Source organism: Erithacus rubecula (genome assembly GCF_903797595.1).
Source record: "Erithacus rubecula genome assembly, chromosome: 18".
Taxonomy (NCBI): domain Eukaryota; kingdom Metazoa; phylum Chordata; class Aves; order Passeriformes; family Muscicapidae; genus Erithacus; species Erithacus rubecula.
In genome coordinates this window covers 4,131,324-4,244,616 of record NC_136670.1, presented here as the reverse complement: position 1 = coordinate 4,244,616, position 113,293 = coordinate 4,131,324, and the positions used below count along the sequence as shown (strand labels likewise).

Here is a 113,293-nt window from a genome sequence, read left to right as displayed (position 1 = left end):
TGAAGGTGAGCACCAACTATTAGTGACTTCTGAAGGAAGAGGAGAACTTGTTCAGGGTTTAAGCTTGAGGAAAAGTGTCCACATCCCATGAGAAATCCCCTTCCCACCCCCTCAGTCCTGCTCAGCTGAGCTGTGCTCAGGGACTGGGGTGCTGGACCAAGAATAACAGGGATCCAGCCTGGATCTTTGGTTAAATCACAATTAATAGTGTTCAATAATGAAACGTGGCATAAATCCATGGTGAAATGTTTTAAAACAGGACAGCAGCCTGTCCAGCAGTGCTGGTGGAAAAGCAGGGCTTGCTCTCCTACCCAGACACAAAAAGAAAAAGGGAGGAGGATCCAAGAAGCTTCAAAAAGCTTCCAGAGCAATTATCTGAGGAAAACACCAGTTTATCAAACTCATTCCACCCATTCATCTTCAGTAGTATCAAAGTGCTAATCTCTGCCATCCCCAAGGGCTTTTGTGATTGATCATTACACAGCTCTCCCCTGCTCAGAACAGAAGCCCAGGATTTATTCTGAATGCAACTGTATGTTGTGCTGAGATAAGGGACAGAGCATAAAAGAACCTTGCAAATGCTGGTTAAATGTAGTTGTGGATGAAGTGGAACTGAAATATCAAAATAATAATTTTTAAAATGTAGTTTGCCCTAGGAAAAAGTATTTGCAAAAATATAGAGTCTTCACAGGAGCAAGTGAAGCTTCAGATCTTAGAGGGAAATGCCACAAGTAAATGCATTTCCTGGAGCAAATTAAGTGGCAGCAACTATTATAAATAAAATACAATTGTGTTTGATTAAATCTTTCTTTATCCCTATGCACTCCTCAGTGCTAAAAACAAGACAAATGGCATCTGTGTTTTTGCATGCTGAGAGGATGGAACCTTAAAGTTCTCTCCAAATCCTCTTTGTACATGAGGACTGCACACATCTTCACCTTGTAGGGGAGAAATAGAGGCTGAAGTTCAATGTTTTAAATCACTGGAAAAAAAATGTGCAGCTGGGAAAAGGCCTGGGCAGCCTCTAGTCCCTCCAGTCTCAGGTTTGTGTGGGTTTTTGCTGTTTGGGGTGGCAGACACCCTTTAGCAGAGCAGGTTTGTCCTTGCCCAGGACAGTGAGGAAAGGTGACCTGCCCTGCCAAAGTCCTTCCCCAGCACCTGGACCTGGCAGCATCACTGAGCCCAAGGGACTGGAGCCTTTCCCTCCACACTGAGCTCTGGCCAGGGGCTGAGCCAAGGAAGGAATTGTATTCCTTTTCTCCTCAGTCCTTGGGAGGGAATTGGAAGAGCTGATGTTTTCATCTCTGTGACATCTTGGCTGTCTGCACTTTTGTAGCCAGTGAAAATGCAGGGGTGATTTCCTAGGGGATAAAGCAGGAAAAGAGGAATGGAACCAACAGAGGTGTGGGTGTACCTGTGTGGGTTGTGTGTAATTCTGTTTGTTTTTCAGGGTTTGGAAGAGACACAAATGCACACAGGTTCTGCTGCCCTCTCCGTGCTCATCCCAAACCTTTCTCTTAGCAGGCAGTATTAGAAATCTGCTTTAGAAATTCCCTATCCTATACAGCATGAAGATGAAAGGTTAGTTTTCCCCTGCTTCAGCTTTTGCTAGCATGTCTTTCTGTGCAGGAAGGGTGAGGTGATCCCTCAGTACTGAACACATTTCTTGTTTGTCCATGTGTGTGGATGGAAGCTCCAAGCTGAGCAAAGACTGCTTGTGCCTTATATTAAAAAGTATCTTTTACACCTTACCCAGAGCTTTAAAACTCCCAAAGAGTGTGGTTATCCATAACCCACGGGTGTTACCTCCCATCTCACCTTTCTGTATGTGCCCAGTCAGTGCAGGAGCAGAGAGCCACCCTTACCTGCCACCATGTCTCTGGTTAAGCCTCCTCTGGACACAGCACAGCCACAAAGTGCAATAATTGCCTTTTACTTATAACAAACCAGCAGAGACAATTAAAGATTTTTACATTGTTTTCTTCAAAAGGAGAAATAGACCCCGGGGGTTCCCTCATAGTCCTCCTGATTCTGCACCACCTTCTCAGGGCCTGTTGTTGTGGGTTGCATTTATTATCAGCCACTTATTATCCCTAATTATTGAGCAGGGGGTAGGGCTCTCGGTAACAGGCGGAGTTGTGACTTGATGAACACTCAGCTGTCTCTATTTAAGATAAAATTACTGTAATTAGCAAATCGATCAACCCTACTTTCTCTTTGCCTGGCTGGGACAGAACAAATGGGCTAAATGAGACCTATTTAGCACAAAAGTAGAGAAAGGGGTTTGCAGACCTCAGGATACACAGCTCAGAGCTTTTTTGTCACACAGTGCTTTTAATGGTAATGTCACATAATTGTCTCTTGTTAGGCAATTTTGCCTCCGAAAAAAAGCGCCCACGCTGCACTTCCTTCAGCTCAGCCCAGCAAGGCAGAGGCAGAGCAGCCAGGTGGGTTGTTTGGTTAAGACCTCGCCCTCGAGCAGGGCTGGGCTGGATTCCCCGGGTGCTGTGCTCACCTGTGACTCTCACCAGGCTGTTTGCAGAATTTGTGTCTTTGAGAGTAAGATTGATTCCTTAGGTTGGCTTTAGTCGAGCTCCCCAGTTGCTGCTCTTCATGTTGCTTTGGTGTATCTGTGCTTTTAGCTCCAGAAATCCTCCCACCTCACTGGCTTGGGAAACATTTGCCCCCAGCTCTTCTTCCAGAGCCATGTGCTGTCTAAGAAGCATTTGGTGACAGAAATTTGTCCCTCTTGAAGCTTTTGTGGTGTGTCTGTACACTCTGGTAAGCTGGCATTGCCTGTGTTGTCAGCCATCCTTTCTGCCTGGCCATACCAGGGTTGTGTCACATCCACCCATGTATTGAGTGTGATCCCAGTAAGGATATGAAATACTGGAGAGCCAAGGAAATGCTCTGTTTCACTGTGTTCTGCCATCCTGGCAAATAGGCTGGTAAAGGGTACATCTGCTACATGTGGAGAAGGGTCTGGAGCACAATATGGGGAGCAGCTGAAGGAGCTGGGGGTGTTCTGCCTGGAGAAAAGGTTTAGGGGGGATCTTATCCCTTTTTACAGCTACTGGGTGGGATATACCCTGATGGGGACTGATCTATTCTCCCAGGTGATAAGTGACAAAATAAGAGGAAATGGTCTCAAGTTGTGTCAGAGGAAGTTAAATTAGAGAACAGGAAAAATTTCTTCACTGAAAGAGTAGAACAGGCTGCCTAGGAAAGCGGTGGAATCACCATCCCTGGCAGTGCTCATGAGATGTGCACTACAGAATGGTCTGTGCCAGTCTCAGGTCTTAGAGGAGGATGAAGCTGGTGCCCCTGCCAGCACTGGCTGTTCTTGTTCTGCCAGCTCACCTGGGTTTGCCTACACATTCTGTGTGAGACCACCACAGCCACATCTATTTCAACAGATTGCTAAAAAAATAATCTCTAAGTTCTTCAAGGACCTGAACTGCTTAACTTGGAGAGTTGTCTTCATTGTGGCCCTTTTTGTACAGCCCATGCTCTCTGTCCCTGCTGCTGCAGGCAGCAGTGAGCTGTGACAGGGGTGTTGGGGCAGGTGGATAAATGGGAACCAGAGAGAGTCTGGCTGTAATACTGAGGGATCCTCAGCATTCCACAGTGCCTGTTATCACTGCCTGGCTCTGTGGCACTGGCTGCTCTGCTCTGGGGGCTGCTCTGCTCTTGCCCAGCGCTGTCCCTGCCTCTCATCCACGGGAGCAGCCCCGGCTGCAGGGCACAGCGGCGGCTGCTGTCACTGTCACACAGGAGCAGGAAAGCCGCGCGGAGCCGTCAGAGGCAGAGCCAGGAGATGTGGGAGCCCCATTAGCTGTGCTTTGTTCCAGGGGAAGGATGCTGAGCGTTATCAGCCACGGGCAGCAGGCGGTTGCGTAGCAACCCCGACTGGGGACCCTGCTCTGCCCGAAACAGAAATACTCATTTTCTGCAATTTACAGGCATTTCAAACAGCAATTGGCTGCTGATGGAGGATTCACTGAGGTTTAGCATCTCTTACATGCAGCTGGTGTCCTTGGTGTTGGCATCACGCGGGTGCACACTCACAAGGTGAATGAACCCAGACAGGGTTTCCATATACTGGTTTCCATCCCTTTGTCCTGCTGGGGCTTGAAATGGGGTGAGGGCTGGAAATTTCATTGCTTCTTTCAGGCCTGATGTAAAGGCATCTCCAGGGAGCCCTTCTGGGTACCACATTGATTCCTACAGGTGAGGATGGTGACCGTGGTCCCTGTTCAGAGAGTAAAGTGGAGGAAGGACAGGGTGATGCTGCATCCCCTTGCCAGGCTGGACAACTGGTCAGACTTCAGAGAAACCACAAACCTGCAATACCTGCTGTTAAGGAGCACAGGATGTAAGGGGAGGAAAAAGATTCATCAATCTGCTTTTGTCTGAACCCTGAGATGTTGAGGTTGAGGCAAGCAGAGGCTGCCCAGGCCTGTTTTAGAGGGCAGCATGATTATGTGGTGCAAATAAGAAACAAATCCCAGCTCTGAGTGGGATTGCCAAGTGTGCAGGTTGGGCAGAGCATCCTGTGGTCTCCCTGTCCTGCTGCAGCTCTGGCTGTTTCACACAGAAGAGGCTCAAGGAGCTTTTTTAAACTTCAGCTTGGTGTGAGTTGTGCAGTAGGAGCGGTGGGGTTGAGCCAGTCTGCCCTGAAACAGAAACTGGGATGCTCAGACATCACAAGAGTGTCCTTAATGGCTTTGATTAGGTTTTGGTAGAGGGATTCACATGCTCCATGTGCCTTCTATCTGAATGGTTCCAAAAACCTGTGTGGATTTGCCCCCACCCTTGCACACTCCTCCCTGGTGCCTAGAGCAAACAGGGCATGCCTGGAAAGATTAATAGGAATTAACAAATGAAGGGTATTCATGGTGCTTTTGTGGCTCCATACAGTAACATGGCAATCCCAGTTTTATTCTTTGCTCACCTGTTACTGTCTGTATTGCCAGGGTGAGCAGGTAGCAGCAGGAGGGTGCTGGTGCTGGTGCTGGCTGTGGGATCCATGATGGATGAGAGGTTAAATGAACATCCTCTGTGTGGCCTCACCTGCTGAGAATGTGGGGCCATTTTCTGTCACTGATCAGCTTGTGACAGCAAGTCCAAAGAATATTATTCATACCTGGAAAACTCCCTTTTCTGCTCTGTCCTCTGTCTTCAGCCTTTCAATATTGAACAATAATACATCTTCCTTTCTTATTAACAATTCAGTTTGAAGACTGATTCAGATTAACTTGGGCTCTCATTGGATTAAGCACTTTAGGGAAAAAAAAAAAAGCCACGGGAGCTCAGGATGTTTATGAAAAGCAATTTCCTCAATGCCAGGCAGTTTAATAACTCCTCAGCCATGGCATTCAGGCTCTCATTTATTTTAAATTGTGTTTCCAAACTGTGATGGGTCAATAATAAATAAGGCAGGGTGGCAGATTTTGTGTGGAAGGGAGCTAAAAGGAAAAATGCACATTCAGGAGCACAGAGAATAGTGTGGCTCTTGGGTCTGACAAACTAAAGGCCCATTTGAAAAACAAATTCTTCTTATAATCAATATTTTCCCACCAAACTATTGCAAGCAAGTCAAATTTTGGAGCTGTATATGACAAAAGGGAGAAATCGCTGATCCTCTCTCATCCAAATTGTTTCCTTGTAACAGTAAAATTATTCTTCTACACATTGGTAGGGATTTTCACTTCAATCAAGTCCCTGGTGGAAGGAGACACGTAGCCCCAGGCAGGCTTTTGCACCTGAGACCTCCAATCTACTCAAACAATAAATACAAACATCACAGAGTGTTTGAAATGACTTGTTAAAATATTGGAAATCAGTACCTTGGAGGAAACAAAGTGAGTTAATAGTATTTGTTGAAAACCCCTTTTACAAACCACATGGGACACTGAGCAGGTCAAGTGGAATGTGTAGCAACATCCACCTATCTCCTGCTTCCCTCTGTGGGTATTCAGGCAGAGATTTTGGTGGGTTTAGATTTATTATCTCCTTTGAAGCAGGAACAGGCAGAGCTGAGCTGAATTGCTCTGTGTTGTGTCCTGCTCTGCTGATTGAGTTTTGGGCTCTCCCGTTCAGGAAGGGTTTTTTCTTCTGCATATCCCATGGGCAGCAGATTCAAAGTATAAATAAGCTTCAAAAAGCTGGGCTGCTCAGATTGTTGTTAGCATACAGGTTGGAAAATTGATTTCTGTTGGTCACATTCCCTTTCAGATTACTCCTGGTACAAAGGACACCCCCGTCTCTATGTGAAGCATGAACTGCTGTGGATTTTTCCTGGATTATCAAAATAGTGAGCTTGATTAAAGCTTTACTAACTCCACAGACATATCTGTGGGATAACTCCTGTGAGTAATTGAGCAGGGAGGTTGTTTTCTGCCATTCCCACCCAGCAGGAAGATGGGTTGTGGCTGGTCAGGGAGTTGAGCTGCTCCTGCTTTTATTTTGGTTAAACAGAATATTATAAATCAGGTGCTCAGCTTCAGCTTAAGTGTTTATTTAAAAGTCCTAACTTTTCCCCTAATGTTCCTAAGTGCTCCACTTATTAGAAGCTCACACTGTGAGCCCCAGGAATTCATGAGATGTTTTCTGTATCTGGGTACTTTAAACAAATCTCTCTAAAAGTGCAGCCTGCAGGGCCTGGGTAGATGATCTGTTGTGAACAGGCTCCCACACTAACCTTCCCCTTCTCCAGCTTGGCAGGAAAAGCTGCACCAAAATCTTGGGGTTTTTTGCCTATTGATGGACTTAGCTGTGTTTCTAAGGTGGCAATGCAGGATGTACCAGCATTGTGTATTCTATCACCATCTTTAAAACCAGCTGGGACAATCATCTTTATCTTCCCACAGCCCATCCTCCCTCCAGGAGATATCATCTGCTGCTGGCCCATTCAGTCCCTGTGCATGACTGATAAAATTCCATCATCCCACTGGGAGATGCTCCAGCCAGGGCAGGAGCCAAGCCTTTCCTACCCAGAGAAAAACTGAGATTTTGGACACCAAGACAACCTTCTTTCCACTGGATTCCAGAGGAAAGCCAGACCTTTCCACATCATCCCTGGACCTTCAGAGGAAAACTGCACCTTCTCCAGGAGCACTGCTCCAGCTGAACCACATCTGCCACTGCAGGAGGATGCAGCCACCATTGAATGGGACTGCTGCCACCACCCTGACTGACTGACGGGTGTCAGCTTGGATTCTGACTCTGGCAGCGTTTTTTTTCTTTTTTTACTGCATTTTTATTTTAATTTTCCTAATAAAGAACTCTTATTCCTATTCCCATATCTTTGCCTGAGAGCCCCTTCATTTCAAAATTATAATAAATTAGAGGGAGGGATTTACATTTTCCATTTCAAGAGAAGACTCTTGCCTTCCTTAGCAGACATCTGTCTTTTCAAACCAAGATACTGTGGAATTTCATATTTGAAATAGAGGCTTCAGTGGTGGTCAATATGACACTGGGGCTGCAGGTGACACTGTCCCCATGCATTGTGTGAATAATGGTGTGAGCTGGGGTGGGTTGAGCCTGGCTGGGTGCCAGATATTCCCTCAAGCTGCTCCATTGCTCTCCTCCTCCTGGACAGGGGAGAGAAGATATAACCAAAGGCTCATAGGTTGAGATCAGGGCAGGGAAAGATCTCTCACCTTTACCACTGCAGGTGAAACAGACTTGAATTGGGGAAATTAGTTCAATTTATTACCAACAAAACAGAGTGGAGTAATGGAAGGCACAAACAAATACTAAAAATGCCTTCCTTGCACCTCCTCTTTTTCCTGGGCTCAGCTTCACTCCTGCATTCTTTCCCTCCTGCCCATGGTGGTGCAGGGAGTGTTGTTGAGGTCAGATCATCACACACTGACTCTGCTGCTCCTTCCTTCTCAGGGGAGGACTCCCCACAATCCTCCCCTGCTCCACCATGGGGTCCCTCCCATGGAAAACAGTTCTGAATTTGTCCAGTTTTGGGCTTTCCCCAGCCTGCAAATCCCCATGAACTGCTCCAGGGTGGGTTTTTCATGGGGTACAGCCCTTCAGGAACAGGCTGGAGCAGCCTGAACCTCCTCAGCATCACAGCTCCTGCCCCAGCATGGGCTCCTCTCTCCATGGGGCCACAGGAGCATGGAGCTCTCTCTTCAGTGAGGCTGGGTCTGAGACCACGACTTGCATCCTCAGAGAAACAAACCCCAGCTCCTAAACATCTCAGGAAGGTCAGGAATAAAAATATCTCCAACCCTTCCTTTTCCTCCCTGCTGCCCTGAAGCCCTTGATCTCTCCCATTGAATCTGGACTCTGGGCAAGCATCCCTTCTATGACAGTGCTGCAGCTGGCAGGGTAATGAGACAGAAATGTCATGAATCCTGAGCTCCCATTCCTCCTGTGCTGCTGCTCAGTGCCCACACGCTGCCTTGGCTGTGGGTCTGAGCACGTGTGAGCACCTGCAGCAGGATGCAGTCACACAGGGACACTCTTCCCTTCTCTGCTGCTTCAAGGACTTTATTTTGTAAAGCTTTCATAAGAAATGTGCTTACAGTGGCAAGGATTAAGTGGGAAGAATGTGTTATGGCTCATCCTCCTGCAGTTCTATCCTCAAGGATGTCTCAGCTTTCAAAGCCATTTCTGAGTCATCTCTTGATGGTTTGGCTGCAGGGCTCTGACCAGGGGCTGCCAGGGTTCATCTCAGAGTGAGGAGGAGGGATGCCTGCTGCTGCACCAGGTCACCAGAGCCTGCACTGCTGCCTGCTGCCTGGCTGCTTTTGCATTCTCTTCATTTAAAGCCATTCTGCAGCATCTGGGGAATCATTTTGCTTAGATGTGCTACTTACATTTGTAAGATTTGTAAAGAACAAGAATTATCATCTTAATTCATAGCAGTATTTCCAGGCAAAGCCTTTGATTGTGGGTGCTTTTTTTGTTGCTTTTTTGTTCATGTTTTGGCTCACAGAGGATTTGCTTTCTATCAGAATTTGGAGGGATATGATTTCTGTGTTTGGTTTTCCTTCCCAAATATCCTGTCAGCTGCATACTGCAGGAAAACTTCTGTCTGAAAAATAAAGTCAGACCTTATTTTAGGCTACCCTGCCCTAGTCTCTGGTCAGGTAGCTGGAATTATATGTAAAAATTATGGAGACAGGAGATAATCTACCAGTTTTGACAATCTTCAGATCTGGTGGTGGCATCCCAGCTGTTTCCAATCTTCACCTTGCTGGGAGAACCCATTTCCATGATGATAATCATTTGTCAGCTTTTAATCTCCCAGTGCAGATGTGACAAAATAGTTTCATAATCCACTTGCGTGCAGCAGGCTGCTCACTTCTATTTTGGGAGAGCAGGGCTGACTAATGTATAGTTCTGGCTGATGGTGTGTGACACTGCTGTGCCAAAGGCTGTCACAGTGCAGCAAATGCTGAGACAAAGGGGGTAAATGCAGGGATTTTTTAGTATTATCAGTTGGAAACTCGAAGCAAAAACATCAGACAAACCAATGGAGAGAACCCTGGGTTGTGACTCACAGGAGAAATCCCTGTCTGTGCAGTCACTGGGGTGCAGCAGGGAGTGACATCCTCGTGCTGTCCTTCTGCATCCTGACCCACTGCAGCAGGGTCAAACAGCCCAAACCAGGGAATGGTGACTCACCCTGCTTCCAAGGGGGCAGAGCAGGCAATAGCTCAATTCCCCATCACAAGGGATACCAGTGACTCCCCAAATCCCCAGGGATGTTTCTGAGTCATTTGTGGGATGAGAAGGTGGAGGGATAATGGGGAACAATTTGAGCATTGTGTCAGCTGAACTGTGCTTTGCCTGTGGGAAGGGGATAAAGCACTAAAATCTAACATAGCAGCATTGAGTGTGGGGGAACACTGGATTACATGGCTGAGTATTCCATCATCACTTGCACATGTGGCCTTTTGACTGTGTGCTCATCTGATTTCTTGTAAAAGCTGAGAAAAAGGATGGTCAAACACTTGTCCTGAGTAGGAATCTAGATATTCAATGGCTTCTAAATAACCAAGTGTGTTTATTTAAAAAAAAAAATCAGTAAGTCTCAATGTGTAGACAGTTTAAAATGAAGATGAAACATGGTTGAAATACAATCAATATCTTGATCAAGCAAGGAGTTTCATTTTGGGAAGTAGCAGTGACCTTTATGGGGGGCAAAATGGTAAAAGTCCTCATTGTCTTGAGAGTATATTTGATTAAACCCAAAAGTTGGTAGAAAGAAAATTCAACTTTCAGTTGTGCCTCATGAGCCCACTAACAAGCTTGTGAAATGTGTGCATGGAAGGTCCTGACAATGTTGTTTTCCTAATAGTAATGATACTTAAATGTAAGTAAAGATGAGAACGGTCCAAAGCAGAGTCCAGGCATAAATCCTGCCATTTATCATCGTGTTCTTCTGGAAACAAGAAGTGACTGGCATACATGCTTAATTCAAACTAAATAGCCTATAAAACAAGTTCCCTAAGGCCAATAATAATAATAATATCAGGAGAAATGAATATAAGGATGATTGAATACAGGCTATGCTGAGGAGTGAATATGGGATATAGATACATATCATGCTCTGCTTATGGTATTCTGGGAACTCCAATCCATCATCTGACCAGAGAATATAATGCAGTTAGAATCAAAAAAGATGCCTCTGTCTGAAGCAATGCAGGGATGTTATAAACCAGTAAATGCAAATAATTAATCAAAAGCAGTGAGAGGGCCAAAGTAGAATATCATCAAGCAATAATTCAAATCACAGCTGTGGTTATGAGAAATAACCTTAAGTCTGCTATTAATTAATATTAAGCTCCTGACATCCTCTAGGATGGGGCACAGAAGCCTTCTCAGGCTAATATGATAATAGCCAGAGAAAATATTATGTTCCATAGAAATTTTAGAAAGGGTATTAACATGGAAGGCTCTGAGATGTCTGTGTATAAACCATGTTCTCTGCACCCAAACACTGCCAGGTTTCCTGGGATCAAGCATCCCTTGTGAGAGACCCAGTTCAGGTTCAGCATGCCCACCACCTTTTGGGGTGTCTTTGGTGTTGATCCATGGCTGCTGTGTAGAATGATCCTTTTTCCTCCCAGGAAAAAGAGAGATTCCCTGTGAGACCTGGCTGAGCAAGGCTGGCTGCAGCAGCTGCTGCTGGCTGAAGCTTGGTGCCTTGTGAGGTTACCAACCTCCAGTGCTCTGAGCACCAACTTCTTCAGGTTATTAAATAAGCAAAGCAGCTAAGAGTTGCTAGAAAGGTTATTTATTACAAAGCACATCTTATACAAAGCACATCAGTCTCAAAAGGCAGCGAAAAGCAATGGCAAAAGCAGAAGCAAAACCCTGGCAAAAGCAACAGCTAAAAGGAGATGGCTAAAAGCACCAACTCTCCCCAATAGAAACTCTTACAGAGGATTTTCCCAACAAGCTGAGACACAAACTCAGACCACCACTCCTTTACCTATTAGAATTCCAGTTTCTTAGCACACCAGGTTATGTATAGACATGCATAAAACTTACCTTGTTCTGTCTGAAGAATGTAAGCAATATTCTTACTAGAGCTCTTTTATGTCTAAGTGCCATCCACAACCTGGTCCTGGAGCCTCTACTGAAAACATCATCATGTTTTTAACCTTCACTAGAACACACACTTCCACTCTGGCATTTGAACCTTTCACTTAGTAAAAGCATTAGAGCTCATACTAAAACTTACTGACTGACTCACTTATCCTAAAACTTAAACTTACACTTAAACTTCTACATTGTGTGAGGGGCTTAATATACTTCGATGCATCCACAGGCTTTAATTCAATCCCTGCACCCTGATTTCTCTCTGAAGAATTCAGAGACCCCTGACTCACTGACTCCAAGGTGCCTGAGTGTGGGTGAGGGTACCCAACCCAAGCACTGGGGTTCAGAAGAGATCCCAGAATGGTTTGGGATGGAAGGGACCCTAAGAGCCCATCTCTGTCCAGCCCCTGCCATGGCCAGGGACAACTTTCTCTGGAGCAGGTCCAAGCCCTGATGATGATCTGACACCTTCAGCAGCCCAAGGGTGTGCAGGGAGGTGTCTTGCACTTGCCCCCAGAGTCTGGGTGTTAGACACAAGCTGATCCATAGCACAGACTTTTCCAAGTGCAGATAGAAATATCTTTGTAGTAAGATTGTAGATTTGCTTCATTAATGAAGTGACTGACTCCTGTGCCTGGGAATCAAGCAACTTCCTTCACCTTCCCCTCCTTTGTGAGAGTGTGTGTGTGGTAAATGACCTTTGGAATGAAAATATTAACAGAAAAGGAAAACATGATTGTAATTTATGAATGTTAGCCCAGCTTCCTCTGGGGGGGGAACAGACCTTTCAAGCTGATACATTGCTGGGAGCCTGCATTGACACAGGTGCATTTAAAGAGTCAATTAGGGGGAAGCTGTGTATTTACACAGCCTGGGTTCATTTAATATTTTGGCAACTTTCTTTTTAAACAGTTGAGACTACTGATGCTGCTTGAAGATGTTGCTTGTTGAGAAAGGGCTGGAGGAGGTTCCAGAGCAAGGAGATGAAGCCCAGACATCTGGTGACAAAGCATTTGGGTGGTCACTGCACCCTGAGAAAGCATCAGACTGAGCAGCCCCTGCCTGGGATGGAGCAACTCTTGGTGGTGGGATTTGGGCTCTTGAATGTTGGCAAACGGCTGCAAAAAACTGTGAAACTTCCAGGGATGTTTTCTGCAGGAGACAACAGAAGTGGGTGCTCTCTTGGCAGTTGCTTTGTGCAATTCAAATTTCTGGGTAAAATCCCTGAGTTTCTGTCTTCATTACTGGCCAGGGGCTTCCACATAGGGCTATTAAAACCTTAAAAGACTCTCTTTGAGGCAGATCAATGCAAAATGAAATGGGGGAAAATTGCTTATTGCTGAGGCAAATACAGTACTGTGAATAACAAGGAAGAAAATGCAGCTGAAGGCTCAAATTGAATGTCTATTATGCCTGTGATTAAAGATAATGTGCTAGAAAAGGGGACTAGGGGAGGGTTTCTGTGCTAGGTTGGATGGCTAAAAACATGGTGATTGTGGCTGCTGGGCTCTCATTGGCCTGGGTTTGATATCTAAATTATAGGGCCATTACACAGAAATGGGTTTGCTGCTCTGAAAGGCAGAGCCCCTCCACAGCCCAGCTGGCTGGGGGCACTCATCCTGCTCGAGGCTTGGAAATTCTGTCTTTCTATTTTCCTGGGCAACTAAGGGTCTGTAGCTCTTTGCATTACAATTTTGGGGTTTTAAAAGAGGCTTAAGAAATTACAGGTGGATAGGTCCCTCCAGTTGCCTGCATTCCCATGTAAACATCCAGAGAGTTCATGAGGGACTCTTTTGTTTTAAAGCTCAATATTTTTCTTGTTTATCTCAATGAAGTTGATGTCCTTTATTGATGAGAGTGATATATGGAATGACAGCACAAGATCTGTGAGGTTTTCCAGTATAAAATGCATGTTTGTAAGTAGTCAATGTTCTAAGTGATGGTTGAAGATTTGTATTTGGCAAACTTAATTACATTTGAAATTAATTTGGCTTGAACTTGGGAGATACTGCTTTCTGTTTAACACAAAACTGTTCTCTAGGATGAGAAAAAGATTTCAGTGACATGTTTGTACTTAGTAAGCTCAAGGCACTTTTCACAAACTTCAGAACCATTCAGCATCACATTGTTTTCTCCAGGAAATCTTTGCTGCTCTGCATCCTCAGCCCCCACAAGCCTTCATCTGGGAATTGCTGCTATCAGCTGCCTGCAGTGTTCTGCTCCTGGCTTATCTGCTCCTGGCACAGAGAGGACACTGACAGCAGCTAATCAACCTCGAGCACACAGATCTCCCTGAAACATCAGCAGCATCTGCACTGCTCCCTCCTCTCTATTCCCTTCTCATCTTATTGGAGGGGGGAGCATCCTTTGCTGTCTGCAATCTCCTAAGCTTAAAAAATTGGTGCATAGTTAATTTTGCTTATTGAGTTGCTGCTTTTACATTTAGCTGGACCTTAATTTGAAGAACAGAGCAATTTGAATTTGGAGTTTTATGTTACCCACCGAGTTTTTAACACTAAGGTCAGGTCTCCCTCTGGCACCAGTAACACCAGTGCTTGTACTGGGGTGCTGGGTGGTGTAGCCCTGCTTCCAGCACCTCTGCTTTTGGGGACCTGCTGCAAATCTTGTTTCTTTGGAGCTCCAGTCTGGTTGGTGGCTGGTTGGTATCACCTCTGGGTCACTCTGTTAGTGACAAGTGTTTTTATGGTGACCCACAGGACCCAGTCAGCACCACTGCAGGAGCCAAGGGGCTCGTGTGACAAACTGCAGCTTCTCAGCAAGGGACAGGAGGGAAAATGCTCTGGTGAGATCTACATCCTCTGCAGGAGGACAGGCCAAATTGGGATTTTGTCTGACCCCCAAACAGGTGTGTTGAGCTGGAGTTGACCTCTTCTCTGACCTTAGTGTTTCTTGGATTATTTAATGAAAAAACCCCACATAAACAAAACTCAGTTTTTCTTTCACTATTTCCTGTCACTACTCCTATTTCTGCTGCTTCTCTATCTGCCTTTGCCTGGGACAGTAATATCCCAATTGTCACCAGTGCACCAAAACATGGCAGGAATAGCAAGTGTTTCTGCAGCAGGAGAGGAGTCAAGGTCCTGGGGGCATCTAGGAAGGGTTTGGCTGACAAACTTACAAATATGTTTGGTATTTCTGTGATTTTACTGAAAAACCACAGAATGTGTGCAAGGTAAGCCTCCAGCTCTAGGTTCTGTGCAATATTTACTGTCCTTAAAGCAGGAAAAAGGATCTGAAGAGGAAGGTGCAGCTGGTGGTTCCAGGGTGTAAAGGCAGCACTGGTCCAGCAGGGCTTGGCTGATGTTCAGCTCTGTGGTGAGGACAAGGCAGTGACTCCTGCTTTGTTCTGTGAGTCTTGTCTGGCTGGTTCATGGGCATTCCCCAACAGCCCTTTGTGGCTAATGGAAAAGCCAGTGTGTGTTCATGGAGAGGCTCAGCCTGGCTGTGTCAGACCTTCCTGTGTCTGGTTATTTAATGTGAGAAAACAAGGTCAAAGATAAAATAACTCCCCTCCCCCTTTCACAGTCCTCTACTGTATTTTTTAAGAGCCAGTAATGTGTGAGATCAGGCAAAGGTTAAATTGTCAGGCTCACTCTAGCCAAGGAGAGGTTTGACTCCTAGCCTGAGGCAGGGTATCTAACCTGAGCTGTTACATTGCTTGTTAGATTCTGCTTTCTCATAGCCAAAACACCCCAAGAGCAGAGCCCCACTATCCCTGCTGGCTGTGAGGGGAGCTGGGTTTTAGTCAGTCTGTCTAAACCTGGCCTAACACACCCTATTATCCCACAACTCATCCAACTGCAGGCGCTCAACTGGCTGGCATTGCACTTTCGTTGCCTTATGGCAGGAAATAAGTGTTTTGTCTGTCTGCATCCAATGTCTGGTGAGTGAGGACTGGGGATTATTAGATGTATTTTCAGATTTATGCTGCTGCAGATGAACAAGGCTTGTGTTTCATGTGCTTGTACACAGGGCACAGAGCTGACTCATGACATGGCTGTGAGTGCTGCCTCTGCTTCACCAGGGAATTGAGAAATTTTCACTTAAAGAAGTTCACCCTCATTGAAATTTATACAAATACAAGCTGGAGGTGTATTGTGCTTGGGACTGCTGAGGGGGAGCCTGCAACTTGAAAACCTCAGATTTTGCTGGCCCTGACAAACCTTTATGTGTTTTTTCTTACACAGAAAATGAAGTTGCAGCACAGCAAACTGCATTGCAGCTGCAGTGGGGGCCTGTCCTGCCAGACCATCTGCAGAGCCAACAATGGCTGAGCCCACAGGCTCAGGGTCCTGTGACACACAGAGGGAAGCCATGCATGAACAAAAGCACTGCTCATTTCATCAGCAGGAACAGTGCTTAAATGCAAGGAGGATTTACAGTGACAGTCATTTCTGTGACATCTATTGTGGGTAATTCTTCCTGGTGAGGAAGGCAGAGCTTGTCTCTACCACAGGCTGAATTTCTCTTGACCCCCCATAGATGTTGCCATGCCCCGTTTTCAGGTGCCTCATCTCATGATGGATATAGTGGTTTCTTTAGCCCATCCTTCCAGATTTCCTGAATACAAAATAGAATCAAGCAGGATAAATTGCAAGAAGTTCAGCAATGTTGCATCAGTCTCAAATATTCAACAGCATTGGATGGATTTCTTTCTGCCTAGTTCTTCCAGGCATCCCTCTTTAACTCATATACTTATAAAATCAGTATTTTGGAAACCATCTCCCAACTGCTGTTACAGAATAGCTCCAAGCTTCTTTAAAAAGCCAGCAGACCCATTTTTATGAGTGTTATGAGTGGAAATGTGTTATGAGTGATGCAGTGGATATGTGGACAGTAGTTCAGCCACAGCAGGTCAGGGTAAAAGCTCATCCCTGTTTCAGCTGAGACTAAGAAATTGATAGGGACCTTCCAGGTGATTTGCTGCATTCTGGGCACCAAATAAAAATATCTGCAAGCCCAAAAAAGGCAGAATTTAAGGCATTAAAGCTGTCAGTGTCTAAAGTGGATTTTGGAAGAAAGTGTAGCTGGTTTATAACAGCTTTTATGTTGGATGGCACTTTGAGAAAACTGTTCCAGTGAAAGTTGTCCCTGCCCATGTCAGGAGGGTTGGAGCTAGATGTTTTTTTAAGATCCTTCCCAACCCCAACCAGCCTGTGATACTCTGACCTTTCCTTCCCTGATACGGGCTGTTTATTTCTCCAGTGTCTCTGTGACACAAGCCCCTGCAGACAAAAAGCAATCTTTGCTTTCACATTGGGACTGGGATAAACAAAGGCATCAGCAGCAGCCCCCAGAGAGGCTGGGCTGTAATTGAGGTTATTAGCTTTGCTATTTTTCAGAGCACAGAGCAGGCTGGCAAGAAGCCAATCCTTCCCTGAGCCAGCAGCATCTCTGCTGCTCCTGCAACCTCTGTGTTCGACACCTCCTGATTCCTCCCCAGCCCCTGCTACCTCTGCTCTCTCTTCCCCAGATTGCCAATCCCCTGCTCACCAGAGAGCTTTTTATATGGCTAAAAATAAAATGAAATTTTAATGACTGCAAAATGCCCCCCTTTGCACCCAATTGCTCTCTGGAGGAAAGGGGAGGGCTGGGAAGTTGGGGAATGCCCAAGAATTGATGCAGGGGTTGAAGCCTCTCACCTGCTTTACTGAGGTGGCAGGGAGGAGTAAAGAAATAGAACCGATTCCTTAATTAACCTTTTTAAAAGTATTTTATTACCTTGTGGTGTTGTGGGTGAAGGAAATCTGCTGGGAATCATTTGTTAGACTCAGAAGTGGCACACAGGGTCGTGGTTCTGTTTATATGTTTGTGATGTGCCTGATAACTGAACACAGAACGTGTCTGGGGCTCTGAGCAGCACCTCCAAACCTGCCCAAGCCTGGGCAGTGAGAGCCAGACTGGCAGAAACTCCTGAGTGGAGTCCCACTGGCATCCCTGGACCTTGGCACTGGTTTTCAGAGAGAGCTCAGTGCTGCAGCAGCCAGCAGGGTCTGCTCAATCTGGGTTGAATCTGTCATTTCCCCCCAGTTTTTCCCATGGGAAAAGACAGTGTTACAGCACTTGGTGTTGTGTTCACTAATCCACATTGCTGAACACTGCATGGCTTCCTCCACCTCCCTGAGACCACTGTGACCCAGCACCTCTCTCCCAGCAGTACTTTGTAACCTGTTTAAAAATTATGTGGAGACATTGGATTAATCTTCAAATCAATAGTAAGGAAACATGCTTTACCAGGATGGGACTGGGAGGGAAAACAACCACAAGTGCTGCAATCCTCACAGGGTTTCCTCCAGGAAGAAGCATTCCCTATGGCAGAGCATTATGATGACCCCCCTCATGTGAAATCCTCCTCTGGGGATCTGCAAACTCCAACACTTTCTGCTCAGAGCTGATAAAAACCTTTCCCTGGCTGTACATCCTTGCTTGGAAGGGCATGGGAAGCCTCAAAGCTGGAGCATCAGAGCTGCTGCAGTCCCACAGCCAGGATGGGGCAGCCCAGGAGCTGAGTCAGTCACACAGCACCTCACTGTGCTGCCTGCTGGGAAAGTCAGAGGGAATCCCGGGGTTCTCCAGCCTCCCTGGCTGCTCCTCTGCCAGGTACAGGCTGCCAAGATCCCAAGGGTGCAGCTCAGCACAAGCAGCAGCCCTGTGGGGGACAACAGTCACACCAGCCTGCTGGGATTCCCCTCAACACAAACCCCATCATCACTTCATCCTGTGTTTGCTCAGTCAGAAAAGATAAAGGAATTAATTATTTTTGTGCTCTGTGACTTTATAGATGAAGGTGACATTTCTGTCTGCTTGTAGTTTGATGAGGAAAACAAGGTATTGGCATCTAAAAATTAGTGATGGGAGCTTTACAAATTCTGGATACCCAAAAATAGCTGCAGAAGACAGTGCTGCTAGTACATTTTAAGCACAAGAATGAGCAATGAAAGCATTTCCAGAACTGCTCGAGGGAATAGCAGACTTTTCATTTAAGGCTCTATTATTTAATTGGATAATCTGATTAAATATATAGGTTATGTGAGGACCTGATGCTATCCCCTTTAGGAACTGCTGCATATAGATAGAAATAAAATAACAACCAATTGAATGTGAGGGAGGGCTACAATAAATGCTATTTTTGATGCAATTGCTCTGGAGGAATTGGTGGCAGATGCATCACGCTGCTATTTGGTTAAAAGGGCTGTTTTCTCCCAGATGAATCAGTTTATGAACTGCAGTGAATTGGCCTTTGCCAAAATAATTAAGTCAGAGCCATTGATCTGGGGTATTTTGTTGGAATTTCCATGTTTTATTTATCCTGTGCATTGTTTACATATCTATATATATAAATGTCAAATGTATGTGCCTTGCCAAGGCTGTGCTGCATGAATGGGTGTCAGTGAGAGATGCTGGAGCTGCCCTTAGATCCCTGTTTTGGGTTTGGTAGCAGTCACACCAGTCCTGTGAGTTGAGTAAGCTGAATATGTTTAATTCAGTATATTTAATTCAGCTTTTCCTGTGTCTGAGCAGGGGATTTGCCATTGCCTGTGGCTGGCTGTTTATTAGCATAACTTAATGGCTGGCTATAAATAGAAATGAAGGGAGGTGCAGACAGAGATTTGCCTTACTAACCTGTCTCTTGGGTCCTTGCTTGTGATCTTCCTTTTCCCTAGTTTTTTTCCCCTTTTCCACAGTGATAAATAGTTGAAACGCAATTACAGTGTTAATTTGTTGTGTTAATGTGCTGCAGCAGGAAGCCAAAGGGAGCTGCTCTGGCAAACTGGAGAGCCAGTCAGCCCCCATTAACCATCCAGGCTGCTGGGGGAGTCCTCTGCCACTGAAAAAACAGGAAACACAATCAGCATCTTATCAAGGCTGACACCAAAAGTGATGCAATCAGGTTCAAGTGTCCCAGAAGGACCAGGGCACTGAATAAAGATAAAGCCACTCAGCCTTTTCTTGCTTCACTGGGGTCATTGGCAAGGCAAGGATGTATTACCCAAGCAATAAATCTCATTCCTGAGGCTTCCAGTTTGGGTTTGCTCCCCTGCAGCTCCTCTGGGATGCAGGGAATGGGATGGCACCCAGGGCCCTTTGTCTCTGCAGGGAATGGGATGGCACCAGGGCCCTTTGTCCCTGCATGGAGGGGATGGCACCCAGGGCCCTTTGTCCCTACATGGAATGGGATGGCACCACGGCCCTTTGTCCCTACATGGAATGGGATGGCACCAGGGCCCTTTGTCCCTGCAGGGAATGGGATGGCACCAGGGCCCTTTGTCCCTACAGGGAATGGGATGGCACCAGGGTCCTCTGTCCCTGCAGGGAGGGGTTTTTACCCAGGCCCTTTGTCCCTGCATTCAGGATTCTCTGTTTGCCCATAGAGAATCCTGGTGGGGGCAGCTCAGGGATTCATAGGCTCCAGCATAGGCTGTGTTCCTTCCCTCTAGTCCATCCCTCTTTTCTGCTTCTGCTGCTGTGTTATCAAGGGTTTCAGTTCTCCTCTCACAGTGCTTTTATGGCTCTCCTCTGCCCCACCAGCAGCTGGAAGCTGCCCAGACCTCCAAACTGTACCCCAGCATTCCTTTACACCTTGTTTTTCAAGATACAGAGGTTTTTCATCTCCTCCCCATTAATCTGACATTCCAGGTTCTCCCCCAGTGAGGATGGAAGAGGCACAAGTGTTGTATTTTCTGTTCTTGAAACTGGAATGACTTCTCGTGCCATAGGCAGACAACCCTCAGGTGAAAAGCCCAAATTGTGAATTAAGATCTGAAAAGTTATTCTTGTCTTGAGAGGGATCTGGCTGCTGCTGTTCTTCTTGTGGGGCCTAACCCACTCTTGGTGTTTCAGTGCTCTCAGCACATGGAAATTATGTATATACCAGGGTGCTGGTAGGAGTGCTCAGATTGTTCCCTTTGGTTAATATGTCTATTCCATTCCATCTCTTCTTCTTTATGAATGCTTACAAAGTACAACCTGCTTCAACAGCAATCCTTAGAATTTATTGGAAGACCAAACACAACCTTAATGAAATAGCTTTTTGGTCAGGTTTTACATAAATAAGTAAACCAGTCTCCGAAGCAGATGATTTGCTGGTAATAGAAAAATATCTTTTCATTGCAGTAGCTGGCTTTTCAAGGAATTAAAACTCATTAGCGTCTCCCATTTAGGAAAAAAAAAGGCTTTTCAGCATCAATTTACAATCCATTTACAGTCTTTCTCAAGGCCCTGTGTTACCACTTGGATCCAGGGTTATGTCTCCTTAATAAAATACAAGGAAGTGTGGAAAAGCACAGTAGGAAACTGGAATTTCTGAAATATTTCCTTTTTTTTACAAATGAAAATACATGTTCAGATGCTAGATTACTATTAAAAAAACTCCAAAACAAAAAAACACTCCCCAAAAACCAACCAAACAACAACAAAAAAAGCCAAACAAACAAAAAAATCCCCAAACCAAACAAAAATGCCAACCCCACAAACTCCTGTAAACAGGGCAGAATTAGAAACTCACTGCCAAAATGTGCAAATGATGTAAAGTTCAAAGAGGCCAAGTGCCATAATCCTGTTTATCACAGCCCTGGCCTGGCACAGTGCTCAGTGCTTGCAAAGAGGGTTAATGAAAGGTATTTGTATTAAAATTAATGTTATCAAACTAAAGAATATTTGCTTTACAAAAACTGCTCACTACAGGAAAGGCAGATCTACATTAGCATTTCACAACCTGATACTCTGAGACCTGATTTTTGAGTGGTCCAACTCCTCCAGTCTGCAATTAAAGCCAAGTGGTTTGGATTTTGAAGACACCAGAGGTGGGAGGACATTGAAATCCTTTGGAAAACCAGGAGATGCTGTGTGTTTACACAGCCAAGCACTCTGCTGCAAAGGTGAGATGGGACTGATGCTGCTGTGTCCTACTGAATGGTTGGGCAGATGTATTTATTAGTGCTTGAAAAATCTGGTTGCTCTATTGGCCATGAAAAATGGCCTGTGGGGAAACATGAACTCATCATTGAGAGCAGTGTCTACCTCTGTGCAGTGAATGAAGCTTGTGGCCACAGGGTGAGCAGCAGAAATAGATGCTGCTGCTGCTCTTCACTCCCTCCTGGAGCAGTGTGCTGTCCATGTGTGGTGTGCTGGCTGGGAACCTTGACATGGGACAGCACAGGGAAACTTCCCAAGGCAGAGAGATAGAATGAAGTGAAAATCTAGATTGGAGATTTAAATGTGGCAGGAAATGTTTAAAAATATCTGTAAGGGCCATCTGGCAAAGTAGCATTTGCTTCTCCTAAAGTAGCCTGGAGAGAAGGGCACTGTAAATAAGTCAATATACTCCTGATTTACAGAGATCACGAGTTGATACAGCTCCATGAGTCTGCACTTGCCCCTTGTTACCTCATTGTGATGCCTTAAGTCCTGTTCCCTCTACATTCATGACTTTCTGCTGCTGCTGTAGGTTCTCTACAGTGTCCAAAGGCACCTCACACACCAGAGCTAAGACCAGGAGCTTACAACCCATCCCCTTGGTGAGCTTCATGAGCTCGTGATTGCTGACACAGTGTCAGTGTTTTCCCCAAACTGAGGGGTTCAGCCTGAGCCATAGCCTGTTCCAGGGCTCTCCCTCCTCAGTGGGAAGTTCTTTCTCATGTTCAGGTGAAATTTCTTGTATTTTGACTATTTCTCCTCATCCTGTCACTGGGAATCATTAAAAAGTTTGGCCCCATCCTCTGGCATCCCTTGGAGATGTTTATATGGATTGATGAGATCTCCTCTCAGTCTTCTCTTCTCCAGACTAAACAGCCCCAGCTCCTGCAGTCTCTCCTCTTAAGGGAGATGCTCCAGGCCCCAAATTAATAATGTGACTGCCACTGGACCTCTCTAGTAGCTCTTTCCTGTTTTGAGGAGCCCAGCACCTGGACACAGCACTCCAGATGTATCTTTTTATATTTCTCTTTGCTGTAAAATCCTGTTTAATGGTAGTAAGTCAGCACAATTATTTTTAAGGGGTATTTCTCATTTAATATAGACTTAAATACTTTGCCATATTTGCCAAGGGAGACAGATTGTTGAAGGCCAGAACCCTCTCCCTCTCTTGGCACTCCACAGGGCCACACAACCCAAGTGAATTTTAATATTATTGTCTCCAATTAAAAAAAAAAAAAAAAACAAAAGCCAATTTTAGGAAAATAAATAAGCAGTCAGGATTTTCCACTAAGCCTAACTCATGCCTGCCCTTTAAAATGTTATAAATAGAAAAACATCATCAACAAACCCCTTCACTGTGCAAGAGCCTAATTTCTTCCTCTCCACTGGGATCTGGTGTGTTTTCCAGAGTCTGTCATTAATTGTGCTGTATTGTGAGCATTTTCTGCTTCACTAGTTAGTCAGATAGGCAGCAAATGGAGTCAGCTCTAGGTCAGAGAACACAAAAAGCCAACTCCTGCTGCCTCCCAATCAGGTAGGGATATTGAATCGGGCTCCACATAATTGAAAACATTAGCAGGCTGGACAATAAGCCAATTCTTAAACACATGAGCATGAGACACAACAAAGAGACAAGGTCTGAAATTCCCAATGAGCCTGATCCATCTGCCCATGGAAGCAATAGAATTTCCTCCACCTCTGGCAATGGGATCAGAGTAGGGTGCCTGGAAAGAAATACTGACAGACCAGTGATCTAAAGGTAGAGATCAAAATATTTAACTTCCCCAAAAGCTGTGAACAAAAGTAGGCTTAGCACAGTCAGTTTTTGAACAGGCATGCTGAGACATAGAAAAAGATGTGGGGTATTTCACCATGTTCTCAAAAGTGGATGAATAAAGCCTTTTTCTGTCTATGAATAGATAAGCACATCTTACTTGTCCAGAGCATCTCCTCCTCTAATTTCTTGTATAGAAGTTTCCTTTAGCCTCTTTCCAACCCAGAGGGGAGTTCTGAAAGGCAGAAAATACCCCTCTGTTCTGTAGTATGCATTTTCTCAGACATCAGCTTTTGTTTGGATGAGATCTGGACTTCCAACTCTCTGAATATTGTGGTATTTTCACAGTGGCTAAAAGCACAAAAACTGAAGGATATCACCTAGCCCTGCAGATAGGGTACACACAGTGTTTTCTGACTGGGGCTTCAGCCTAAGAAGATCCACACTTGGGAATCTGAATGAGTGATGGACATTTCTTAGCCAGCCTCCCTTTTTCCAGCTGAGGGGATACCACGGGCTGCCCCTTCTTCCCCTGGACACTCTATAGCTAAAGACTGAGCAGGGACTCTGGAGCAGGGAATTGCAGAGCCCAGCCCATGTCTCTGCTGGATACAGGCACAATTACAGAGCTGGGTGTGTTCCTGCAAAGGCACAGCAGGTCCCCTGTGCCAGGGGCTGTTTGGATGGCTGTAGGCAGGTAATACCCCTGGGTTAGCACACAAATCTGCCCATGCAGGAGGTGCAGAGGATAAACTTTCCACATGGCTGCAGTTACTACCTCCCTTTTGCTTTTTTTGGTTTCATTGTCTGAGTCAGTGGCAATGGAGATCACCTTGGCCACGGGAATGGGCAGGAGGAGAGGTTACAGCACCTTAAAATGCTCTGCTCTTTGTTTACAGCATAATGCAACCAGAGGAGAAAGCAGAGGCTCCAGCTCACACAGGATGTGCAGGGAAATGGTGCCCTTGGGGATGGGCTGCTCTCTATGGAGTATTTCAAACTCCCACTGATGCTCACCTCTGCTGCTAAATGCGGGGAAAGGAGAGACAGGTGAGTGTTCACCACATCTTATGCGGACAATTTTTTTTCTGGGGCAATTATCATATTGCTTCCCATCAAATATGAATTTGCATGTTCTGCTGTAGTATCAGGCCTCCAGGCCTGTCCCCACTGTGGGTGTGTGACAGCAGCAGCCTACACATGCATTTTAATCAGAGTTCATTGCATGAGCTGTCTTCCATGTATAAGAAATGCAGAGTAACAGCCTTGGCTATGCAAAAATATATAAGGAAAGGATCTGTACAAACACATGTGATTGAGCTTCCCTTATCAGGTGAGCAGCACTGGCAGCCACATCCTCTGGGACCTGTGAGATGTGAGATGACGTGCACTGAGCAGAGCAGATAAGGCAAAGAATAATCCCCTGTTGCCTCACACTGTTTCAGGCCTCCTATCTACACAATCACAGCGTTTGGCACTCTGTCCAACAATACCCACCCAGCATATCAGCAGCACAACAAAATGTTCCAGACTCAGAGCTCTGAATCTGCCCCACTTGACCTCTATGAAAGGTGCGAGTCACTGCTGGGTGATCCTCTGGATTGGCCCCCAAAGAACAAAGTGATTTCCTGAGCAAAGGGGCAACTGGAATGGAGGATGGATGGAGGGATGGATGGATGGATGGATGGATGGATGGATGGATGGATGGATGGATGGATGATGGATGGATGATGATGGATGGATGGATGTGGATGGATGGATGATGGATGGATGATGGATGATGGATGATGGATGGATGGATGGATGGATGGATGGATGATGGATGGATGATGGATGGATGATGGATGGGGATGGATGGATGGATGGATGATGGATGGAGGATGGATGAATGGATGGATAATGCTGGATGGATGGATGGAGGATGATGGATGGATGATGGTGGATGGATGATGGATGGATGATGGATGGATGATGGATGGATGGATGGATGAATGGATCGATGTGATGATGGATGGATCGATGGATGGATGATGGATGATGATGGATGGATGATGGATGATGGAGGATGGATGGATGGATGGATGATGATGATGGATGGATGATGGATTGATGGATGTGATGGCTGGATGATGGAATGGATGGATGGATGGATGGATGATGGATTGGATGGAGATGATGGATGATGGATGTGATGGGTGGATGGATGGATGGATGGATTGGATGGATGAATGTGGATGGATGGATGGAGTGATGATGGATGGATAGATGGATGTTGGTGAGTGGCTGTACCTCCAGTATCTGCCCAGGAAACTGCCCTAGAGAGAATCTGAGGGCATAAAACCTGAACCAAATCACACTCTGCTGTAACTCCATGGGAAAAAAACCTATGTCCTGTGGCCATTGTATCCTGTATCTAATAGTTGAATCCATGTCAGAACCAAGTCTGCCAGGGCCCAAGGAGTGCTTGGACACTGCTCTCAGGCACAGGCTGGGATTCTTGGGGGTGCCCTCTTCAGGGGCAGGACTTGGACTCCATCCTTGTGGGCCCCTTCCAGCTCAGGAAATTCTTGATTCTGCACACAGGGCATATGTGTACATTTCTCCACCTCCAAATTTGAAGATAATTAATTTTATTACGTTTCAGGAAATAAACTTGCTTCCTTCTTAAGGCAGTACTCTGCTGAGGGGGCTGTGCCCACTCAGAAATTCTTCTTTACAACCTGAAGCATTGTTTTTTTGCTGATGCACATCCCAAGTTGTGGGTGTGGTGCAGCAGCTCTGCATCCTCACCGTGGGCACAGGGAGGTGCTCCAGCTGTTCAAAGCACAGCTCACAGCATGCCTGAGCAGGCACAGGGAAAACACAGGGGCTGTAAATGCCTAGCTGCCAACATCTGTGTGAGCTGTTAAAGATTCAGACAGTAAAACACATTTTAGCTCTTTATTTTCTTCTGATTCACTCTGGAAAGCACCTCAGAGGTGTGTCCCAGTTCCTGAGAGCAGAGGGCTGGGCAGAAGGAGGGGGACACACAGCTATGATGCAGGTAAGGGCTTGAATGCCATCAGTGACTGCAGCAGAAATCCCTGGGATGCAGTGATGGAGAGGGAAGGAGGGATGGGAACCTCTGGAATCAGCTCCTTGGGGTGCTGCTGCTGCTGTGCCCCTGCTCCTACAGCCACAGGGGTGGTGAGGATGACAAAAAACAGCTGTTTGCAAGCAGCACAGAAACACAGGTCACCTCACTGACTGTCAGAGCAAACACCTCGCAGGGATGGAGGAGGCAGCTCACAACACTCAAAGAAATGGTGAAAGAAAATGACTTTCAGGCTTTGCAACAGTTCCAGAAAGGTGAAAATGAATCTGTGGCTCAGCCCAGTGCTGTGCTATAAACTGACACCTCTAACAATGTGCTTTTCCTCCTGGTGCTGCTGCAGCTGAGGTCCCTGCACAGCTCCCTGTGTGTGATGTCTGTGCTCAGGTCCATGAGGGAGAGCAGTGAGACAGCTCTGCTGGGATTCTGGCAGGGCAGGGAGCTTTGTGCTTGTACAGGTGTGTAAATTTGATGCTGGCCCTGGCCAGAAGTGAGCAGAGGATCCCTGCCTTGTTTGCAGTGACAGGTTTCATTTGGTGGGCAGTAACTCTCCTCCCACCTCAACACATTCCAGAGGAGCCCCTGTGTGCTTGGAGTCTGACCAAAACCAAGCCCTCAGTTCCCAGGTGGGTCTGTGCTAGGACATCAGTGAGTGGTAAAGGCTGAACTTCTACTGCTGAGAGGAGGACAAGGCACAAAAGCAAAAAAATCCTTTTTATTTTCACAGGTGTGTTTAGTGTGACCCTAGTCAGGGCATTCCTGCAGAGCCCCTATCCCTGGAAGTGTCCAAGGCCAGGTTGGACAGGGCTTGGAGCAACCTGGAATAGTGGCAGGGGGTTAGGATGAGATGGTTTTCAGGTTCCTTCACACCCAAACCATTCTGTGATTCTATGGAAACAATAATTTCTGTACTATCACTAAGACTTGAATCCTGACAAGGTTCTGTGTGTGTGAGCTGGCAAAATGGCATTGGTACTACCTAAAAAATCAAAGGAAACAGTCCCAGAGTGACAAGAAACCTGGGAAAAAAACAGAGAGAGAGATACAGAGTTTGATCAAAAAATAAAACTTTAATTTCTATAAAGCCCTAAATGAGACACAGCAAGAGCAAACATTTGTTCTGCTGCTGACCTTCTCAGGCAAATAGCACATCAGGCCCTGTGGGGCTGGAGGCATCATGCTGCTGGCAGTAAGAAACCACCAAAAGCCAGGGTGGACTCTAGAGAACCAGCTGATTACTCAGGGGAGTCAAATTCCAGTGCAGGGAGAAGCACTTACCTGGATGAATGTGCCCTAAAAACAGATATATTTTTGCTGCTGAAGAGAGAGGAATTAATTTCCAGTGTATGTCTGGAGTAGAAATTCAAAAATATTTTCAGCATAGGTATAATTTTCTGCACATAATAATTGGTCCTGCTATCTCAGCTAGAGAATAGTTTTTAGTATTTTAAACTGAAAAATTATCTTCTAAAATTTTTGGTAGAATTTTCTATTCCATCACACTAAGAGGTTGATTTTGGTGATGTCTGGAGAAAAGGAGATTCAGAGGTGACCTTATCACTCTCTACAACTCCTGAAAGGTGGTTGTAGTGAGGTGGGGTTGGTCTCTTTCTCCAGGCAGAACAAGAGGACACAGTCTCAAGCTGTGCCAAGGGAAGTTTGGGTCGGATATTAGGAAAAAGGTTTTCATGGAAGGAGTGATAAAGTACTGGAATGGTGTGCCCGGGGAGGTGGTGCAGTCACCATCCCTGGATGTGTTTAAAAAAGACAGGATGTGGCACTCAGTGCCATGGTCCAGTTGAGGTGTTGGGGCATGGATTGGTCTTGATGATCTCAAAGGTCTCTTCCAACCCAGTCACTCTGCGAATTCTGTGAATTCTGTGTCCATGCCTACAATGGCACAGCACTGCTGTCACAGCAGGGAAAGGTGTTCACCTGAGCTGGGCACATGACACAGTCACAGAATGACAGAATGGTTTGACTTTAGGAAGGACCTTGGAGACCATCTAATTTCACCCCTTTGCCATGGGCAAGGACACCCTCCACTGGACCAGGTTGCTCCAAGCCCCATCCTGGACACTGCCAGGGACAGGATATCCTGCCAGACACTTTTTCAGCTCCAAAAAGTGGTTTTTTTGCTCCTACCTGCAGTCTGTTCCTGGGGCCCGGCACCAGCCAGCAAAGCCGTGGTGGCTCTGCTCTCTGCCCTGGAGGTTAGGGCAGGTTTATACTAGAAAGGAAAAGACTACCCAGGAGATGAGCTACAAAATTAACCCCTGGCTGATGGGCTAACAGGGGTGGGGTGGGTGTGCTACTCCTGCTTTCAGTCTCTTCCTCACAGCCCGAGAACACCCCTGCCCTGAGCCAGAGTCCTTACTGGGGCAGCTGATCACCTCATAATGATGCCGTTTGTGACTAATCTTCCCGGATTGAAAATGAACTGGAGCTGCTGCGGCTTCCACCTTTGCCGCATAGCAACGAGAGCAGAAAGTCAATTAATTACCTTCCCGCTGGAATCCAGAGCCCTTCCGTGCTCGGCTCAGCCGAGTGTGTAATGGAAAAGGGATGGAGGCAGGCTGCGGCTGGCCAGCTGGGAATGGCATGACAAAGTGAAAGATGAGCTCGGGGAGAAGGAGGAGAGGGAGGGTGCTGGAGGGAACCCTCATCCCACAGGTTCATTTAAAAAGAGAAAGATGCTACTGATTACTCAATTATTGGCTCGTTTCCCTGCTTTCAGCCCTGATGGTGGCTCTGCAGACACCCTGTCTTGTTGCAAGGTACCACCTGAACTCCTGGACACCTGGGACCATCTGCTCTGACCCCTCCCTGCTTCAGAACTGGGCTTTCAGAAGTTTATTTGGGTAATAGTCCCCTTTTGGCTGCTGTTTCTTCGGGTAGTGGTCCCTTTTGGGCTGTTGTAGCATCTCACATTGCCCCTGAGAGTTTCCAGCCAGCAGCTGTTGGGTCGCTGTGGGAGCTGGTTTTGTATGTGACTGTTTCACATTCTGCTGGCTTTCTCTGGTGAAGGTTAATGGGAGAATCATTCTAAAGATTGAATTTCCTTGGAAAGATTTGATTGATGGGTACAAACAAACTGAGAAGTCACGGTGGTGATCTGAACAGATACTGGGTTTGACTCAGCAGGAGGACACGCTGCTTTTAGCAGGGGCTTGTAAGGTCACCCTCAGTCCTCCCTGACACTCTGTGACCAGTGCTCTCTTCTGAGGGAAGCCAGAAAAGTGAAAGAAGATAAGGACTATTTTAATGTCCCTTTATCAGATCTGACAGCTTCGGAGCCCTCAGTAATTATCTGTTAATGGGAGCAAATAAATGTTCCCTCTGTCCCCTGTAGTTCAGCTGTGTCACTCAGGTCACCTGGCAGAGGTTGGGAGAGGGGACACCAGGACTGGCACTTCTGGGGCAGGAAAGAAGGGACAGTGGGAGGGAGGAGCATGAGGTGGGATGGGCAGGAGCCTCCAGCATGGCTGAGGTGTGGATTGAGCCATGGGGTGAGGAGGGCTCTGCTGCAGTGACAGACAGAGAGGTGATAGAGGGAATGTCAGGGAGAAATCTGACATCGGGTGCCAGAAAGGAATCCTGGTTTGTAGAAAGTCCAGAGAAAGAAACCCTGGTTTATAGAAAGAGCTGGTTCATAGAGAGACCAAGGAATATGAGACCCTATAGTTTAATTTTCTCTCTGGGTACTTCTGCCCTATTATCAGTTGGGATGTGAGCTGAACCAGGCTCCAGTGATTTATCTACAGTGACAGAGTGACTGAAATGGAACAAGGAAGTTTAATCTCTGCTTTCCTGCACTAGTTGGAAATTTGGAATCCCATGCTGCCCTTTGTCCATAAGGGATTTGTGTTGTGTAGAGAAATTTTTGGCAAAACCAAGTGTCCAGCTTTAACAGCCAAATACCTTTGATGTGGCAGGAAGGATGTCAGCTCCTCCTGGAAAAGCTGGGAGGCTGCTGTGCCCAGTTTGGTGACTTCAATGGCATTTGCAAGCCTTAGGAAATAACTCTTGAGGATCTTCTACCTGCAACCACCAAATGTTTATTTAATAACTAGCCCTAAGGTGGGGGGTTTCCTTATGGGAATCACAGTCCTGCTGTGGGACAGCACAGCCCTCTCCCAACCTTGCAGTCTCCTCTCACTCAGCTTTCTAACATGGAGAAATAGTAACTTTAAGTCTCATTATTAATTTATCTCATCTGCAGTTTACTTGGGCAGGAGGAGGTAATCACAGAGCTGCCTTTCCTGCTGTTCTCTTCCTGAGGTTTTATACTCTCCAAATTTCTTTTTGTCATAAATCAAATTAACTAAATTGCTTAAGAAGTACTATTCCATTAAAAGCAAATAGTGTTGTTATGCCGAAATTTTATTATGAGAACTGTGTTTTTAATAGTAATACTTTTGGATTGCAAGCTGCTAAGATCAAAGTTTAAAGACTGATTATGTCCCTTGTAAAATAAATATTCTGGTATGCTATTACAGAGACCTACAAGATGGTACTAATGGATGAAAAGGTATAAATGTGGTTAAAATATTGGTTATTTTATTGGCTGAAGATCTTTGGATCCCCACACAAAGCTGTAGAGGTGCCTGAAGTCTTGGTGGCCCTGAATGGGTTTGGGAAGTTCCTGAGCCACAAAGAATGAGCCCAGCTGGTGCATCCACGGACTCTTTCATGGGATGCAGTGATGCACTTCAGCAGCAGCTTGTCCCCTTTACTAGGAGCTGTCCCAGTGGAGTGGGGGAGCAGCAAACCAGCACAGCAAAGCTCCCCAGTGTTTGAGTTTCCTTTCTGCTGGAAAAGCAGCAGCAGGGGAGGGTAAAGCCCCTTGCCCACAAACTACTTACTTGCAAACTACTTACTCATTTTCCTTCCTCTCTTAATTCAAAAGCTTAAGCTAAATTCATGGAAAGGCACAGAACCTGTCCCTGTAACACCCATGAAGCAGAGACCCTCAGGCTTCTGGCTGCTGCAGAGCAAACCCTGGCTGAGAACCATCCTGCCTGTACCTTGCCTAGTGCTGTGCCCAATTCTGCCTCTTTCTGCAGAGCATCCCACCAGGAAGTGACCAAAATCCCCATGGGAGATTTGCTGCAGTGGTAACAGGTGAAATTTCTATTTTGCTGAAATATTTGCTGTGTGTCAGTGTGAGCTGCATCACCAAAAATGCATCCTCTGCTGCAGCTGTGATTTCCAGCTCTGTTCCCTCCTTATTCTTTCCTTGCAAGGGGTAATTTCAGTCCTGCCCTAGTACCTGTTCTCTTTCTGTATTTTATCCTAGCTGAAAGAAGAAAGACCCTGTTACAAAGGTCTGGTCTTCTTCTGTGGGGTTGATCTGAGACCCCCAGGGCTGGCTGGATTCCCCTGGTGCCTCTGGAAAAAAAAAACTCACTGCTTTGATAATCTGAAGTGCTGACAGGAAAGATTCCAGGCCAGAGTATTTGAGAAACTCTATAGAAATTGCACATTTAGGCTGTAATTACTGAGTGCTGTCCCTGTGACACACTTGCTGTGTGAGGTATCAAAGGTTATTATGGGCACCCTGCAACAGCAGATAAAGACACTGATGAGCTGCTCTCTCTGAGCCATGAGAGAAATAAGCAGATTCTCTATTTCTTGTATTTCCTTGCAGTCTGTTAGTGCAGGAACAGGAGGGCTGGTTCTGCTCCTTGCCAAGTTCCCCTCTGGCTGCAGAGAGCACTCACACTCTCCCTGTGCTACACTGAGTTTTCCCAGCATTGTGCACTGCACTGCTCACACAGGCACTGTGGGATTAAAGGGAATGATGTGTGATTCCTGCAAAAAGAGGCTTTTCTCATTTTTTTGTCTTTCTTTGCTAGAAGCAGGACTCTGCCCGCAGTGCAGAGCAGAGGCAGCCCAGGTGAGTGCAGCATCCAGTCCCTGCCCACAGCAGCAGTGTCCCCTCAGCTGGCAGTGGGCATGCAGGGGACAGGCAGCAGCACAGGTGAGGTTTGGTGTCTCCCCCTCTGTGGGCTGAGCTCTCCTTCCCTCTGGATCAAGCAGTGTACCTCACTTTGGCTTTCCTTAGCACACAGCAGCAGCTTCACATGGTGCTTTCTGGCTCAGGTTCTGACTGTCTCCTTTACATGGAGTTTATTTTTGGTCTAGAAAACCAGCCCCAGACTAACTGATGGTATCTGCACACACAGGCTGCACATCCAAATCCTGCTGCTGGAAACAGCACCCTGCACGTGTGAGGCTCCACAAATTGGTGTGGGAGTCAGGTTCAGAGACCCAGCTGGAATTTTGCTCCAGTCCCTGGCTTAGGTGAACCTGGTTTCTGTCACTCCAAAACACTGAGAGAGGTCCTGTCAAAGGAAAATACCCAAACCTGTGCCTGTTGCCTTGTTAGCCTTGGCTGAGCTATTGGGAATATCTCAAAAGGATTTGGGGTTTCCCAAATTGCTCCTCCTGGCTCTTGGATAGAGAGGGAAGATGTTTACAGGAGATGTGAGTGACTGTGTGTTGCTGACCTGCTTTTATCAGAAATGGACACAAAAAGGAGAAGGCAAATGGGCAGATGGGGGATGGAGCAGGCTGAGATTGAGCCCTCCTGACAAGAAACACCCCAAGGCAAGCTGGCTGCTGGCTGGCCTCTGCCTGAGAGCCCTCCCACAGCACACACTGATTAAACACAATTAAGAAAAAACAGCATTGAAAGAATAAGAAAAAAATACAGATTATATAAAAATTCTCCAGTACTGGGGAGTCATCTGACCACAAGGAGAAATTTCCTGTACAGACCAGTCACTGTTTGTTACAGCCTCTACAGCTGCAGCAGAAGAGCTTTTTATTTGGAAGCTGATATTTAAAAGCTTGTCACCTATGAAGTGTGCACCTTCCTTTCCCAGTCCATTGTCATTTCCTGTGAAATACAAGAGCATGTACATATATGAATATTTAATTTGACAGTGATGAAGTTCTGTATATTAAGTCAATGAAAATGCTGTTAGGCTCATGGGAACAATAGAACAGAGTAGTGAGTTGGGAATTTGGTATCCAGTGGCTATTGCTTAATTTTGATGTGAAGCATAAAGACAAACAATGAGTTAAATTTAATTCCAGCCTATTGAAAGTGTTTTTGGGAACGTGCTATGCTCAAATCACAAATTAATTTTTACTTTATAGGTGATAATGGTTTATTAAGGCTCTTCCCTCTGGGAAATGGAAATCACAGCAATTCATGTACAAATTTTATCCCAAATTACAGATCAGAAGTTATTTATTTTGCTAATAGTGAGGTAAAGTCAAGAAACCTTTTTTTTTAACATATGGTAAATTTGTCTTATCATAATACACATTAATCTAAAATCTTGGCATTCCCAGTCCTTAATATGTGTGATTTTTTTAAATGAGTCTGTAATTTAGGCAGCCATTTTGTATTCAGTAGAAAAAATGAAATAAAGAGGGAACATCCACTGTAGGCTTTTTCCTGAGGACTCTGCTTTTGAATTTCACTCTGATGTGGTTATTTTACTGCAGAGTATCTGTCAGTGTGGCTGCTGCTGTCTTTGTCTAAAACACCAGACTGTGGATTCAGCCACAAGCCCAGCAGCAGCCCGTGTGATTCCACATCCAGAGTTTTCACTTTGTGCCTTTTGCTGCTGGTGAGCTCTAAACACCCTCAAGAGGGAAAACCCAAGGCTTGGGACACTCCAGCAGCCTGTGTTGCAGCCCACCCTCCCCTCCTCCCCTCCAAACCCCACTCACCGTGCACCACATCCTGACACCAATGCCTTTTCCTTCCCTACCCTCCCGAAATTCCCAGAGCTATTAACTGGGTCACGGGAGCTGCTCCCACTCCAGCAGTTTATCTAATTGCCTTTTTATAGTATATCGTGCAACTCTTCATTATCCTGTCAGAGCTGCCTGGCTGCTGCTGGAGGGGGATGAGGAGGCAGAGCTGGGATGAAGGGCACTGCTGGGCAGCCCCTGGTGTTTGTGCATTGGCTCCTGGGCTGTCATCAGCCTGGAGCTGCTTTTGGCAACGGCTGCAGGAAGGTGGAACAACTTCCATGTCCTGGGATCACCTCTCTAGGTGCACATGTACCTGTCCAGAGGGGTAGCTGCTGCTCCAGGAATGCCTGGGCTGACCTGTGTGAGTTCTGCTCTTCAGGCAGATGTGACCGTGGAATTTTCTTGGCTGTTTGGGCAGAAGGTTCCCCTTAACCTTCCTTTCTCTGCAGCTGGCAGCAGTGCTGGAGGTGCCCTGCAGCAGGTTAGAGGGGTGTGGGGAAATATCCTGGCACAGGCCAGGAGTCTGAGCAGAAATCTGGGGGTTGCACACCTGCATTTGGACACCCACTCTTTTCCTGACTGTTACAGGGGGGGAGGAAGGTAAACATTCAGGATTTGCACACCCCCTTTTTCATATGGTCACAATTTGCAGTCTGGTGTGTCTGTAGCAGCCCACAGCCCCCCAGTGCCCATGAGAACCAAATCCTTTGTGGGTTGGGAACCTGACTGAGCAGTGAACTAGGAGTGATGCCCATCCTGCTCCCAAATATCTGCACCTTGGTGCAACTGGCACTGCTCTGTGCTGCCTGGAGGGGGCTGGTGGTGAGCGATTCAGAAAGACAACACACCCAGGACTGGCCTTCTTGGCTTGCTTTAAATGATTGTTTGAGCACAAATAGCTCTTTTCCCTCAGTTTAATAACCAGAAGACCCAGCCACAACCCTCGCACGCCTGGTCTGCAGAGATAAGAGGCAGAATTGCTGCTCCGGCTCGGATGTGCCTGGGGAGGATGCTGGGGTCTGGACGAGCTGCTCCCCGCAGGAGCAGGGCTGCACACCCCTAGGGCTGCTCGGGGGGTACAGGAGACCCCCAGCCCGCCCCGGGGAGGCTGCAGAGAATGCAGATAGTGCCGGAGCCTCCCGGCTCCTGCGCTGGCACAGGGGCGGCTGCGGCTCGTTGGCGGGCTCGCTCTCGCCTTTTCGCTCCGGCTGAAACGATTTGCAGCTCAAACGCCCCCCTGAGAGCCGCTAACCTTTGGATAAGGTTTGGCACAATTATCCTGCTTGGGTTAATTTGGAGTTAGGGAGAGCCCAGGAGTGACGCGGCTGCCTCCATCCGTCCATCCGTCCGTCCGTCCGTCCGTCCACCCGCCCCTGTGGGCAGCGATGGGGAGAGAAGCAGAGGTAAATGCTCCAACCCTCCTCTCCATCTCTTCGCGTATTCCTCTCATCCTCTCCCTCTTTCTGTGTCCCGTAGCCTTTCCTCGCCCCCCCTGCTCCTATTTTTGTGTTTTCTACTCGATTTCAGCCGCCGGTAGTAGTTTGGGGGGGGGAGAAAAAAGAAAGTAATTTTATTTTTCCAGCCGCTGCTGCAGAAAATCTTTCTCTCCCTCTGCTGGAATCGGGGCAGGAGCGAGCTGGCGTCCCGGCAGAGGCAGAGGGACCCCGGGTGGGTGTTCCCAGCCGGGCAGGGGGTGCCGGGGGCGGTTCTGAGCTGCAGCGGGGAAAGGGGAGAGGCTGCGGGCTCAGCTCCCGGCGTTAAAACCGGGGGGGCACAGCGGCACCCCCGCTCCTGCATCCCTCTGAACCCCCGGACCCTGACCTCCTCAGCATCCTCAGCATCCTCAGCATCCTCAGCATCCTCAGCATCCTCAGCATCCTCAGCATCCCCCACAGTTTCTCACTCACCCCGGGGTCCGACGAGGCTCAGCAGACCCCGGAGACCTGCGGGCTCTCAGCTCGAGGGGTCCCCCAGGAAAGGAGGGGGCAAAGCCCCATGCCCCCATGCAGAAGGGGGAAAAAGGAGAAAGAACCTCCGACCCCAGGACATCCCTGGCCGGAGGAGCGCCCGAGCCGCCGAGGGGACGGAGGGTCCCTCGGCCCTCCCAAACAGCCCTGCCTCGGGGCATTCTCGCCGCAGCGGCCCCGAGATCCTGGAATTATTTTCAAGCTCCCTGTGGCTTTTTTCTTTTTTTTTTTTTTTTTTTTTAATTTTTAAAAAATGTTTTTCTTTTATTTTTTTTTTTTAATTTCCTCTTTTCCTTTCCTTGGCGGATTTTTTTTGCTTTATTGGTTGTTTTGAGTGGATTTTGCTTGGTTTCCGTTTTTGGTTCTGTGTTGGGTTTGTCTGTTTTGGGTTTGGTTTTTTTTTTTGTTTTGGGTTGGTTTGGTTTGGTTTGGGTTTTTTTGTTTTTTTGTTTTGTTTTTTTGTTGTTGTTGTTGTTTGGGTTTTTGTTTTTATCTTTTTTGTTGTTGTTGGTTTTTCGGGGTTTTTTTGGGGGGGTTTTGTTTGCTCTTATTTTTGTTTTGCTTGCTTAGTTGATTTTCTGTCGTTTTGAAGTTTTTTGTTCCGTTTTTGTTTGTCGTTTGTGGGTTTTTAAATCATTATTATTTATTTTGGTTAGGGATTTTTTTTCTCTCTAAGACATGTCTCCCGAGCGCGACACTTCCGTGACATTCTGGATGCTCAACGAAGAGCCAAAACCCCATTTCCTCCACCCTTGGTTTGGGTTTGAAGAGACCTTAAAGGTCAGCTGGGTGCTCCCAGTGGAGTCCCTGCATTCCCTGGCATCGAGGGCTGCTGGCCGGGGATGCAGCTGGGACCATTTTGGGTCTCCCAGCCGTTCTGGGTGCAGGGGCAGGGATGCGTCAGGGCTATTTAAGGAAATAATCACGCACCAGACAGAGATTTAGATGCATTTTCGATCCTTCTTCCCTGATGCCCCCTGCAGCCTCAAGAAACAGAGCTTCTTCTTTCACAATGAACTCGTCTCAAGATGAATAAAAAAACAATGTTAATAAAAAGAAAAATAAATGGTTGGATTAATCCCTCCCGGTGTCCCCCGTAGCGCTGCTTTTCCCGGGCTGTGAAGAGGCGAAGCGGCGGCTGCGGCAGCCGAGGGCAGCGGTGACGGCCCGAGCTTTTCAATTTCGCCCCTTAAATCCCAGCCCAAGACACTGCTAAACCCGGGGCGAAGCCGTGCCCCGCTCGGTTTCTCGACCTATCTGTGCACTCACATGTAATAATTCCCACGCAAAGCCAAGGATGCGCCACGCTCAGTCGCCCTCCTCCTCCGCTGCCATCAAAAAAATCCATTTTTGAGGGGTCGGGTGTAGAAGCATCCCGAGAGCAGCTGCCGAGAGACCCCTTAGGGGTACAGCCCTCACGGGGATATTTTAGGGGTTTTTATGTTTTTTTTCCAGCGTCTTCGCACGCAATTTGTTTTTGGATTATGGCTGGATTATGGTGAAAAACAAAAAAACAAAACAAAAAAAAAAAAAAAAGTATTTGAAGGGGCTATTTAAAAGATTCTTCTCCTAGGAATTAGGAATTGTTTTCCCCATCTCTGCTCTGTACCGCGTCCCACCCGCAGCCGCAGCCTGAGCTCTTCCTCCCTGCTCCCTCAACAACGATTCTGGGAAATAATTTAATGGTGGCTTTCCCTCCCATTTGTAGTAAAATAATGTTCTTTCTTTGCTTTCCAAAACAGCAGAGGAAACAGAAATTCCTCCCTCCCCCCACCTTTCAAAGAACATATATATATATATATATATATATATATGTATGTATGTATAATTTTTTAACAACGATTCAAAGGCTCTCCCGCCGCAGAGGGGACGTGCTTTCCCACACACCGCCCCCGAATGCCATCGCTCCCCCTGCCACTCTCCACTTGTCTGTGCCACAGCACAGGATCGGGATTTCCCGTTGCCATTGTCAGCTATGTGGGCCTCTCACCTCGGAAAAATTTAAAATAAATTGAAAATCGTAAGGCTTATAACGTACAAACGAACATAAGCGCTTGAAAACAAACCGAAAATGTATTTTGTTTAAAGAAAGGTGAATCTCAGTTTTGGCTGGTGGGGACCCAGAGCTGTGCCTGGAGCATCCCCGGTGCCGGTGCCCCGCGGCCGGGCGGTGCCGGTGCGGTGCCGGTGCGGTGCCACCCGGCTGCAGACCCCAAAAGAGATCTGCGCCCCTTGTCCCGCCGGCTTGGGAGCTCACTGATGCCAGGAATCGTTAGAGAGAGCTGAGCCCTCGCTCCCCTCCGCGGGTGGCCACAGGGAGCTGTGTTCCCCGGGCAGGGCCCGCTGCCCAGGCCGCCCCCGCTTCCGAAAGGGCCGGGCGATTTGGGGAACAGAGAGAAGAAAAAGAAGGGAGTACGAGGAGGAAAATCCAGTTAAGAACCTGTCGAAAGCCGCCTGTCCGCCTCTTCAGCGGGGCTCTTTTGTTTCTCCGTGGGGAAGGGGCTGCGGGCCGGGGGCCCGCGGGCGGGTGCGGGGCAGGTGCGGGGCAGAGCGGGCAGCGCCATGGATGCGGACCGGGCGGGGGGTGGTCCCGGTCTGCGGCGCTGCTGGCGGGACCCGGCGGGCGTGGGTGGGGCGGGGGGGAGTGCGGGGGGCTGGGCTTGGCCGGGGAGGCTGGTACCATCCCCCAGAAATTGCAGCAATTCTCTCCCCTCTCCTCTTCTCTCCTCGAGGTGGGCGCACTGCGATGGAGACGCGGCGCGCTCTGCCAGGGGCTCGCTCCTGCCCGTCTGGTGACACCCGCCGGCTGCTGACAGCCCCCATCCCGCCCGAGTCGCCCCCGATCCTGCCGCGGGGCTCGGCGGAGCGGCGCGGAGCAGCGCGGAGCGGGCGGGGGGCGTGCGGGCCCGCTCCCCCCGCAGCGGTGTCATGCCCCTGGGCATCCCGGCCGGGAGCCGCCCGCACTGCGCCGGGACGAGGAGCTAGCGGCTCGCAGCAGCTCCCCGCAGCCGCCCCTCGCCGGGCGAACCGAGCCCCGTCCAGCGCCCCGCCGGCCGCCCGCCCCGTCGGTCTCCGCATCCCCGAGGCTCCGCGAGCAGCGGAGTCACCAGAGCCGCCGCCATGGCCACCCTCCTCCGCAGCAAGCTGTCCAACGTGGCCACCACCGTGTCGCACAAATCCCAGGCGAAGATGAGCGGCATGTTCGCCAGGATGGGCTTCCAGGCGGCCACCGACGAGGAGGCGGTGGGCTTCGCCCACTGCGACGACCTGGACATGGAGCATCGACAAGGGCTGCAGATGGACATCCTCAAGTCCGAGGGCAGCGAGGAGGGGCGGGGAGCCGCCCCTGGAGGGGGATATCCACTACCAGCGGGACGGCACAGGGCCCCTGCCGCCCTCCGCCTCCAAGGAGGCCTGCTCCGAGCTCTCCGGGCAGGGCAAGCCCAAGATCACGGCATGGGAGGCGGGATGGAACGTCACCAACGCCATCCAGGTAGGGCCGCCACCGCCGCGGGCACCGGGCAGCGCTCCCCGACCCCGCTCCTGTTACGTGCTCTGTATCTCGGCCAGCATCCGTGGGCTGATGGAAACCAGCTTCGGGGAAAAGGGGGGAAAGGGAATAAAAGGGAGGGAAAAAGAAATAAAAATAGGTGAAAGATAGGGGAGGATAATAGGATGGAATAAAGGAAAGAAAAGGAAAAATAAATTTTAAAAAAGGAAACTAAAATCCCCCAACCCGGCTTTTTGCTTTGCCCTTCTCCCACCCCCAAACAGGGGGCCCAGACCCCAGCCCTGTCATGCTGCAGCTCCTGAGCCCATCAGGCTGTCCCAGCAGAGGTGACAGGCGAGGAGGGACAGGGGGTGACTGTGCTGGTTTTGGGGCTGCACTGCAGCGGGCCCAGTGTGGCCCCTCTGGACACCCCCAGCTGCAGATGTCTTGGTGCACTGAGAGGGGCTGGGGACAGGCAGGGTAGGGACTGGGGCACCGAAGCCTCTCTGGCTGTTGTGGGGGCGCGATGACGCGGGCGTGACAGCGCGGGTGTGGCTGCGGGGGTGGCGTGTCACAGGGCCGGGGCGCGTCACCGCGGCTGCGTGGCGTGACTGTGTGACTGCCTGCATGGCTCTGATGGTGCGTGGGCACACAGGGAGCCCGCACGTGACCGCTGCTGCTGCTGGGCCGCGGGCCCGGGCTCGGCCCCTCCGAGACCCAGCAACACGGTTTCCATTTTGTCTCTTTCTAGGGGATGTTTGTTCTGGGCCTGCCCTATGCCATCCTTCACGGTGGATACCTAGGACTCTTTTTAATAATTTTCGCTGCGGTGGTTTGCTGCTACACTGGGAAAATCCTTATTGCCTGTCTTTACGAAGAGAATGAGGATGGGGAGATAGTCAGGGTGAGAGACTCCTACGTGGACATCGCCAACGCGTGCTGCGCGCCCCGCTTCCCCACCCTGGGGGGCAGAATTGTCAACGTGGCCCAGATCATTGAACTGGTCATGACCTGCATCCTCTACGTGGTGGTCAGTGGGAACCTGATGTACAACAGCTTCCCCAACCTGCCCGTCTCCCAGAAGTCGTGGTCCATCATTGCCACGGCAGTGCTCCTGCCTTGCGCGTTCTTGAAGAACCTCAAGGCGGTCTCCAAGTTCAGCCTGCTCTGCACGTTAGCCCACTTTGTCATCAACATCCTGGTGATCGCCTACTGCCTCTCCAGGGCGCGCGACTGGGCCTGGGACAAAGTCAAGTTTTACATTGATGTCAAGAAGTTTCCCATCTCCATTGGCATCATTGTCTTCAGCTACACCTCCCAGATCTTTCTGCCTTCCTTGGAGGGGAACATGCAGAACCCCAAGGAGTTTCACTGCATGATGAACTGGACTCACATAGCAGCTTGCATCCTTAAGGGACTCTTTGCCTTGGTCGCCTACCTGACCTGGGCTGATGAGACCAAGGAGGTCATTACAGACAACTTGCCATCCACCATTAGGGCAGTAGTCAACATTTTCTTGGTGGCCAAAGCCTTGCTCTCGTACCCCTTGCCATTCTTTGCAGCTGTAGAAGTCCTGGAGAGGTCCCTTTTCCAAGATGGAAACAGGGCTTTCTTCCCCAACTGCTATGGGGGTGACGGGCGGCTCAAATCCTGGGGACTCACCCTCAGATGTGCCCTGGTAGTTTTCACCTTGCTCATGGCTATTTATGTCCCCCATTTTGCCCTCTTGATGGTCTTACTGGGAGCCTCACAGGCGCAGGGCTCTGTTTCCTGCTCCCCAGTCTCTTCCACCTCAAACTCTTGTGGAGGAAGCTCTTGTGGCATCATGTCTTCTTTGATGTTGCCATTTTCGTTATAGGGGGTATCTGCAGCATCTCTGGGTTCATCCACTCTTTAGAAGGCCTCATAGAGGCTTTCAGAACCAATGCTGAAGACTAAGGAGGGGCCAGAGTCGGGTGCAGGAAGAGATCGCATCGAACTCCGCATAGCCAAATAATTCGGCATCCTTTAATGGAAAGAGTCGTTATTTTCGTTATGTGCATCCAACAAATTCTATGTCATAGAATCTGCAAACAAAGAAAAATAAGAGATGAAAGTGCTCGCCCTGATGTCTTTTAAAATAAGCTCAGATTTAAATCTATTTTTTTGTTATTTAGATTTTTTGGAAGGAAATTATCCGGTGCCCCACCCCTATCTCCTCACTCGTTGCCTGAAGCTTGTCCCCTCACAAATGGCCTGTTGGGAAACAGTGGCAGTTTTCAGCACTCCTCCCAGATATGCAATTCAGTGTTTCAGAAGCTGAAACACAGGCACTGATCCCATGGGATTGGGTGGAGGGAAGCAAACCCGCCGTGAGTGCCGGGAGCAAGGACCTTGGTTTTAACCCTTTGAGAGATGGATGTAGATGAGACCCAGATTGTAGGAGCAGCCCAACAAGCCCGAGCAGCGTCTGACGACCGGTGATGGCGCTTAGCTGCAATGTTTACACCGTAGTCTCATAGATGTCAGCGCTGCTTGACTCTTCCATCCCAATCCACACCCAGGAGCGGCGCTTCCCACTGAGCACAACGTGTTGCCTCTGGTTGAAATCACAGCCCTGGAGTCCTCGGTGACTTATGTTCATTTCGTTTTGACAATTGTTATTTCTAAATTATGAAAAGCTAAAAAAAAAATAATAATATACTATATGTTGGATTTGATGTCGTTCGGGATTACAGGAACAAAACTGCGACACAATTCATTCTGTGCAATCTACCAGATCCGTGGAGCTGTTTCCAATGTACGTGTGGTGTCATTGTGGTAAATAAGATGAAAAATGTATATCAGAAAAAAAAAAATCTATCTTTAACATATAATGTGGTACATAAATATATGGAACAATAAAGAGAAAACATAGATATGAGGCTGGCCTGGTTCATGGGGGGCTTGGAGGAGCAGGGCAGAGGAAGAGGGAGGGTCATTCTCCTCCAAGTCGGGGCTACAACACATATTTGGGCTAAAGAGAGGCAGCACCGGGTATCAAAAGAAGGTGGCATTCAGCTGTTTGCAAGCGGTAGGACACTGCTTTTTTTTTTTTTTTTTTTTTTCGGGACGAGGTCGCCTTACAGGTGGGAGTGATGGAGCTGCTTGCACCCCCTGCTCGCAGTTTTGCTTCCCCCCCCCGTAGTGCTCAGACTCCAGGGACTGAAGTTTGCAGATGCACACCGAGGTTTTGATTCTTGTGAAAGAGGGGAAAAAATCCCCTCACAAACAAACAAAGAAATAAACGAAATAAGGAGAGAAATAACGAAATAAAGGGCTGGGTGTACCCCTGGCTTGATCCAAGCTCACCAACCCTGCCCTCGGGTGTGGAGCGTCGGGCTGATCCCCTCTGCGAGCAAGCCGCCAGCCGCGAGGGTGGTCAGCCCTATAGTCCAATCCAGTGCCCGAAACACCTCGATTTGCACCATTTTAAAAGCCACGACAACTAATTGTCCATACCGCTGACCGCTACAACAGCGAAAATGAGGATGGGGGTCCCAGCGGCAGCGCTCCCGCAGCACAAAGGTCGCCGTGGGGATCCAATTATTGCGCTCAGAACATGCCGAGCCCCGATCGGGCTGGGATGTCCCACCATCTCCCCTGCTCGGGCTGGGATGTGCCCCCATCTCCCCGCCCGGGCCGGGCCGGTGTCAGCGGGCAGCTCCGCAATGCGGTACCGGGGGCGGGAGGGGAGCGCTGGCACGGGCTGGGAAAGGGGCTGCGGGCGGGAACGGGGGATGTCCCTGCCCGGGGAAAAAAGCATTTCGGGCGATTTTCTGGGCAGCCTCCGAAGGAAAAGAAGCGGGGATCCGTGGGGTCTATGCCGTGTGGGGACAGGCTGTCGGGGTGCGCATAGTGGCGGGGCGCCTGTCCCCGCATTGGGCACAATTCCCTCCGTCCCGGCTCCCTTGCCTGGGGATATCCAGCAGCGTCCTACCCCATCCTCAAGCTCATCCCCATCATCCTCATGCTCACCCCTACCTCCATCCTCACCACTTTCATCCTCATCACCCCTGCTCCCACCCCGATGCAGGTGACCCGTGGTTGCCTCCCTGCCGCAGGCACCGACAGCCCGATCCGCCCCGTCCGCTCCCCGCCCGCAGCCGCCCGGGGCTGCCACGGCGGCCGAGCGCCCTCGCCCGACGGCGCTCCGGGCCCGGAGCCACTCCATCCATCCATCCATCCATCCATCCATCCATCCATCCATCCATCCATCCATCCATCCATCCATCCATCCATCCCTCCATCCATCCATCCACCCATCATCCATTCACAGCTGGAAGATGGATGTGTCCCGCCATGAGGGGAGCCAGCCCGGACAGGGGCTTCTCTTCAGAGGTGCTCGCTGCTCTTGCTTCTGGCCCTGAACTCTCTGTTCCAGCTCTGATTTCTCCTCAGGGGCGATGATAAGGGGCCAGCGTGGGAGGAGATCCAGCCTGATTCCTGCCCTGAGCAGGGCTGAGATAACCCCTCGGATCCTGGGAATTAGTGGAGAGCTGAGGTTGCCTGGGAGTTAATACACTGCTCTGAACAGCTTTAGTTTGCATCGGCTTTGCACATGGTACTTTCAGGGTTTCTGTCTCCGTTTTCCCCCGCGAGAGAAGCAAGGGACCTATGCTTGCCATGCCATGCCGCAGCAGCACAGCAACTGCCTCTCCTCTCTCCTCTCACTCCTCTCCTCTCCTCCTCTCCTCTCCTCTCCTCTCCTCTCCTCTCCTCTCCTCTCCTCTCCTCTCCTCTCCTCTCCTCTCCTCTCCTCTCCTCTCCTCTCCTCTCCTCTCCTCTCCTCTCCTCTCCTCCTCCTCTCCTCTCCTCTCCTCTCCTCTCCTCTCCTCTCTCTCCTCCTCCTCCCTCTCCTCTCCTCTCCTCTCCTCTCCTCTCCTCTCCTCTCCTCCTCTCCTCTCCTCTCCTCTCCCTCCTCTCCTCTCCTCTCCTCTCCTCTCCTCTCCTCTCCTCTCCTCTCCTCTCCTCTCCTCTCCTCTCCTCTCCTCCCCCCCCCCCCTCCCCTCCCCTCCCCTCCCCTCCCCTCCCCTCTCCCCCCCCCCCCCCCCTCCCCTCTCCCTCCCCCCCTCCCTCCCCTCCCCCCCCCCCCCCCCCCCACCCCTCCCCTCCCCTCCCCTCCCCTCCCCTCCCCTCCCTCCCTCCCCCCCCCTCCTCTCCTCTCCTCTCCTCTCCTCTCCTCTCCTCCGCTCTCCCTCCTCTCCCTCCTCTCCTCTCCTCTCCCTCTCCTCTCCTCATCCTCTCCTCTCCTCTCCTCTCCTCTCCTCTCCTCTCCTCTCCTCTCCTCTCCTCTCCTCTCCCTCCTCCTCTCCTCCCTCCTCTCCTCTCCTCTCCTCTCCTCTCCTCTCCTCTCCTCTCCTCTCCTCTCTCCTCCTCTCCTCTCCTCTCCTTCCTCTCTCCTCTCCTCCCTCTCCTCTCCTCTCCCTCCTCTCTCTCCTCTCCTCTCCTCTCCTCTCCTCTCCTCCCTCTCCTCTCCTCTCCTCTCCTCTCCTCTCCTCTCCTCTCCTCCTTGAATCTGGACACAGGCTAACACAGACTAACGTGTCCTGGTCATTGCACTTTATAGAGGCCAAAATTTCTCTGATTCGGGGTACACGATGATGGAAACCGTTTTATGAAGCTTTAATTTTGCAGAGATTTTAAACCTAATTCAGCATTCCCCCCCCCCCCCCTTTCTTGCGAGCAGAAGTGGCCCCTACTGTAAGAAGATTTGTGCCTTTTTGTTTTGTGGCAGTGAGGGAAAAGTCAGGGATCCTCACTGCTATCCCTCAGGGTGAAGAACAGGGAAGTTTAACCGGAGGATGCCCTCATGCCCTGCCAGGACACCTCAAAGCCCGAGCTCCCAAGCTGTGCTGGCAGGGCAGCAGCTCCGCGGGAGGAGCCGCGCTCGGGGCTGGCAGCAGAGGCGGAGCGGCTCCCGGCGGTGACAGGGACCTCCGCGCCTGCCTCGCTGCAGTTTCCAGCTGTGGCCGAGCCAGCGATTTCCCAGCGATTTCCCAGCGATTTCCCAGCGATTTCCCAGCGGTTTCCCAGCCATTCTCCACGGGCTGTGTGTCGCTGTCAGCTCTGCTCTCCCCTCCGCGCCGCTGCTCGCTGCCGGCTGACGTGCGAGCGGCTTGCGAAACGAGCCGGCTCTGCAAGGCGAGCGATAAGCACGGGCTGTGTCCTCTAAACTTGTCCGTGGCTGTCGGTGCAACACTTGTAGCACGGGCAGCCCCTCCAGCCGGTCGCAGCAGACATTTTGATGCTGTGCTGGTGAAAGCCTCCGAGCAGCCAGCGCTGTGGGACTTGTGCAGTGCTGACAGCAAAGGATGCAGTGGAGAGAGGAAAATAACCCCCAAAATAGCTGCAGGTTTAACTTGAAAAAAGCAGGAAACTGAAAAGCCACAGTCTGATCCGTGCTCCAAATGGCTTTTGTCTGTGCTTCGTGGCTTCTGCTCATGTGCTGCAACAATCCTCTAAACCTTCTCACTCTGAAAAACAAACAAAGGCCCTCTCTGCACTACCAAGGAACAGATTTATTTCCCTCTGTGTCTTTACAGTTCCTCAGACACAATAGGGACCTCTGTTCGGGCTCATTTCCTGCGACATGAGGGTAATACCAAATCTCTGCTGCCCTCGTGAATGCACACAGTTGTGCCACCCAATGGGAGCACGGGTGGGAGCTGGAGTGAGGTGAGGGCTGAGCCCACTCCCCGCTGTGCAGAGGGCAGGGATGGCTCTGCCTCCTCCTCACACATGCAGCCACACACCTTGCCTGGATATCTTGGCCTCACAAAGTTTGGATACTCCATATCACACATTCCAAGCTATTTCAGAAAATGCTTCTTTTGATGGGGGCACCAAGGTTTTTCATCAACTTTTTGTACATCTTTAGAGTTTGTGTTTCAGGTGAGGAGCTGGGGGCTCCACCAGTGGCTCCACCAAGACACTGATCTGTCAGACTCTTGTTTGGGTCCCCACACAGGGATCTGTGACCACTGGTGCTGGGCTCCTGCAGAGGGGAAGGGAGAGGGATGGAGCAAATCAGGGAGGGAGTGGAGGGCAGAAGATTTTGGCTCTAAGAGTGCTCCTCTGGGCTCAGTTCTGATGTGTCCATGGGTCTGAGTCCTCCTTGGATCCTCAGGTGGTTCTTCCTCAGTGTGAGTGGCCCAGGATCCACAGAGCAGGGGACACACAGGAGGCAGAAGGGAGGCTGTATGACTGTCACACCTGCACAGATCATATATATATGTAAAAGTCCCTGGATTTCTTACCCCTCAGCGCTGCCAGAGGGCAATGCTCCCTCTCACCCAGCTCCTTCCTGTCTGGCATGGTCTGTGGGTTGCTGGGGGACTGGCAGCAGGTCATGTCCACAGCCAGGAGGTCTCTCTGGAGTTTGGAAGGTGATCCACGCCTCATTACCTCTGCTGGGAGCCGGCATGTGACCCGGCACAGCCTCCGGCAAACAGAGCACTTTGTTCTGCCCCTTTGCACTGCCCGGCCAGCCAGCTGCCCTCTAATCCCCCCAGGGAGGGATTTTCCTCTTCCACCCCAGCTCCCGGTGCCTTGGTCCCCTGGGAGAGCGGTCCAGGGTAATAATTTACTGCCTGCCACAGGCCACTCCTTCGGACTTTTTCTTCGACCTTCAGACTGCATTGCCAAAATAAAAACAACGGGAGGGAGAGCAGGACAAGCTGCTTCCCACAGTGAGAGTGTGGCCGTGCCCTGCTGCCAGATCCAGGAGCCCTGTCTGCAGGTAATGCCCGTTTGCTTTCTCTGGGATGATTGCGACTTTCTCTCCTTTTAATGAGCTCCTGAAGCCCTTTGGGAGCAGCAGAGGGTTTTGTGAACCATCCCTGGCTGCCAGGAACCTGGCTGGCTGTGCAAGAGCTGTTCCCAGGGCCAGCAGCTGGAAGGGGGCTGAGTTCCAGCACTGGGGTTGTTTCCCAGCTGTGGAGAAGTTCAGAGAGGAGATGAGCAGCCTCCTTGCTGCCCCTGCAAACTATTTGGGAACATTTCTGGCATTATTTCTGCTTCCCCCAGGAAACTTCCACCAAAGGAACTTCCATCACCCTGCTTGTCTCTGCAGACCCACATTGGCTCACCTGAGTGAGCCCCTGTGGGGAGCACCCATAAATGCTCCTGATCTGGGTCATTTCAGGAGCTGGCAGACCAGCAGAGACCAGCTGTGTGTCACCATTTACCTGGGCAACCAGCACATGGAAAGGAGCCTTGAGCTCCACTGGGATTTGCAGCCAGCACCAGAAAGGTGAATTTACACCAGAAATGTCAGGTTGTGCTGGCTGTGAGAGCCTCTGAGGCTGAGCCTGGTGAAGCCCAGGGGTGTCCAGCAGCCTCCGACCAGAGCATTCCCAAACCCCTCTCTGGCAGGACAGGGAGAGCTGCTCCTGCTCAGTTCCAGAGCAGGGAACAGAGCTGGGCTTGGCAGATTTCAGGATGGCTCTGCTGCTCTTGCACAGGGACTCACAGGTCCTGGCAATGCCTTGAGCCCAGCTTGGACTGGGCTGCTCACTGGATACAGTCTCTTTAATGTTGCTGGAGACAACCTCTGGCTGTGCCAGCACCAGTTGCTTCCCAGGATTTGCAGGTGGATAAAAAGGGTGGAAACACGGATCCCAGGCAGCGGGGCTGGAGCTGGCAGCTCTCAGGGATGGAGCAGGCAAAGAGGAGGCATTCCCAGGGACACTGCACCCACAGCTGCTCCTGTGCAGTGCTGTGCCAGCAGCAGGGCCTGGGTTTGGGCAGTGCAGCTCTCAGAGCCTCTCCTGAGCTGCTAAGCCCTGCTCAATCCTGCCAGGAAACTGCCTCTCCCTGTCCCCACCAACCTGAGCACATCTGGGGTTTGAGCTAGGGGTGGTGCCCCTGTGTCACACTGACCTGTGCTGCTGGGGAAAAGAGGTATTCACCCCTAAAAACATGTTTGGGGGTTTGCGGGTTTTTTGGGTTTGTGGTTGCATTTCTGTTTTTTGTTGGTTTGGTTTTTTTTGTTTTTTTTGTTTTTTTTTTAATAAATGCCCTCAAGCACAGGCTAAAAAAAGTGCTGCTGGGAAGGAGAAGAGGGGACAGCAAGTAGGACAGTTGAGCCTTCCACAAGGAAAGGCTGGCCAGGAAGGGTCCCTTACAGTCAGGCTGCTTCCAATGCTGTGTTATTTATTCACTGAGACTGTGCCTACACTTGAAAAGCACTTGGGAGAAAAAAAAAAAAGTCCCATCCACTTAATTTAATGGCAATAATAACCTCAGGAACTTATTACACAGAAGATGCAAAGGCTCTACAAGAGATCAGTAATATTCTGCCACATTCATATTTACAGAAACAGAGGAACAAAAGGTGGCAAGAGTTGCTCAAAGAGACCTTAGCTGTCCTTTGGAATAAAAGACTGATCCTCAGTGGTCTCCTCTTGTCTTCTTTTTACAAAACATGTGGAAATATCCCAGAACTTACATGGGATTCCTTGGCAAAAATCAAAGGCAAAGCCTCAGGCAGAGCCCAGTTTTTTTGAAGCTGAAAGAAAAAATATATATAGAGAAAAAAAAAAAGAAAAATATTTTAAAGAGCTGCAATGGTCACCAATAATCTATTTAGTCTTTCATGAAGCCTCCTAAAAGGAACAAATAGCCTCTGAGCTTTTAAAGAACATCCTATCCTATCCTATCCTATCCTATCCTATCCTATCCTATCCTATCCTATCCTATCCTATCCTATCCTATCCTATCCTATCCTATCCTATCCTATCCTATCCTATCCTATCCTATCCTATCCTATCCTATCCTATCCTATCCTATCCTATCCTATCCTATCCTATCCTATCCTATCCTATCCTATCCTATCCTATCCTATCCTATCCTAATCCTATCCTATCCTAATCCTATCCTATCCTAATCCTTACCCAGCAGAGATAACTGAGTAGCCAAATATTTTAGGTCACCTTTCACTGCAGATCCATGGACTCCTGCTTTGTGCTCTCTAGAGAAGTGTTTGTTTTAGCTTTAGCTGAACCTTCCCTGCAATTCCAATTCCTCAGAACTGTGTGGTTCCACTTCAGTGATAGTTTATGATTATGGTTATGGATATTGCTAGACAGGGAGATTAGGATTACCTTTCCCTGTAAAATAACATATATAGTAATGTAAAAGAGAGAGAGAAGGTACTTCTCTGTGTGTAGAGATAAAGGGCTGGAGCTGTTGTCCCCACTGGATGTGTCCTGTCCTGGTGAAGCTGCAAATGTGGCTTTGCTGGGATGGTCTTTCCTGGAGGGATCCAACTCAGCCATGGAAGGACCAGGCAGCCCTTGACCCCTTATAGGGCTTGGGGAAGAGAAAGGAGCTTCCCTCCCTTGGGGAGAAAGATGTTTCTAAGTATAGACAATGTCTGGAGGCTCTGAACTCTGCCAGTGCAGCTGAAAAAAAAATCCCTCTCTTTGGCCAGAACTTGTTCCCCCATGGCCTGGCCAGGTCCAGGCAGGAGGTGTGCACAGAAGGGGTTAAATTTCAGGAGAGCTGCTTCTCACCTTTGAACTCAGGTCCAGCCAGAGGTTTTCCTGGCACAGATGTGTTCTCTGGAGGGCAAGGAAACAGCAGCCAGGCACAAGAGAGCTGCAATACTGGTAAAACCCAGCTGACATCAGCAGCTCTCCAGCTTCACCAGAGTTGTTTAATTTAGCTTAGGGGTGTGTGAGCTCTGGGCAGGGGAATGGGCCAAGATCAGAGCTGGTCTAAGGGGGCACCTGCAGGGACACGTGCCTGTGTGATGTGTGTGCCCACACCCAAGACTCCCTTCAGTGTGGCACCAGAGGGTCCTGCCATGGGCATGGGCAATGAGGGGTGGGGGACAGGAGCTGCTGCAGGGGGTGACTGCAGGACAGGCTGGGGACAAATGGGCACCTCTTACTCATGGGGAGGGCAGGAGGCTAGCCCTGCTCACATCTACCTGTCCCACTCCTGTCATCGTGGGGACAGCTGCTCACCCTGCTCAGCTCTGGGGACAGTCACAGGGCAAAGCCCTTTGCAGCTGCCCCAGGCACCTGCTGGTGTCTGATGTTGCATTTCCAGTGAGGACCTGCCCTCCTCTGGGGATTTAATGGTGGGCCTGTGCTTCCAAGGAATGTTTTCTGTAGCAGGGAGCCAGATGTCAGGGCAGTCACACTGGATACAGGTAGGGTGAACTAAACACCAAACCCTTTCCAACAGCAGAAATGCATTAATTTAACAGGTTTGGGGTAAATTTTTTCTGTTAAAGGAGTCAAACCTCTCAGCTCTCTTTTATTCCCTCATGTGCCAGTCCCAAGTCACTGGTAATTCAGCAGATTGAATGCTGGGTGGGTGCTGCCCAGACAAGGAGCTGTCCCCGTGTCCCAGAGCTGTGCCTGGCTGGCTGGCAGGCAGTGCTGCACCCAAGGACTTGTTCCTGCTCTTACTCCTGTGCCCTTCACCTTTGCAGACAGAGGAACATCTGCGTGCTCTGCTCCCCGAGGACACCTGGAACCAGCAGCTGAATTCCTGCCCCAGCTGCAAGGAGAGATCATTCTGCTTGGCTTATGTTTGTGGCCTGGATGGAGCCCTCCTCCACTGCCCTGGGCAAGACAAAGGGTAATGCTGCTGGCTGGCACCGTGTCACTGAGCCCTGGGGGTGGTCAGGGTGGGGGTCTCCCATTAATGTTGGGCTGCAGAGCTTTCCTGGGGGGCTCCAGCCAGGCTCAGCCTGCCCAGCAAGGGCTGCAGGGAGCCTGATTCCCATGGGACACACACAGGGGACTCATGTGTGACAGGAGGTGGCAGCACACCTGGCCCTGAGTGACACCCAGCCCTGGAGAGTCAGTGATCCTCACAGAGGGGAAAGAACAGACAAAACCAACCCAACATCACTTTGTCCATCACTGTCTGTCATCAGATTAGGTGTTTCATGCATTTTAGCTGTTAAAATGTTCCCTACAGGATCCTCCTTCTTTTTCTTCTTTAGATAGAAAGTGGGTTTTTAATTAAAAAATGCCCTTTTCCATGGAAATTAAAATCAAGTAGATTTTGTTGATAACACTGAGAATTTCATTAAAGAAACAAAGTAGAAGGCACTGACTAGAAAATATAAGTTAAGTGATGAAATTACTCTGAAATTTGACCAATTCAATGCACGTGGAGGCGAAGCTGGAGAACAGAAAAACAAGGGATATTCTTAAAAGATGTCAGTGCTGATAGCTTGAGAACATTGGCTGAGCAAAAAATCAGGTTTTAACCTGAAAGTAAGTAATATTTCAAGTAAAATGCTGCTCCCTCTCCCTCATTACACATGCACCAAGCACATCAGATGTTCCTGTGATCTCTCCCTAGTAGCTACAGACCCATCCCACAGTGGCCAGCCCTTCTGCTTCCCACAGGGAATGCTGCCCACAGCCTGGCTTTGCCTCCCTGCACCCACCACTGAAATGGCTCCAGAAGCTCCTTTCCTGCTGCTGCAGCTGCACCCTGGGAGATTGCATAGGAAACTGCAGTGGAAGCAAAAAGCAACTGTTTTACTTTTACTGAAAGGGCAGGAGACATCAGCCCTTCTCCCAGGTCTCCTTTTGCTCAGAGCTCAGTCTCTGATCTCTCAGATCACCAGACTCCCTGTTTATGCTTGCAGTATTAGTGCTGCAAAGCACCAGCCTGGCTGCAGCTCTCCAGGGTCCCTGAGGACACTGTGAAAAGCAGCTTTTTCAGGGTTTGACCTGAACCAAATGGCAGTTTTGACCTTCTCCCAAACCACTGAACAGCAGATAAATTTCCAGCTGACCTGTAAGAAAATTGTTCAGAACACCTGAGCTGCCTGGCCGGCTGTAATTTGTTCCTACCCACCACCTGCACCTCTTCCTCCCCACCCAAAACTGTCCCTCCCACCTGAATTCTCACTCCTTGGGTACAGCTAGCAGGTGTTTCTTCATCTGTTGCACCTGGTCAGCTTTTCCTGCTCTCTTTAAAGTGCTGCAGTGAGGCAGTAGGGGTGGTGTTGTCACTCTGAGGGTTTGGTTGTGTTTTGGGGCTAAATGAACTGCTGCAGGGGACAAAGCTCTTCCCCTCTGGGTGCTGGGGAGGAGCTCTGGGCTCCTGGCCCAACAGGGCAGGCAGAGTGGGCTGGTGCAAGGATGGGAAGAGTGGGGGATGAGAGGTCTCTGTGCTCAGTGATTGTGGACTGCTTCCCATGCTTCAGGACTCAGCCTCTGGGAGATGTGCTCCCGGGTATGTTTGGTGAATTGCTTTTTGTGAAGTGCTTCAAGCTTTAGCCACCTGCTGTTTTCTTTAAGTTCTGCATGTAGCTTTTTTCCTAAAATTTTGAGGATTGGCTGTCTCCAGCTTGCCCTGAGCCAGGGCTGCTTGGCTGGGCTCCTGCTCTGTTTTGCAGTGTCCTTGGGGTGTAGGGAACAGGATCTGCAGGAGAAAACTTGACAAGCCAGGAGCTCTTCAGAGGGTGGCTAAGAAAGCTTCCTGAAATGCAGAAGTGCTTTAAAGTCTTTCCTAACCTCTTTCTGGACTTGCTGCAGTGTCTCAATGGGAATGAAAGTGGAGTTCAGTACTGGCTTGCAGCTATCTCTTAGATCTGTAGCAGGGGAAAACTTGAGCCTTTTTTTCTCTCCCCACGTGTTTGCAGGAATCCTCCTTCCCACCTCCCTTCACTTCTCTGAGCTGAAACTGGGGCATCTCCCCCTTGAGCTGGGAGCAGCCCCTGTGCTGGGGGGAGGCTGTGGGCTGCCTTTGGTGCCCCTCCAAACCCTGTGATTCCTATAGAGCATCACCTGCATCCCAGTGACAGCCCTGCCAGGCCTGTCCCTGCTGGCAGCCAGCCCTTCCCCGAGCAGGAGAGGAGAGCTGGAGGGGTTTGCAATGTAGGTTAGGCAGGGAAGGCTGCTGAGAGCAGTGACATCAGGGAGGAGGGTGGGAGCAGCCCGTGGATGACGAGTCTGTGAGGTTGTGTCTCCGTGCGAGGTACGCTTTGCATTAGGAACGTGTTTGTAGCAAATAACGCGGGGCTGCCGTGGGAATGTGGGTCAGCACCGCCTGGGTGAGGAACAGGAGCTGCTCCTGCTCTGCTGGCAACAAACGTGTGTTCCTCAGGGATGTGTGGGGAGGGAGATTAACTGCAGTCACTGCTCCAACTTGTAAGTAGCAGCTCTCTGTTGTGTGAGCGGGTTCTGCCAGCTTGGGGGGTGCCTGTGGCTGGGAGCTGGGCTGAAATGGTCTTTGGGGAGGGGGCAGTGGGTGCAGGGGTTTGTGTTTCTAATGTATGAAAGTCACATTAGGTTGGGGAGCTCCTAGACTTGCTTGCTGATGCTCTGTGTGGCCCTGGGCAGCAGGCACAAGGAGGGATGCAGCCGGGCATGGATAACCAAGGATTCCACCGTAGCTTCGTGACCTATTTCTGCTTCTGTTCAGTGTGTGTGCTCAGGAAATCTTTGTGCTTTAGGGGGAGTAGGGTTTGTGAGTGATAAGGAAAAGCCTGCTTGACTGCTTGGGAGATTTAAACCACAAACTAACCTGGTGTTGGAGGTGGACTTGGGCTGAACCTGAATAGGATGTGGGATGGGGATATACATATAAAAATGGGTATGGTACTTGAGTACCAGAGACTTTAACCTCAGAGCAAGTCCCTTTAAGGAAAAAGCTGTGTTGGAAAGGCTGCCCTTGGTCAGCAGGGACTTGTTGAGTGGCTTCACTTCCAGCAAAGAGGCAGTGGAGCAGAACAGGGCTGCTGAAGGGGCTGTGAGGCTGGAAAGAGCTCCTGCCTAGGTGCAGGTTGCTACAACAGGCTTGTCCAAGCCCCTTGGAGTGAGTCAGGAACTTGTCCTGCATCCTGTGCTGCTGGTAAATACCTCCAAGGCACTTGGATGTGTTTCCATGGCTTGCCCATGTTCTCTTCAAGATGCCCAAACTGTGATTCCTCCATCTGTGCCTGAGTCATTATTTGCCCTGAGTTCTGTGATTAGAACAATGGCAGCAAGCTGGTACTGAGGCTAAACCCAAGTTTGTGGGGCTTCAGATTTGGAGGAGGTGGGCTGTATCACCTGATGGAGCTGCAGGCAGTGAGCAGGAGTGAGGTGTTAGGTTGGGTTGCTCTGGCAAGAAGCTCCTGAGCAGGAGTGGGAACCTTCACTCCTCTACCTACTGCTGTCCTGAGCAGTTTGGGGCTTATCCACACACACCTGTGTGCCCTGTGCCAACTCCTCCAGGCTCAGATCCCTCAGTGAGTGTTGTCTGCTCAGAGACAGCAGCAGTGACCCTTCTGGCCATGATGCCTGCCCAGCAGCCTGAGAGGCAGACACAGCCCTGAGGCAGGTGCTGGGTGACCTTCAGTGGACCTCAGCGAGCCAGGGAGAGCCAGGCAGTCAGGGAAAGGACTATGCCCAGGGGGAGGAGATGGGGCTTGATCTGTCTGGGTGCTGCCTGCACGCTGTCCCTGCTGGTGGGTGCCAGCTGGGACAGGATATTGGACTTGTTGCAGGGCAAAATATGGACAAGGTCAGGGCCCCAGACCAGCCTGATGTTGTAAGTTCTCTGTATGGTTTGTTGGCTTTGCTTTAAATGTCTGTTCTGCCTTTCTTATCCATTCAGAAACTCTAAACCTACAGCTTAGTTTTTTTGGCTGCTCATCAGAGCTGCCCCCAAACCCCAGATCTGCTGGTGGGGCCAGTTCAGGAGCTCACAGGACCCTCTGTCTAGCAGATCCAAGGATCCATGCAGGAAGGGCTCTGTTATGGGCTTGTTTGCCTTAAAAACTCATTGTCCTACAAAATCCTTGCTCATGCAGATGGGTTCTGGCAGTTGGTGCTGTCCACTCCTTGGTCTGTAGAAGAGCTGTTTCAGGATGACAGCTTGCTGGTGTCTACAACACCCCTTCTTTTTAGATGGAGAGGGAAACACATTTCTGTGAATGTTTTGATTCTTGCTTTCCCTCCAGAACTGAGGAGCAAAACTGAGCCTTGAAATAATTTTGCTATCTACTCCTAAGCAAAACAAGGAATTCCTCTATACAGGCTGCCTTCCTTGGGCTTCCCTAAGGCTCAGCCTGTGCAGCAGGGAACAGGCTCAGGGCTTCCTCTCTGTGAAGGAAGAGGTGATGATGATGATGAGTGGTAGCAATTGCCTGCACAGCTGAGCAGCAGGGATGCTCCATGGTGGGAATCCCAGCTTCTGGCATTGGCTAGGTGTCCTTGTGTGTGCTGGCTTACCTCCTGCAGGGCCTGAAAGGTTTCATTCATGTCCCTAATTACTCACAGAGCCCTCAATGGAAGGGGCAGTGGATGTGCCAAGTGTGTGACGTATCCCAGTACAACCTTGTCCTTGTAAGCACTCTCCTTGTGCCTCCTGGGGACACAGGGGTGGCTCAGGAAGGCTTGACACTGGTGCTTTAGCCTGAGTCCCCTTGGCCACCAGAGAGGGTGTCTGTTTTGTGGCACTCATCCCTGTCCTGTGAGCTATTGAGGGCTCCTGGTGAGGCTGGGAGGGAAGATGTCCTGGTTCCTATAATTTCCTGGTTATTTTGGTATGTGAGTGGAAGGGGGAGGAGGGTGGCTGTGGAGAGAAGAGCAAGGTCAGTGAAGAACAAATGTGCCTCTGTGCACTTGTGATCAGGCTGCCAGCTAATCCGCTTCGGTGCTCCAACTTTCCTCCCAGAACTCATCAGGCACGGCCGGGAGAGGATAGAACAAACCATCAAGGCCTCTGGCTCCAGGCTCTGCTCCTAGTGAGTACCAAACCCTCCCTGGGATGGCCCTTTAACAGCCCAGCCCATAACCCTGTGCTGGCTGGCTGGTGGATGGAGCTGGCTGGCACCAGGCAGATGGGGGCAGTCCCTGATGCAGCTGCCAGCATCCACAGCTCCTGCTGTGCTCAGCCTGGCTGGGCAGGAGGGGCTCCTTTGGGATGGCTGGGGGGCTGTGCCTGGTGGTGTGTGGGGGCAGAGAGTGGCAGCACCCCCAGGTGAGATGTTTGGAGGCTGGTGGGGTTTTTGGGCCCAGTTTTTGGGAGGGGTAGGGCAGAGGGTGGCTGTGGGGATGAGAGCCTTGGGAGCCTTGATGCAGTGTATGAGTGTGGTGGGGCTGAGGAGGAGTGTAAGCTCTCTGGGACAGGAGAGAAGGGAGCAGAGCTGTTTTGCTCATGTTATCTTCTTAATTCTGGCTTTTGCAAAGAGCATAGGGAACCCTAAAAACCAAAGGGAGGAATCCTTGAGGGAAAGCTTACCCTGTGATGCTCAGGCTGGATGGATCTGAACCAAGTGTTGAAATCTGGCTTTTCCAGCCCCAGCAAAAACTGCACCACGCAGAGAAGAGATTTTTAATGCCTCTGCTCACCGAGCCTGCCCTGATTGTGATGGCACCATCCCTGTTCCCTGCAGTGTCAACAGCCCCAAGCTGCCCTGCTCTGACTCAGCCTGGGGAGTGGCCTCTGGCTGCTGCCAGCCCCATGGACCGTGGTGGCTGGACTGAGCTGGACTCTGCTGGCTGCTCTGTGGGGATGCTCACTGGGCTGCAGCACCCTTCTGCAGTGGGGAGGGGGCTGCATCTGCCTTGAGGAGCACCTGGCTGTGCCCAGGAGAGCTGTAACTTCAGCTGGCCTGCTGCTCTGTTGCTGCTGGTTCTCATGTGCAGGTGCAGTTTTTGCTATTGCAAGTCAGGGGCTAATATTGGATGTTCACTCAGGAAACCTGTTTCCCCAATCTCCTGTCAGCATACACTTCTTCCTGCCTCCCTCAGAGTGTGGGCACCCTGTTTTTTGGGGATGGCAGTGCTGGGGAGCTCAGCTGAACCCTCCTATGATGGAAGGGGTGCACACTCTGGGGTTTGAACTACTGCCTGGCAAGTTCATGGAGTGAAGCTGTTTCTCTCAGATTTTATATTCAACATGAACTTCCTCTTCTTTTCCCCAGTGCTGAGAGAGTTGTTTTTTTAATGGATCGTTCCCGGAGCCCAGACAAAAGCACCCAGGTGAGAGGGATCACAGCTCTGAACAAGCAAATCCTCAGCTTTGGGACAAAGGGGTGGTATCTTTAGATGAAAAACAAGGAGAGAGCCTGTGTTAGCCTGCTGGGAGTCTTACTGCTGCCCTGTCCTGTGGTGGTGCTGGGGAGAGAAAACCAGCAGAGAGGCCTTTTGGACAAGGTGTGATGTTGCCAGAGCTGGGGAGGGTAAGATTGGTAAGGAACAGGAAGAGGAAAAAGAGTGTGTGTGTGTATCCTCTGGTGTTTGGAGAGAGGGAGGCTGCAGCTCTCTGCTGCTGGGTGTGCATAAAGCCATCTAAAGAGATCTTAAATTTTGCTGAAGTATCCACTGGGTCTCTTGCAGATGGGTGTGATCAATGGCTTTGTGTGAGGGCTGTGTTGAGGAAGGGAAAACCCAATTGCAGCCTAGCCCTTGTGACTAAAATTCTTGTTATCTTCTCTAGCCCTCAAAACCAACTGACAACATCAACCTCGGACCTTCTGCTAACCCCAAGTAAGCTCCCTGCAAAGCCAGGTAGGGTGTGGAGCATGAAGAGATGTGGCAGGGGATGCAGATGGCCCCTGTGTGTCACACAGTGGTGTCTGCAGGAGTCTGGACAATTGCATTTCTTGGCCTTTAACACCACAAGTATAATCAATGCTTCCAAGACTAAGCTGTAGCTGGTACTTGTTATAATCATTCTCTCCTGGCCACATCTTCAGCCCTTTGTCCCTTTTCTTTTGAGAGGTAGTAAGGGATGTTCCTCCACATCACTGCTGGCTTCCTGACTATCTTTCTCCAGAAACAGGGATAGCCTGTGCCCCTGTAAAGGCATCACTTTGCCCTATAGCTGCTGTCATGCTGCCTTCAGCCCCTGGGTTGCTGAGGGGCTGCTCAGGGTGCCCTGACACACACAGGGTGAATCCTGGGAGCGAGGGTCACCCCCAGCGCCCTTTAATCCCTTTCACAAACACTCGGGTTTTTTTTAAGCAGGAACTCTGCTTTGATGGTGGTGTTACTGTTGCATGTTTCTCTCCCAGAAACATTAACTTGTTTCATTCTTGCCCAACAGTGCCAAGCCAACAGACTTTGACTTCCTGAAGGTTATTGGCAAAGGAAGCTTTGGAAAAGTAAGTGGGCTTGTGCAGGTGGGCTGCAGCTGTTTGGAGGCAGCTTGGAAGGAAAATGTCTTGCTGAAGGAGTTTCTGGCTGTGTCCTTTGCTTGCACCCCTACTAAAGTGTTTGGATTGAGATTAAATAAAACCTGAGATACTGTTATTGACAGTCCATTCTAACTTTAAGGTCCTTCAACTTCTTCAAGGACTGAAGAGTGAGATGTTTTGTACTCAGGGTGTTGATGGTAAAGAGCAGTGCTTGATTCAAAATAAGTTTCAAACTTGTTCAGCAAAAGATCCCCAGAGAAACCTTGGAGACAGCCAGGATTCACTTTAAAAGGGATTGGACTCAAATGCCCCAAAATTATTTTCTGTTGGGTGTCTAGGGGATATATGTGGAGATATAGAGTGCTTTTCTTCTGGCAATGAAAAAGTGATGGGAATTGGGGGGGCTGGAGTTTGATATTTAAAACCCTGTACCTGGTCCTCTGAAGTAGTTTTCTGTGTATAATCACTCACAAGAGTGGTGAGCTAATGAAGAAACTGACCAAGGTGAGACAGAGCTGTGACCAGGACCTTCTGTTGCAGGTACTCCTGGCCAAACGCAAGTGTGATGGGACTTTTTATGCAGTGAAAGTCTTGCATAAGAAAACCATCCTCAAGAAAAAAGAGGTATGTCTGCTGTCCTGGGCTGTGCTGGAAATTGTGGTTGGTGTATGGGCTCTCTGGGTAATGCAATTGGGGTACCTGGTGTTTAGGTAGGCAGCTCACATGTTAAACATGGATTTGTTTGTGCCATGAGAATAAAAGAACAGAGATTAATTAGGTCAGATAGGAGGGAGCAGTTCTGTATTTGGGAGTGGAAATGACCCTTGTGGGCTCCCAGCTTCCACCTGTTTTGAAAACAAGCAGTGAGCCCTTAGGGCAGGCTGGGCTGGGTCCTTGCCTGAAACCTTGATGCCTTGTCTGCTTTCTGCTAGCAAAACCACATCATGGCAGAACGCAACGTGCTCCTGAAAAACGTCAAGCACCCCTTCCTTGTGGGACTCCACTACTCCTTCCAGACCTCAGAGAAGCTTTACTTTGTGCTTGACTATGTAAATGGAGGAGAGGTGAGTGCACTTACAGGCTTTGTTTGATTCCTCTTTGCTCCTTCTCAAGCATGCAGCTTTGTTTAAAACTATTTCTTGTCAGAAGATGATGATATTGAGAGATAATGTTGTTTTGACTGCTGGCAAGGAGCAGCCAGGAATACCTGGCAGAATAACTCACCTGCAAATTGAGTTGAGATCTTGCTGGCTATGGCCTGAGTCAGATGATTCCAATGTAAAAATGCTGAGAAAAAGCAGTAGCGGGGCATTTTAAAATCCTGTGGAGAATACGGGAAATACTGGTGAGCTTTAGGGTAACCCCCTTGTAGGCCAGGTATGGATCCATGCCTAGTGTTAGGGTGATGCCATTGTAACTTTCTAAACATTTTCTGTCCTATAGAAGCTTACCTTTCTCAACTGTTTTTGTGCTGAAACTGGCTGGAAGACATTGTTAATGTGGATATCTTGCCCAAATTCATGTTTGGGACCTTTGCAAGTTTTCTTCTCTGCATCTACCACTTCTTATGGCCATACTACCACTGTAATCAGCCTGTGGGTTGTAGCAAGCTAGGAGCTTAACAAGGTCAGCAGATGGAGAGTTTGAGAATTAGTTATTTTTGTGAATGATGAGGAGGAGAAGAATTGAAAAAACTTATAAAAATGTGTTTGGATTGCTTAAATTCACTTGGCTTGGGCTTATTTCATGCTGTTTATGTGCTACCTGCTGCAAATCCCTTTTCACTTATGTAGCTGGCTTTCAGCCTTGCTCCAGATTAGCCTTCATTTATTTAGAGACATGATTAACCCTCTCACCTTCCCCCAGCTCTTCTTCCACCTGCAAAGGGAGCGCTGTTTCCGTGAGCCCAGGGCTCGATTCTACGCTGCAGAAGTGGCCAGTGCCATTGGGTACCTGCATTCCCTAAACATCATCTACAGGTAGGGCAGGGGCACCAAGCCTGCCCAGGCAGGGGGTGTGGTGCTGGGAGGGAAGGGGATTCACTGGGGAAGGGAAATGCAGGATGGGAGCAGCTGAAGAATGCCCTGCCCCTACCAGACAAGACTGTGCTGCTGGCACTTTACCCTGCAAGAGGGTCTGCACAGGACCTGATGGACAGCAAATCATTCTTTTACCTTTCCAGTCAGTCTGAGAGTATTAAACTTAAAGCCATAAAATAAAACTGGCTCAATAAGTAAGAAATTATCTCCCAGTAACAACTTAGGCATGGAAATGCAGGCTAACACCTGATCCTGTGTGAACACAGCCTGCTTATGTTTGCATGTATGTATACTGATGGGAGTCTGCAATTTGGGAAGGCCTTGGTGATCTGGATTGGGAGGCTTTGTTAGCTTCTGTTCTTAGCTGATGCTGTTTTAGATCCATGTTTCTCTAAATATCTGTCCAAGTCTACTCAAACAGCATTTTTTTTGCAGGGACTTAAAGCCTGAGAACATCCTCCTGGATTGCCAGGTATATTCACAGCTTGGGCTTTCTTCCTGCTGGCTTTAAAAACCATCAGGACCACAAGCAGAGGGCTGTGATTCTGCAATGATGGCATGGATTTTGTCTGTCTGCCCCACCACACTTATGTGGATGGGTGGGCTTGCCCTCTGAAGAACTGCTTGGTTTTGGGGCCCTTGATTAATTTCCAGAAGCTGGGATCTGACCTGTGGGCAGGAATCAGGGGGGTGAAGAGCAGGACACTGCTGCAGCTCCAGTGGTGACTGTTACATAAATTGGCTCTGGGATAAAGCAGCAGAAAATCACAGCAATACTGTATATCTTCATGGCTATCTAGCTGTAGAAAAATAAAAAAAATGAAATCTAGACTTCGTTTTTTCTACAGGCTCCACTGCCTGTGTTATAGGATGAACAGCAGGCGAGGCAGATGAGCAGTGGGGAACTAAAACCCATATGAGAATTAATGTTTAGGCATATCTTTGGAGATCCTGTCTCCTCTCCAGAAAGAGTGGCACAAGCTAGAATGTCTCTTTTCTTTAGGGACACATAGTATTGACAGACTTTGGACTCTGCAAAGAAGGAATGGAGCAAGAGGAGACAACTTCTACCTTCTGTGGCACTCCTGAGGTACTGCATGTGTTGGGGTTTGCTGTGACTTGGGGGCTGGAAACCTTCAGACACTTGGCACTCTGGGTCAGGGCTTATGTGACACCTTATGGGATCTCTGAGGTTTCCAGCCTGAAGCTGGAGTTCAGATAAGGCTTTCCCTATCCAGCAGAGCTGAATACAGCTCTTCCTGTAACCACACAGCAATTTTAGAGTACTAATGAGCTATTGAGGCAGGGGTTCCTACATTGGAAATGGCCAGGCTTGTGAAAATAGCTGTGGAGGTGGAGAGCTTGTCCCTGGGAGCAGGATGTGTATCTGCTCTGAGACCCCAGCAGTGCAGAACATTGCTCCAAAGCTACTGGAGAGTTTATTAGATAATCCTAGGAAGAGCATCTGTGTAATTCTTAATGCATTTATTCAACTTGAGCTGCAGACAGGTTTGGGACTAAGAAGGGCAAAGCCCTTGCTTGATAATTTGACTCCAATATTTCTTTCTGACTTCCCAGTACCTGGCTCCTGAGGTGCTAAAAAAGCAGCCCTATGACAGGACAGTAGACTGGTGGTGCCTAGGAGCTGTCCTCTATGAAATGCTCTTTGGACTGGTAAGTTTGAAAATGGGCTGGTTTACTTTACATAGTGGGAATTTTATTTGCAAAAGCTGTCATGTGAGCTTGGTCTGGTGTTGACAAGGCACTTAGTAGATGACTAAATCCTGAATTAATGATCTGTTCAATCCTACCACTGCTCTTTTGAGCAGAGGTGTGGCAGGTCTCCCTCATCTGCTCACTGCAGGACTCACTTTGAGCTGCAATGTGTGGCTCCTTCTAGTAGCTCATGTTTTACCTGGTTGCTTCTCCTCTCTTTCAAATTAGCCTCCTTTTTACAGCCGGGATGTGTCTCAGATGTATGACAACATTCTGCACAAGCCACTACAAATCCAAGGAACCAAGACTGTGGCAGCTTGTGACATCATCCAGGGGCTTCTCCACAAGGATCAGAAGAGGAGGCTGGGTGCCAAAACAGACTTTGTAGGTGGCCTTCACTATGAGCAGGAGGGAGGATGGATGGGAAAATTTCTATTTTGAGCATTTCTTTCATAACAACACTGCCTTGGAAAAAACCTTCCCACACAGTCTGTCCCTTCAGTCCCCTACAAGGGACACACACAGGGTTGATTAAATTTTCAAAGGGAGAGAGGGGTGGTGGCCAGGACACCAGTGTGTGACAGGTCACTTCCCTTCAGGGGATTCCTGGATCAGAACCCTCATGTATTAAGGATTTGTGGATATGGTACATGGTAACTTAAAGTCTTTCTTCAACCACTTAAATCTGTGAGACAAAGTGCTGGAAAAGGAGAGTGAGCAGAAGACTGACTTTTCCTTCCTGCTTTCTGTACAGCTTGAGATAAAGAACCACGTGTTCTTCAGCCCAATAAACTGGGATGATTTATATCACAAGAGGATTACTCCCCCATTCAACCCCAACGTGGTAAGTGGGGAATTCTGCTCTACGGAAGGGATCCTCTCCAGATGCCTCATGCTCACACTGAGGGTTCTGAGGTGTGGGTTGGGACCTGCAGAGGCAGTGCTGATCACCCTTTTGGAAAAGGGTCAGGTTTGGGTCTGCTCATTTGATGACTCTCTGCTCCTTGGCTTAGGCTGGCCCAGCTGACCTGCGGCACTTTGATCCCGAGTTCACCCAGGAAGCCATCTCTGCCTCCATCACCCACACACCTGACCTAGCAGCCAGCAGCTCCAGTGCCTCAGATGCATTTTTAGGATTTTCATATGCACCAACTGAAGAGGACATTTAACTTTTACAAAGGCTTTGTGAAGCCATATTTTAAATGAATGGATTTTATGTTCATTTTCTTCTTTTCTTTTTCCCTTTTGAGAGGATTGGTACTGTCCTTTCCTCATGGTTTAAAGAAATTGGCACTAACACACTAACTGGCTGGGATGGAACAGAACTCTTAATTTTTGCTGTTTGGTGGATTTTTTCCCTAAATGAATATATCCCTGCCAGGGAAAGTGGGACACTGACTATGGTTTTCCCTGAGTGTCTTGTGCTACTTGGCAGAATTGTATTCACTCTGGTTGTATTCTTGGTTGAGGTATGTGCCATGTCCCTGTAACTGGACATGTTTTTGTTGGTTTGGTTTTTTTTTGGTTTTTTTTTTGTGGAGGTATGCTCAGCTATGTCCAATGTCTTTCCTCAAGCCCTCAGCAGAAAAGCAAACTCTTCACATCACCATGAACAGTGGCTTCCTTCCTTTTAGTGAGCTTTGTCACTCAAGCTGCTCATCCTGGGCTGAGTGGAAAACTGTTCATCAGTTATTGCTCCAAGGGCAGCTGCAGGTCTGTAAATCCTGAACTGCACTGTGGCCCTTCATGCCAGTCTGATCCTCCTCAAAATGAGTGGACAGCTTTTTGGTCCAGGAGTGGAATGCTACTTAAGCAACAACGAGGCTGTGATGGGGGAGCCCATGTGTAGCAGGAAAATCTCAGCTCTCGGGGGGGGGGGTGGGGAAAGAGGCTGAGATGCTTGGAAAAATAAAAATAACTTTCTAGCAGAACTCTGGGTGGGGATGCTTTCACAGCACGTGCTTGACTTGCACCAGGCACACCAACACTGCTGTGCTGAGCACAGGGCAGCGAACAGCGAGTGCTGGCCAGGTTTCAGCCTCCAGCACTCGCCTGAAATGCCCAGCACTAATGTGGAACAGTTATTTATTCTGCCTTAATTTAAATGCTGGTGTATTCATTGAATGTCACTTCCCACATGTTTGTTTTTTAGCTGTTCTGTGCTGTTGCTGGGGGGAGGAGAGTGGGGCTCAGAGCAACATGGGGATTAGCAAGGGGCTTTCTAGAGTTGTGTGATGCTCATGCAGTGGGGAACCTTGTGCTGGTACAACTGTATGTTTGGGTTTTTGTTTTTTTTTTTTTGTGTATGCTGAAGTCATTGGAAACATGACATGGTTTATAATAAAGTTGCAAACACAGCTAGGTTTCTCTGCTTGTCCTGGATCAGAGGGGAAGGAGAGCGTTGGCTTTGTCCTGGGGCTGCATGCAGAAAATCACTAACTCTGCTGGGTTTAAACTCAAGAGGAATTCCCTAATTTAAACTGATCATGGAAGGGTTGAGCATTTTAAAGGTTATGGGTAGGGATACCTGCTACCCTGCCGCGCTGTCCCAAGCCCCGTCCAGACTGGCCTTGGACTTCCAGGCATGGAGCAGCCACAGCTTCTCTGGGTCAGGAAAGAACCTGCAGCTTTAGACACAAGTATTTTAGACACAAGTAAAATCAAAGGCCCAGAAACATCAAGACCACCTCCGGGACCGCACCGAGCCCAGCCGGGCGCGGACTGAGGCCGAGGGCCCGCGCTGAGGGAGGGCGGAGCGCGCAGCCCCGTCCCCGCCCCGTCACACCCCCCGCCCTCCGCAATGGTATCGCCCCGCCCCTTTCCTTGCCGGGGACTGGAGCGAACCATTGCAGCGAACTCTGCCCCCAGGGGGGGAGAACGCCAGCCGCGCATGCGGCCTGCGGGAGCGTTGCTAGGGCGCGCGTGGTGACGGCGGCACGGCGGGGCCGCGCTGCGGAGCCGCGGGCGGCCGGAGCGCTGGCGCTGACCCGCCGCTCCCCAGAGCCCTCCGGGGGCGCCTATGGAGAGCGGCCCGCGCAATGCCATAGTGTTCAACGCCTCCAAGGGCGAGAGCTTCACGCCGGCCGGCGGCTACAAGGCCCTGCGGAAGCGGCTGCGCGGCAGCTGGAAGGTGCAGAGGTGAGGGGAGGCCGCGGCGGGGCTGTGCGCTCCGCGCTGCTGGCAGAGTGCCTTGGGGCATCCATCCGCTCTCTCGCCCTGTTGCATCTGCCGCGGGCTGCTGTGCGTGCTTCTATCGAGCTACAGCTCACCTGTGGGGAAGATGGGGTGTAAGTGCTCAGGGTGAAGCTCCTCGTACAGGTTTGTGAGTCTGTCTCGATTTGGAGTTTGGGATAAAAAGAAAACAGGGTTTTTGTAGATGGTGCTGTTTATCTGAGCGCTGTAATATGGCACGGCAGGGCAGAGGAGATCAGGGAAAGGTTCTCCCCAGAGGTGCTGGCAGTGCCCAGGCTCCCCAGAGGCTGCCAGGGATGCTCAGGGTGGGATTTTGGGGTGTCTGTGCAGGGGCAGGAGTGGGCTCCACCATCCCAGTGGGTCCCTTCCAACACATTCTGTGAAATGTGGCCAGACCAAAACAAAAAAATAAAAAGAAAGATAATAGCAAGCTCCTCAGGTGCAAAATTTAATAGCAGCTGTGACAGCGTGCAGCAGTTCTGGATCTGCCACAGTGCCTTGTCAGAGGAGTGTTGCTATTTAGCTGCTTGACATTTGTAAGGATTATTTTTGCTCGAGTTGTCAGCTTTAAACCCAGATAAAAGGATGCAAAGTGACTGAAGTGTTCTGCTTGGTGTTCATTTGCAAGTCCTTTATAAAAAATAAAAAAAAACAGAAGGGAAAAGTTGTGGTTCAGGACTATAGCCAAGAATAATGCATGTCTTTATTAATTGATTCATAGCTTAAAAGATGAGATCACATCTGAGAGACTGTTCGGGGTGAAATTGTGGATTACAGCAGGACCAAGAGAGAAGTTCAGTGCTGATGAGGTAAGAAGTCAATAATTGTTTTCAAGTTAATTATGTTTTAAAATTTTCTTAAGTAGAAAAGGACAAGACAGGAGACTTTGCTGTAATGCTGCTTTAAATGAATTAATACAAATTGGAATTTGAATGTTTTTCTTATGGGATCGAATTAAATGCAAGCAGTCAAAATAATTTCTCTCCCATCATCTCAATATAAGTTCCTGCAGTTTTGTGTGTAGCTTCTCACATTTTGTTTTGTTTCCTGGATCTTTGTTGGTTTCTAGTTCTGTGTTCTGAAGAAATTCCTGGAGGATGGTGGGGCCATCCTGGTGATGCTGAGAGAAGGTGGAGAGTCCCGGAATGGCACAAATATTAACTTTTTGTTAGAAGAATATGGGATCATTTTCAATAATGGTAATGGGGCTCACTGCTATCTTTAGTCATCAATTTGCAGCAAAATTGAAAGAGCAGGTTCAGCCTTTGTGGATACAAGCCAAGCAGATCTTTCTCACAAAGTATCTTTTGATCTAAAATATATTTTTTCTTAAAATCTGCATGCATATGGGAAGATAATACTGGAGCACAGCAAAGGCTTTCCATGGATAGAGTACATGGACAACTTAGCCATTTGCATTCCTCTGCTGTTGTGTTAGTTTTAATTGACTAAAAGAAAATAATTCTAGGGAAATTTCTTGATTAAAACCATTTTCCACACATTTTAAAGGATTGAATCTCTTAACGCTCATCCTGAATAAGAAGTTGCACATTTCTTAACAGACCAATAAAATGTCATTCATTAGTTTTGTGCTGCCAATGTGGAAAAAAAGCCCCAACAACCCAAGGCAAGTGTATCTCAGTGTACATAAAATATTTGGGGTCTTTAGTTACTTTTCTAAACTATGCCCTTTTTTGTACCAATAGGATTCAATTAATCAAATATTTGAGAGATGTAGAAAAAAAAGAGTTGTAAAAGTTGATACAGCTGTTTTAGCTGGATCATCTTTTTGTCTCTTTTGCTTTGCAGAAGATTGTGATATGCTTAACTTTTTGTATTTTTATTTGAAGTTGCAAATCTATTCCTATCCTAAATCTATTCTGTCCAAAAGGAAACAGTAGAGAAGGCTGATTTAAATTTTTTTGGTAGCTAAATGCCAGCTTTGTGGTGTTAGAAGCAAACACCCAGGGAATCCTAGAGCTAAACTAGTTTTTCTTTGCTAAATCTAATATACCAATCAGCTAAGATGTAAATTTCTGTATTTTTTTTTTTCTTTTTTCAAGATGCTGTAGTACGAAATGTGTATTACAAGTACCACCACCCAAAAGAAGCACTAATCTCAGATGGAGTTTTGAACAGGTAAATATTTGGGATAAGTGACTCTTCACACTAAACTCTTGTAATCTGGATTGTTTTCAGTAAGGTTTGTTTTTCAATATCTCATAGGGGAATCAGTGAAGCTGCAAAGAAAACAGTGCTTGAGACAACAGATGAAGATGGAAGAGGCCATGACTCACAGTAAGTGTTTTCTCTGAGGAAACTAATGTGAAAATATGTAGAACACCTCAGAACTGGCAGGTTTGTGATTAGCAGCACTGTGCTTATAGTGAGGTTTTCTAATGGATTTCTTATGCTTCTTAGGTTATATCTGGAAAGGAGAATCTGTTTAGTAGAGCTTGGTAATCTCTGAAGGAGCAGGAGGGATAGGTTTGGAAAGGAATTACTGTTCCCATGAGCAGATCTTTTTTGTGTCTAGTCTATGGGTTTCAGTTTGAGTTCTGTGAATCTGTCCCACCTGCCTGGTGAATGCAGGTGCTTATGGAATTTCTGTATTTCCTGCAGAGCTCTCACCTTTGTTTATCCTTTTGGAGCCACACTGAATGTGATGAAGCCAGCAGTGGCAATTCTGTCCACAGGGTCTGTCTGCTTCCCACTCAACAGGCCTATCCTGGCTTTCTATCAGCATGAGGTATGAGCTGCCTGGGGCACTCCCTGCATTCCCCCTGCCCCACACAAAAATTGTGAGTGGATCTTTAGGGGGTGCTTTACAAACCCACCTCAGTTTTTGATGCATCTGCAAACTCCAGATGAGCCCAGTGACTCCTGGCTTTTTTATGGTAAACTTCCTTGCATGGGTTTCAGAGGAGAATTAATGAGGTGGTCAGCAAAGAAAACATATTTTTGGTTGACTGCTGAATGTCTTTAGTCCTTCGTGGTTTTTTTCCACTGTTTTAGTAATAATTTATTAAATAAATTATCCTTAGCTTTGTAAGTACAGCATATTGAATTAAAAACAAGACTTCTCACCTTGGAACCAGTAGATTTTTCATATGTTGTTTTACTCATCCAACCTGTTAATTTATAAAATAAATTCAGAAATTTAGCAGTAAAAGAGTTACAAGCACAGGATTGATATTGTTGATGAATGTGAACAAGTTGACACAGTTTTTTACTATGTAGACAAGGAATGCAATGCAATAACAATTGCCTCTAAAACTGTGGTTTGAAAGAATTTCTGCTATATTGTATTCTTTGTTGGTAGAGTAATGGGGGAAAGATGGCAGCCCTGGGATCTTCCCACATGTTCAATGACCAGTATTTAGATAAAGAAGAAAATGGTAAGATCATGGTAAGTTGGAGGTTTTTGGGAATTATTTTGTTTTGTTTTTATTTAAAAACACCTTGTTGGATCTTCACAACATTTGCAAAGCACTCTAGGCTTAGCTTCATTTTAGAGCAAGACAGCTATGAAATGGATTCAATATGGGGATTCTAAGCCAATGCTAACTGATATTCTTTGATTTTTCTTATTTTTAATCTTTTTCATGGTATGTTTTTTAATGGATTTAATATGAATATTTAAGAATAGTATGAGATTACTTGGATCTTCCTGAAAGTAATTGAGTTTTGCTCTTCTCTAGGATGTGCTTTTCCAGTGGCTCACAACATCAGATATCCACTTAAACCAGATGGATATGGAGGACCCTGAGGTAAGAGAGATCCATCACAAGGAGGTAAAGAACAGTGGAATCTGGCTGATCTTGGCACAGCTTGTGTTCAGCACACAGGTGTTAACAGCAAGATGTGTGCTGCTGTTGTTGCAGAACTTCATTCATGTCTAGGGTTGAGTAGACAGGTATAAAAATTAATGGTACCACTCAACCTTAGATTGCTGTTCATTATCAGATATAATTTGTGAAAGCCTCTTTTCAATTTGCCCACGTTTATGAGATGAACTGCTCCAGTGTAATGAGTTTGCAGTTCACTCTGAGCCCTCAGACAAGAGGAATGTGCAGGAAGGAAAGGCAGATTTTCTGTGTGTAAGTAGGCATTAACATGTATGCCATTTTTAGTTGTATACAAATGCTGTTTTATTTGGAAATATCTTTATGTGATAAAGTTGTATACTCTGTGTGCATAAAATAACAATTTTGCACATTTGATTAGTAAGCTGGCTATTTTAGTTTTAAAGAATTAACAGAAATTCAAATAAAACATCCATGTGTTGGGTTGCTTTACACTGAGAGAAGGTGTTGGCACAGTTACTGATCTAGTGAGCTGCACTGCAAAGGGCCATACCTGGCCAAGAGTGAAAGAATGATTTCTCAGTGAGATTTTAGGTGAGACACAAGGTAGGAAGAGCCCATGGGGATGTGTTGGCTGTTCACTGACAGGGCTGTGTGTCTGTGTGCCCAGGTCTCAGACTACACCGTGCTGCCAGACACAGCCGCGCTCTCCGAGCAGCTGCGAGTCTGCCTGCAGGAGGGGGAGGAGAACCCCAGAGACTTCACAAAGCTCTTTGATACCTCCCTTTATCAGCTGGACACAACTGCCCTCCCTTCAGTTATCAAGTCAGCAGCTGTAATTTTCTTACTGTTTATTTATTTATTTATTCCATTTGGTGTTCTGCGTTTTCTGTTTGTGCTTAACTGTCTCCATATGAGCAGGAAGGACTGAGCTGTAGGCAGCATTTTGAACATGGATATACCAGGAGATAGATTTGTACAGTGTGGCAATGATGTTTTCTCTTGTTTCTTGTCTTAGCTGTAGTTTCTGACCTTTTCTCCTCTTTTTTTTCCCTGATTCTATGAGATTGACTGATCTGATGTTTTGAGAACTGTCTGCAGTGAAGTTGGAGTGATAACTGAGAGCTGCTCATTTTTCCACTTTTGAATTACTTGGCATTTACTGAAAGCTGTATTTCAATCATGTTTGTATTTCCCAATAATTCTTTTTTGAGGTTTATCAGCTGCTCAATTTTACCAGTTTGTGTCACTGTCAGCTTTGTCCATCACAACTCCCCTGTTACTCAGATCAGGTCTGAACACATTGGGTAGTGGCAGCTTAACACAGATTTCATGAAACTCCACTCTGCTGGGAACACTCTTCTTACTCTGTATTTCTTGTGCTTTCACTAGTTCACAGTGAATTCACTAGAATTCACAGGAGGATCTCCCTTCTGACCCCATAACAAATACTTTTTTAAAAATGACTTGATTATTGACTTCCTTACAAACCTTTTTGACATCCCAGTTCTGTTTGTTTTGTGCTGGATCACTTTTTCTTCATCCATGTTCATCTTGCTAAAAGTTGGTTGTAGAATTGAGCTGTGGGTGTTTTTAATCATCTTATATATCCACCTGTCATTGTCTTCCTCTGTCACAACTTTAATTTTCTCACTGTAGAAGTTATTTATTAGTGTTCTTTAGTTCTCTGAGGTCCTTATAAAATGGACATCCTTTTTTTGATGCTGTTACAATGCAAAACTTTGATGCTGATGTGTTCACAAAAATCCATCTCTGTAGCTTACTAGTGGAAATAGATGTGGTATCATTTTCCCCTCATACTCTGAATTTTTCTGTGCTGCAGAGCTTATGAAGAACTGAATGTGAAGCATGAGCCCCTCCAACTCATTCAGCCTGAATTTGAGACTCCACTACCTGTCCTCCAGCCAGCTGTGAGTAATGTTCTTGCTTGTACAGTACAGGGAGGACCCTTCTCCATGAAGGTTGGGCTTGATAATTTTGGATGTCTGTTCCAAATTTAATGAGTCTCTATGTAATTTGTATAATGCAAAACCTCTGTGTCTCATTTCCATAGTTCTGTAAAAGAAGTGCTGTAGTAATAATTAATCATTTAGGTGTTGACTACATTGTAGGGACCATATTTTAGGAATAGCAGTATTTGGGCTGACAGCAGCAACACGAGCTATGGGGGTGTCAAACTCATTTCAGAAGGCAGGAATCTCTGAGTTGAATTTTGTCATCATTGTTCCATCCTTCTTTACCCTGGCCACTGAGAAATTGTTACTGGGATCCTTTAGAGCTGCAGGAGTGTAACTGAAAGTGGTGTGTCATTCACTACTTTTAAAAAACCCAAGTCAAATTCAAAACATAAATGCTGCCTGCATGAAACAGAAAATACTCTGACCAGAATTTTTGTTAGTATGTTCTCAGGGTGAGCTGTTAGGGCCAATTTAGTTCCTCAGCTCTCAGCCATCACCTGGGTCTCGTGGAGCAAAACTGAAACTGAAAATAAGAATGTCTAGTTGTGATGCTGGGTGATAATTCTGGCATACATGTGTCTAAACTCTTTTCAAATATTCAATTATTTTTACAACATAAAAATGGAATTTTCAAATGATGCCACTTTGTTTGGTGTCTTTGGAGGTGCTTTTAACTTTTTAAAGGGTTTCTTCAAGTATAATATAAGTTCAAAACTGTTGTCTTAGAAATGTGTAAAGAGTAAGAAAAATATGTGGCAATCAACCATGCTGCTTTTTCTCTTCAAGGTTTTTCCACCTGCTTTCAAAGAATTACCTCCTCCTGCTCTGGAACTGTTTGACTTGGATGAAACTTTTTCCTCTGAGAAAGCACGTCTTGCAGAGATCACAAACAAATGTAAGTGGAGCAGATTGTTTGCACATTTTAAATTAAAGTCCAGTTTTTTAGAGAAAAAAAATTTATATTTAATTTTACAGCATGAACCTCATTTGGGAAAATCTACTGCTTTTTTCCTGATTGAAGAAATTGAAAAGCTTTGGAAATTAATAGCATGACTTTATGATGACATTGTATTTTGTCTGTTATGTGACATTTTATTATTTTATCATGCTGTTTCCTGTATTGGGCATAAATTGCTTTGTGCACTCTTGCTGATAAATTTCACATCCTTTTCATGCATTGAAGTTAAAATGTTAAGATAATTCTAAACACCTAAAGAAGCTGAGCAGGTTCTGGCTGCAGGAATACACCATGGCTAGTTCACTAAGCTTGGTTATGGGACTGAACCTCCCAGGATGCCAGCAGCAAATGGAGATTCAGAGCAGGTGTTTGGCCAGCTGTTCCAGATGTGTGTGCTCACCTGCCTTCATCCCTGGCTGCTGCTTTAGGCACTGATGATGACCTGGAGTTTTACGTGCGGAAATGCGGCGACATCCTGGGAGTGACCAGCCAGCTCCCAAAGGACAAGCAAGATGCCAAATATATCCTGGAGCACATTTTCTTCCAAGTGGTTGAGTTTAAGAAACTGAATCAGGTATTTTTAATAACAATTACAGGTGAGTGGTTGGTGGTAGCAGCAGTGAGGGTGGTGTGTCATTGTAGCAGCTACTCTTGTCACAGGCACGAGGTGATGTAAGACATTAGCTGTGCAATAAATGAGACCAGTGAGGTGTGATCCAGACTACTTATGACTGTTAATCTCCATAAAACATGTAGTGCTCAATTTATTAAGTCTCTCGTTTATTTTAATTGGGGGATTAGTACTTGCAAGTGTAGTTTGTAATTGCAGCTAAATCCAGTTCATTACAGGTGCCTGAGTGAGAGCAGGGAGTCCTCAGGAGTGGTCACAGCTCTGGCCAGTGCTGCAGTGCAGAGGTGACAGCAGCATTGTTCCTCAGGAGCTGCACTGAAATACAGCTGTGCTGAAAGAATTCTTCATTGCAGATTCAGTGCTTCAAAGGGTGTTTGGAGCATGTTGGCAGAGCAGCAGTTTGTGCTAGCAAGAATTGCCTGTTTCACATGTAATCTAGTTAAGCCAAAAATCTTACAGTTCCACCCTGTTGTTAAAACTCCTTTTTCTTTTTTTTTTTTTTTTTTTCCCTGCTCTTCCCTCACTTAAGGAACACGATACTGACCCGAGTGAAGCTGGATTCCAGAATGGTACCTGAGATCTGGCTTTCCCCAGTTTGAGATAGACCTTTTAGGGAAAGTATATTTTTACATTTTGAAAGCCTCTCTTTTCAGTGTATTGATTGGGACTGTCTCAGTAGTTTACTGGATGCTTGGATCATTTATGTGCAGTAGTTCAGATAATTAATGCCTTCTGGGGAACTGCTTGTATTTCACAAGCACCTTCCAAAGAATTTCTTATTTTTCTACTTCTTTATTGAAACTGTAATTTTTTAATATATTAAAAAATAATATACCAAGAAAATGTGTTTTGTGTCCTTCTTTCTGGCTCCAGCATTTATTTTCTTGTAGTTGTCTTACTGTTGGTTCTCCTGGTGTATATGAAATCCTTAATTGCACTGTGAGAAGGGCTGTTATTTTGGTTTGTGAACTCAGGACAAAAAAATAGAGCCAGAATTTTAACAGGAGCTGCTGAAAATACATTTATCAGCCTGAGGCAGCCTCCTTTTGTCTCTCTGCCAAAGTGAACTAAGGAGAGGATAGTTTGCTACTGTAGAAAGAAAATGTTTCTTCCAAGGGAGGGGAGGATTTGAAATAAGCAATAATGACATTGTTGCAGATCACTTCATCATATCAGACTGGAACTACAGAATCTTAGAAAGAGAGGACAGCACATGGATGAAAACCTTAAGAGTTAATGGATCATTATTAGGAAACTGTGATACTGCACAGAAACTCAGGAATATTTCTACTTCCAGTTGTTTGATATCTAGCCCACTCTTTGAAAAAGTGAGTTCAGTAATGCACAGGAGTGGAAACTCAGGTTAAATTAATTGATTGTGAAATGAGGCTCAATGCAGAGCAAAAATAGAGCCAAGGAGATCAGTGGTGAGGAGAAAAGATTTGTCAACATCATCAATACCACACCTCTATTACAAGGGCTTTTTTTAATATTAATGTGGTGAAATTGCATTATAAAGCCATTTTGGCTGTCAGTCTGACACTCAAATTGTTAAATTCTCCCACTCAGGCCTTCCATGACTTCTGTGCTTTACCTTGCTCTGCTGTGGTTTTTAAAATCAGAGCTGCTTTTTGCAAAAATAAAATCTGTTCATCTTTTTATCTCCCCAAAATGTCTTTTTTTATTTTACATTTCTTCATGCTTCACATAGCATCTTGGCATAGGTTTTTCTAAAGGAAGTGTCCCAAAGCCCCTGCCAAGGTCCTGCCCAGTTGAGATGTGCTAATATAACATTAGCAGAAGTGCTTGTATCTCTTCCTCCACTGCAACCATTCTCTTTTCACAACAGCATGTTGGAAATTTTTCATTTCTTCCTCTGTTCTCCTTTAAAGCTGTGCTTGTGTTTGTCACCCAGAGCACTTTGTACATTCCAGCCCCAGGTTTACACAACAAGCTTAATCTCTTCTGTGCAGTATCAATGCTGATCAGTCAGCCAGCACAGAGTGCAGCTGAACCCTGAGTGCTCCTCTTGCTAATTATAGCTCTGGTTTGAACTCAGCTGGGGTATTTATACTTCAAACTGTAAATAACTTTCTGTTTCCTAGCCCTGTTTTGGAGTTGTTTTGTCACCTGTTCCTGGTGTTATAAAAAGCCATGTGAGCAGCCAGGGGATACAAGCAGCTCCCTGTTTTCTGGATGTCTCTGAGGCCTCTGACAGCCAAAGAACACATTTTTGCACAGGATGTGGAATACATGTAGCTCACATCTCTTTCAAAGCTGCCCCTTGTGAAGTATTTAAACTTTGTAACTAGAAACACTTTAGTGCTGCGAGTGTGATACATGTAAAATTTATGGCTGGCTAATGGAATTGCAAAGGAGTACAAGTAGGTGGGTGCTTTCAAGAGGTGAGGCAAGGCCAGGTTAGGCACAGAGTTAGCTTATACGTAAACAAAATTTCTGCTATGATTCACAAAAGTTGGTTACAAGCAACTCTTGCTGCTTTCCCTTTTTTCTCTGTCCTCTCAGCAACATGATTCATTACTTGTTAATCTGCCCCTAAAAGAAGAGGGGGACAGTACACTGTTTTTTCAGCAAATTATAAACGTCCTGAAAAGTGGTTTTAACACGTCCTCCTCCCATTCTTTGCTGTAAAAAGAGAAGAGGAAAATCAGGATTGTGTGAGTGGGGTGAGATGTAAAAGTAGTGTGAATCTCTACCGGGTGGGTGTGGTGGTCCGGGCTCCTTTCCTTCCCTCGGGGCAGGGCTTGAAGGTGACAGAGGCAATCTGTGGCAGGTGCTGGAGCCCCGCGGCCAGGACGGGCAGTGACACCTACCGCAGGCCGGGGTGCCCTGGCCGCTGCCAGGCTGCGCTTTCCCGCTGTGCCAGGAGAGGGACCCGCGCTCCCTCCCGCAGCCACGGCCCCGCGCTGCGGCCGCCGCCCGTGTCCCGGCCCCGCCGCCGGGGACCCGGCCCTGCGTGCTCAAGGGGGAGGGCAGCAGAGTCAGAGACCACACAGAGAGACGTTTGTATCTTTATTGTGCTAATACAAAAGAGAGGGACCGGGGAGGAGGAGGAGCCATCACCAGCCCAAACGTCCCCCATTAGCGGTGGCGCGTCTGTCACCGCAGGTAGGCAGATTTAGCTTGTCACCAGCGGCTGGCTCCGTCTTCTGTGCTGCAGCGTGGCTCCCTGCTCCTCGCAGGAGGGGCAGGCACCCAGCAGCTCCAGCTGGAGCAGGGCGGCAGCATCACAGAGGCTGGTGCAGGAACGCAGGGACAGCATCAGGGTCGCTCGGCTGGCTCTCCTGGGGGGTAGATCTGTGCATCAGCACAGGGTGCTTCTTGAAGGCACTAGGCCAAGCCAGAGGAGTCACCACAGGGGTCTCCAGGGATGATGTGTCTGGTTTGGAGCATCCCAGTACCCATAACTCCTCAGTGCTCACATCGAGGGACGTGCTGGTGTCCATAACAGATTTGATTGCTGAGATGTCCCACCCTGCAGCTGGCACTTTCCCAAGGGCTGAGATGTCTCCGACCAGCTCAGAGCTCTTGAAGAGCAGGCTGTCCAGTGGTTTGGAGTGCTTGTCTTGCTTGCAAGGTGTCGAGGTGTTGTGTGACACCACGTTCATCAGGCAGCCGTCTCTGCTGGGGTGCTCGCAGGGCAAGCCAGACAGCTCGAAGGTGGCCGGGCTGTGGTGAGCCTTGCAGAGGCAGATGAGGCTGAGGTCAGAGATGCCCTGGGTCAGACTGTGCAGCTCAGCCTTCACACCACTGCTCAGAGGCTCCACCTGCTTGACGACACACTGAGAACTGCCGCTTGCTGTGCTGTCCAAGTCCATGGGAAGCTCCCAGGTGTCGGGTTTGGAAGCACTGCTAGAGTCCAGGTAATAACTCACAACAGGTGAGGAGCAGCTATGGCTGGAGGACCTGGCCAAGAATGCATTTTCCAGGATTTCCTTTCTGGTCAGAATGCCAGTACTGTGCCTCTGGGTGGACATCATGGTGCAGAATCCAACAGCTGTCTGGTTTACAGAGAGATCAGGATTACACTGTCAGGATAAACATGTTACTGTTCACAAATAGATTACAGAGTTACTGTAGCAGAACCACTCTTAGCAAAATCCTGTCTCAGAATTTCTAAGAGCTGGAAAAGATCCAGGACACATAGGAGGGCATCCAGCCTACCACTGTCTTTTAGAGTAAAAACAGCTCCACCACAGCCTGTTAGCTGCTCAGAGGTCATTGTGGAATCTTTCTAAAGTTATATTTATTTGACCTCAGCCTGTACATCACTACTCTTAGCTTCATAGAGGGGATAGAGGCATTTTAGCCTTCCTCCTAAAGGCAGAGAGCCACTAATCCCAATTAGAATTGAGTCCCTTTAATAAGAAGGTACCAAAAGCAGGCTCTGGCTAGGATGGGAAAGATGGTGGGGCAGCTCTCACCTTACTTTTAATCCCATACATAATAACCCTCACCTTACTTTTAATCCCATACATAATAACCCTCACAAGCAGCTCAGCCAGGAGCTGACTTCAGCTCCTTCCTGAGGGACTAGGGTAGGCCAGAAAAGGGGATGTCTGTTTGGGCTCCAAATCCATCTTTGATCTGAATGCACATTAGGCAGCAATAAATAGCTCCTACATTTACCATAAAAGGGCTGTATAATCAGTCTAGAAGGAAAATATTCTTTAAGAGGCTAAAACCTTATTTTCTCAGCATACAAGAAATAAAGGAAAGAATAAGAAAATGGAATAACTAGCACTACTTACCTTCAGCTCCTATAAAGACCCTCTGAGAATCTTGACCTTTTTCTACCAGCATTACTTACAAGCAGTTTTATAGTTCTGGTAATCAATTAACATGCTGATTTCCTAATTAAGCTAGTTTGGAAGAGGGAGGGGCTTCTGTTTGCTGCTTTTAAAGCACAGGTGCAGTAAGGGGGGGGTGGGGCATGGTCTGATTGATGGAGGTGCTCTAAGGTCTGGGTTGTGTTTGTCCTGTCAGTGGGTCCTTAGTAAGACGATACCTTCCTTTAAGCCGTGCCTTGTTTATTTGTGAGCTGTTGGTTAGGAATGTGCATGTACAAACCTTGCATTGATGATATAGACATTATATGTTGTAATATTTAGGCAATGCTCTCAGGCACAGGGTTGGATTGTTGTGGCTGTCTTGGGCAGGGCCAGGAGCTGGACTTTTATGATCTTTGGGGGCCCCTTCCAGCCTGGAATATTCTGTGACTCAATGACACGTGTGATGTTCCTGCCCTGTGCCCAGGGCTGCTGCAGCTGAGGGGGCTCAGGTCAGTGCAGGGGTGGATGGAGGGGGTCCCGAGGTGGAAATGGGGGGTCCTGGGTTGGGGGCAGGTGAATAGAGGGCATCCTGGGTTGGTGTGGGGGGGTCCCAGTGGTTTCAGGTGGATGTGAGGGTCCTGGGAGTCCCAGGTCCATGTGGAGGTGGATGAAGAGGATGGAAGCACTAGTTATGGGTCAGTGCTGGGTCAGTGTGGGAGATCCCAGCGGTTTGGGGTTGGTACAGGATGTAGGGGGATCCCTGGGGTCAGTGTGGGACTGTCTGGGGGTGCTGGGGATGCCACGTCGGTGTGGGGGTGGATGAGGAGGCTCCCGGGGGGGGCTCGGATCCATGCGGGGCTGGGTGTGGTGAGTCTCGGGTAGGGTGAGTGGGTGGATGTGCGGGGTCCCGCACAGGGTGTGTGGATGGGCGTGAGGAGTCACGGCTGCCCCGGGTCGGTGCAGGGCTGGGTGCAGGGACCCTGCAGGATGTGTTGGGGTTGGTGTGGGATTGCATGTGGGGTGTCCTGGGTTGTTTGCGGGGTGTCCCGGGTGTGTCCCGGGTTGGATGCGGGTGTCCCGGGTCTGTCCCGGGTTGGATACGGGGTGTCCCGGGTCTGTCCCGGGTTGGATACGGGGTGTCCCGGGTCTGTCCCGGGTTGGATGCGGGTGTCCCGGGTGTTTCCCGGTTGGATGCGGGTGTCCCGGGTCTGTCCCGGGTTGGATACGGGGTGTCCCGGGTCTGTCCCGGGTGTGTGCCGGTTGGATGCGGGGTGTCCCGGGTGTGTCCCGGTTGGATGCGGGGTGTCCCGGGTGTGTCCCGGTTGGATGCGGGGTGTCCCGGGTCTGTCCCGGGTTGGATACGGGGTGTCCCGGGTCTGTCCCGGGTCTGTCCCAGGTTGGATGCGGGGTGTCCCGGGTGTGTCCCGGTTGGATGCGGGTGTCCCGGGTCTGTCCCGGGTTGGATGAGGGGTGTCCAGGGCCTGTCCCGGGAGTGTCCCGGGTTGGATGCGGAGTGTCCCGGGTTGGATGCGGGGTGTCCCGGGTGTGTCCCGGTTGGATGCGGGTGTCCCGGGTCTGTCCCGTGTCTGTTCCGGTTGGATGCGGGTGTCCCGGGTGTGTCCCGGTTGGATGCGGGTGTCCCGGGGTCTGTCCCGGGTCTGTCCCAGGTTGGATGCGGGTGTCCCGGGTCTGTCCCGGGTCTGTCCCGGTTGGATGCGGGTGTCCCGGCTCTGTCCCGGTTGGATGCGGGTGTCCCGGGTCTTTCCCGTGTCTGTCCCGGGTTGGATGTGGGGTGTCCCAGTTGGATGCGGGTGTCCCGGGTCTGTCCCGTGTCTGTCCCGGTTGGATGCGGGTGTCCCGGGTCTGTCCCGGGTCTGTCCCGGCTCTGTCCTGGGTTGGATGCGGGTGTCCCGGGTCTGTCCCGGGTTGGATGCGGGTGTCCCGGGTGTGTCCCGGTTGGATGCGGGTGTCCCGGGTGTGTCCCGGTTGAATGCGGGTGTCCCGGGTCTGTCCCGGCTCTGTCCCGGGTTGGATGCGGGTGTCCCGGGTCTGTCCCGGGTCTGTCCCAGGTTGGATGCGGGTGTCCCGGGTCTGTCCCGGCTCTGTCCCGGTGGGATGCGGGTGTCCCGGCTCTGTCCCGGTTGGATGCGGGTGTCCCGGGTCTGTCCCGTGTCTGTCCCGGTTGGATGTGCGGGTGTCCCGGGTGTGTCCCGGTTGGATGCAGGTGTCCCGGGTCTGTCCCGGGTTGGATGCGGGTGTCCCGGCTCTGTCCCGGTTGGATGCGGGTGTCCCGGCTCTGTCCCGGGTTGGATGCGGGTGTCCCGGCTCTGTCCCGGTTGGATGCGGGTGTCCCGGCTCTGTCCCGGCTCTGTCCCGGGTTGGATGCGGGTGTCCCGGCTCTGTCCCGGCTCTGTCCCGGTTGGATGCGGGGTGTCCCGGTTGGATGCGGGGTGTCCCGGGTCTGTCCCAGCTCTGTCCCGGTTGGATGCGGGTGTCCCGGGTCAGTCCCGGTTGGATGCGGGGGTGTCCCGGTTGGATGCGGGTGTCCCGGCTCTGTCCCGGTTGGATGCGGGTGTCCCGGGTCTCTGTCCCGGTTGGATGCGGGTGTCCCGGGTCAGTCCCGGTTGGATGCGGGGTGTCCCGGTTGGATGCGGGTGTCCCGGCTCTGTCCCGGTTGGATGCGGGTGTCCCGGGTCAGTCCCGGTTGGATGCGGGGTGTCCCGGTTGGATGCGGGGTGTCCCGGTTGGATGCGGGTGTCCCGGCTCTGTCCCGGTTGGATGCGGGTGTCCCGGGTCAGTCCCGGTTGGATGCGGGGTGCCCCGGTTGGATGCGGGTGTCCCGGCTCTGTCCCGGTTGGATGCGGGTGTCCCGGGTCAGTCCCGGTTGGATGCGGGGTGTCCCGGTTGGATGCGGGTGTCCCGGCTCTGTCCCGGTTGGATGCGGGTGTCCCGGGTCAGTCCCGGTTGGATGCGGGGTGTCCCGGTTGGATGCGGGTGTCCCGGCTCTGTCCCGGGTCTGTCCCGGCTCTGTCCCGGTTGGATGCGGGGTGTCCCGGTTGGATGCGGGGTGTCCCGGGTCTGTCCCGGCTCTGTCCCGGTTGGATGCGGGTGTCCCGGGTCAGTCCCGGTTGGATGCGGGTGTCCCGGGTCTGTCCCGGTTGGATGCGGGTGTCCCGGCTCTGTCCCGGTTGGATGCGGGGTGTCCCGGTTGGATGCGGGTGTCCCGGCTCTGTCCCGGTTGGATGCGGGGTGTCCCGGTTGGATGCGGGGTGTCCCGGTTGGATGCGGGTGTCCCGGGGGCGGGGCTGGCGGCCGCCCTCCCGCGCGCGCCTCTTTGTGCGGGCGGGAGGCGCGTTGCGCATGCGCGGCCCGGCCCCGCGCGGGGGGGCGCCGTTGGCGCGAGATAGGAAAGTGCCGCCAGCGCCGCCGCTCCGGCCCGGCCCGGCCCTCAGCGCTCTGCCCTCAGCGAGCCCGGCCCGGCCCGGCCCGCCATGGCCCGCCGCGCCCGCGGGTGAGTGCCGGCCCCGTGCCCGCTCAGCCGCGGCAGGCTCCTCCCGCAGCCCCGTTCCCGCTCGCCGGGGCGCAGCGCGGTGCGGGATGCGGGGCGGCGGCCCCGCGGTACCCGCGCTGGGCATCGCCCGGCCCGGCTCGGCCCGGCCCGGCCCGCCCGGCAGCGGGGCTGAGCGCGAACCCTGCGGCCCCTTTCCCCGGGATCCGCTGAGCTGTACCGGGGAAATGGTGCCGGTGCCCAGATGCAAAGTCCACCCCGAGGAACAGAAGTGGAAAGAAGCGCTCTTTCCCCTGCTCTGGGCAGAATAATACTCGCTAGCAGGCGCTGGAGCCTGAGGATCTCCTTTCAGCCTGGGGTGTGTGGGTGGGTGTCGATGCGGTTGGGGCTCGGTGCTAGAAGGGAGAGATCTGGAGCTTTGCTCTGTATGGTGGAGGTCGCTCCCTCTCCTGCGTTTTTATCAGGTAGAAACTATAATCTTCCTTAATTCACGCCTAGAGAGGAGCAGGATGAGCTGCACTACCAGGACACCGATCTGGATGTGCCGGAGCAGCGGGATGGCAGGTGCAAAGTCAAGTGGACACCAGAAGAGGTGAGTGAGAGCCTGAAGTTTGCTGAGAGGTGCTTTGGGGTGGTGCCTCTGACATGGCACCCTGGGCTTGGGTGACTCCACCTCAGTCCTCACCTGCTGGCCATGATCTCACCTCCTCCTGTCCTGCCACTGCACTGGACCATGTGTCTTGTACAGAGCTCATGCCTGAATGAGGCTCAGAGGTTCAGGGGAGTTTGAAGTGTAGCCTGAAGAGAAAGAGCTCAAACATTTTAAATGTAGGCCTGTGAGTACTGAGCAAAACAGCACTGCCTGCAGCACTCCTGTGAGCACAGAGGGGTCCAGATGATGGCTGAGGCCTCCAAGGAGCTGGAATGTGCAGTGGAAATGTACTCCTTTTTCTGGAGCAAAAGCAGGGAGTATTGACACTTGGGATCATGGTTTAGTCATCCTGGCTCAGAGCCTGAAATTAACTGGGATATTCTCTTCCTTCCTCCCAGTTTTACTATCAGTTTTGTACTGTGTGAAAACTACAGCTGGAGTCAGACCACTAAGTAAGGTGGGCTTTGTGGAGGGATCAAAGCCTTGGGCTCCTGTTGGGCAGAGAATAATTTCATTGTTGAACTATCCAGAGCTCAAAATTGAGGATGTCTCTAGCAGGCTTTCTGTGAGCTGTAGGAGCTGCCACACCCAGGCTATGGCAGGGATCACAAAAGAGATGCAGAGCCTTGTAACACTGAAAGACAGAAGAGCACCAGGTAGGTGGTGATACAGTTCAGTCAGTCAGCTTTCCTTACCAGACAAAACCAGTGGCTGGGCTGGGAGATGGCCTGTCTGATCAGGACTGTTCTGGGACTGGATAAACAGGCCCTTGGCTACAGGGCTTGATTCAGACTGTAGAGGAACAGAGCTGAGCTCTTGTTTAGTACCTAATATATGAGCTTGTCCTAGTACAGAGCTCAGAACCAATCTGCTCCAGTTGGGCTCCATGTACTGGAGGGCTGCTAAATACTGGTGTGAGCTGCCTTCCTCCCTTGAACACACAATGCCAACAAAACTTCAACAGTTCACAATATCCAACCTGTTCTTTTAATGTCATCAGCCCTTTGGTGTGTGTTGCCTCAGTGTATATATCTGAAAGTGGATGTTTTTGTCCTTTGCAGGATGAACAGCTGAAGATGTTAGTGAGTCATTATGGGCAGAATGACTGGAAATTCCTGGCCAGCCACTTTCCTGTAAGTGACCCCATGCCCAGCTGGGAATCCCAGTGTTTGCATGTTGCTGTTACTCCTTGAGCTGGTTCCCTGTGTCTGTGCAGTGGGACTCTGTTCTGACTTCATAGCTCCAAGCTGTGAAATGGGGCTGCTTTTGAGCAAGGAGACTTTCTTGCACAGAGGCCTTTCCAGAGTGAGTCTGTTGGAGTTAGGGTGAGAAATTGAGTTTACTGTCCCTGTGTCCAGTGCCCTGGGCCCAGGACCTCCATATATATTCTTTATGTGCTTCTGCAGGTGTTTTGTGGGGCAGCCTGTGTGTATGGGGACTGCTGTCACTTTTGGAGCTTTTTGAGCCCCTGGTCTAACACAAGGCTGTTCCCATTCCTGTTCCCAGAACCGCAGTGACCAGCAGTGCCAGTACAGGTGGCTGAGAGTGTTGAACCCAGACCTGGTTAAGGGTCCATGGACCAAAGAAGAGGATCAAAAGGTGAGTCAGGGCTGAGAAGATCAGAGTGTTGGACTGTCTCTGCCTGCAGAGAGGCTGGAGATGTCAGAGCCATCCTTAGTTGTTGTAAACTGTAATTGTTCCCCTTGGTGGATACCTGTGAGAGCAGCTCTGTCTGCCCTGCTCTGAGCAGCCCAGGCAGCCATGGTCAGGCTGTGATGTGATCTAGGCCTCTCCAGGTAAACACCTTCTCCCTTTCACACAGTGCTGCTACAGTAGGCTGCCAAGGGAGAGAGCTGAAAAGGGAATCAATTCATCTGCCTGCTGGCAGGTCTCCACCTGGCCTGGCCAGGTTGGATCGAAGAGAAAATAAAACTGGCATTTCCTGTGCCACAGTAGGCAGGCTGGAGTGGATGTCTGAGGTTGGCTGGGTGAGTCATGACTTCTATGAGCCTGTTTCTCTGTTGATTCCAGAGTCAGTTGAGAAGGCCTGTCTCAGACAGACTTGATGTACTTTAGAAAAGCTGGAGTGAAATCTAAATTTTGCCAAGGTTTTCTGGTACAGAACATCATAGTTTGGCAGATTGTCTGCAACACTCCTGCTCCCTGGATTCTTTCCTTTTGGCCCCATTACATTCTGTCAAGCCCTTAAGGAAGCTTCTCCTGACATTACTCTCTGTTCTTACAGCAGAGCAGTTCCCCTTCCCTTTGCATTGTCCTGATTGCCAGCCTACCCATCCTGGCCAGGCTAGGCTCCAGCTCTCTCATTGCTTTGAGGCCTTGGCCTCAGTTTGGTCCATTTTTCTGTGCCTGAAAGGCAAGAGTCTGCAGCAGGGCCATTTGTTGTGTGAGCATCACTTCTACCTGCACCTTTTAGCTCAGCTGGCCAGGGTAGGAATGTTCTTTGAGTACACTTCAGCCAGGATTTTAGTGGGCTTAGCAGGAAGTAAATTGTTTCCTGATGTAGGAGCCCAGAAGGATTTCAGTACCCAGAAGCTTTTGCATTGGAGCTCTGGAAAAAGTGACAAAGCCCTTTGTGGAGGATAAGAGGCAGAGTGGATGGTTCTGAAGTGAATTTGGATCTCTCTCTCTGTGTCCTGGTGCTGTCAGAGCATGGAGCTGCAGCCCTGTCTGTCCTGGGTGTACCACACTGTTAAAGGAAGCAGCAGGCCAGTGTAGAGCTGATGTCACACAGACAGGTCCTTGGAAATGGGGAGGGCAGAGGAGCCTTGAAGCAGGTGGCACTTGACCCTTGCTCCAAAATAGGAAAGTGTTTCTGCATCTGGGCACCTGCCAGTCTCCACCCCATTTTCTGTGAGGGGTCATCTGCATTCACATGTGCCCTGTGGGAAAATGTCTGCATGGAAGCAGCCTCTTACAGGAATTTGAATCACTGCTCTCATGAGGGTTGGGACACCTGGTAGCTCTGCTGGATCCCTCCAGCTTTTCTTCTAAAGGGCCTTCCTTCATCTGCCCTTACCTGCACCCAGGAGAGACGAAGAACAAAGCCTGAAGATGACTGTACTGACCTTCCCCTCCTTTATTCCATTCCTTATTTCCCTCCCACTCTCTCCAAAGGTAATTGAGCTGGTTAAAAAATATGGCACCAAGCAGTGGACCCTGATAGCCAAGCACCTGAAAGGGCGGTTAGGGAAGCAGTGCCGGGAGCGCTGGCACAACCACCTGAACCCTGAAGTGAAGAAATCCTCGTGGACAGAGGAGGAGGATCGCATCATATTTGAGGCCCACAAGGTGCTGGGGAATCGTTGGGCAGAGATTGCCAAGCTGCTGCCTGGCAGGTAGGACCCCTCTGCTGGCTGCTGCCTTCCCTGCTGGGTGGTCTGTGGAGATCTGTGTGTTAGGCTCTTGGGGTGGGGCTGGGGAGGGTGTTAGCTGCCAGCTGTGCTTCTAGCTGCTGTAAGTGATGGTTTGTTCCCTTCTGCTTCCTCTGCAGAACTGACAATGCTGTGAAGAATCACTGGAACTCCACCATCAAGCGGAAAGTGGACACGGGAGGTTTCCTCAATGAAACCAAGGAGTCCAAGCCTCTCTACTTCCTTGTAGAGGTGGATAACAAGGAGAAGCAAAGTCAGACTACAGCTGAGAGCCAGGTACTGCCCTTGCAGCAGGCAGTTGGGTCAGTCCCCTGCCCTGCTAATGCATTCTGGAGCTCTCCATCCAACCTTCTGCTGCCTTTTCCACAGCCTGGTGTCTGCATATACAGGCTGTGCTTTCCCCAGCCTCCCAGATGTCTCCCTCCAGGAGCTAGAGGTGCTATGGGAGCCTGTGTTATCCAGGCAGAGGACAGCAGTCTGCTAGAGCTGTTAGCTTGCCAATCCCAGAATCAACTCTGTCTTGGACGCCCAATATTCTTTTGGCTTCATTGTGCTGTTGCTGGTGGCAGAAGGAGGCTGCTCCAGACAGTGTGTGTGTGGGAGCAGGGTAAAGAGATACTGTATTCATTTCCTCTAAAACGGAAGGAGGGAAGTACAACCAGTGATTGTTTCCATGAAGAAAGCATGTAGCTTTTGAAGGCTGGTTCTTGTTAAGTGGGAAACATAGAACTGGTGCTCCATGCTCAGCCTAAGAACTTTCTCCTGGGACACTGTTAAGCAAAATCTTGAATTAAGCAGTTCTGTGCTCATTATGTTGCATGGACTCCTTCTTAGGTAGTGTATAGGACAGAGCAGTGAGGGGAATGGGGATGTGGAACAAACCCAGTAGCAGGTAGTAGAATGGGCAAAGCTGGAGGCTTCCAGGTGCTCTCTGTCCCCAGGACTTGACACTGTTCCCTTGCTTTCTGCTGATATCTGGACTTTCTTTGTTGTATGTGCCAAGAACGTCCTGCCCAACTGGCCAGTGGATGTCTCTGAAATAAAGGAAGAAGATGTCAGTGATGAGGAAGTGACTGGTGTGCAGGAGCTGCCCTTGGAGCTGCCAGCTGCAGAAGTGGCAGAGCAGAATGTGGAGGGGACTCCAGATGAGGCAGTGCCAGAGGATGGCACTTTATTGGTCGAGTCACCATACAAATGGGTTGTTGAAACTGCCAACTCTATGTACCCAGCTTGTGCCCCGGCCCTCAGTGAAGCTCTGGACATGATTGAATCTGTAAGTAACAGACCCTTGTCCTTCCAGTTGCTGTTAGGAGGCTGATCCTCACCCTTTTTGAGTGAACTTACTGGATCCCCTGATCATCACCCTGAAGAGGATTGGGTCTGTCATTGCCTTGCAGCTTCCCCCTGTCTCTTTTCTAAGGCTGGATCAGACCTTTCCAGCTCTGCTGTGCTCCACAGTATTTTCCTAGCTGGCTGTCCTTGTGCATGGGCTCTGCCTGTGTGGGAGGCTGTAAGTGCTGGCCAGCTTGATTTCAAGGCCTTCTTTGTCAGCCACTGTCCCCAGCTCTCCTGTTTTTTAATGGTTCAAGCCCATTGTCGTTGGCTGTCCTTTCTGTCTTGTCCTGGGGTGGGATAGGACAGGACAGGCTGGGAATAAGCCAAGCCCATAGTACTAAGCAGGACAGACCCCTTCACACTGGCATAATAGCCACCATTTGCTTTCAGTGGAGGTATCTTCACTGAAATTAGTTATTTTCAGCCAGTCAAGCAGTGCTGAGGTCCCCTGGGTGACAAAGGCACACCAGGCTGAGAGGCTGTCTAAAATCAACAGGGCACTTTGCTGCCATCAGAGGGAAGTTGCCTCTGCAGCCCCCAGCCTGCCCGAGGCATTTAGGATCTGTGAAGGAGTCACTTTGCTTCCCTATAGGAAGACAGTGTGCCTGAGGCTGAGCAGCACATCTGTGGGCCCTTGGGGGCCTGCTTGTGTGGTGCTGGGTGTTGGTGGGGTGGGGCTGTGAGGTAGCTCGTTTCTGAACTGGTCTGATTAGTTTTAATCTGCTTTCAGCCAGAGCCCCGTGCCCAGCTTTACAGGTGTGCCCAAGACTGTGGGTTGCTCTTGGGTGATAGCTGCCATTTGGTCTCTGTACCCAGCCCTCTGCCCAGCTGGTTTTTTTGTCCCCCTCTCTGAGGGGGTGCAGCTGTTTGTGCAGCTGTGCTGTGAACCAAACAGGGAAACCAGTCTTGCATAAATAGAAAAACCTGCCCCGTGCACAAGCAGCAGCTTTGAGCTGGGTCAGATCCCTGCTGCGGCCCCAGCTGTTCCTGTGGCACAGGAGAGCAGGGCTTGGTGCAGTCTCACACCCCTACCTATCTCCCCTCCCAGTTCAGCAGTCTGACTGCTCAGCCGCCCCCTGGCTGTGCTGACACTCTCTCTCGTGCAGGACCCCGACGGGTGGTGTGACCTGAGCCAGTTTGACCTGCCCGAGGAGCCCTCGGGGGGCGGCAGCAGCGGCGGCAGCAGCCCGGCGGGAGCGGCGGCCCCGCCCAGCGTCACCGAGTACCGCCTGGACGGCCACACCATCTCCGACCTCAGCAGGAGCAGCAAGGGGGAGCTCATCCCCATCTCCCCGCACGCCGAGGGCAGCTTTGGCACCCCGCCCTCCGTGCTCAAGAGGCACAAGAAGAGGAAGAGCTCCCTCTCTCCTGTCACAGAGAGCGTCGCCAGCACCAGCATGTCCTTCCTGGACTCCTGCAACAGCATGACGCCCAAGGGCACCCCTGTAAAGACACTGCCCTTCTCTCCATCTCAGGTATCTTCTTGCCCTAATGTCAGCTACTCCCATCACCTCTGCTGGCTTTGTGCTCCTCCTGCCTTGAATGAGGCCATGTCAGTGTGCAGAGTGTGTTCCTGCACTAAAAGAAGGCTCAGAGCTGGTTTCTGGCACTGCTTCTCTTCAGTGCTACCCTTCCTGTGGGAGCAGAAGCCTGTGTCTCCATCTGGGAGTGATGCAGTTTTAAGAAAGCCCAGCTACCCTGTGTGAGGGGCAGGGCAGTGCCCAGTGTGAGGAAGGAATCCCATGTGCATACCAGGGTGAGATGGAGAGCACACTGCTGCTGTCCCCAGGGCATTGCTGCCCCAGCTGTGTGCAGCAGAGTGGCACCAGTGAAAACTTGTTTTCCCTCTCTGTTTGTAGTTCAGTCACATAGTCAGGCTGGGCAACAAACACCTTGTGCAGATTTGTCTTACTGTGCCTGTGAAAATGTTCCTGGCCTTGCCTTTGTTGCAAAAGGAACTCAGGACATTTCAGCCTTTGCTGTGACTCCCAGAGTGTCCACACACATGGTCTTCAATACACATCAGCTTGCAGCAGTGTGGTGGTGAGACCCACGAGTGTTTCATGTGGAAGTGGTGGAGTTGTGTCTATAAATCTGAATAAAGATTCTCCAGCACAGTTCACACTGCAGCTATTGTCCAGACCCTTCCCAACTGTGCCTTCCAGGCCTTTATTTCTGCTGTTTCTGCAGCAGAAAACATGGGAGAGGCACCACAGGAGAGTCCAAAATGCAGGTTCAGGTGGACCTTGAATGAAAGGCCAGCTCAAAGAAGAAATCAGAGCAGGACCCTATAATGCACAGCTCCAGAGAGTGTAAAAGGCAGCAATGTCTGGAGTGAGTCTGAGAAGGCAAAGCCCTGCCTCAGGCTGGGCTTCCACCATCACTGAATGTCACAAACACCATTTTTCTCTTCCAAGAGGCTCTTGGGTACAAACACTGTTCATTATGGGAGCAGAGCTGTCACTTACTGGCTGTTGGGAAGTGAAACCCTAGAGCTAACACAGCTTGTTGTTCTGTCATAGTTTAAGCTGAAGACAGCTCCATGCCAGACCTGCTAACTTGTACACTTTGTGTTCCATGGACTTTCCTCCTGTTTGCCAGCCTGAGGTTTGAATAGACTGGGAGAGCTGGGATTACCAGTGCAAGGAGAGACTTCTCTTCCACTCTGTAGTTGGTAGCTGTGAGAGTTGTACCAGCTCATCCCTTATGGGAAGTGAATAATCTTTATAGGTGTGAGGCACCTACTGGCAACTTCCATGTGTGTGTCTGTGTTCAGAACTGTGACCCATCCTGGTTTGGAAGGGCTGTTTCTGTTTCAGGCTTTCCCTCATATTTAGGAGGAAGTAATGGCTTGTGATGCAATGCTGGGCTGCTTGAGACTGAGTGTCTTCCATTTTTCTTTCCTGTGCTGTGTAGTTCTTGAACTTTTGGACCAAACAGGATACACTAGAACTGGAGAACCCTTCCCTGACCTCCACACCTGTGTGCAGCCAGAAGGTGATTGTCACCACCCCACTGCACAGGGACAAGACCCCTCTGCTCCAGAAGAACTTGGCGTAAGTCCTTTCCTCCCCCCTCAGCAGTGTCCTTTTCCACACAGCAGTCTGGTCCAATTCAGACACAGCTCTCAGCACTTGTCATGGTATTACTGAGAGAGGGGCAAGGCAGCCTGGGGATTTCCTTACATCAGTGTTTTCCCTCCCAAAACAGCTCTTTGAGCTGCAGGGAGTGAGTGTCCAGGCTGACTGGGGACACACCAAGTGACCTCTGCTCAGCTGCTGGATGGTTTGTGGCCTTGTGTGTGTTACAGCCTGTCTGATCCCTTGTTTTTGCCACTCTGCTTCCAGGTTTGTCACACCAGATCAGACATATGTGGTGGACAACACACCTCACACTCCCACGCCTTTCAAAAATGCCCTGGAGAAATATGGACCAATTAGACCTCTGGTAATTATTGTGGAGGGCTGTGGCTGATGGATGTAAATGAGACACAGGGTGGGGGGAGGTTGGGGCAGGGCTGTGAGAAAACTCTTATCTGCCAGAACAAAGGGCACTAGTGCCAGGCTGAGAGGGGAGGGGTGAAGGGGGCAGTGTCATAGTGATAATTTCATTGTAAGCAGCTGCAGGACTTTTAGCTTTTCTGTAAACCAGCTAAAAATGCCAAAAGCTGCCCTTGAATCAAGCTGCAGTGTTTGATTACAGATGACCTTGAGGAGCAGGGAAATTATATGCATAAACCTCCCTGAGGAGCTGGATCTCCCAGGTATTGTGTACACACTGGTCTCCTGATGGCACTCTGGGATTCAACTGATAAGTCCCTCACACCTGTGAGGGACTGTAAATCCAGGCTGGCAGAAAACTTGTCATATCTTTCCCAGCTGGGAAGCAAAGAGATTTTTGTGTTTGTCCTCCCACTGTGGGCTCTCCTCACCCCATTGTCCTTGAGCGAATCACTTGTGAGCCTGCCCAGCATAGAGATTTTGAATGCCTTGTGCTCTCTCTGCCTTTTCACTCCAGCCCCAGACTCCTCACCTGGAAGAAGACTTGAAGGAGGTGCTCAGAAGTGAAGCTGGCATTGAACTCATCATAGAGGATGATGTAAAGCCTGAGAAACAGAAGAGGAAACAAGGGGTGAGCTGGCTGTGCATCCAGTAGCAGCTGCTAAGCTGCCCTGTGCTCTTAAGGAGTGTTTTGGCTGGTTTTATTCATCCTGCTATTGGTGCCAAAATGTTTTTAGCCCTGTGGCTACTCTCTTTTAATCAGCAAGAGGTGCCTGAAGTTAAAGCCTGCTTAAAATACTGCAGGAGTGTCCTGGTTTACACTGAGCTCAGGGCTTGTGGGCACACTTGGAGCACTGGGGCACGTTGGGCTCCTAGAAGGCTGTGGGGTTTTCCTGAGGTGCTGGTGCCATGCAGAACTGGGGTGACTTGCTCCTGGGGCCTCAGGATGGCACTTTCCTGGGCCTTCAGGATGGCACTTTCCTGGCTGAATCCATGCTGACACTGGTGTTCCTACATTCCCCAGCTGCGCAGGAGTCCCATCAAGAAGGTCAGGAAGTCTCTGGCCCTGGATATTGTGGATGAAGATGTGACACAAAACCTGCCTGCCCTCCCCAAGACTGTGTGTTTCAAAAGAGCTCAGGTGAGGGGTAGTGTGCTCAGAGCAGGGGCAGAGCTGGCTCTGCTCTGAAAAAAAAAAGACCTGTGCAAAGCAGCAGTGGCAGCCTGGAGCTGCCTTTGAACAGTCCATGTAAATGTGGATGAAGGGCTGGATTTCTTCTTTCCTTACACTTTTTCTCCTGGTGCAGCCTGTGAATTTCCTGTCAAGGTCCCTGAACCTCTCCTCAAGCAGGAAGAATGACAGTGGTTTGCTCAACAGGGCTTTTGTGCAAGTGCAGCCAGAGAAAATGTCCTACAGGAAAATGCCAAGCCATTTCAGACCACCAGCACCGGTAAGCCCTGCAGCAGCCCCTGCTCTCCCAGGCAGGAGTTCATCTGGCACTGCAGCCCTTGTTACTTGAAGAGTGAGGGATGGGGCTCTGAACTGCAGCACAGGCATCCCTGCACTGTCAGGGCTGTCTTTACAGCAAGGCTGGGAGGTGCTGAGCCAGAGGTGTCATTTTGTGTTCCTCAAAACCACATGTGGCCTGTTCAGCATGTTTGGCCCTGGATTTCTTCATGGGAAGTCTCACCCATCAAAGAATTTGGATGACTGCTCTGATGATCAAGTAAACCTTCCTTTTTCCAATGTGTACTCCTTGATGGACAGCAGCAGACTCATCTTCTTTGCTTTTCAGGGCAGAGCAGTTCTGAAGTTCTGTATAAAGGTTAAACAGGAGGATGTTTACCACCCCTGTGTTTTCAGGGTGTTTCTGGCTTGTGGGGAAGGCTGTGTGCCTTAGGCAGCACAGGCTGGCTTTATCCTGCTTTATCCTGACCCCGTGACAGCACAGAGCTCCAGCTGGCAGTGTGGCACCTTGTACCTTGTGCTGAGGTTGGTGAGGTAGAGCAGCTCTGTTCCTCAGCTCTGCACAGTTGGAACTGGCTTGTGCTGGAGACACAGCTGCATACAAATGCCCTCTGGGGCATAAACAGATCTCTCTACAATCTTCACCACTGGCAGGCAGGATGCATTCATGGAGGGGTATCCCTTATTTGCTTGGCAATGTAACTTAGACATGAGGATTTGGACCATAATTTTGTAGGTGTTTGCTTGGGTTGAGTCACTTGAGGTCTTTGGTAGCTTCGGTGGGGATAGAAACATGTGCTGTCCCTGTTGGGGGTGGTTAAACTGCAACTGGGGGCTCCTGTGATGGTGTTTTCCCATCCCAGGAAGATGCAGTGTTGTCCTCAGGAAACTGCAGTGAGGGGTGATCTGTCTCTGCATTAGAGCTGTCTTCTGAAACCTCTTTCCTCTGACAAATAAATACCCCTCAGCCAGAGTAATTCCTTCCCCTTCCCAAAACAAACCCTTCCTAAACACTTCCATTTCTCCTCCTGTCCTCCCCAGGATTGCATTGCTCTGAGAGCTAATAGCTCTGTATAAATAAACTTTGAGAGTGACTTGGGGGTGACAGGGAGGCAGCTGCTGTGGTGACAGAGTACAGGTTTGCAGTGAAATCCCATTGCCCACAGCCAGCAGGGCTGTCTGTGCTGCTGCTGGACTCTGGGGATTTATTGTGCTGCTCTGGTGCTGCTGGCAGGTGATTCCTTATTAAGGAAGCTCATCCAGCTCAGGCTGAGCCTCAGTGAGCCCAAAGCCACTCTGTGGCTGTGTGGGATGTTCTTGCTGTGGCCAGCCCTTGAGCCCTGGTTCCCTGCAGTGCATGTGAGCAGGAATTTCCAGTCCAGGGCACTGCCTGTCTCCTGGCTGCATTTACCAGAGGATTCTCAGGGGCTTTCCTGGAGTGCAGGAACACCTCATGGGTGCCCTTTCTGCATCCAGAGACTGAACCACACCCAAGTTTAGGCTCCTTTGTGCTCTGGGACCCTGTTGAAACTGAGGCACCAGATTTCTGTTAAGGATGGCATTTCATGGAAATAGACCTGGGGCCCAGCAGCTTCTATAGGACTTGAACTGGTTGGCAATAAACTCCAAAGCTGTGCTTGAATTCCTTCTATTCTGGAATCTCTTCAGAGCACTGAGTTTTAATGGATTTGTGCTTTGGGGTTTTTGTCTTGAGGCAAGGAAGGGAAAGCCCTGAAAGAATATGTGAATTGTCTTGAAATGGAGCACTCACCTGGGAAACTGCTGAACCTAAACCCCAGAAATTATCACCTTGGCTGTCAGGAGTAACTGGTGGTGGGCAAGTTCCTCCTGGATGTTTTATTTTCCTTGTTGGCTTTGTTTATTTCTGCAGTCTTTTAGAACAGGATGTCACAAGATGTTTGTCCTTGCCCTTGTCTGTGTTGTACACACACTTTTTTTTCCTTCTGCAGATGACCAGGGCTTGGAAAGCAGTGGCCTGTGGTGGAACCAGAGACCAACTCTTCATGCAGGAGAAAGCTCGACAGTTTTTGGGCACATTGAAACAGAGTCACACATCAAGGACCTTAATTTTATCATGAAGGATTGTTCTGCTTTCTAATTTTATTTTTTAAACTTTTTTAATGAGTGGAGTGGGAACTACATGAAAAATATCTTCTGCCAGGCCTTAGTATATGGGAGTGGATTTTTTTTCCCTTCAGTTCCCAGGTAGATCTACATTGTAATAAATTGGGCTAACTGCTGGCTAGTGTGTGGAATGCAAGCTTTGGGATCATTATGGAAAGGCAAACAAGGGAGGTTTGGAGAACTGACAGCAAGACCTCTCTGCAAGACCTGAGTTCTGGAAAAGTGGAAGCAGAGCTGTGTTCCACCTTGGAGCAACACATGCAGCAGCTGCTGGAGACCAGCCTCAAAGCATCCCTGGATTCCTGCTGCTGCTCTGGTACCTCAGGAATGGCTTTGTCAAAGTTCCTGCATGCCTTGAGTCTGCCTCCTGGCTTTCCCAGGGGCTGGGGTGTCTCCCTGGGCTGGAGGAGGAGGAGGGAGGCTGTGGTGCTGTGGGGTGACCTGTGCCTGGAGCCCCTTGCTCCCCATGGGGCTGCTTTGTCCTGCCATGGCTCCAGTGGGGGCCTCTCCCCACGACTGTGCTCCCTCTTCCAATAAATGATGGTGCTCACATCCCTTGGACTCTGCCTCACAGCACTTGGGGAAGGCAGCAAAGTGCTGGTTTTGTGTGGGCTCTTTGCTCTCCTGGCAACTTGTGGAATTCCTGTTGGCTCCTCAGCATGGAGGAGAAGGGATGTTCCTCACACACACTCTTAGCAGTTTCATCAGCTGTTCAGAAGTTTTGGCTTCTTTATGGGCAGGTGATGATGTGTTTGAGTGGGGGTGGTTGGATCCCTGCAGAGGTGCAGGGTGGATGGAGGCTGGAGGAAGAGCAGAGCCTTTCTCTTGCCCTTCCTTTGGGGGCTATAGTTGCACCCATGTAGCCACCCCAGTGTGGGAACAGTAGCACCACCCTGGTTTGAGGTAGCCAATGTGGTGATCCTAGCAACATATTAACTTTGCAACTGGAAAGGTGTTGGAAAAACTGAAGAGCAACTCAGCAGAACAGGAAGAGCTGTTTGGGTGAGCTGTGATGAGCTTTCCTTGGCTAAAGCCATCCTGGCAGATCTGCTCTGCCTGGGGGTGTGCACACAGCAAAGATCTGTTCACCCCAGGGTGGAAAACCAGAGCTGGGCTGTACAAATCTCATTCCAGGTTGTGCCTTACACTGGAAATAGAATAAAAATTCCTTACTGACAAACTTGTTAATAAACCCTTGGATCCTGGGAAATGAGGGAGGCTTAGAAACCCAGCTCATTTTTCATTTTTACAAGCTTGGGGCCAGAGCAAATCCATGAAGTAATTTTTATTTCTGTTTCTTGGTGTTGCAGTGTTTGCTTTGGGAAGACAGCTGGGACCACTTGTCTGAAAGCCAGGCTTTAGCTGCTCCCATTCTGGTGTTATTTTAAGAGAAATTGTCACAAACCCATCCTTCTCTGCTTGGGCTTTGGTGGGCTTGGCTGTTCCTGCTCTGGGTGACTGTACAAACCTAAGCCTGGAATTGCAATTCCTTCCTGGAGCTGACACGAGCTGGGAGCTCTGAGCAGGCAGGATCTGCTGGGGGATAAATCAGGGTGTGAGCCTGGCACCTCTGTTTGAGAGCTGCCCCCAAATTAAAGGAGGATGAGCCAGAATATGAACTGCTTCTCTGAGGCTGTAAATCCAGGCAGTGCAGGCTGTCCTGCATTGCAGAGCATTTAAGGAGAAAGATCAAGGGGCAGAAAAATACCAAGATCTAGAATAGCTGATGAGTAAAAAACAGAATTAATTTAATTGAAAAAAGGAGCTTCTTCTAGTGTGGAGGTTGCCAGCCTGGCTTGATTTTTCTGGGGCCCAGGAATAGAAATTGCTTTACAGGTGAGGTAAAAAAGGTTGCACTTGGTTTGTTTTTCCTGTGAGTTTGGATACTCTGCTTTCTTTGCAGTAAAAATCCCACAGAGGTTGAACTTCATGCTGGCTGTGGAGTTACTGGGCTGGAGCTGAAGACCCCCTCAGTCTGAGGCTCAATGGTGCTGGCTGATGTCCCTTTGAGGTCTCTGCAGTAACACAGAGCAGCACAACCTTCATTCACAGAGGGAAATCTGGATGTTGAATTTAGCCTTAAGTGAAAGACCAGGATGAAGGTGTTCCAGGAGCATTGGCTGTGTGTGGGAGGAATCCCCTCCCATGGCCCAGCTTGTTCCACAAACTCCCTCTTGCTGCTTGATTTTCAAGTTTGTCTTTTGATAGTTTGCATTCCATGACAGATCAGATGACTCCCTGGTTGAGTTCAGACATGGAAAAAGGATTGATTTTTACCAGGAGTGGGAAGGGAATATCACAGCTGGAGCAGTGACTGCTAACAGGATGTTGTTTCCAGCTGGGACAAGTCTTCAAGAACTGGGAAGAGTGAAAAAAATGGAGAAATGAGATTAAAACAGGATATCCCCATTTTATTTATTGGCAATCTTTCTTTGGATAAAGCATGGTGGGGCTGAGGAGCACTGAGCTCCCACAGCTCCATGGCCAGCAGTGTGGGAACTGCTGTGTCCCTCCAAGGGCTCTCAGCTGCTGGGCTCCTGCTGCTTGGAGGGATTTCACAGCCTTTTTATCTCCTTTTCACAGCTAATTCTGCTAAAGCCTGTGCAAACAGCAGGTTGCTCACAGGGGCTCTGGTTCCACATGCAGGGGGAGAGACAGCTGATGGAGGAAGAATGCAAGTGGTGAACAGAGAAATTCCTCATATTTTGGGCATATTTTGCATGTGAAGGAAATAGAAGAAAAAGACAAATGCTGAGGCTCAGCTAGGGAACAGGGCATAAGACCAGCCCTGGCAAAGCAAGGGCTTTGTGGGCACAGGATCCCTGGTTTGTGTGCCAGGGCTGTGGAGCTCCCCAGGTGTTGGCAGCTGTGGCAGGAGATTCTGCTGACCAGGCTGCAATTCCTGCTGCACCCCAGCCTTGCCCTGCTGACCTCTGATAGTTCCTTAGTACAGAGAGGAAATTCTCCATTGCAGGATCATCAGTAGCTCAGCATTACTTGGTTTCACCTCAGTGATGTTCCATGGGAAATCCATATTATCACTGCTCAGTGCAGGAAAGGACCCTGTGATGAGTGCAGGGGGATACTGAGTTGGGGTGGGAAGCCCAGGGTTGCTGCTTTGCTAAAAAATGCTTTGATCCTGGGGATTACTGGCAGCAGCAAAGTGCTTCCTCTCCTGCCTTTGCTCATGGTTTTTATTGAGCAGTTGCTCAGCAATAACCTTGTAAAATTTCCCATGTGCTTTTTTTTGATGCTCTAACCTGTGGGTTTAGAGGTTTGGGAAATTAAAAGGATGATTTTAGCTAGGCAGCCACATGCTGAGGATTAGCTGAGCAGCTCCTGGGTTTTCAAGAGATGGAGACCTCTTGTGCTAAGAGCTGGCTGCAGCTGGATGGGAAAATAATTGTGCTTTGGAAACTTAAAATCCTGCCTGGCCCTGTTTCTGGAGTGAGAAAAATGCAGTGCTCCATTTCTACCTGAACAGAATAATCAACTATTAAAATATGGTACTAGGTCAGGGGAAAATATTTTGCTGTGGAAGCCAAAGGGTCCAGGGTGAGGAAATAAATGTTTCCATTGGGAAGATGTTAGAAATCAGAAATTTCAGGGAGTTAAAACCCTTGCTGTGAAAAAAAATCAGCAAAAGTACCCAGGGGACAAGCACAGGCTCACCTCCCCTGGCCAGAATCATCACCTGTGTGTGTGTGACCTGGTGACCTAACAGTGAAAGGCAAATTTAATACTTTATAGCAGGTTTGTGTAAATTCATTTTGCTTGGTTTTGTTTTCTCAAGATACTAAACAGATGTAGGAAAATAAATAGATGTTGCATTCCTAATCCCCCTTAGAGTTTTTAAAAACTTGTTCTGTTTTGGAAAGCTCACTTTGAGCAAGGCCAGGGAATGGGATGCCTTGTACAGCAGTGATGCCTTTAAAGAAGGGATTTGAGGGAGGTTTGGGGGTTTTTGGTGCCACTGTGCTGTGCCCAGTTCTGAGTTCAGCCAGAGGCACTGGGCTGCTGAAAGTGCTTAATTCAGTCCATTGGGGAAGGGAGAGCCCAGTGCCTGGCTGTGAAAATAAGGTGAGTTATCTGTAATTGTACAGGAGGTAACAGGTGCCAAAATTGCTGTCAGATCTGCAGAAAAGGACCAGATAAGAGGAAAAAAAATATAATAACTTTAGATTCAATTCTGCTGATGTACTGGTCTATTCCTAGGGTCAGTGTAAATTGAGGTTTGAATTAAGCCAAAACAGCCCAGTTAATGTCTAAATCTGCCATTTCTCAGGCCCTGCAGAAGCAGACAAACACAAAATCAATATTTGCTCTAACTGTTGCTAAATTTTCTTTACAGATTAATCTCTGCCTAACAATCCCTGCAGCTGCAGCTCTCTGGAGCCTCCCTGCTGTGGCTCCTGTCCTGCCTGGTGGCTCCTTCCCAGCCCATGATCCTGAAGGGGTGTGTGGGGAGGACATTGCCTGACCCCTCCTGAAGAACCCACCCTGCTCTGACTTCAGGGGCACACCCAGCATCCTTCCATTGCAGGGAGGGAAATATTTCCCCCCTCTCTGGATGTCAGGAATCTTTTTTTCCATGCCATGGAAATGCAGCTGGATGAACACCCAGTTTTACACTGTGTTGAGCCAGGAGATGGTTTAGCCCCTTATTTAGGGTTATTTCTGGTTTGAAGGATTATTCTGCACTCCTGCCACTAAGGGGGAGTGTTGCCACGCCGTGAGCAGCTGCATGAGCCCAGAGCAGCTCATCCTTCCCCTCACTGCTGCTTTTCCCTGCTGGGCAGGTGGGAAAGGCAGGAGTGGAGCAAGGATTGCTGCAGCATCACTCAGGGGAGGGCTCACACCCTCCTGTTCACTGCCAAAGTGAATCTCAGGCTCCTCCTGGACAATTAGTGCAAACATCATCCTTTGGAGCCACGTGGCTCTGACCTGGGCTGAGCACTGGTTATCCATGAGGCCCCAGGAGGATGGAAATGGGGAAGGGTGGGGAGGGCATGATCAGGATGCAGGTGGGTGAAATGAGCTTTCCTGCTACATGAAGGAATGGGTCAAAAAGAGGAGAAATGCCTCAAAACTGCCTGTGGAAAGGTCCCTCCCTGCCTGGAGAAGAGTTAAAAATGGGGCTTAGAGACTCGCTGGGGTAGCAGTTCAGGATCTCTGCTTCAGGCAGCTTTCATGTGCTCTGAGCTTGTGTCATCACTGATGTGCTCAAGCTGACCTCAAGGTCATTCCCCTGCCCTGTGAGACACAAAATGTATGTGCAGTTCAGACTTTCTCCTCAGAACCCCAGTCCCTCTGCCTATGAACTGCAGATAACCCCCCCTTCATCTTTTTTACCTCTCCCTGCACAGGGTTTTGGGATCTGCAGTTGCCAAACATGCTTGTTTATGGCTTGCTGGAGTTAGAATTGTGAGTTTTCTTTTAAAATATATTCTCTTTTCAGTTTCTTACTTCACTTCAAATGTCATCCTTTTTCTCTTCTTCTTTCAGGGCCACCCAGGGATTTTATTCACAGAATTGGAATGAGCTGCAGAAGGGATAAAGATCATTCATGGGAACCTTGAAAGAATTATCTGAGCTCTATGAAATGAAGATTAAAAATAAAACAGGGAGGTGAAGCACAGGCTCCAGCACGAGCTTCTTATAAATACTTGTCCATGAAATCAAGAGCTCTTCCCATGGTGCTGGATGACCTGCACAGGGAGGAGCTCTGTATCCCCCTCAGGAGTGGGTAAATAGGAGCACAGCCCAAAGGCAGGGAAACAACAGGCTGGAAAACCTGCCAGCTCTTGGGGAAAAAGGTTTGTGCTGCTTCCTCCCTGGGAAAAGGGACAGGTGAGCTCTGCTGGGTGTGGTTTCAGAGCTGTGGCACTGGCAGGAAACTCCAGCTCCTGGGGAAGGAAAGGGAGGAGGAGCTGCAATCCCTCCAGGCACAGCTTGTGCTGTATTGATGCTGTGTAAAAGGAAAGGCTCTCTGCCTCCCCCACCCCCTGGTGCCTGGGACCCTCCTGGCCAAGGAGCTGATCACTGCCAGCCCTCAGCCTCTGTCCAGCCTGCTCTTTGTGGCTCTGGTACCCTCCCATCACACCAATATTCTTGCAAAGCACTTTCCTCCAGACTGCCACTATGGGTATTTCCCAGGTCATACCCAGCCAGACCCCTCACTTGTTCTCCCAAAGCTGTGGAATTCTGAGGAGAAAGGCCTGATGTGGTGCTGTGCTGGCTCCCTGTGCCCAGGCAGAGGCTGATCAGAGCTGCAGATGCCTGGGAGAGGCTCTCTGGATGCCCTCTGTCAGCTGGCCCCATGCAGCTGGCCCTGCCTGTGGGTCAGGCAGGGGATTCACACGTGGGATTTATTTTAGAAAAGCCTCTCTGAGGCACAACATGTTTGTGTAGTTCCTCCTGTTGCCTTCTCTGGGTCAGTGACCTTGAGAGGTGTCTTTTAAGATAAAATGAAGGGAGGTGAGCATTTTTTCAGTTTGATAAAAGGCCATGCTGTGTCTGTTGTGGGTGTTTTGAGCATTCTCTGGCTGGCTGGAGATTTGTTGAGTTTCCTCTGTTATCAGGACAAGACACATTGAAAGGCAAAACCTTCCCCATCTCCCTCTTTTTTTTTTTTTTTTTTTTTTTTTTTTAAGATTCCAGTTGAGGGTATCACTGGCTGTTCTCCTCTCCTGCTCCTGTGACCACAGCACTGGAACAGGGATGATTCCAGGACAAGAGATGAACTTCAGGAGATGAAGGAGGAGCCAGGCCAGGGTGGGAAGCTGGTGAGAGCACAGTGGGATGGTGGAGTAAGGACAAAGGGATTCTGCTCTCCATTGCACAGGAAGGCAAAGCTGCTGTTTCTAAGGATAAGTTGTCTTCCTAGGAAAAAAAGAAAAAAATAAAAGCCATTTAAGGTATTGCTGATAAGGAATCAGTTAAATTCCTCCTTTCTGGGTCCCCATCTCTGCAAGAGATCACTCAGCTATTCAGCTAAGGCTTAGCACATGGGGCTTTTGAAAACATCTTGCTGCAAGTACTTGGAAAATGCTATCATTTAAATCCATAATAGCTCTGTTAGGAAACATGCCCCAGGCACTCACATCAGCTCTGGTGGTGCAGTGTGTGTGTCTGGTACAGCTTCCCACTGCCCAAGCCATAAATAATGTGAATCCAGCACACCAGCCTGCCTGGGTTTGTGAGCAGCTCAGGCCACGGGCCAGCGTGCCCAGGTGTGCTCCCAGCCAGGCTGGGGCTGTGTGACACAGCCTGGTGTCCCCAGAGCAGCTGAGTGTCCTCCCTCTGCTGCCAGTGCTCATCCTGTGCCCCCCTGGGCTCTCTGCTGGGTGGTGGGAGAGGCAAAGCCAAGTGGGAAGGCAGCACTGGGCCCTTTTCTCAGGAAAAAAGTGAATTTCTGGAATGAACCAGGGAGCAAACTGCTGGGTGCCATCAGCCCTGTGACACCCAGACACGTTCATGGCAGGAGGTGTCAGCAAACCCTGATGATGCTGAGCTTTTGGTGACAGCACTGAGGTTAAAGAGGGAGCTCTGCTGGACCCTCTGCTGCTGCCTCCTGCTCTTCTCATAAAATATGGATCTGGGAGATCTGGAAATCTCTGCTGCAGTTACTGAAATGCTTTTACAGCATGTATTCCTTGCTGCTGCCCACACTCTCTTCTGAATAATCATAAGTTTCTTCTATAATTATGTTTATTGCACACTTGCTATGGTGACACACTATCCTGCACTGAGGAGCTCCAAGCTGGAATTCTGCACTGGGGGCACAGCCAATTCCTGGTGGGGAATATGGGAGAAAAATCCTTCCACAGCCCTTCTGTCAAGCTCCCCCTGCCCAAGATGGCATCACAGCAGGTAGCACAGAAATTAATAACATGATCATCTTTCTTGTGTGCTTTGGTAAGCAAGCTAATTAATAATGATGGGTCAACAGTTTTTAGGATTTTAGGATTAGCACCAGGTTTAGAGGAGGATCATGTGCATGTCTGAGCTGCAGTGTGCAGATGTAGGCAGCTGTGTGGCAGTAAATGATGTATGACCCACATATTAAAGTAGTTTTTTGTCTTTAAAAAAAAAAAAAGTTTATGGACTTAATCCTCTACCTCCACCACCTGCCCTAGTTTATTCAATCCCTCTTATTTAGGATAAAAATAAGACTTTAGTGTTACCAGGTAGCTGATGGCTTTGGGGTGAGTGGCCCAGCCCCCAAAGCCCCATGGTATTTTTTGAATTGCCTGCATTATGTGCTGCAGGGATGAATTACAGCTGAGGAGCTGGGGACATCCCATGTCTCAACAGACTGACAGAGGGTCTTCCCTGCTTCTCCCAGCTCAGTTTTCCTCCAGGAAACAGCCCCAGGGCAATGAGAGATGCATGATGAGGGGTGCCTTTAGCAGCACCCTGTGAAGAGTGACAGGCAGGGAGTGTGGGCTCTCTGGTGCCCTCCTGGAGCCCCCCCTGCTCTCCTGGAGCCCCCCCTGCCCTGCTGGGAGCCCATCCTGCTCTCCTGGAGCCCCCCCTGCTCTCCTGGAGCCCCCCCTGCCCTCCTGGAACCCCCCCTGCCCTCCTGGAGCCCCCCTGCCCTACTGGAACCCCCTCTGCCCTCCTGGAGCCCATCCTGCCTGCTGGGCTCCCTGGCAGCCCTGCACACACACTGGATAACAACAGGGAAATCAGCCCATAAGCTGCTAATTAAAATATAAGTGTACTGCAGTGAGAAGGGGCTGGTGTGATGGACCCTGAAAGGGTCTGTTTGCACAGCTGATGAGACACTCAATGCCCTGCAGCTGCTCTGCCTAAGGCCCCCCACTTCTGCAGGCTCCCCAACCCTGGGTGTCCTGCTGCTCCCTGGGCCCATCCCTGTGGCTGCAGCAGAGTGGGGGCAAGGTCTTGCTTTAGTTTATACTGAAATGCTGTGTAAAGGTGTGTACTGTATGTTTGGGATGCTTTTCTTTTGAAATGGAGAATGTAACCAACTTCCTCCAAATTATTATTATTATAATTTTTAAATTAAGGGGCTCTCAGGCAAAGATATGGGAATCAGGAATAACAGTTCTTTACTAGGAAAATCAAAATAGAAATACAGGATTACAAAGAACAATCCCAAAACCCTGCCAGAGTCAGAATCCAAGCTGACACCCATCAGTCAGTCAGGGTGGTGGCAGCAGTCCCATTCAATGGTGGCTGCATCCTCCTGCAGTGGCAGATGTGGTTCAGCTGGAGCAGTGCTCCTGGAGAAGGTGCAGTTTTCCTCTGAAGCTCCAGGGATGATGTGGAAAGGTCTGGCTTTCCTCTGGAATCCAGTGGAAAGAAGGTCCCTTGGTGTCCAAAATCTCAGTTTTTCTCTGGGTAGGAAAGGCTTGGCTCCTGCCCTGGCTGGAGCATCTCCCAGTGGGATGATGGAATTTTATCAGTCATGCACTGGGACTCAATGGGGCAGCAGCAGATGATATCTCCTGGAGGGAGGATGGGCTGTGGAAAGATAAAGATGATTGTCCCAGCTGGTTTAAAGATGGCCCATTAGCAGATAATATGTGCCAGGAGATCAGGGGCACTGCCCCACCCGGCTGCAGCAGATGGGGACAGATACACATTGCTGGGCACATCAACCCAACACATGGGGTGTGATCTGGAGGGGACAAGGGGGTGGCCAGGGAGCTGCAGCCAGCCCCTGGTGCCCCCTGGGGTCTCCTCCCTGCTGTTTGCTGAGGATTTGCTCAGCCCCACCTACATGTGGAGGTGTGGGGGCTTTGGGTTAACCAGCCTTTGCCAAAGAGCTTTGAGATCATCACGAGAACTGCAGTCTCAGGTGATTTGTGTGTGATGGGCCAGACCCTGACAGACCCTGCTCTCCCTCCTGCCTCTCCATGGGCCTGAGCAGGTCCAGCATTTACTCAGGTGGACAAGTCAAACATGGTCAGTACCTGCCACATGCTGCACACAAATTAGGGCTGAGCTACAACAGCTAATTCTCTTAAAATGGGCATAGAAAGTCAAACAGAGAGGATAGGAATGAGGTGGCTTTATTTTATAGAGACTATTCCTAGGGAAGCTTCTAAACCACCTTTTCTGGGCAGGGGCTGCCCTGCAGATCATGGCTGTTGTTTTGACTCCAGGTTTTAAAAAGTCCAACCTTTTTCTGCTAATTTTTCCCGTCTCCAGACAGTTGCACCTGCTCCGAGTGTCTCTTTCCCTCAAGCTTTGATCCTGAAATAAAGTCTGAGTTGTAGAAGCTGTTGGTGCAGAGATGGATGTGGTGACAGGAGCCTGCTGGAGCTTGGTGTGAGATTTGGGTCAGGGTCTGGAGCTGAGCTGGTCCCCAGTGCTGGTGCAGGGCTGTTCAGTGTGATGCTTAGTGCAGTTCTCACAACAGCCCTACAGGGCAGAGAAACAATGTGATATGGGGGGAGATGAGTCTGGGGGATGCTGGACCCCCTCTTGAGCTCTAATGGAGCAACACATCCATCCCTCTGTAACTGGACAGAAATTAAGGCAGGGAAACCCCTGGGGAGGCAAACTTGCTCTCCTGGGAAACATCTCCACACCCAGGCACTGGGATGCACAAGGTTCCTGGGCTGGAAGGGGACAGACAGCAAGTGCCTGTCTTACCCTTGTTTTCTGAGACAAGCAGCACTGGCATGTGGAAAGAGGTGCTCCAGCTTTGTTTTTATTTGCTGAAGAAGGGATCTTCCAGCAGCTGCATACTTAATGGCTTTATAGGGTCATTCATTAACATGACAAGTCGACCAGCAAACCCACAGCAATGATTCTACCTGCTTGCCATGACATCTCTCTTTACCCCAATAAACCTTCCCCTTCCTTCCAGCTCAGCTGATCAATCTGTCCTGAGATGCAGGGAAGGGTATCTCCAGAACAATGAATCCACGTCCAAAGATTTGTGAGCAGCCAGCCAAACAATTCCAGACAGAGAGACATGAGAAAGAACATCATTCCCGAAAGCACTGCATTATTGATTAAGCATTTGTGATCCATAAAACATAGTAAAACCATGAGGCTGGCTGCAGAATGAATTCTACCAAAAAAAAAAAAAAAAAGGTTGTCTTTTACTGTCTCTGGTCCTCAAGGACGAGGGTAAAGTAAGTTTAGTACCAAGCAGGAATTCATTTGTATAATGATGGTTTTTGATGACTTGCAAAGGTTATTTTATGATTAGCCATCTAATTATAAAATGGCCAACAATTTCATCTTATCCAAATCTGCATCAGCTAAATTATGAAATGCCCTTGTTTTATGCAAATTCTGGGAATATTGCTTCCTTAACCTCCCAACCCTGCTGTCTGTCACTGCTTGTGTGGAGCATAAATCTCAGGGCAGTGCCAGAGCTGGGCTCAGTGGCAGACAGAAGAGGGTGGATGGAGTCCATGGGAGCAGGTGGCAGTGTGAGTGATGGTGGAGGTGCAGATGTGGGCAGATGTGGGTCTGTAAGCCCATGGCAGCTGGGCTGCCCTGCCTGGGCACTGCTGGAGCTGGCACAGGGAGGCAGGAGAGTGTTCCTAGGGAAGGGATGTTCTTGCTCTCAGGATCTGCACACTCCATCCTTCCCAGCCCTTGGAACCACAGAATGGTTTGGGTTGGAATATTTTTCTCTTGGGTCTGAGGAGCATTTCTGGAAGCTCCTACAGTAATGGGCCACGAAGTACTGCTCTTGTTCTCTCACAGCACTGCAGAGAGTGAGCCCAGGGGAAACTGAGGCACAGGTTTGCTGCCCTTCAAGGTGGGCACACCTGAGACTCGGATGTAGATGGGCAGGAGACTGATCAGAGCTGCTCTAGAAACACTGTGTGTGTGTATTTTGTGGCTTCTTTGTCTGGAAGAGATGCTGACTCCTCATGCCTGAAATCTGCGGTAAAGGGGTGATAGGAAAACCTTTTATATATTTTTTTTTTCAATTTCATAAATGATGAAGCAAAGGTATTTGTTGTTTCAGACAACTGCAATTCTCAAAACCAGAATATTTTGGCTACTCTAGGAGAGAACTCTTCTTCCAAAGAGTGCAACTTTTACCACAGCACCAGAGGGCAATACTGAAATAAAACAGTCTGAGGCTGGTGGTTGTTGCAGAGAAGAACAGAAATTCCCCATGTGTTTTCCATTTCCCAAATCAGGTGTTTGGGGTTTTTTTGGCCACTATTCACCTTCCTGTTAAAATAAGCTTTTAATGATGGGCTTATGCCAGTGTCCCTGGGATAAGGCAGGGCTGTGTGAGCTCCTAGGGAGGAGATGGTGAGAGCAGAGGGACTGCAGCAAGAACTAAGAGCTTGTCTGGGAAACCCTGGAGAGTTTTTGAAAAACTTTGATATGATCCTTGTGAGATCAGCTCATGATCCTGGCAGGGCTCTTGAAAAAGGGGGGATCTGCTGTGACAAGGATGGAGGATCTCTGTGCTGGAGGCAGCAGAGCAGCAAAGGAGGAGGAAAAACATCAGGAGAGGGGAGGAAAGGAGGATTGTGAAGATTAGGTCCAATTAGTTGCGTGCACTTTAAACATCAGATCCTATTAAACACTCCTGGTTTTAAAACCAGGCCCTATTATATGGTTGCAGCTCCCAGACAAAGTCCTGTTAAGTGGAGCTGCTTTGAAATCCAGGGCCTCAGACACAGCCATTATGGAGATCAGGCCCATTAAATACATCCAGTTGGAAGATTAGCTCTGGTTCTACACAGGCAGTTCAAAGCTGGCCTCTCATTAAGCAGAGGAGGTTGGGGAAGCAGAGCTTGAGGGGAGAGGGGGACCTGTGGAGCAGCTCCCTGTGCTTCCCTGGTGGGAAGGAGCCTCTGGCCAGCGTGCTCCTGGTCCTGCCTGCCCATGCTGAGTTACCCCAAAGGCATTTTCCAGCAGGAAGGAGTGAGGGTGCTCTCCAGGCTGCTGGAGATGGAGGCTTCAGAGGGGAATTGAATATTGGTGTCTGGATTGGGAGCTTGAGAAATCAGGGGAATAAAAAGGTGCCCCATGCTCCTGATGCCCAAAGAGGCTGCCTGGACAGAGGCTAGGCAGTGTTAGAGGAATAAAGCAGGGATTCATTAAAAAGGATTCAAAGGATTCATCTTGGGCAGTGCAAGAGCCCAGCCATGGCTGAACCCTTCACGTGGTGTTTTATATTTGAGGTTTTTACAATATAGTAATAGGTATGGGACAAGATGGAGGATTTTAGGTATTGTCTCTTTTCTATCTTCTTCATCACCCAAGATGGACAACTGGTCACAAGTTTTCACACTTTTGTAGGTTTTGGTGCATTTCTATATTGGGGTTAATTGTCCAATTCCAGCTCAGGTTCTGCAGTCCCATCCTCCCAGATTCTCTCCTCAATTTGCTGCTTTTTGCACTTTTTGGGCCTGAAGTTGCAGGGGTGTCCTTGGTTCTGGGGCTGGAAAATCATTGTTTTGTCTGACTGAGCTGTGAGGAGAACTTGTTAACACTTTATATGAAGTTCAGAGTTACACACTAATGCAGTACAGAACCTAGGAAATGTGAAAGCTAAAACTTAAGGCATCAGTTTTCTCTGATTTTGAGATGTGTCAGCCTGCAACACCTGACCTCTCTGTGCCTGGAGAGAACCAAGGGCTGTGCTGTAGGGGGTTCTGGGCATGGAGAGGTAAACCCTGGACAGCCCCAAAGGGTTTGGATGCTCTACACGCCATGCATTGCATGGAAATGTGGGCACTCACCTGTCTGCTGGGACCAAAAGAGCTGTGCATGGCTTGGCTGGGGCTGTGCTTTGGGAGCTTGAGGCTCCACTCTCAGCAGGAGCCTCCCTTTCCTGTGGCCATGATGGCAGCCTGGGCACTCAGGGGTGGTTTTCCTGCAGGATTGCACAGTTCTCTGATTCCTTGTGTGGATGGGAATGGCTCAAAGACCCAGCTCAGCTGTGAGATGATGGGGCTGAGATGGCATCCAGCCCATCCCCAGGCAGAACTCCCCTCCCTGGGGTCCTGACCATCAGTGCCAGCCCAGTCCTGCATTAACTCATCCTCACAGCTGATGTTCCTCTGCCAAATACCACCCACCATCCCTCCTCATCCCACTGCTCCATGAGCTGCTCCTGCTCTGCTTTCCCAATGTGTGATGAGCAGAGGTGTGAGAGCAACAGGGCTCATTTTCCTCCTGGTCCCCACATCAGTGCAGGGCACTGAGGAGCCCCTGAGATACTCTTACAAACATTGTAATTTATTTCCAGTGGATTTATTTGATGCTGCTCTCAGTCCTGAGCCTCAGTAGCATCAGATCACTTTTAATTAGTGCTGGGTGCTTTTATCTTTGATGGAGAAAAAGGAATTTGCCATTTGGACTTTGGAATATGAAGTATTAACTTATATATATATATTTAATTTTTGTATTAAATATTACGTAGCAGCACAGTATTAATATTAAAACTTTAATACAATGTAAATGTCAGAGTTGTAGTGATAAAACTTAAATGAAATATATTTATAATATATTTATCTCTCTGTTTCACTTGTGATAGCAAAAGATTTTTAACTCAAAACAGATTTTTTTCACTTTTCAACAGAAGTGCTCTTTCTTTGTTCTACAAGAAACCATTCCATTAGAGGCTGTTTTGATTTTTTTTAATCACTTCTAATCTCATGACTTGAAGACTCAGGGCTTGAATGAGTCCTGAGGCTAAGACTGAGGTGATAGATGGGAATGCTGTCAACTCTCATCCTTGTCTTGGCCTCATCTCTGCTCTGCTCTTTGTTCCTGTGGTTCCTAGGAAGGAGATCTGTGCTCCTGGCCCTGGCTGATGCTCCTGTGGCACAGCTGGGTGCTGGATCCCAGAGACCTGGGGGGCTGAGCTTTCTGTGATTTCTGACACTGACCCCCCAAAGAACACTGCTTTTGACCTGGGGCCTTGGACAAGGCTGCCAAATTTGAGTGATGGAGGTAAAATCATGGCTGTGTAAGTGGTAACTGCACCACTTAATTAATGGCTTGTCTTCATTTTCTTCTGCCTTCACTCAGAGTCAGGATTAAAACACGAAGGAGACAAATTTTCTTGTGTTCAGGCTTGGTTGTTTATTAAATCTCATCCAAAGTACAGAGAATTCAGCAACACTTCTGGCTACCAGCTAAAAGTGAGCAAAATGGAGGTGAATCTAGCTAGTTACAAGGTCTCTTAAAGATAAACAGTGCAATAGAGAATTAACACCTATGTTATTTATACTTTTAACCCAATAACCAAACTCCTGTGACCCTCAGTGCAGCACTAATGTCCAACCAGAAACTACTGCCTGGAAGCATGAAGGAGGAGGAAAACAGAAAGAAAGAACACCCAAATTCCTCCATCTTGTCCCATACTTATTACTATATTATAAAACCCTTCACCATGTGAAATCTCACACTTCTATATAACTACACACCCATGGTTTTAACTCCATCACTCAAATTTGGCAGCCTTGTCCAAGGCCCCAGGTCAAAAGCTGTGTTCTCCAGGGGGTCAGTGCCAGAAAGCACAGAAAGCTCAAAAATCCCAGTTTTCTGGGATCCAGCACCCAGCTGTCCCACAGCAAAGCCCCAGGACAGGCTGGAGCTGTCACCTGGCAGCACAGAGTGCAGAGCAAGAGAATCTCCAGGAGCAATTCATACATGTACGAGGATCCTTCTCCTCTCATCCTTTTATCTCCACCCTTTTTTGAAGAAGCAGCAGATGAAAGAGCCCACCACTCACATCAAACCCCCATCAAGTGCATTAAAGGAAATGTTTTTGGCTTTATGGCTTGCTTTGAAGGAACCAGTGGCAAAATGAGATGGGAAGGCATGAAAGGCACCCCAGCTGGGTTAGCTGCATTTCCAGCATCAGAAGTTTGTCCTCTGAAGTAATTAAGATGCAGGTATTTGAAAGGATGCACAAGGGCACATCATTAAGGTGCACTTTAGCTCTGCTTCTCAGCTGCTGCTGCACCCCAGGGATAGCTGCAAACTGTCCCAAATTGCCTCTTCCACTCAAAACAAGTTCCAGTCTTTTGGGAACAAAGGCAGAGATGCAGAAAGGTTCCAAAACTTGCCTCTGGATAAACCTGCTTTAAATTCCTTCTCTTTGTTGGATGTAATAAATCAGATGTGAAGGCTTCCTGTATGGGGAATGAGACCCTGTCCCAGACAGGTGGGAGAGAAGCAGGTGAGCTCTGCAGGGCTGGGACTCTGCAGGAGTGCAGGGTTAGCTGGGCTCTCCCACCTGCTAGGAAATTGCTTCCCCTGTATCAGTGGATTTGGGACCATTATTTAATAACAGGGCAGATGGCACATTGTGATTGCCAGTATCTTAAACAGGGAGATGTGGCAATTTCATATTTTCCTCTGTGTGAGCTGCAAAGCACAGACCTTGGGTCTAGATGTGTGAAGGTTAATAAAACCAAATAAAAAATTAATTCCCTCCAGCAGAGATGGCAGCTGATGATGTGCCAGTGATGCCCCCAGAGCAGAGCTGTGCTGCTCAGGCTCCCTGGAGTCCCTGATCTCGTGGCCATGATGTGAAATCACAGGTGCAGCAAATACCAGTTTCTGTCCACCTGCCAGGAAGGATCCAGTGCTTTTTGGAGCTCCACATCTGCTCCTGTTGGTCCCTTCCAGTGGGCACATGTGCAGACCCTCAGCAGAGAGAATAAGCTGGCAGCTTTAGGATGGAGCAGTGGAAGGGCCTTTTGCTGCAGGGTGTCATTGTGCCAGCTTTCCCACCCTGCTGAGGGAAATTAGAGGTGTGTGTGCATTCTTTGTATAAGCTGTGGAGTAATTTTACATCCAGTGAACAGCCTTTCCAGATGTTATGTGCTCAACTCTCCAAGCTGAAAGCTTGTCCATGGAAGAGGCAGTGGGTGGTCATGCACACCCTGAGTGCTTTGAAGCACCTATTGCTGTTTATTTCTGATCTTCCCAACTCTTTTTCCCTACTACTCAATCTCAAATCCTGTGTGTCTCTTTGGGAGCTCCTGATGCAGGGACAGGCAAGACCAGGGTATGGGACCTGGGACAGGAGCAGGACAGAAGCACTCAGCACTCTGTTCCTACAGCATCTCTTTGCTGTAAAAGCAGAGAGTAGCAAGTGCAAGGCTGAAATGTGCTGCTGTGTCTGAGGAGATTTTGTTTATTGCTGTGGCTCCCTGTAGGGTAGAAGAAAATATTCCTTGTGAGCAGAGGAATGCTGGTGTGGCAGTCACAGCTGTGGGGACTGGCTCACAGTGATGCATTTCATTGTTTCTGAAATACAGAGGAGTATAAGAGTCCAAACAATATCTGGAGCCTGATTTTTACAGGTGGAAAGGGAGCATTGTACTTTTTACCACTAGCCACAGAGGGGCTGAAAGTAAATTGAACCCAGAAGCTTAATCTGGTTTTAACAAGCTGGACGAAGTGGCAAGGAGAGTGGTTGGTGGGAGAAGAGGGATGGGATGGGATGGGATGGGATGGGATGGGATGGGATGGGATGGGATGGGATGGGATGGGATGGGATGGGATGGGATGGGATGGGATGGGATGGGATGGGATGGGATGGGATGGGATGGGATGGGGGCTGCCCCAGGAGTTGGAAAGCTGCCTCTGAGAGCAGGGACTGACCCCAGCTCACCTTGCCACACACACAGGAGGTTTGAGTGCCAGCCCCAGAGCTAATTCACCTCCCTGGAGTGCTGTGCCACTCAGTGGTCTTTCATCCAGCTCCAAAGTGAGTTGGGGGCTGGGTGCTGGGCAGCCTCCTGGTCTGGGACAACACAGCCTGGCTGACACACCCAGCTAGCAAAACTGCTAATTCCTCTATGGATACTCTATTATCTTCTTCCCTAGAGCTGCTGCAGGTGTCTAGATGTCCCTGTATGATGCAGGAGAAGGGAGGGCTGAGCACTGAAACACAGATGGGCAGGAACATCAGGGCTGTCTCCAGCTCTGCATCAGGTATTTTTGGGCACCCTGACATTCCATCTCTGTGGCTGCAGCTGCTATTTGTCCCCCAGCCCAGTCCAGGCAGACAGAGGCCATTCAGAGCAGGCCTGTGCCTGAGGAGTGCTGGTTTGCTGAGCTGATGAGAAATCTGCAGTGGAACTGGAGGTGTTTGTAAGCCTGGCTGCCTGGATTTGTAGGGAAATGCTGTTGAGCTGCTGTGCTATTGACTTACACATTACCTGGGCTTTGCAGGCTCACTCCTCTTCCTTCCCATTTGCTTCAGGGCCCTGCTGGCACATGTTGGCAGTGCTGATTCCTCCTTGCCTGGCATGGGGAGTTGGGCTGTGGCTGCAGATGATGCCCCAGGTGAAGCTCAGACCTTCAGGACAAAGCTCTTTTAGGATCTCTGGGCAGCACAGCACTGTCCCAGCAAGGAAATTAATTTTCCTCCTCTCAGGCTTAATTTTCCTCCTTGCTGGTCCATGGGAGAGAGGGCACAGCCTCTGAAACCTCTCTGAAGTATCACCTCAAAGCTGAACACAGCTACAGCATCTTTAAAAGAAACTTCCAAGCTTCACCTTTTTGCTGGGTGGTGGCATGTCACCATCATCACTGAGAGGAGGTGTCATGAATACTGATGACCCAAAAGAGACTACCAAGTAGAAATTCCTTCCTCCAGATGCTGTTTCAGCATCTCTTTGCAGGCAGCATTCCCTCCAGTCCTCACCCCTTGCCCTGCAGGAGGAGCTAGCAAAGCAGCTCAGGGCACTAAGCTGAATGGATAGACTTAATTCTGCTGGCTGGAAAGCTCCCAGCAGCTGGGGCACACTGTGATTACTGCTGCAGCAAGGCCCCAGGGCTGGCAGTCCCTGTCCCCAGCCTTGGGGGTGGGTGTTCATTCAGTGCCACAGCTCCTGGGGTGACCCAGCCCCTCCAGATGTGCCCAGACCCACCCAGATGTGCCCTGTGCCTCCACCAACAAGGTCAGACCCTGCTGGCAGCAGTTTAACAATGGATGCTGGCTACAAAATCCCCTCCTATTGTTCTGACTGTGTTTGCCATCCCATTGGGTTGGGTGTGATGCCACAGGGCTCAGATTGCTGCTCTCTTCCCACTCAGCTTTGGGGTTCCTGTGGGACTCTCAGATGGCCCACTTGGGGCTTGTTCAGGTGGAAAAGGAACATTTGGAGCACGGGGTAGAGAAACTGATTTTTCACTTTTGTGAGGAAAAAAGTAAATCCTCACTGCTGGTGTGAAATGGCATAAAAAAGGAGTTGCCTGGATTACAGGGAGAGAAATACCAATTATATTAAAATGGGAGGAAAATCAGGAAGGCTTTATCAGGACTATTCACTGACAAAACTTGCAGCTACAGGCTGTGTATGGAAAGCCTCAGATTTGAATCCACAGAAATATTCTGGCTATAATAATCCTGTGGTATTCAGGCAAAACTCCTGTGAGGTCCAGTGGGAGCCTTGCTTGGGGCCTGGAGGATCTGCCTTATCAGAGTTTTGAAAGTGCTAAAGAATTAA

General features: G+C 49.2%; 4 protein-coding genes across 7 annotated transcripts; all 4 read left to right on the top strand.

The window, feature by feature from the left end:
• Window positions 1–39,241: 39,241 nt before the first annotated feature.
• On the top strand, window positions 39,242–41,549 carry SLC32A1 (solute carrier family 32 member 1; the record flags this gene model as incomplete). Its single annotated transcript, XM_079321767.1, is given in 4 exon segments — window positions 39,242–39,451; window positions 39,453–39,614; window positions 40,363–41,338; window positions 41,341–41,549. Coding segments are annotated over 4 exon segments (1,557 nt in total).
• A 5,521-nt stretch (window positions 41,550–47,070) lies between these two features.
• Window positions 47,071–64,941, top strand: SGK2 (serum/glucocorticoid regulated kinase 2). Of its 2 annotated transcripts, XM_079321493.1 has the most exons (15): window positions 47,071–47,370; window positions 51,076–51,224; window positions 56,274–56,343; window positions 57,526–57,583; window positions 58,041–58,090; window positions 58,650–58,707; window positions 59,281–59,364; window positions 59,673–59,804; window positions 60,607–60,719; window positions 61,215–61,251; window positions 61,783–61,869; window positions 62,358–62,453; window positions 62,724–62,879; window positions 63,250–63,339; window positions 63,509–64,941. In XM_079321493.1, the coding sequence occupies exons 2-15, from the start codon at window positions 51,173–51,175 to the stop codon at window positions 63,662–63,664; spliced, it is 1,239 nt and encodes a 412-aa protein (XP_079177619.1). In that variant the 5' UTR covers window positions 47,071–47,370; window positions 51,076–51,172; the 3' UTR covers window positions 63,665–64,941. The 2 variants fall into 2 exon arrangements, with proteins under 2 accessions (XP_079177619.1, XP_079177618.1); XM_079321492.1 differs by lacking the exons at window positions 47,071–47,370; window positions 51,076–51,224 and adding an exon at window positions 52,534–52,844.
• A 429-nt stretch (window positions 64,942–65,370) lies between these two features.
• Window positions 65,371–73,904, top strand: IFT52 (intraflagellar transport 52). The gene is made up of 13 exons (XM_079321674.1): window positions 65,371–65,633; window positions 66,409–66,496; window positions 66,757–66,886; window positions 67,751–67,826; window positions 67,914–67,985; window positions 68,310–68,436; window positions 69,010–69,096; window positions 69,389–69,457; window positions 70,164–70,318; window positions 71,337–71,424; window positions 72,259–72,367; window positions 72,859–73,004; window positions 73,591–73,904. Exons 1-13 carry the CDS (start codon window positions 65,515–65,517, stop codon window positions 73,636–73,638), a joined length of 1,314 nt encoding a protein of 437 aa, XP_079177800.1. The 5' UTR covers window positions 65,371–65,514; the 3' UTR covers window positions 73,639–73,904.
• Window positions 73,905–78,017: 4,113 nt separating this feature from the next.
• Window positions 78,018–93,971, top strand: MYBL2 (MYB proto-oncogene like 2). 3 transcript variants are annotated; one of them, XR_013776298.1, is made up of 14 exons: window positions 78,018–78,363; window positions 81,861–81,954; window positions 83,076–83,147; window positions 83,521–83,613; window positions 85,150–85,370; window positions 85,526–85,682; window positions 86,410–86,679; window positions 87,848–88,216; window positions 89,658–89,797; window positions 90,089–90,188; window positions 90,759–90,872; window positions 91,266–91,389; window positions 91,549–91,692; window positions 93,680–93,971. XR_013776298.1 is itself a non-coding variant. In XM_079321490.1 (14 exons), exons 1-14 carry the CDS (start codon window positions 81,346–81,348, stop codon window positions 93,806–93,808), a joined length of 2,040 nt encoding a protein of 679 aa, XP_079177616.1. In that variant the 5' UTR covers window positions 81,233–81,345; the 3' UTR covers window positions 93,809–93,971. The 3 variants fall into 3 exon arrangements, 1 of the variants encoding a protein (XP_079177616.1); XR_013776299.1 differs by lacking the exon at window positions 78,018–78,363 and adding an exon at window positions 81,192–81,365; XM_079321490.1 differs by lacking the exon at window positions 78,018–78,363 and adding an exon at window positions 81,233–81,365 and having other exon boundaries at window positions 91,266–91,382.
• Window positions 93,972–113,293: the final 19,322 nt, after the last annotated feature.

What these genes read in the sequence shown, in the direction of transcription:
- IFT52 (XM_079321674.1), top strand. Translation starts at nt 65,515, where the DNA reads ATGGAGAGCGGCCCGCGCAATGCCATAGTGTTCAACGCCTCCAAGGGC. An exon ending in AGAAGTTCAGTGCTGATGAG is followed by an intron (nt 66,497 to 66,756) that starts GTAAGAAGTCAA and finishes GTTGGTTTCTAG; the next exon opens with TTCTGTGTTCTGAAGAAATT. An exon ending in TGCAGAGATCACAAACAAAT is followed by an intron (nt 72,368 to 72,858) that starts GTAAGTGGAGCA and finishes CTGCTGCTTTAG; the next exon opens with GCACTGATGATGACCTGGAG.
- SGK2 (XM_079321492.1), top strand. Translation starts at nt 52,652, where the DNA reads ATGAACTGCTGCAGGGGACAAAGCTCTTCCCCTCTGGGTGCTGGGGAG. An exon ending in GCAAAGGAAGCTTTGGAAAA is followed by an intron (nt 58,708 to 59,280) that starts GTAAGTGGGCTT and finishes CTTCTGTTGCAG; the next exon opens with GTACTCCTGGCCAAACGCAA. An exon ending in ACATCCTCCTGGATTGCCAG is followed by an intron (nt 61,252 to 61,782) that starts GTATATTCACAG and finishes TCTTTTCTTTAG; the next exon opens with GGACACATAGTATTGACAGA.
- MYBL2 (XM_079321490.1), top strand. Translation starts at nt 81,346, where the DNA reads ATGGCCCGCCGCGCCCGCGG. An exon ending in TCAAGTGGACACCAGAAGAG is followed by an intron (nt 81,955 to 83,075) that starts GTGAGTGAGAGC and finishes TGTCCTTTGCAG; the next exon opens with GATGAACAGCTGAAGATGTT. An exon ending in ATGGACCAATTAGACCTCTG is followed by an intron (nt 90,189 to 90,758) that starts GTAATTATTGTG and finishes TTTTCACTCCAG; the next exon opens with CCCCAGACTCCTCACCTGGA.